This window comes from Pleurodeles waltl, chromosome 9 (genome assembly GCF_031143425.1).
Source record: "Pleurodeles waltl isolate 20211129_DDA chromosome 9, aPleWal1.hap1.20221129, whole genome shotgun sequence".
Taxonomy (NCBI): Eukaryota; Metazoa; Chordata; class Amphibia; order Caudata; family Salamandridae; genus Pleurodeles; species Pleurodeles waltl.
Window position 1 is genome coordinate 734,366,829 of NC_090448.1, and position 144,179 is coordinate 734,511,007.

The 144,179-nt window shown below is 46.6% G+C and overlaps 1 protein-coding gene across 1 annotated transcript; it reads left to right on the top strand.

Annotated features, from left to right (window-relative positions):
* Positions 1-21,961: 21,961 nt before the first annotated feature.
* Positions 21,962-71,265, top strand: LOC138259886 (cystatin-like). The gene is made up of 3 exons (XM_069207843.1): positions 21,962-22,322; positions 32,849-32,938; positions 71,084-71,265. The coding sequence occupies exons 1-3, from the start codon at positions 22,068-22,070 to the stop codon at positions 71,171-71,173; spliced, it is 435 nt and encodes a 144-aa protein (XP_069063944.1). The 5' UTR covers positions 21,962-22,067; the 3' UTR covers positions 71,174-71,265.
* Positions 71,266-144,179: the final 72,914 nt, after the last annotated feature.

A 144,179-nucleotide genomic window follows, 5' to 3' on the forward strand; every position in this document is an offset into this window, starting at 1 on the left:
TCTCAAATATTTTGAAGATTCTATTTGTACTTGACACTTAGGGATAACCCAGATCACTAGTTTTCTTTTGCTCAATTATAAAACCATTTTAAGACATGGACAAAGTGGGCAATTGCCTTGCACAACCTTGCAAGGGGTCTGGCCCCAGATCACCCTTCACAAGCACGAACAGCAGACCATTACACCAGAAGAGTTTGCCAAGGTGGGTGGGTGCTGCTTGTTCAACCACTTGACAGTGCCTCTTCTGTTTCTCTCCTGTCTGTACAGACAACTCCATGGGTACCCAATACCATCCAAGAGTCTTGGTGGACTCATCTTGTTTGATTTTAGGAATTGTCCCACCTTGTTCATCTCTTTCTTATTTATCTGGTTCTAAGCAACAACCTCCCATTTGATCTCGATTTCATCCTCCTCTTTTATTATTTTTGATTGGTAGTCCGTGCTCGCAGTTCTGAGATAAATGTAGAGTCCCAGACATACACTCTGGGACTACAGACAAGTTGTGGGTACCTCACATCCTGACATTAGGTGTGAGACGTCGCCCACACCATCTGCCCTGCCTCATTAATTCTTTTTAGGTTGAAAGTCCATGGGCAGTTGGGGTGAGCCAGATGTTTTTGTTCAATTTGTTTAAACTAGCATAACGTTAATTACCCTAATGTTTCCCAAACTGTTTGCCAGGGGTTTTAAAATGTTCAGAAACATAATCAAAATGTTGTTGTTACTTTCTCTTTAAGAAAGATTGGGTAGATTTGTGTAGGGGTGATGGCCTCGACACAGTGCTGAAGGGCATTGATTTACTACTGCAAAAGGATGTAATGTGACACCGGAATGTAGCATATCAGGAAGCAATCACAAAAAGTGAATGAATATTGCTATGGTGAAAAAGAGTAAATAAATGCACTGATAACATAGTGGGGCATGGCCTCTTCAGGGTAGGTTCGTAAAACTTACGTTTGTTCTTGAATTTTTGTCCTGAATTTTGACCCTTCGTCCTGACTTTTTGTCCTGAATTGTTTGCAGTCCTGTCCAGAATTTGCCTCAATGCCGGGTGGTCACCCTACTAGAGTCCCAACTTAACCCAACCACGTTAGTAAACTGGTGACTTGTACATCCAAGTCCACCCCCACACACTCAACACCCTGCAACGCAGCACCAAACCTAATTCAACATGGCCTGGTCATGCCTGTGATCATAACATCACATGTGCCCGCCCCTGAGGCACCATCACAGAGGTCTAGTTTCACCCATAACAACTTGTCACAGAGAGCACTGGCAAACAGTCCACCGATTTCAACCCCAACCGCAACCCTGATCGGTATTGTCCACACAAAAGGGTGTCGTTTCTTTCTTTCTGTCACACCCCTGTGCCTTTTTGTACATTACAGGTGGTAAAAAAAACCTGCCCCAGAGAATGTGCAGCAATTACTCTTGTTTTTTTCCTTATGACAGATGCTAAATTCTCCTTCCTATCGTTCATAGGCAGCAGATACCCCTTCCCCTGGCTCAGGGAGATGCCAAATACCACTTCTCATAGTTATTAGGCAAGGTGCCCTCCTGACGCATGGCAACTGGTACATGACCCTCTTTTAGATTCGTAGGAGGATGTGTGCCCTCACTCCATCACCCACCATGCAGCCCACCGCATAGCAATCAGTAATTTTATTGAAGCGTTGACCATCAAAGTTAGTGATGGCCCGTTTTAGGCATGTTACATTTCTACAAGGAAAACATATGATTCACAGGAAAAAGCCATGATATGCTTTAGGGTTGTGCAAACATGAAACACGTGCATGACCTAAGGGTGTGTACTTGACGGTGTAACATCAGAAAAACTGATTTTCAAATGCTTTACCCGAACTCTCACTTCAAAACTGAAAACAACAATTTATTGTGAAAGAGGAAGTGTTTTGGTTTGCTGAATGGTGCACAGTCCCTGCATGTGTTGCGTTGTGCCATAGGTTGTGGTTCGCTGTTTCATGGGCTGGGCCACTGGAATTATGAAACAGGGAAGAGCCAAATTATGTGGCTGGGTTGAATAAATTATGCGCCAAGAAAAGCCAAATTATGTGGAATAATGCAACACATTTTATGATAGTATTACTTCATTATTTTGTCATTTTTACATTTGTTAACACTGTCTGGGCATTGGTTGCACCTCATTAGTACCAGTTTAAGACCCAAATATAGAAATAGGCAACAGAAAAGTAACCAGCTAACCTTTGCAAAGGGCCTTCCACTGTGCAGCAACATGCGTTGGTGCTTTTTTACTAACATTTGATCCTTTTGAGCTAGAAACAACATTTTTTGTTAAAAGCTGCAGATTATGCGACAGATGATGGATTATGTGGCAAATGCGACAAATCTATAAATATGCGCAAAACGCCACAGCTGCACAATCACATAATTACAGTGGCCCTGTCTATGGGTGATGGAATGTGCCACAAGTTAGAGTTCACTGTAGTATTTTGACTTGCACTTGTGTCTGTCGAAAAAGTTACTTACCTTTTTAACAGTCTTAATAGTGGCTACTCTACCTAACCACAGATTACTCACCTTTTGAATAGCCCTGTTTACTAGACTAGATCCAGAAGATTTTTACAGCACAGCCCCTGTGTACTGATAAGTGACGTAGTGCATCTCCAAATCAGCATCTCTCTGGCCTATAAGTGAAAGTTGGAGCAGCAAATAAGCGCCACACCTGTGCTCTGACGTCGGTTTCTTTTTTCATACCTGTCTGCGTCCTCGGACGTGTAGCTAAACAATCACTCAGATGTGCCAGTATACTTTTTGGGACAGAGAAATAACATCTTGCCACAGAACGGGGAGGTGGGAGGGCTATTGAAGAATCTGCAGTTTGATTAAATATTTACCAGAGACAGTGTTACCGAAAGTAAGTAACTTGTGCTTCTAATGGATAATTCTAACCACAGATTCCTCAGCCTGTGGGGAAGTACCTCCTAAGGTGATGGGCTAGTGGAATGGTTCCAATCAAAAAAGACAGATTTAAAAAAACAGTACTGCTTCATGAACATGGGCACTGATGCCCAAATCGCAGTTCAATAGATATCCTAAATGGGCACTTTGTGTGCCAGTGCAGTGATTGCAGCCTTGGCTCTGATGGAATGAGCTCTGAACCCTTCTGGAGGCTACTTCTTAGCCAAAACATAGCAGATTTCAATACAAAGGACTATCCATTTTTATAAGGTTCTTTTCTGGAAAGACTTGCCTTTCTTTGTTCTAGAGAAACCCACAAGGAGCTGTTTGTCCACCTGATGCTCTTGGCTGAGAGCGATGTAATAACTCAATGCACTTTTAGGGTCCAAATGATAGAGTCTCTCGTACTCTTTTGATGGGTGAAGTGTGGCAAAGAGTGTTGAAAGTGTGATGGATTGTTTGGCATGAAATGTGTCACAAGCTTCATCAGAAAGTTAACTTTAGTCCTCAGCATCAGTTGCCTAGACAAAAAGGCGGTGTAGGGCAGCTGAACAAAAAGAGCCTGAAGTTCACACAAGTGGAAAGCTGAAACTTACACAATGAGAAAGACAATCTTCAGAGTCAGGAGACATGCTGGGCCTCTGTTCAACGGCACCGAGGTGATACATCTGAAAAAAGCGAGGACCAAATTAGGAGCCCGCTGTGGAATCACACAGGGCTTAAGGGGAAACATATGAGTTAAGCCTTTAATAAATCTCATCTTAAAAGGTGATTTAAATAAGGACATTTGGTCCAATACCAGCAAAAGGCCAAAAGGGCCTACAAATAACCATTAACAGTGCTTACTGCAAGACAAATAAAAATATATGTAACAGTTTAACCTGCAATGGGTACATATCACGATGCAACACCAGGCCACACACTTGTCCCAGCACCTGGTGTAAACAGACTTTGCAAAAAGACACTTGCAACAAGGTTGGCATGCACTACTTTGAGAGGAAGATCAAATGTAGTTAACTGCTGCTCCTCAATTTCCATGCATATTTTAAGCTGTCCCATGTGCAGGACCCTGCCCTGCTGCTGCTACAGAAGATCCTCCCAGCCGGACTGGAGTACGGATGCTCATGCCCAGAACATCCGGCTACCCCACTCTCCTGGCAAAAATTGGGGCCACTAAAATGACCTGTGCCTAGTTGTTCCTGCTCTTCTTCAGAGTGGAGATAACGTAGGAGGAGGAGACCGCTACTCCACTCTAGGCAGAATGCATCTCCAAGAGAGACCCTCCTTGGAAACCCTAGCGCACAAATGTGATTGCGTGTTCTCTGTGGTGACAAAAAGATCGAGCCAGGCTCCTCCCTTTTGCTGAATGACATTCAGCACCACTTCTGGGTTTATCTTACATTTGTGATCTGCTAGGTGTCACCGATTAAGTTGATCCCCTGTAGCTTTTAAAGATCGAGCGAGGTGGTGCATAACCAGGAAAATGCCCTGATGATTCATACAGTTCGGGCGGTGCAGAGCCTCCTACCACACGACCAAGGACCTCACCCCACTCAGCTTGTTTCAATACTACATGGCATTGGTGTTATCCATGAGAATCTTGTGAGAAAGTAGTCTCTTTCTAGCATGGTTACCCCCATTTTTGGCCTGTTTGTCAGTGTGTTTTTACTGTCTCACTAGGATCCTGCTAGCCAGGACCCCAGTGCTCATAGTTTGAAACCTGTTTGTCAGTGTGTTTTAACTGTCTCACTAGGATTTTACTGTCTCACTGGCATTTTACTGTCTCACTGGGATCCTGCTAGCCAGGACCCCAGTGCTCATAGTTTGAAACCTGTTTGTCAGTGTGTTTTAACTGTCTCACTGGGATTTTACTGTCTCACTGGGATCCTGCTAGCCAGGACCCCAGTGCTCATAGTTTGAAACCTGTTTGTCAGTGTGGTTTTACTGTCTCACTGGGATCTTGCTAGCCAGGACCCCAGTGCTCAAAGTTTATGGCCTATATATGTTGTCAGTATGCTTGACTGTGTCACTGGAGTTCTGCTAACCAGAACTCCAGTGCTTATACGCTCTCTGTTTACCAAATGTGTCACTATAGTTTAGTGACTCCATATTCCAATTCAGATTAGCACACTGGCCCCCTTATAAGTCCCTAGTATATGGTACCTAGGTACCCAGGGCATTGGGCTTCCAGGAGATCCTTATGGGCTGCAGCATTTCTTTTGCCACCCATAAGGAGCTCATACAACACAATATAGTGCACACAGTATTTCACAGCCATTTTCACTGCACCAGGTAACTTATAAGTCATCCATATGTCTAACCTTCAGTTACTGAAGGCTAGGTGCAAAGTTACTGTGTGTGAGGGCACCCTTGCACCAGCAAAGGTGCCCCCATATTGTCCAGGGCCAATTCCCCGGACTTCATGAGTGAGGGGACACCATTATAAGCGTCCACTACATACATGTCAATACATATATGTAACTTCACAATGGTAACTCCGAATAAGGCCATGTGAGGTGTCTAAGATTGTGAAATTGAACCCCCAATCCAAATCTGGTATTGGGGGGTCAATTCCATTCACCCTGTGGGCTCGACCATGGACCCCCAGTACTGCCAAACCAGCTCTCTGAGGTTTCCACTGCAGCACCAGCTGCTGCCACCTCACAGACAGATGTCTGCCCTCCTGGGGATTGAGCAGCTCAATCCCAGGAAGGCAGAACAATGCATTTCCTTTAGGAGAGGGGTGTTACATCTTCTCCCAATGGAAATAGGTGTTACAGGCATGTGAAGGGTATCCTCCCAGAGCCTCTGGAAATGCTTCGAAGGGCACAAACGGTGCCCTCCTTGCATAATCCAGTCTACACTGGTTCAGGGACCCCCAGTCCCTGCTCTGGCGTGAAACTGGACAAAGGAAAGGGGGTGTGGCCATTCCCCTGTCCATCACCACCCCCAGAGGTGGTTCCCAGAGCTCCTCCAGAGTGTCCCTGGTGTTAGCCATCTTGGATTCCAAGATGTGGGGACCCTCTGGGAGCATCTGAGGGCCAGTGCCAGCAGGTGACGTCAGAGACCCCTCCTGATAGGTGCATACCTGGGTAGGTAGCTAATCCCCCTCTCAGGGCTATTTAGGGTCTCTCCTCCTGGTGTTTCCTCAGATTCGGTTTGCAAGACTTCACCAGGACTCCTCTGCATCCTCTGCTTCACCTTCTGACCGTCGGATCAACCGCAGACTGCTCCAGGAACCGCTGTAACTGCAACAAAGTATCCAGGAAGGCTACTGTGACCTGCAACTGCAGCTCCAGCTAGCAACTGCAACAGTTTCCAAGGTGTGCACACTCTGAGGACTGCCTGTCTTCACCCTGTACCAGAAGAACCGAAGGAATCTCCTGTGGAGTGACTGAGTCACTTCCCTGCTTCAGCAGACACCTCTCTGCGACACCGAACGGTACTCTGGGACTCCTCTCCTGACGACGAGCATGATCCCTTGAACACAGGTGGTGGTCTGAAGTGATCCTGACTGTCTAAAGGTTCAGCTGTCCAAATTTAGTGGAGGTAAGAGCTTGCCTCCCTGTGCCAGACAGTACCCCTGTGCATCGCGTCCTCTGCAACTCCTTGGGCTTCTGTGCACTTTATTCAAAAGTGCTTCATGCACAGAGTAGCCCATGTCCCCAGCACTCTATCCTGCGACGATCAGCTCCCTGAGTTGTTCTCCGGAGGCATGGGATCCTTCTGTGTAGTGCTGCGACGAACACACTTTGCAACTCCTTTGTCCCCGTGTCCTGGGACTCTCGTGGCTGCTGGCTGGTTTTCTGATGGCCATCTGAAGTGCAGAGAGCCCCCTCTGTCTCCTCAGTCCAAGTTGAAACTCCCAGGTCCCTCCTGGGTCCGATCAGCTCCTCTTTGACGGAGAACGCGTTCTTGCGTGAACCAAGGCTTGTTGGTGGAATCCAGTGACACAAACAGACTACATTTAATGACTTGACATGGGACATCTCTTGCACCAAGCAGCTATCTTCTTACGACTCGACGTGGGACATCTCTTGCACCAAGCAGCTATCTTCTTTGGTGCATTTCTGTACTTTTCTTCCAACCGGAGAATCCACTTTTGCACCTTCTTCCAGGTTAGGAGGGGCTCCTGTTCTTCCTGGACTTGGTCTCCTCTCTCCACAGGACTTCAGGTCCAGCAATCCATTGTTGGTTGCTTGTAGCCTTGCTTGGTTCTTGCATAATTCTTTACCACGACTTGTAGTGTGTTCTGAGGAAACTTGCTGTACTTTACTCCTGTTTTCCTGGGCTCTGGGGTGAGACACTTTACTTATCTTTGGTGTATTCTTACACTCCCAGCGCCCCTCTACACACTACACTAGCCTAGGGGGGAATCCGACTTTCGCATTCCACTATTTTAGTATATGGTTTGTGTTGTCCCTAGGCCGACTGCAATCTATTGTTTTTTTTAACTGTTTGCACTATTCTATGACTGTTTACTTACCTGATTTTGGTTACCAGTGTATATATTGTGTATAATACTTACCTCCAGAAAGAGTATTGCCTCTAAGATATTTTTGGCCTTATGTCACTAAAATAAAATACCTTTATTTTTGGTAACACTGAGTATTGTCTTTTATTGTATATAAGTACTGTGACTGTAGTGGTATTGCAAGAGCTTTGCATGTCTCCTAGTTCAGCATTGGCTGCTCTGCTACAGCTACCTCTAGACAGCCTAAGCTCCTAGCCACTGCCTACATTTCATTAATAAGGGATTACTGGACCTGGTATAGGGTGTAAGTACCTTAGGTACCCACTACAAACCAGGCCAGCCTCCTACAACTCTGACCAGTCTCCATTGAGGGGAGCTAAGGATGGCTTTCAATGACAAACAAATAGTCTGCAACTCCAACAGGTTCATGTAGAGTTGGGTCTCTTCCAGAGAACAGAGTCCTCTGATCTCCACCTTTCACAGATGACCTCTCCTACCCCCACAGTGATAAATCTGTCACCACTGTCAGTTCTGGGTAAACTAGGGATAGGGTCCACCCCTCGTCCGATTACGGTTGTGCAGCTTCCACTGCAGATTTTTTGCAGTCTCCTCCATAACATAGATGGAATCTGACAAGTTCTCACTGGTAACTCTCCCATTGAGATGTCATATCCCACTGCAGAGCCAGCATATGCTACCTGGCATGGTCAACAAGGATGGTAGAGGAAGCTAATAGACCAAGAAGCTTTAGTTACTTTCACTGATACCCAGGACCGAGGCTGAAACACCAGAATCATAGCCTGGACTCATTGATTCGGGGGAAGGCATGGAAATGCATCATATACATAATGTCTCTGATAAATGGAGGGCTCTGTGAAGAAGCCAGGTGTGAATTTGCACATTTACATCCAGTTAGGTAGACTAGCATTCCCAAACTCTGAAGATATGCTGCAACCATGGCTATCACCTTCACAAACACCCCAGGGGTGCTGGTGTAGCGGAAGGGGAAAATGGCAAATTGAGGTTGCTCCTGACCCACCTTGAACTGCAAGTAGTGCCTGTGGGCCTGCGGGAAGAAACAATGAAGGAGGCATCCTGCAGGTCCAACTCTACCATCCAGTATACTGAATCCAAAGCACATAAATGTGGGCCAGAGTGAGCATCTTGATTTTGTCCTTCCACAGGAAGAGGTTAAGAGGTAGAGAAGATCTAAAGAGGATAAAGGCCTCTGTACTTTTTCGGCCTTAAGAAATAGCAAGAGTAGCATCCAGGCCCTATTTCCAAGGATGGTCCTCTCTCTAGGTCTTCTTTTGCTAAAAGAGCCTGAACTTCCTGCAGCAAAGTGGGCAGGTGCTCCCTCAAAAGTCACTCTGATATAGGCAGAAGAACTTGCGGGTTGGAAAGGAATGGCAAGGCGTAGCCTTGTTTTTTGATCTGGAGGACCCACCTGTCAGATATTATGTTCTGACAACCCTAGGGGAAATTATTACCCCTGCCTCCCACAATGCAGTTGTGTGCCGCTATGATCTGAAGCAGCTTGGAGGCTGATGCCCAATGGCAGGGGATTATGAGGTTTGCAGTTCCTGAAGCCCTGGACTTTGTCTACTGGATCCCTGACATCAACCCTGAAAGGTCTTGAGTGACTGTTGTTGGGATGGAAGGCCATGGCATTGCTTAGATTGCAAATCCCTGCAAATCCTCAAATAGGGTGAAACTGTCGGGAATACTGTCTTGCAGCCATAAAGAGGCACAGGAAGCATGTTGGAGCTCTGCTTTCTTTCAAGCACTTCAATGCAGAATCAGCCTTCTTGCCAGACAGATGAGACTCTTCAAATGGCATATCCATAAATGGCTCCAGAACATCACTGGATCAACCTATGGATTTCAGCTGTGTGGTGTCTAAGCAATCAGTAGTGTCCAGTCCTGAACTAATTACATTTTTGTTGCGTCCTAGCCATCCTGAAGAGTTTGCTTCAGGCTGCACAGACTTCCTCCAGGACAAGATCTCAGCGACCATAGCCCAAATGCATGGGCATACCTCAGCCAGCAAATAGCTGTTTTTGACTGACCGAGAGACCAGACTGGCCAAGGAGAGCATTCATTTCACAAATGCTTCAATTATTTTTAACTATCTGACTGAAGGAGGATGGGGTTGCAGGGGGAGTAAGTTGTTTGAAATGACTTGGGATTAACTCCCCTGGTAAATGCATGACCTACCATGCTCTCAGGTGCAGATTGCTGTGTCAGAAAAACAGGATGAACCAGAGCAGCCCTGTGGCTTTGGGCTTCCTGCCTATTCACAGGTTGAAAAGAGCAATGCTTAGCCTAGGTACTCACAAGTATGTAATTCAGGGCTTTGCTGAATGGCAAGGGCTAAGGACTAAGCCTGTCCCGGATGCAAAACTTCTGTTAGGACATTGGTTTTTACCTCAATAGTAGGTAACTGTAATTCTAGGACTTCAGCTGTGTGTCTGGTGACCACAGCAAATGAGGCTGTCTCATCCACTCAGGGGCTGGGGGAGAACCCATCCCAGTATTAGGTGGAGTGTCCAATCCACTGACCTCTTGTTGGTCTTAGCAGAAATTGCTGTCATCATATTGTGGGGGTAATTTCTCCCATCATCCCTATTGTCACAAAAAGCTGGCTGACTTTTGTTAGAGTCTGATTCAAAATGTTGTTAGACCACTTAAAGGAAGCTTCTATGGAAAGGTAATGTTTTGACAGAGTCAAAATTAATTGGGACCAGATGCATCAGAACTGTTCCAGAATGTGACCCTGATGGAGGTTGTGATGGTTTGTAGTCTGACATGATAATAGGGATGGCATCGTCCTCTGACGTCAGAGGTGCCAGCCAGGTGCTGACATGCGTGGAACCAGTGTAGGTCTTGGCATTGGATTTGAAATTGGATCCAGAGCTGGGGCTGAAGCTGAATCAGTTCAGGAAGCACAGACAGTGCCAAGGACAGATCTGCTGGTGATAACCCAATTGGAAGCTGCTGTGGAAAGGTGGGACACAGAGGCACACCAGAGGAAGCTGAAAGTGTGCCAAAGATTTGCCACTCGGCTTCTCTGAAAGCCTCAACCTGTTGCAACATTGCTGAAATCTGAAGTACATAAAGATCATCTGACTCCTCGACAGGAGACCTGGAGCAGCACCTTGACATCCTTGCAAATTCTCAGTAAGAGAGTGGCGAGACTGGGTCAAGTCCCACCTGGCCTTTTTATGCTTTCTTTACAAATTCATCTTACCTAAAGGCTTGGTGTGTGCCCTTGAAATCCAGTGGGAATAGAACTTTGGCAATGTACAGCTTGGTTTTCCATTCTTGGATCACCCTCAGATTCATAAATGCACACTCCTTGTCCAACTTGGAGTCATGACCCAAACCCCAGAGACACACCTCAAGGGGATCTGTCGCAGACATCTTTTTGCAACAGTTCATACAAGGATTAAACATTGCAGTTTTGGAGGACACATGGTCCTTGCACACTGGAAAATGATACTTTTGAGAAAAAACTAGTTAGCTGATGAGAAAAAAGTTTAGAGCTAGCTCCAGGTATGTGTATGACAGTGCATAAAGAAAGGAAATGATGTCAGCACCTGGGGATGTAGCTGATGGCTTTTACTGTTACTTTCAACATGGAGGGGCACGACACCACCAATGGATGCGTGGGAACTATGCTGTTAAAATCTTCCAGATCCAGTCTGGTGACCTGTGATATTTACAAAGTAAGGAATTTGCCGTTAAAAGTATTGACCTTTTTGTACTGATTTGCTGTCCATTATTTTGACCTTTTGTCCTGAATTTCTGAATTCACTGACTAGAATTTGCTGCCATGCCAGGTGGTTTCCCTTAAACAATGGGGATTTGAGGGGGTAGCTGGCCCCAGAGAGATCTCCCCTCCCCCCATCCTACTGGAATCTTTGGGAAAATGGAGCAGCTCAGAGGCTGCTCTGGCTACTTTGGGCTACCTGGGCTATGGTGGTAATGGGGATAAATATACCAACATTTTAAGTTTCCAGCCCCTATTTTAATGAGGAGACACAGTGACTGGTAGAGAAGCAGAACACCCTCTAAATTTTTCTCTGGAGGGTTTAGAATAGTTGGTTTTGACGCTTGTGATTTTAGTGCGTTTACAAGCATGCAGAGTACTGCAGCAGAGTGTGCGCACCTGATGTAATCTGACGACAAGGTTAAACAGGCTACGTGCCTGCTGGAGGAGGCAGACAAACTCGACCTGCTGGCTGAAGGGGCACATCCTCTGGTGCGTCCATCACGGCGTGCAGCAGCTGGGGTCACAGCAGCAGTGTATGCTTGTTCGCCTTCATGGCCTGGAGCTCTCCATTTTACAGTAAGCACCCGCGGCCACTCCTGCGTGAGGATAGAGGCCGCGGAGGGCGGGTTAGGCCTCAGGCCTCCCACGATACGTCACTGGGGTTGGGGGAGGCCTTGTATCCTGGAAAAAGGGTGAGGGTGGATGCAGGTAGCTACGGAGAGTGGCAGGATGAGCCGTAGAGTGAAGAAACCGGGTGGGGGAGGGCAGGGCGAGGTGTGGGGCCTCTCGGAATACAACGGCCTCTGCAGTAAAAGGCAGGGATTGGGGTGGTAGGAGGCGAGCGAGAGGGACTGAAGCATTGGTGCAGGCACGTGGCAGGGAGGGAGGGGACATGCAAATGTAGGTGGAAAGGAGAACACTGGTGCCAGGACAAGGAAGGCATGTAGGCCATGTGGAGACCAGGGACAGGGTGGGTTTCTGCCACTTAGGGTCAAAAGGGTATGAGGAGAGGGATATGCACAGTGAGGTATTGGATTTAAGGGTGGGGGGTCAGAAGGAGAATGTGCAGACACAAAATTGAGGACCAGCTTCTGCATTGGTGGCTGCTATGCTAGTGGAGTGATGAGGAAGGGCAGGGCGAGTCAGAAGGCAAAGTGGGTGGTTTATGGGAGAGTGAGTCAGGGGATGAAGCCCCGTTTCAGTGTAAGCCTCCGGGGAGAGTTTATGGTAAGTTGGGTAAGAGTCAGTGTCAGAAAGGGATGGGTCCTGGGCCACAGTTCCCGGCAGGGGATGCACAGGCAGTAGACATCATTACGGGGAGGGTGGGGTATGGCGGGGTGGGTCACGAGCACGGGGTCAAGAGGAGAGAGAGAGTAGGGGCGAGACCAGCACACCGGACCCATGGTCTATGTAGCAGGAGCCAGTGAGGAGTTGCAGTCGTGGCATAGGGGAGCCCAGAGCAGCTAGCAGTTCCTTATTTGAATAGAAGGCGGAGCCCTGGGTGGCCAGCTGGACCACTGGGGAGCAACCATATTCAGCTATTTCACAGTGTAGAGCCAGTGCGGATGCAACCTGGGAAGGCAGCAAAAAGGCAGCCTCCACCATCCCAGGTGAGGTTTATGCCTTACTTCCAACAGCAGGGTGGGAGAGCCTGCAGGTCACAGCCCCTCAGAGCCACCGACTGCTGCTGGACCACCACTGGAGAATGTGCAGTAACTAGATGACGAGCAGCCTGGCCCTTCATGGGCCATCACAGTGAATGGAGTCGTCAGATGTTGCTTGATTATGATGAGGTGGAGGAAGACAGTTTGGAAGAGGATGAGGTGCGTGAAGAGGAGGCACCACGCTTGACTGAGGAGGTGGAATGGTGGCTGTTAGACCTGACAACCACAGGGTGGGCATCCCACAACTTTTTGCTTTCCTCCCATCATTTTTCTGACCCTGTTTTTGCTGTTTTTAGGGCCTCTGCGCACTTTACCACAGCAGACCAGTGCTAAAGTGCATGTGCTCCCTCCCCTAAACATGGTAACATTGGTTCCTACCAAATTGGCATATTTAATTTAACTTTAATTCCCTAGTAAAGTGCACTACATTTGCCAGGGCCTGTAAATTAAATGCTACTAGTGGGCCTGCAGCGCTGATTGTGCCACCCACATAAGTAGCCCCTTAACCCTGTCTCAGGCCTGCCATTGGAAGGCCTGTGTGCGCAGTTTCACTGCCACTCCAACTTGGCATTTAAAACTACTTGCCAAGCTTTAAACTCTCCTTTTTCTACATATAAGTCACCTCTCAGGTAGGCCCTAGGTAACCCATAGGGCAGGATGCTATGTAAGTAAAAGCAGGGCATGTACTTATGTGTTTAACATGTCCTGGTAGTGGAAAAGTCACATATTCGTTTTCCGCTGCTGTGAGGCCTGCTCCTCTCATAGACCAGCATTAGATTTGCCCTCATATACTTTTAAGTGGTAGATTCTGATCTGAAAAGAGAGGCCATGTCATGTTTAGTATTGCCAGAATGGTAACAGAAAATCCTGCTTACTGGTGATGTTGGATTTAATATTACTTTTTTAGAAATGCAACTTTTAGAAAGTGGGCACTTCTCTGCACTTATTGCTATCTGTGCCTTACAACCTGTCTTGAATCCACATCTGGTCTATGCTGGTTGACAGCTCCCCTTGTACATACCATCCAGACAATGCACTTCAAAACCCCTCTTTGAAGTTTCCCTCACTTCAAAGGCATTTTTGGGTACATAAACTGGGTCTCTGATCCGACCAAGTCAGACACTTCTAGATCTACACCTGGACTCTGTCAGAGAGACTGCCTGGATGCCCAAAGGACTCCTCTGGACTGTTTTGCTGGCTGCCCTGCTGCCTGCTGACCTCTGCTGGAAGGACTCTGCCTTCCCCCAAGTGCTCTCCAAGGGTTTGGATTGAGCTTGCCTCCTGTTCTGAAGTCTCAGGGCCACAAATACTTCACCAAGAAGAAGAAAATCCCCATGTGTCAGAAAATCAACGCAATGCCTGCAGAATCGATGCAGAGCCTGCCTCACAGCTGAAATTTCACAACATCGCCTACCAGATCACTGTAGTGCCTGCTCCTTCTACCAGTGCGACAAGGATTTTCAACGCATCATCCCTGGGTGTCAAAATATCCCCACATGGGAGTGAGGAACGAAGGCTGCGCTCCTGAAAATCAACGCATCACCATGCAGCATGGAAAGTAGCGACACATTGTCTGTGCCGTGCCTTATCTTTCAACGCATCTCCTCCTCTGCGGCCCCACGTGTCGTTATTTTTTACACATCCCAGGTACTGCGTGTTACAAGGATACAACCCCTGAGTCTTAAGGATTGAGACTCATTTAAACCTTTAAAAAGTGATATCTAGACTTGTGTATATTGGATGTATGTTGTCTTGATCTTATTTTATTCAGATACTTATTATCTTTTTTTCTAAGTCTGTGTGGTGTATTTTTGTGGTGTTTCCACTGTGTTACTGTATGAGTTATTGCACAAATACATTGCCTTCTAAATTAAGCCTGCCTGCTCTGTGCCAAGCTACAAGAAGGGTGGCACAGGATATTTTGGGTTGTGTTGTGACGTACACTGACTAGGATTGTGGTCCCTACCTCTGCCAACTAAAGACCCAATTTCTAACAGTGGCGCAAGGAAGACTGAGCAGGGTGTGGAACAGGATACTGTTACTTGTTTCTTTCAGGAGCGAGGTGTTCCCAGGCAGGACGACAGTCGCTGGGGAGAGCACAGAGTTGGGTAACTGGCAGGGCGGCAGAATCACAAGTGGCCACCAACCTTGACGCCAGGTAAGACTGCACGGGGAAGCATAAAGTCGATGATTTCGGTGGCGGTGGAGGCCACGGAGCAAGGTAGTGAGGGTGTAGCTCATCTTTGGAAAGGCATTTACTTGGCAGACGTTGGTGTTGGAACGAAGGAGACGGGACAAAAACTAGTGGGCTTGGTGCAGGTAAAAAGTGACAGTGTCTTTAAGGTGGGGGACGCAGCGACAGCAGATGTGGGGTCTAGAGTGATGAAAGAAGGGGATGGCAAGGTGAACAGACAAGATGGTTTGGCAAGCACAGAGGTAACAATCAAGAAACTACCCTATATGGGGACATTGAAACCTTTAGGAGCTCACTTAATGTTATCCACCAAAAAATATAAATGGAAAGGGGAGTATGTGGAGATGTTGAAGCTACTCCACAGGGAACTGAAGTTGAAAGAGAGTTCAAAGGAAGAGGAGAAAGAGCTGTTGAAGCGGCCAAAAGTGCTGGTTTCGATAGAAAACTGGACTGCAGCATTTTTTATATTTGCCAGTGTCTACTGTGAAAAGTATCCACAGAGGTCAGTGGCATTGCTGAAGTATATGGCTATGATTAGAAAGGCCCAGCTAAACTACAGGGGATATGATTGGATCCAATACAACGAAGAATTTTGGGCCCATATGGCGGTGGATCCTGAGGTGCAGCAGGGAGAGATTCATATGGACCTCTGGCAGCATACCATGGGCCTTTCAAAATGTAGTAAGAGATTTTATCAGTCCAGCGGCTTACCCATAGTATATTACCCCTTTCAGGAGTGTCCCACCTGGGAGGGGTGGGTGCCGCAGTCAAAGGACAGGGTACAGGACAGGGAACTGGAGGTTCACAGCTGTCAACATGCTGGGACTTTAACCAAGGTCTCTGCACGAGAGAATACTGCTGTTTTAGGCACTAGTATTCTAGATGCTCGGGTCGGCATGTCCTTGTTAACTGCCATGGAGGGGCAAACAACACAGGGGATACATGGGGGCAAGGACAGTCACAAACAGGTAGCTTCGGTACACAGCAATTCAGTTCTCCCGCCTCCCAGAGTGGGGGTGGAGGGTCTCAAGGCACTGGGGGAAAGAGCTCCTATGCTTGTTATTCTGGAAAATCTCCTTTTCTGGCTGGGACGTTATGACAAGGTGGATGACGCAGTGCTCCTCTGGTGTACATGGGTCCGAGGGGGCGACGGTGGGTGGACAAGCTGAAATCTGCAGGAGCATACAGGCAGGTGGTATAGGTGCAAGTTGCTTATAGAAGTACGGGAAGGACACATGGCAGGCCCTTTCTCGGATTGGCCGATGCAGAATCTGATCATCTCCTCCATAGGGGTAGTACCTAAAAAAGAGCACGGACAGTTTTGCTTGATCCAGCACTTGTCCTGGCCGGAAGGGCATTCGAGCAATGATTTCATGATCAATGAAGTCTCAGTTACGTATGCATCAGTTGATGTGGCATTTCAATTGGTGGAGCAGGTCGAACAGGGGGCCCTGATGGTGAAGAGCGACATTAAGTCGGCTTTCCGTTTGTTACCAGTACACCCTGATGACGTTGAGCTATTAGGCAGTCAGTTTGAAGGTGCCTGGTATGTGGATAACGCACTACCAATGGGATGCTCCATATTGCGTGCACTGTTCGAATGCTTTAGTACATTCTTGCAGTGTGTCTTTACCACAAGGTCAGGGCGTAACTTACTCACTATTTGGATGACTTCTTCATGGTGGGTCAGCCAAACTCGTTGCATTGTCAGAGGGCCTGAGAGGAATTTCAGCTGATCATGAGGGACCTTGGGGTTTCTCTGTCCCCAGAAAAAAACAGTGGGTCCTAGTACGACTCTGTCATCCTTAGAGATTGAAATTGACTAAGTGAGGATGGAGGCCCGCATGCCGTGTGACAAGAGAGTGGCAATGTTGCCATTGTTGGACAACATGTTAGGAGACAGAAGGTGACAGTGCAGGATATTCAGGACCTGCTTGGTCACTTGAACTTCACCTGCAGGGTGGTGTGGGCGGGGTCGGACTTTCTGTGGACAACTGAGGTTGGCCTTGGCGGGGGACGTTTACTACACCATTGTGTGCATTTGACAGCAGGAGTGAAGGAGGACCTCAGGATGTGGAGATATTTCTTGCAGGCATTAAATGGAATTCCTTTGAAGTCTTGGGAGGAGACTCAGTGGGATGTGCAGATATTTTCCAATGCAGCAGGGGGGCGGGTTTGACTTGTACTGGCAGGGCAGGTGGTGCGCGAAGGTGTGGCCAAGGGAATGGAAACAGGGGGAGGATTATTGCGTTCCTCAAATTCTTCCCACTGGTGCTGTGGGGGCTGGAGTTGGCCCACAAAAAAGTGCTTTTCAAAACTGACAACACGACAGTTGTGCATGTGTTTAATCGACAAGGGATGTGCAGGTGCCAGGTTGCTCCGGGTGTTTGTCTGCTCTGTCTTCGGCATGATGTTGCATTCAGGGCGAGGCATGTTCCAGGAGTGGACAATGACATTGCATATGCTTTGTCTCATTCACAGTGGGAGGGTTTCCTTGGGCTGGCCACGGCTATCGAGCTCACGAAAGTGGCGTTGCCTCCAAACTCGTGGACCATAGGGGACAAAGGATGCTGCAGCTGGTGGTGAATTCATTGGTGGTCTCCATGCAGCGAGCTTATTCGCAAGCTTGGAGGGAATTTTTACAGTGGGGCATGTAGGCAAACAACACAGGGGATACATGGGGGCAAGGACAGTCACAAACAGGTAGCTTCGGTACACAGCAATTCAGTTCTCCCGCCTCCCAGAGTGGGGGTGGAGGGTCTCAGGGCACTGGGGGAAAGAGCTCCTACGCTTGTTATTCTGGAAAATCTCCTTTTCTGGCTGGGACGTTATGACAAGGTGGATGACGCAGTGCTCCTCTGGTGTACATGGGTCCGAGGGGGCGACGGTGGGTGGACAAGCTGAAATCTGCAGGAGCATACAGGCAGGTGGTATGGTGGTATAGGTGCAAGTTGCTTATAGAAGTACGGGAAGGACACATGGCAGGCCCTTTCTCGGATTGGCTGATGCAGAATCTGATTAATCTCCTCCATAGGGGCAGTACCTAAAAAAGAGCACGGACAGTTTTGCTTGATCCAGCACTTGTCCTGGCCGGTAGGGCATTCAAGCAATGATTTCATGATCAATGAAGTCTCAGTTACGTATGCATCAGTTGATGTGGCATTTCAATTGGTGGAGCAGGTCGAACAGGGGCCCTGATGGTGAAGAGCGACATTAAGTCAGCTTTCCGTTTGTTGCCAGTACACCCTGATAATGTTGAGCTATTAGGCAGTCAGTGTGAAGGTGCCTGGTATGTGGATAACGCACTACCAATGGGTTGCTCCATATCGCGTGCACTGTTCGAATGCTTTAGGACATTCTTGCAGTGTGTCTTTACCACACGGTCAGGGCGTAACTTACTCACTATTTGGATGACTTCTTCATGGTGGGTCAGCCAAACTTGTTGCATTGTCAGAGGGCCTTAGAGGAATTTCAGCTGATCAAGAGCGACCTTGGGGTTCCTCTGTCCCCAGAAAAAAACAGTGGGTCCTAGTACGACTCTGTCATCCCTAGAAATTGAAATTGACTCAGTGAGGATCAAGGCCCGCATGCCGTATGACAAGAGAGAGGCAATGTTGCCATTGTTGGACAATATGTTAAGGAGACAGGAGGTGACAGTGCAGGATATTCAGGTCCTGCTTGGACACTTGAACTTCACCTGCAGGGTGGTGTGGGCGGGGTCAGACTTTCTGTAGACAACTGAGGTTGGCCTTGGCGGGGGACGTTTACTGCACCATTGTGTGCGTTTGACAGCAGGAGTGAAGGAGGACCTCAGGATGTGGAGATATTTCTTGGAGGCATTAAATGGAATTCCTTCGAAGTCTTGGGAGGAGACTCAGTGGGGTGTGCAGATATTTTCCAATGCAGCAGGGGGGCGGGTTTGACTTGTACTGGCAGGGCAGGTGGTGTGCGAAGGAGTAACCAAGGGAATGGAAACAGGGGGAGGATTATTGCGTTCCTCAAATTCTTCCCACTGGTGCTTTGGGGGGAGGAGTTGGCCCACAAAAAAGTGCTTTTCAGAACTGACAACACGACAGTTGTGCATGTGTTTAATCGACAAGGGATGTGCAGGTGCCAGGTTGCTCAGGGTGTTTGTCTGCTGTGTCTTCGGCATGATGTTGCATTCAGGGTGAGGCATGTTCCTGGAGTGGACAATGACATTGCATATGCTTTGTCTCATTCCCAGTGGGAGGGTTTCCTTGGGCTGGCCACGGCTATCGAGCTCAAGGAAATGGCGATGCCTCCAAACTCGTGGACCATAGGCGACAAAGGATTCTGCAGCTGGTGGTGAATTCATTGGTGGTCTCCATGCAGCAAGCTTATTCGCAAGCTTGGAGGGAATTTTTACAGTGGGACGTGTAGGCAACAGCAGGACTGGGAGACAACAAAGGATGTAGTGCAATTTATTTTGACACTTATTAAGAAGGGCCAATCTAGGGTTACGATAGCAGGAAAGCTGATGGGCATCACCTTTATGGGGTAGCTCTTTTGGGGGTTCCCCCTTCTGTCGGAGAATTGGGGAACAGGATGCCTGAGGGGTGGGATAGGGAGGTGCACCACATGGGAAGGGTGAGAAAACCAGTGTTGTTAAAGATGCTGTTGGTGAAGGTGCTCGAATTGGAGGCCTTATTTTTGACGACACTGAGGTGATTCTGTTCAGCACATTGATGGTCTGGATGTTTTTAGTACATTTAGGGTCTCAGAACTCCCGGGAGGAAAGGTGGGGGGACGTCCCCTTTGGGGGAGGGCAGTATGGATCTGGCTTTCCAAGTCAAAAACAGGGGGTAACTGTTCAGCTCCAGTCATACCCAGTAAGGACTTTATGTCCTATAGAGTGGGCAAGGTGTTTATTCACTAGACAAGGTAACCCCTCTGATAAAGTCTTTATACATAAGGACCGAAAACCAGTGACTGCATATCAATTGCTCTTTGTACTTCGAAGGGCAGTAAAAGACCTGGGCCTTGACCCTGCAGACTTTGTCACCCATTCTTTTCGTATTGGCTTTGCCACACACACAGGTTGGAGGGGTTGGAGTAAGATGCGCATAATGAAGGCAGGGAGGTAGGTTTCTGACTATGTGCAATGCCATGTGCGCACGGAAAATGAGCATTTTTACTGATGGTATTTGGTGATTCTGTTGTTTGTGTCCTTTACAGGTTCGGTGGCTGGTCCAGAGAGCGCCTTTTTGTTGATTTGGTTGGTAGGGGACTCCTTCATCAAATGGGCAAGGAGACAAGCACAGCAGGGCAATCAAGGGGTTGGAGTAAACTGCGCATAATGAAGGCAGGGAGGTGGGTTTCTGACTGTGTGCAATGCCATGTGCACAGGTGAAATTAGCATTTTTACTGATGGTATTTGGTGATTTTATTGTTTGTGTCCTTTACAGGTTCGGTGGCTGGTCCAAAGAGCGCCTTGTTGTTGATTTGGTTGGTAGGGGACTCCTTCATCAAATGGGCACGGAGACAAGCACAGCAGGGCAATCAAGGGTGCAACCTGGATCTGCCTTTAGTTTGCAAAGGCATGGAAAAAGGGGTATGAAGTGGTGTGAATTAGTACCGGCATTGAATGGGTGGATGGTGAGGGAGCAGTGACCTGACCTTTTGGTGATACATTTAGGCGAAAACGATTTAGTATAAGGAAGGGACTTCAGCTGATGAAGGATATGAAGAAGGATTTTTGGGAAATCCTGTATTTTTGGTTGGGTTGCCATCTAGTATGCACAGCCATTGTGCCGCATAGGGAGTGGTGGGGGCGCGAAGGCCAAGGGGCATTGAAAGGGCGAGGAAGAAAATGAATAAAGAAACGAAAAGCTTTGCCAGGGACAAGGGGATCACAGTTTTAGAGCATACGGACCTCTATTTGGAGGATGATGTGTTTTTCAGGGGAGATGGCATCCATCTGTCCTTCATGAGCATGGAGTTGTATCTTTTACACATCAAGGTTCGCTTGAATAGTTTGTTTGGGGTTCGAAATTAGTGTCAGGTGGGGGGGGGCAGAAAAAGCCTTGCAGGTTTTTCTGGGTGGCTGGGACAGGGTTCAGTTGACTTTATTTGCAAAGTTTTAGGCCTTAAAGCAGCAGCCCATGTAAAAGAAGGGTGGACTGGCTAGCATCTGGATGAGTCAGGTTGTTCAATGTTGAGCTTGAAGTTATGCTAGTTACAGTTGCATAGTCATTAGCAGATAAAAGGAGTTTTAAGTCAACAACCATACAGTTATAATATGAAGTTCAGGAATGCTAGTAGGGAAGCGGGGAGGAGAGGATGGGGGTGGGCATTATAGGTATATTATTGCATAGTGAGAAGTTTTGTAAAGGCAAAGGCCTAGGTTATGTTATTGTTAGGTGCACCTGTCTTCAATAAAGCAGCTGTTTTCACACAGCACTGTGTCAGTCTTGTCTGCTCCCCTTTTTTCACAATGGGGCTTTGGGGGGTAGCTGACCCCAGGGAGGTCTGTCCCCTGGGATCTTTGGGGGAAATGGAGCAGCCCGAGGCTGCTTGGGCTATCTGGGATATGGTGGTAAGGGGGGGAGAGGGGATATATACCGACATTTTAAGTTTCCAGCCACAATTTTAGTAAGGTGACACGGTGGTTGTTAAAGGAGCAGGACATCCTCTATTTTTTGTATTGTATTCTCATTTGCTCCCCCTTTTCCCCAACATAACTAGCTTTGCACTTTATTTGTTAAGGTCTGTCATGTTGCGCCCATTCTGTTCTCTGTACAATGCAATAATCACACTTACATGCAACCGAACGTGCAAGAGTCTAGAAAGGGATTTCAGTCACAGCGAAACCACAACACCCGGCAGCTTAGTGAGTCAATAACCGGAGGGGGTAGTTCAAGCTCCTGCTTCCGTGACAGCCAATCCCTGTAAACTCAGCTCAGGTAAAGTAAGATAAGAATAGCTTACGCCTTTTGCGCCTTTAGTTGTTTTTCCAGCTGGCTGCCTAACTCAGCTCGAGAAGTGCCGTGCAGTGCTGCGAGTATGGCTGCCTCCTGGGCGTGTTTCACTGCTCTCGTGCTGCTCGGATTCCCGGGGCTGCTTCTAGCCCACCCAATGGACGACGATCCCGAGACGGTCCGCGCAGAGACAGTTCAACTTCTAGGAGGGTGGAATCCCCTCGACGTGACCAGCAAAAGAGCCATAGAGATGGCGGACTTCGCCGAAAGTGTGTACAATGCTCATGAAAATGACGAGTGCGAGTACCACACCGTGAAGATCCTTGACGCTAGCTATCAGGTAGGTAACAACAGGGCTTTAAGTGAGATCATAAAAGTGTGTGTGTGCGGGTCTCTATAAGGGGTGGGGCTTATATAGTAAAGAACGTGGTTTAAACATATACACTACAATTGCATAGAGTGCCATTCTACCCACACATTCCCATAGAATGACAACTGCATCTGGCATACGTGACTTTGCCCTGTGCGCTTTGCAGAGAGGCCAGGGATTGCATGGCCACATGTGCTAAACACCGTTTTAACCTACTGACTGACACTGAGAGAAACTTTCACTACCTTCAGCTACACCTTATTTGTGCCCCGTTTTAAACACCTGGGCGCGACTAAATTCAAATTATGCACTAGACAACTTTAATATGCTGCCTAAAAAACGTAGTGCAAGATTACGTAAAGTATGTGAAATATAAGAAGGAACGACATCGTTTACCCTAACATTTTTTACACTCCATATTCAGAAATCGATCACTGTTTTTTCATGAAAAGTCAAGGATATAAAGGGATCGAAAGGGACCCGTTTCGATGTCAGTTTTGAATTTCTACGGGCCACTAAAAGCCCTGGGTAACAAACATGAGGGGATTGGGGGAGACTGCAGAGATAACAACTGACCCTTCTCCCCAGGTGCTATTTCATTGAAAGTCTGTCTGATGCTGCATATTTTCTAAAATGCACCAGCAGAGTTTATGGCACTAGACTATCTTTTGTAACATATTCTATATTTGCTATGACATTTAAATACTAGAATGTCCGGTACCAGAGTTTTGAATTACCTAACTGGTTTTCTATACACTATTTCTGCTGTGTGGCAGTTGCACTCACTTAAAACAGTATCCTGCCAGACACTGCTACCGGCGGCCCTTAACATTCTGAACAAGAGCTGAGGCTGAGATTACTCAGAACCTGTGGAACACGCATCCAAAACCTTTTTGAAGAGGTTGGCCCCTGTGTGCCTGTCTAGAGCATAGTCAGGTAGGCTGTAGTGAGACTGCTCCAAATAACAATGACCTAATAAGTTTGTGAAATTTCTCAGTGCATGTGAAACTAAAGAATCAGCACAGGTGCTGGTGTGAAATATCACATAAGTTGAGAATGGTGTCAGAACTTGCATATTCACTCACTCATCTCCTCTTAGTGAAATGATCCCCCACTCAAAAGATGTGTCTTTAACCAACAGATCACTCACTTATTAAGCGTACACACTCTGTGAGGGATGAAATGTGGGCATTGTAAGAAGCAGATTCAAGGCAGTAGTATGAGAAGTTGGCACCTTTTGGCAGTCCTCTGGGTAGTGTGAATAGACTAGGGGAGGATCCTTAGTTATGGTGAAGGAGCATCGCCCCCCCTCCACCCGGCTGAGCCAGCAGCAGAAAAATAAAACCATAGTTGTTTTATTTGTCTGCTGCTGGCTCAGCCAGCAGTGCAGGGAGGGGCAGGGCTGGGCCACGGGAGGGGGATGAGGAGAGAGTGCACCTAAGTGCTCATGTGTGTTTGTTCAGCCGTCTCAGGCCAGCCAAATACACATGCCCACTTATGTTTCTCCAGGCTGGAGAAACTGCACAGACCCCAGGGTTCTATCTGAGCGGCAGTCGAGTCGCTGAGACAAATCCTGGCACTGCTTTCTTGCTAGGTTTAGTATGAAAACAGCACCAGGAGCCTGTGCTGGTGTCCCAGTGAATGCTGGGACACCACATCGTGGGAACAGGAGTGAGACGGCGGGAGACAGCTGTAAGGTATGTTTTTTTTATTTTTTTTATTTATTACTTTCCCCTCCGTCTCTTCACCCCTCCCCCTCACACACACACACACACACACACACACACACTTCCCCCATTCCCTTCAGATTTGCAGGGGCCGCCGCTGGAAGAGACAGCATTGATGAGTAGTATAAGAGCCTGGATCTCGTGACAGCAAAGAGTATCTGGTAGTAGTGGACAAGGTGAAAAGGTGAAAACCGCATTAACTGGTGGACAGTGTGGGGAGTTGACATTGATGGGTTGTGTGAAGAGCTGGCACTGATGGGTAATGCTGGTTTTGATCACCAGTGAGAAGTTGGACTGGTACAAAGAGTTGGTACAGGTGGACAGTGTGAGGAGCTGACGCTTATGACACATGTAAGGAACTGACACTGATGGGCAGTTTGCAGAACTGGCACTGGTGGACAGTGTGAGGAGCTCATATATTTTGGCAATGCAAGCAGATGGCACAGGGAGAAGTCAGCACTTCAGGTGACTGTGAGGAACTAGCACTAGTGGCTGGGCGATGAGCTGGCGGTCTAAGAATCACATTAGTGAGCAGCATGAGGGTTGGCAGTAGTCAGCAGAGCAAATAACAAGAATGGTTGGGTAGCATGAGCTGGGTATTGTGTTGTTCTAACCTTGATGTAAAAAGAACAGATGATGGACGGAATGCAGAGCAAATCAAACATTCACCCCCAGTCACAACGATCTGGGTTTAATCCATTGTTTTTTTGCTCACCACGCCACTCCAGTTTGGACCTGGCCATATGCAAATCAGTCAGTTCCTGGAACAGGGTCAAGACTGATTTGCATATGGCTGGGTCCAAACTGGAATGGCATGGGCAGCAAAAAACGATGGATTTAGGCCCATATATTTGTACTGGGGGTGAATGTTTGACATTGTTCAGCATTCCGTCCATCACTTGTTCTTTTTGCATTTGTCGCCCTAAGTGGGAAGGGTATGCCCAGACATGGGTCCCGTGCATCCCATGTCACTGGATTCAAGCTAGCCTGGCTGATGAGGGGTGAAACCCCGAAACCGGTCCCAGGATGATTTTTTTCCAGTCCAGGGAAGACCTGGCCTGGCAGTTCGGGCTGGACTGTTCCCATGGGGAACAGGGTCAAGACTGATTTGCATATGGCTGGGTCCAAACTTGAATGGCATGGGCAGCAAAAAACGATGGATTTAGGCCCATATCTCTGTACTGGGGGCGAATGTTTGACATTGTTCAGCATTCCGTCCATCACTTGTTCTTTTTGCATTTGTTCTAACCTTGATGGGCAGATTAGGAGCTAACACTATTGACGATTAAGATGCTTTCAATCCTGCAAGGAGTCTGGTTTCCTTTAACACAGCTTGAGGAGGTCATATTTGGTGAACTGGTTAAGGAACCAGCATTGAGAGCAGGTTGAAGAGAATGCATTAGCTGGCAGTGCGAGAATGTATTGGTTGACAATATGTGACATTGTCTTTAGTAGTCAGTAAGAGGAACAAACTCTGGAGAGCAGAAAAGAAGGATGGACTGGTGGGTGCGAATGGGTGGCACTGGCGGACACTACTAGGCAGTGAATAGAAAGGCACCAGTAGCAATGTTGCAGTGTGAAAAGCCACCACCTATGAGCAGTGTAAGTAGATGGCATGTGTGGCCTTTATATACCTGAAACCGGTGGACAGTGTGGGAAACTGGCACTCTGGAGGCGTCTAAAGATCTGGTAGCGGCTAGCTGTGTGAGAAAACTAGCAGCTTAGGCAGTCTAAGTGGCTATCATTGATGGTCTGTGTGAGGAGCTGTATTGATGGACAGGGAATCCTATCCCTAGTGAGCAGCGCGAGGAGTCCTCACCAGCGTGAAGGACTTAGTGCCATCACTAACTCTCAATTCTGCACCTCCTCAGAATACCAATTGACCTCTATTGTTTATGTAAGTCAAGCATTGTGCAAGAAAGGAAGACATGAAGGGATCAGAAGCTTGAATCGGATATCGTTAGAGCATTACATATTTCTCCCCTTAACAAAACTTTCATATTCTTTACAAGAAAATATTGAAAGCTCATCTAGTGTTTTGCATTATTTTAGGGACACTCTATGGTTAGTTTAGCGTTTTATTGTGTGTGACCTTCTAAAAATTGGCACCCGTTATTGCACTTTTCAACTTGCTTTCAGTTGCTTCTTTTGCTCCTATGGCTTATAAAATGATCCAGGTTCACTATCCTGCTGTGTGTGTGGTATACAATGTAGATTTTCCTAGTAAGTTATGAAGGAAAGTCTTAATTTTATTAAAGACACAGAGGCGAGTATTATGCTTTGTCTTTTCTTTATTTTTAAACAGCAGCTGCAGTCAAGAAAAACTACAAAACCCATAAGGCAAACTACAGTAGCCAATGGGAAACATAGAGTAGTTCACTAAAATGCACCAATAACCATCGAGCCGATCCAATAATACCTATCTTGACTGAGAACAGCCCTCTTTTCTTATGCAAGATTAATAAGTAACGAACAATGGTACAATGGTACAACAAAAACATATTGCCATTAGAACAGATAAAGTCTCTTGTAAAAGCAACAAAGGTCCAGAAATGAAGTCCGGAAGTGTCTGTGGCTGTGAAAGCTGAGTGCTCCAGAGAGAAGGAGAGGACGGAATTTTTGTAGGTGGAGGATCGGAGAAGCGATCACTAGACAGCAGTCTGTTGAGACGTTGAGGAAGTTGGAAAGGGAGGGAATAAAACAAAAGTGTGAAAATTTGTAGAGGAGGGATAATACTCGCCTCTGTGTCTTTAATAAAATTAAGACTTTCCTTCATAACTTACTAGGAAAATCTACATTTTATGGCAAGACCGGGGGCTCCTATTATGCTGTTTTAAAGCGAATCAACAACATTTAATGAAGCATGAGGAATTGGTTTACAATAAAATACTCTGAAAACATTATCGTTAGACCAGTCAGCCGGTCTGAGAATGTCCTCAAGGCGAGAACCGTCCCAAAAAGCTTTAGAAGCCATAGCTCCTCTAGCTGAATGAGCACCAAAAGAGGAGATATCAATACCAGCAAGGGACATAACCCAACGGACCCAGCAGGCCAAAGTGGGAGAGGAGACAGGATTGAATGGCTTTCTAAAGGATATGAGGAGTTGGGATGCAGGGGATTTCCTCAAATCGTCTGTCTGTTGTTCATAAACTTTCAAGCACTAGCCTATGCATAATTTAGGATGATTAGGGAAAAAGGGATAGAACACCGATGAAAGATTAATTTTCGTACATCAATAAACATTAAAAAGAACACCTGTTGGGGTAAAATTACGATCTGTAATAACTAACGCTCTAACGTCGGAAAACGTTTGAAAGAAACGAGACATATTAACATGGTAAGTTTGGCGGACAAGCATTGAATTATCTGGCCATGAAATAAAAAGGTTTAATACAGCATTTACATCCCACAAAGAACTGTATTTGGGTTTCGGAGGATTAGAAAATTTTACTCCCTTTAATAAACGGCAGACCAACAGATGCTCTCCAACTGGTTTTCCATTGATGAAAGTGTGAGAAGATGAAATCGCCGATCTTTACAAATTGATAGTACGAAAGGATTTACCTTTACTGGCTTCTGCCGCCAGGAAATTGAAAATCAAAACTATATCTGTTGTAAAGGGATCAACGTGTTTTCCCACATACCAGCTATGCCAGAGTGACCAAGCTGATCTATATGCCTTTTTTGTTCCTGGAGCCCGGGCCAGATCGAGGAAGTTTGAAGTTTCTGTCGAAATAGGTAAGATAGATTGGGATTCCCTGAGATTTTCCAGGCTGAAAGGGAGAGTAGCTTCTTTAGAATTACACTGTGGGGAAGGATGGGGGAGTTGGTCAAGAGATCTGGGAAGGAGGGAATTAGGAGAGGGGCATCTTTTGAAAGTGCCAGGAGGGTGGGGAACCATACCTGGGAATGCCAGAAAGGAGCTATGAGAACTAATGTCGCCTGTTGGCGTCTGACTTGAGCCAGCAATCTGGGGATCATAATGAACGGAGGGAAGGCATAATTGAGGGAAGATGACCAATCTTGAGAAAAAGCATCGAAGGCTAGTGCCAGTGGATCTGGGTGCCAGCTGAAGAATTGAGGGAGTTGTGCATTGAGACAAGATGCAAAAAGATCTATGTGAAATGGACCCCATTTGTGATGTAAAGTTTTGAACACCTCTGGATGGAGCTTCCAATCGCTGGAATCTCGAAAATGGTGAGAATGCCAATCTGCAACCGAATTGAGACTGCCTGGTAGGTATTCTGCTTGCACTGAAATTTTGTTTTGAAGACAAAATTCCCCAAACCCTTTTGCCAATTCCGCTAAAGGCTTGGACTTTGTGCCTCCCAGATGGTTGATGTAGCGAACTGCCAAAATGTTTCCCATTCCGAGAAGAACCGAACAACAAACTCTGTCTCTTGCTAGACTTTTGATTGCAAAGGAGCCGGCAAGCATCTCTAAACAGTTGATGTGCAACCTTGACTCCTCTAGAAACCATGTGCCTCCTGTCGAGATTGGACCACAACGGGCTCCCCAACCCAGCAGACTTGCATCTGAATCTAATACAAGATTCAGGGCTGATGCAAAGATAGTCCTGCCGTTCAAGGCATCTAAATGGTCTATCCACCACTGGAGTTCTGAACGAGAGTCCTGGTCTAAAACGATGGTATCTGAATAGGCTAGACCTTTTTGGAGCTGACAAATTTTTAATCTCTGAAGAGCCCGATAATGTAATGGACCCGGAAAGATGGCTTGAATTGATGATGAAAGGAGGCCTACAATCCTTGCCAGAGATCTGAGGGAGATCTGAGGGACAGAAGAGAACTGCGAAGGATCAGAAGGATTTCTGATTTGATGGATTTTATTTTCGCTGACGGGAGGAGAAGAGTGGCAGACACGGAATCTACTAGGAAACCTAGAAACTCGACTCTTTGAGCTGGACCTAGAGAAGACTTTTCATAATTGATAATGAAACTGAGATCTGAAAGAAGAGTGCAAGTGAGATGAACGTGAGATAGGAGAGACATGCAGTTCTGGTTCATGATGAGAATATCATCCAAGTAGATGATCAATCTAATTCCCCTGGCTCTAAGAAAGGCCACTACCATTTTCATTAGTTTTGTAAAGCACCAGGGGGCGGACGACAGGCTGAAGGGTAAGGAAGTGAAGTGAAAAGTTTGGTTGTGCCATTGAAATTGAAGAAATTTCAGAGAATCTGGGTGCATGGGAACTGTGAGGTATGCATCCTGAACATCGAGACTCACCATTCAATCGCCTTGGAGCAAGGAATCTCTGAGATGGAGAATAGTCTCCAGCTTGAAGTGGCGATATACGACGAATTGGTTGAACTGTTTTAGGTTGATAACAGGACTCATCTTTTTGTTCTACTTTTGGACTAGAAAAACTGAACTGACGAAACCCAAGGGATCTAGAGAACAAGGGGCAATTGCTTGTTTTTGTAAAAGAGATTGAATTTCCAAGGAGATCAAATCTGACATTTGAACGGAAAACTGATGCTGATGAGGGAACAATGATTGAAAAGGTTCTGAGTAGAGCTTGATAAGATAACCATGAACGGTGTTTAAAACCCAAGTATCTGCTGTGAGATCTCGCCATTTTGGAAGACATAGAGAAATACGGCCCACTACGACAGGAAGACAAGGGAATTGACTTACTGGGTTGTGAAGAGAATCTGGAACTGGGATTGCCTTTGTTCCTGAAACCTCTGTTTCTCTGGGGATAGAATTGTAGCCTGTACTCCTGGTAAGTGCTGTTGCTGTAGTAGCCACAGGAACCTTGGTTGGGGTAGGCACGGCCGGCAAAGCAGTTCCTGCCTCTGCCGGCCCTGGAGAAAACCCGAGCTGAAAACATCTTCTTCAAGGACTACTGAGCTTTATCCAGGAATGCGAAAGTTGCAACATATTTACTCAGTTTCTTTATGAAAGAGTCACCAAAAAGAATGCCCTGGGCTTTAATGCCTGGATCTGAACCTGCGAGATTTACTAATTTGGGTTCCAGTTTGAGCAGGAGACTCTCTCTGTGCTCATGAGTAATTGCCGAGTTGGCATTGCCAAGCAGACATAAGGCACTCTGAGCCCACAGCGATAATTCCATGAGATCAACTGCGGCGTGTTCCAAACAGGTTGATTCAGCCATGTCAAAAATACGGGTCAAGGGCCCTACGATGTCCAAGAGTTTATCTTGGCAGGTAGACCAAGCTTTATCCACTCCTTTACGAGGGTCCTTCCCAAATTTTGTAAAGAAAGTAATTAGGGATGAATCAATAGTAGGTGTAGAGGTAATCTTGGAGGGTAAAGCTGGACGGAGACATTCGGACTTCAGTTTTGCTTGTATTTGCTTGTCTAAAGGGGTATGCAACCTGGATGTTACGTATTCCGCCACATAATCAGCGGGTAACCACTCAGTAGAGTGGGGGTGTTGAATATCATTAGGGTCGAACATTGGAACCCCCTTCTGCATCCATTATTTTGCATGACCCGGACAGCTCATGGCTCTCATGTTTAGATTTTTTGTGAGGAGGAGGGGATAAAGCATCTCTATTGTCCTTGTTGGAATTGTCCAAATCCGAATGACGGTCATGCAACTCATCATCTGTGTAAAGAATTTTTGAAATTATAATTGGGGAAGAAACATGTTTAGATTTAGTTACGCACTTCTTAGAAGGTCTGGATAATGGTAACCCCTCCTTTAAAGGAGGCCTGTGAGGAGCCACGTCCTCTGTCCTGTGTGAGGAAACCTCACTTTCCAATAGCGTCATTTTTAAAAGTTTTTGAAGGGAAAGGACGCTTTCTGCTATCCCCGCAGATTGGGCCAGCATGGTTTTTTAAACCAACTTGACAACAGAATTCTCTAAGTTCTTGGATAATTTCTCCCAAGAAGCTGAAACAGCTTGTTCCACCGAAAAATGAATAACATCATTTAAATTATCCTTAAGGACTTCTTCCTCCTCCTCCTGTACAAGCTGGGAAACAGGGGAGCTGCCCGTGGTAGTAAAATTGCAATAATAGCCGGTTAACAGCAGAAAAACGGGATGGAAAGGGTGAAACTCCTCACCACAATGAAGGAGAGAGGCTAGGCCCCGCCCAGGGGCATGGAAAAGGATTAGAGAGGAAGACCGAGGAGTCCTTGACGAGAGAAGCACACTCGGCACTACAGGGGGCTAAACAAACACCGAAACGGTAAATACAGAATGAGGCGATAATGCGGTGACACGTTTCCCCTCAACTGCCAGTCAAAATGGCCACCGCACGTTGAGGGGAAAAAGAGTGCTGAAAATAAAGAGCGCGCAACGCGGGGGCATGAGAGGGGGGGGGTAAATGCGGCTACAAGCCGACTAAGGGAATACAGACGCGCGAAGAGTAAAGCGCGTGTAAGCAATAACAGTACGGAATGCAATACACATTGAAACTTGTATAAAATAAGGGAAATAAATCATACTTATCTTGACGCGAGCAGCAAGAAAAGAGGGCTGTTCTCAGTCAAGATAGGTATTATTGGGTCGGCTCGATGGTTATTGGTGCATTTTAGTGAACTAATCTATGTTTCCCATTGGCTACTGTCGTTTGCCTTATGGGTTTTGTAGTTTTTCTTGACTGCAGCTGCTGTGTAAAAATAAAGAAAAGACAAAGCATAATAGGAGCCTCCGGTTTTGCCACACAATTTAGATTTGTATGTATAGCTTTCGTTTACACTTTTGAATGTTTTGGCAGAATGATCGGCATATATATTTGCTTTCAGAAAGATTATCTATGCTGCAAAAGTGCCAGACCAAAGCTTCTTCTAAGTAAGCATTGCTTTGCACATAACAGGGTCAGTGCACAATGATTATACTGATGCATACCACAACATGATACACAACGTTTTGAAGTGGGCAGGAAATGTGAAAGTGTTTGTCACTCCCTGCCCTAAGCACCCCTTTTCTTTGACTACCAATGCAGCAGATTGACGTAGTGGTGTCAAGGTACTACACTTTCAAAACTAAAAGCAGCCTTGTTCATACTCCTTAGAACATATGTTGGATTTTGTTTTTCTCCCTTGCATTGCTTGGATGAGTCTAAAACTGTCTCTTGTTTTCAGTTGCAGCTTGTGCGCAGAAGGGGTGGGGGAGCAGGGGGTGAAAAAACATTAAATCAATAGTACTAAAAAAAAAACCACTTACCTTGATTGACAACAATGCCATACTGCTCCATCCGCTCATCTGCTGCAGGCACAGGCTCCCAGCCTTCCCTACGACCAATCCTGACGCTGCTCAGAGCAGCATTAGGATTGGCTGTGAGTACCCAGCCAAGGTGCTCTCAGCAGACTGGGTTCCTGTGCATGCTCTTTCCAGCCCGGCAACTGTGTTGCTGGGCTAGACAGAGATTCTAGTGCGCATGTGTGTTTGGCTGGCCCGAGACGTCCGGCCAAACATACATGCACACTGAGGGGGAGTGCTGTGCACTCCCCCTCAGTGCTCCTCACAGCCTGTGGCCCTGTCCCTTTTACCAAAAAACGATAATAAATACAGTTTATTATCATTTTTTGGTAAAAGGTTTGCCGCTGCTGGCGAGGGAGGCAACGAACGCTCCTTCACCCTAATGGAGGAGCCGCCCCTTCTTTTTTTGTTCCTGTACAGAAGGGGATCAAACGTATACAAATCTTTCTGTACCTGCGTCCCAAAGGGATCATTCTGTTTCAAACTTTGAAGTGCCTCCTACACACTAGATAGCAAGCAAAAGTTTTACATTTCTGGAAATTGCCATGACTACCATGTAATTCTGTTTTCAGGTTGTCAATGGATTCTACTTTCATTTGAAACTGGAGATGTTGAAAAAGGGATGCGGGCATGGCTACCCTGATGGACACATCTACAGTGAGGTAATGACGACTGTTTTTTTGTTTTGTCCACCAGACAAAAAAGTTTGCACCCCTTTTATTGCTGTATTCCTGACTGAAAGGGATATCACAGTGGATTGGAAAGGATACATTTGAGGGTAACATTAGTTATACAAGTGCACACATGCAATTGTTAATGGTTTTCATTGAGAAATAGTAAATCAGGTCTATAGTTGCTGTGTCGCTTTCAACTCCCCATCTCATGGTCAAAGATCTTTCATGGGAGACAGTGATTGTGTTTTATGAAACTGTGTGTAATAAAGTGTGCACTCTAATATTGTTGCTCTGCTAAGATAAGGGAATTTAATACGGTTAGAAATTGCCATTTTTGCAGGGCTAACGCGAAACATTTTGCCTCTGACCTCCTGTTTGTGGCTGTGTGCTGCATTTCATTTTTGCTGGTTTTAGGACTCTGGGCACTTTACCACTGCTGACCAGTGCTAAAGTGTGAGTGCTCCCTGTCTAAATTGTATTTGTGATTGGTTTATCCATGATTGGTGATTGTAATGCTTGGTTTACTAGTAAGACCCTAGTAAAGTACACTATGGCCCTCATTCTGACCCTGGCGGTTTGTAACCGCCAGGGCAGAGGGCAGAGGAAGCACCGCCAACAGGCTGGCGGTGCTTCCGGGGCAATTCTGACCGCGGCGGTAAAGCCGCGGTCAGAAAAGGGGAACCGGCGGTTTCCCGCCGGTTTTCCCCTGCCCCAGGGAATCCTCCATGGCGGCGCTGCATGCAGCGCCGCCATGGGGATTCCGACCCCCTTCCCGCCAGCCTGTTCCTGGCGGTTTACACCGTCAGGAAGAGGCTGGCGGGAACGGGTGTCGTGGGGCCCCCTAACAGGGCCCCATTAAGGTTTTCAGTGTCTGCTTGGCAGACACTGAAAATCGCGACGGGTGCAACTGCACCCGTCGCACCCCAGCAAATCTGCCGGCTCCATTCGGAGCCGGCTTCATCTTTGCTGGGGCTTTCCCGCTGGGCCGGCGGGCGATCTTTTGAAGATCGCCCACCGGCCCAGCGGGTAAGTTAGAATGCTCCCCGCGGTCATTTGACTGCGGGGCGGTGTTTGGGCGGTTTCCGCCCAGGCGCCCGCCGGGGTCGGAATGACCCCCTATGTGTGCCCAATGCCTGTAAACCAAATGCTACTATTAGGCTTGCAGCACTGATTGTGCCACCGACATGATTAGACCTGTAAACAAGTCTCAGAGCTGTCACTGCAGAGTCTGTATGTGCAGCTTTAAACTACCATTTCGACCTTGCAAGTGCAACCACTTGCCAGGCTCAAACCTTCCCTTTTACTACATGTAAGTCACCTCTAAAGTAGACCCAAGGCAACCCCACGTTCAGGGCGCAGTGTATTTTAAAGGCAGGGCATGTACTGGTGTGCTTTACATGTCCTGATAAGCTAAACTCGGTTTTCACTTTTGCAAGGCCTATCTCTCCCATACGGTAACATGGGGATTGCCTTGAAATATCTTTTAAGTGTAATTTCCCATTGGGAGCAGATAGAGATAGGAAGATTGGGGTTTCTGAACTCACAAATTAACAGTACATCTTTTGGTGAAGTTGGTTTTTGAACTGTGAGTTTGAAAATGGCACTTTTAGAAAGTGGGCATTTTCTTGCTTATCCATTTTGTGCCTCTCTCTGTCTGCTGAATACACATCTGTGTCAGGTTGACAGTTGGGCTGTTTGTGCATTCATTCTAGAAAGCCATACAGAGGGAGCTGAGGTGTGCCTTCCATATCCTGATGGGTCTTCCTGAGCTAGAGTGGTAGGAGTAACTGACACTTGCACCTGAGTAGGGCTGTATCTGTCCTCACACAAAGTGGTCACCAACCCTCTGCAGTGTGTCAGGGGCCAGGGAAAGGCAGGGTCTTGTGCACTACAAAGACTTCTCTTTGAAGTTTGCCTACTTCAAAGACCGAACTGGGTATAAGTACTGAACATCTGACACGTCATAGTTGAAATCTTTCTGGACTGAGGACATTCTGCCAGACAGAAGAGATGGATGCTGAAGGAGGGACTGCCACTCTGCCCGTTGCTTTGTTGTGCGGGAGTGCTGCCTGCTGCTCCTGTCCTGGGAGTGAAAAGTCTGGACTTTGCTTTCTGCACCCTGCTTTCCAAGGTTCTCCAAGGGCTTGAACTTAGCTTGCCTCCTGTTGAGAAGTCTCAGGGACATCAAAGACTTCCGCTGAGAGACTTGACTTGCCATGTGGTGCCAAGTCCAGTCACTGGGCCCTTGGAAGTGTGAGCTGTTGACCTGAAGGAGAAAATTCACATACCAATATGTCGCGGCTGAAAAATCGATGCAGCGGCTGTCCTGCAAATGGAGAATCGTTGCAGTGCCTATCTTGCAGCTGCAGAGTCGGCACAGCGCATGTTTCACGGCAGTTCCATCATCACAATGCATCTGGATTTTCCAAGCATCGTTCCTGGGCATCAATTTCTCATTGATCCCGCACCGCAGTAAGTATCCTAGTCTGCGTGTCTGGAAATCAACGCAGCTTCTTTCCTACGAGGAAAGGTTTGATGTATCACCTCCTCTGCCAGTAAGGAACCGATGCATCACCTCACCTGTGAGGAAAGAATGGGCACATCACCTCCCCTGCGCATTAAGGAACTGATGTATCACTTTGTCTTTTCTACCCCTCACCTCCCCTGCGGCCGCATCGTCTTTGTTACGTTGTGCTGAAAAGATACAACCACTGATTCCTACAAATTAAGACTCATTTAAACCTTTAAAAAGTGATATCTTTACTTGTGTATGTTGGATTTTTGTCATTTTGGTCTTGTTTTAGTCAGTTAAATATTGGCTATTTTTCTAAACTGGTGTATAGTACTTTTGTTGCGTTTTCACTGTCTCAGAGTGTGTGTGTCTGTGTGTGTGTGTGTGTACACAAATACTTTACACGTTGTGATAAGCCTGACTGCTTGTGGCAAGCTACTAAGGGGGTGAGCAGGGGTTTTCTTAGCTGTATGGTTCCCTTACCCAATTGCTGTACCTCTTACGCCCGGGCGGAGGTCATTTGAGCAATAGGAGCCAAGTTCCCCCACCATTATCAAACCCGACCTCCCCAACTAACCTGATAGACAAGAATTATTTGGACAACTTTGTGTGGCAGAGCAAAGCCTGAAGTAAGTGTCAACCGAACCAGACCTGTATAGGAAGGCTACAGGTAGTCTGCAGGGATGACAACCACCCTACTGCTACAAAATAATAACACATTGTGACAAGTCTCATTTCAACTGTGCACTACTGGCGTTTACACCAATCGGCAGGACCAAATTCCTTTAGTCCAGGTCTATGCTCATTAGTCTCAAGCTCCATCTCATTGACCTTTTTGTCACCCCCTTGTCCTTTTGCTGAACCACAGAATTCTTGAAATTGGCCTGCTCAATACATGATTCAAAGGTCTCTGTAGACCTTGTGACAACCTTAACTACTAATTATTAGTCAAAACGTGATTACTCAGAGAGTAAACACTCCTTCCCGATTAGCCCACCCTACCTGCCCTTAAATGGTAAATGGTCCTAGTTCCAAAAGAGGAGGTATCATCATTACAATTGGAGAATCAAGTATTGAAACATCCACTAATGTGCACCAGCCTTGTCTCAATGCAGAAACAACACTACAGTGACACATTTCAGTTCTCAAAGGTTGCTTTGAAATATGTGCCAAGCACCACATCTGTAGAGTAAGTTCCAGATTGGCCTATATTCAGTTAAATCAGCGGGTTTAGCTTGACGTTTTTCTAGCAACAGGAATACAATCCGTTGTCAGCACAGGCATCCCTTATCGATCTCATCGATCTCAAGCCATAAGTAATGCTATCCCATCCATCTCTGTTAGGGTATTTGTGCATACAGAAGTGAGTTCACTCACCTAAATCTTCACAAACGACCTGTGCACAGTGTCCAAATGTCATAATCTCTCGATTGTACTGCAAAATATCACCCCCCACCCAAGAGCATTGTGGCACAAGAATATCCAGGACAGAATATCGAGGGACAAAATATTGAAAGGTAAATGAAATACAGATTAACAATTCCCAACTCCTCAACTGTCATTTACTAATAGTATTTGGTTCAAGGCATCCCCATAAATTGAATTATTGAAATGGTTCCGGTTATCACCATGCTCATCCACAAATCCACATATATGAGTTCCACTGTACATACATTTTGTAATAATGTTCAAATCCCCAGCCCAATCAAGCCATACTTGGGATTTCTCAATATACATAAGTTTTGCTACAGTCTTCCCCAACTCCTTTCTAATACCCACTGGTTGTGCAGTGAAGAAATTATGATAAAAGTTAACTAAAACTAGATTAAATTACTTAGATTGATACAGTTTTAAAATCTGATAGCAAGGTTTACAGGGCAAAGCCTCCACCCGTAAAGTCCTAATAGCGATCGATAAAAAACAGCCACACCACCCTTCCCTCTGCCAGCAACTGAAGGGATAGCAGGGGAACAATATGATTCAAAACTTCCAATGTTGATTGAATTAATGGCCCAGGTTTTCTGATAACATATGATATCAAAGTCATAACTAAAGGATATCCAGTGCTCATTTTGCAATTTGTGACATATTCCAGCAATATTACATGACAGTAGACGAAAGTCCCTAAAACTTTCAAGACAACGGTCATCCATCAAAATTGTCTGTGGCTGGTTAGAAGGGTTAGGTTTGATGAAAAATGTTTTAAGTGTTCCAGCCATACAGGCCGGCATGGACCATCACTTGTTTTCAGATAACCTTGAAAGTATCTCAAAACGGTTGTGGATGGAGATTGGGGCAGATTCCATTAATGCCTGAGTACTTGGGCAACTGGGTCTATTCTGATTGACTGTAGAGGTGTTTGCAAGTAATGGGCGATTGAAAAAATCTCAATGGCAAGTTCTAATTTTAGTGTGCCGTGTTGATAAATGAACCAGGCATAACATCAAGGATTGGACCAGTTTAGGGTCTCTAAAACTGAGGACTCCCCTTGAAGTTTCTCGTGACCATCCTACCCAATTCACCCTGGGGGCCATCAAGATCTTGTCCACCAGGTCAAATTGACAACCTGCATTTTTCATGCACCAAATTGCGGCTTTGTTCAGAAGGCTGTGATAATCTTCTTGAGCGTTCCCCTCTAGCGAGGGGACTCCACCTAACAGTATTACATAAGGAGCTGATTCAGGGGTAAATGTAAATGATCCACCTTGCCATTAAATACAACAGATTTAGGCCCTAATCATGACATTGGTGGTAAATCTCGCTTACTGCCACGCTGACGGCCGCCAACATACCGCCATGGTGGCGGGTAACCGTTCGGCATATTATCACACACACACACACACCAAACCGACTGAATACAACCACATACACAAATCTGCCAGCCCAAAGGTCAGTGCTAAAGTGTCGGTCCCAACACCCATACCGTTAAGCCAACAGAAAAACGTTCACCACATCATGACCCACGAATCACCATGGTGGACATTCAACGGTCTTAACCATTGGCGGTACACACCGCTGCGCTCAGAATGAACACCCAAATACTAAACTACACAACATTGGCCAATTCAAACAACACACACCTGACACCAATACACACCACACCCACCCACACCACTATAAAACACACACCCACATTACACACAACCCTTTACGAATACAAATCATTGCCACCAGACAGACATCAAGACCACTGCGACAAATACACACACACGCATACATCCCTCACACACTTCACTACGCACACCCAGTCACACCATCCAACACCCACACACTCACACACATCAGACTACACCCATGGCCCTTCAAAGGCACCCCCGTTTCACAGATGAGGAGTTGCGGGTCAGGGTGGAGAAAATAGTTAGGTAGAGCCACAGTTGTTTGGCGCACAGGTACAGCAGATATCCATTACAAGGAAGATGGAGCTATGGCAGAGAATCGTGGACAGGGTGAACGCTGTGGGACAGCATCCAAGAACAAGGGACGGCATCAAGAAGAGGTGGAACGACCTACGGGGGAAGGTATGTCCTGTGGCAGCAAGGCACCAGCTCGCCATACACAGGACTGGCAGTGGACCGCCACCTTCTCCCCCACAGCTCACAGGATGGGAGGACCAAGTCTTGCCATTACTGCATCCTGAGGGACTCGCTGGAGTAGCCACAGGACTGGACACTGGTAAGTCAACATTTGACACTTATCACCCCCCATACCTGCATGCCATCTCACACCCTCACCCTCACTCCCATCACTCCACTCCATCCCACACACTGCACCAACGCAGATGACAAACCAATGCATGGATAGCCCTCCAGCCCTGCATGGACACCCGACACCCATCACCAAAGCATGCACTGCATAGTGTAACTAACAATCCCACAATACATCACCATACACAATAAAAGGTGGCAGGGCAAAAGCAACCATAGAGGGGAAGATATGGATTTACAACATGTCACAGGCATGAAGCATAATACATTACTTACATACCCACAGGTGCCCCAGCCCATGTCAGTGGAAAGGAGGTGCCACGACTATCCAGCCCCCCAACAGAAGATGGCCCAAGTGATGACAGTAACTCTGGACTCCAGGATCTGGATCAACAACCTGGCCCATCAGGGACCACTGGACAGTCGGTCACCCCAGCCCACTCACAGTTCACCACAGAGCCTCCCCCATCAGTTACCAACACCACAGCACCCACCCACTGTACCCACACCTCTGTCCCCAGGACCTGTACAGGGACCCCAGTCCACACCTCCTACCCAAGACAATCAGGGACCTGGGGTCAGTGGCAGTGGGCACACCGTTTAGGGGACAGGGGCACAGGGCAACAGGGACACTGGGAGGACCGCCGTGCGCCAGGGGGAGGACAGGCCCAGGGAACCCACTCTCCACGAGGCACTCACCAATGTCCTGGGTGCCTACCAACAATCCCAGGACACGATGGGCCAGATCCTGAACAACATGCAGAACAAGCGGCTGTAGGAAGAACACCATCAGGATATCAGGGAGGACTTGCAGGCCCTCAACACCACCATGCTCTCCATAGCAGGGGTGTTGGCAGACATGGCCAACATCATGAGGGAGCAGGCACCTAGCCAGGCTATTGACCAGCCCTCCACTTCTTCTGCAGTTAGTGGACAGGAGGCCCCGCCACAGGGCCCACAGGCCACCAGCACCCCTCCCCCTGCAGAAGGTGAACCACCCCGCAAACGTTCCCTGCGAAACAGACAGAAGCCAGAGACAGTTGCCAGGAAACGAGACTCTCCTTATTGTCCCCCCTGTGTCCCACCCTGCCACCTTGTCCACTTTGAACTGACATTGCTCGCCTTCCTATGGCGCCTTGGACACTGGGCCTGTGCTACAAACTGCCTGGAAAAATACCCTGGACTTTCCTCCATAACCCCATTCCATTGCACTTAACCCTCAATTATATAGCACTACAATAAACCCCCTTGAACAAAATTTGAGTAACACTGTTTTATGTGTCTTAAATGTGCATTTGTGGGAACAGACACATCGAGTGCAAATGATCTGAACACTGAGATAGCTAACAAATAATGACCTGGATCAGTCTGTAGTGATCATATCAGGACAATGTTGTCATATCACCAACATCTGGAAAATGAAAAGCCACAGGTGACAGTAAGTTGAAATGCAAAGGAAGTGAATGCCATCATGCCACAGGCACACACATAAATCAATAGTCAGAGTAATGCCAGTTCCACTGTCTCACTTGTTTGCCATTGGAAGTATTGTCGTATAACTGATGTTCTGTTGTCCTCATCCTCATCCTCTGCCTTCTCATCCTCACTGTCCTTAGGGCCCACTGCTGCCACAGGGTCATCTCCAGCCCCCTCCTCCTGCAGAAAAGGCATATGTCATTTGAGGGCCAGGTTGTGCAACATGCAGCATGCCACTACTGTCTGCCAGACCTTTCTGGGTGAGTAGCACAGGGATCTACCTGTCAGATGGAGGCACCTGAACCTGGCCTTCAGGAGGCCGAAGGTCCGCTCGATTATTCTTCTAGTTCGTCCATGTGCTTCATTATAACAGTCCTCAGCCCCTGTCCTGGCATTCCTCACAGGGGTCAGCAGCCACAATAGGTTTGGGTAGCCAGAGTCACCTGCAAGTATTGAGGGACAACATTTAGCCTTACACAATCCTATGGGGAGAACACCTGAAGGCATACACTGACATACAGTGGGTGGGGGATCTGACTCACCTATTAGCCACACCCTGTGCTTCTGTTGTTGGGCCATCACATTTCGAATGCTGCTATTCCTCCGGATGAAGGCATCATGCACCGACCAAGGATACTTGGCAGTGACGTGGGAGATGTACTGATCTACTAGGCAAACCATTTGCACATTCAGTGAGTGGAAACGCTTCAGATTCCTGAACACCTGTTCATTCTGGCGGGCGGGGGCTAATGCAATATGTGTACCATCAGTCACACCAATTATATTGGGGATATGTCCCATTGCATAGAATCCTGCCTTTACAGTGGCCAAGTCTTCCACCTGAGAGAAAGCAATGTAGCTGCACATGTGTTTCACCAGGGCAGACAAGACCCTTGCCAGCACAATAGAAAACACTGGCTGTGACATTCCAGCTGCCAAGCCCACTGTCACTTGAAAAGAACCAGTTGCCAGGAATTGGAGCACTGATAGCACTTGCACAAGAGGGGGGATCCCAGTGGGATGATGGATAGCTGATATCAGGTCAGGCTCCAAATGGGCACACAGCTCTGTGATTGTTGCCCTGGCCAGTCAATAGTTGAGTATAGTGTGCCTGTCCTCTAGTGTAGCCAAGTCCACAAGGGGTCTGTACACGGGGTTTGTCTTCTCCTCCCATTCATCCGCAGCGATAGGTATCTAAGGGTCACAAGAGTGAGTAGGCTGTCACAATTTGAACAATGGAACCACAACCTCCATGTTCATGTTGCGTTTATGTGATGGGACAGTGGTAATGACAGGTATGTGCAAGTCTAGGCAGAGATGCAGTAAAGGTTAATATGATGGTTGTCCATCTCCATGACATGGCGACCGTCTGTCCTGTATCTAGGGACAGGTGGAAGTGAGGTAACTCCGCCGATGTTGGGCGTCGTGGCAGAAGGCGGTCTTGCACAGCCGTGCAATTCCTCATTGGATAATATGGGGCTCTATGGAGTACAGTGGGCAATGGGGATCAGTGCCGGCGATGACGGTGTACACCGCCGTGGACATGACTGCCATTTTCTATCTCAGCCCTCACTTGTTTCCTGGCCTTCAACAGGAGAACACCTACACTACGTGTGCTGCTGTGACCTGTGTTTGGAACCTATCATGGCCCGTATGACTGGGGAAAGGGCCCCTGCCTTCACTGTGGAGGAGTTAGAGCGATTGGTGGATGGGGTCTTACCCCAGTACAGACTGCTGTATGGGCCTCCAGACCAACAGGTGTGTACACCTTGGGCACGATGTATGTGGGAAGGATGCATGGAGATGTATGTGCAAGCACCGTGTCATGGGGGTGTGATGTAATGTGGTGGTGTACATGGTGTGCGCTGGGTGATGTGTGTGCCAATGGTGACGGAAACGGGATTGGTGGGCCAAATGTGTGACAGGCTGGATTTTAAGTGTAATGGTGTCCTCCCGTTTGTATCTCCTCTGCAGGTCAGTGCCCATCAAAAGAAGGGATAATGGCGTGCAGTCGCCAAGGATGTGCGGACCCTGGGGGTCTATGGCAGGCGGAGCACCCTTTGTCGGAAACGGTGGGAGGACCTGAGACGCTGGGCATGGAAGACCGCAGAGGCCCAGCTGGGGATGGCCTCCCAACAAGGAAGGGGTGCCCGTCAGAACCCTGACCCCCCTGATGGCCCACATACTGGCAGTGGCCTACCCAGAGCTGGATGGGCGCTTGAAGGCATCACAGCAGCCACAAGGAGGTGAGTACAGTGGGCATTACTACAATAATTGGAAGGTGGCATGGGGTCCGGGTGGTGGGTGTCAGCTAGTGGGTGCCCCTTAATGCCAGGCCAGGCATTGCAGTGTGATCCAGCTCAAGGGTAACAGTTGAAAGGAAAAAGAAGGTAACTTAGCTAGGTTGCATTCCATGTCAGACAGGGCTTAGTGGGTCCCAGGAGGCGTGCAGTTGGCGGTGTTTGGCACTCATCTTGCTGTGGCATCTAACCAAATAAATGGCAGTGCAATGCATAATGCTCAATCCTGATCCCCGTGTGTGACAGTGCTGTGTATGCCAACAGTGTTGTTGGTGTAGAAATTGCAGAGGCTGGCAGGATGACACCACCACCAGTGGTCACGGAGCCCTCACCTCCAGATGAGACTGTGCTCTGTGGCTATGTGGACCCTTTGTACTTTGGACTGGGCATTGGCCCTTTGTGGACATTTGTACATATCATGTTCATGTGGTGGCTTTTCCCTTGCTAATACATTTTCAGTACTTCTGAAATCTGGTCCATGTTTTATTGTGCCGTGTGTCATGTGCGATTGGTTTACGTGTGCAGCTGGTCGTTTGTGTGTGTGTCTGGTGTGTGTTGTGCGTGTGTGTGTCACTTTAGTTTTCCTCCTTGCCTCCCTTGAGTGCTAGGCGGCTGTACTCACCGTCGTTGTCTTTGTCGGTGTTGGTGTTCCAGGTGGAGCATGGCGTAGAAGAGCACCGGGGAGACTTGCAGTTCTGGTTCCATGGCGGCGGCGGAGTGCTCTGTGTACATGTTGGTGAGTCTTTTGTTTTCTGTGTTCTGTTTCTGCCAGGCTTTTGATGGCGTTGGCACCGCCCCGGAAATCTTGGCAGTTTCCTGTGTCATAATATCGTGGGCGATACTTTGTTTTCCACCTGGCTGTTGATGGCTACTGCTGTGGTGCGTGGTGTTAACGCCCTGGCGGATGGTGTGGTACATTGGCTGTCTATGGGAGTTCTCATCGCCACTTTATCACTCACAGCCAATGTCATAATGAGGGCTTTAGTTTGTAAGGCACAGTTGCACCGCTGGATATAAAAGTTCCTAGTGGGTAAATGACCTCTACCTTACCACTCGTTTGTCAGTAAGGCACCCGGGCAGCTCGTTCATAGCAGGCGCTTGACCGAAGGCAGATGTGTCACTATTGCCACATGTCATTTGGGGTGCTTGTAATTGTGTGATGGTTTTATGAAGGTCCGTTGAGGCACACGAAAATGGCCTTTTAAAGGACTCCATAAAAGTTTGGACATTCCTAGCTAGCTGTGTGATCTGACCCATCATATCCAGCTGGAATACATTCATCATATCCTCTATAAATACAGCAAAATGTTGACAACGTTTTTAGAATTCTGAGCACATATTATCTGAAACAGAGGAGATATTCATAACTGTCTGCGTGGAGCCCATACAAAAAACATCCTTTTTTTTTATACATGCAAGGGGTGCTGAAAAAATAATGTTTAATCAGGAGGGTCTACTGACGTTCCCATCGTCCCTCTTTCTTTTAGAGGGTGGTGGCTTGTTAGTGTTTAAGGTGGCAGGCTGCACGGATCCGATGCAATGATATTAATATCATTTGGCTCATCATATGCCACACAAGGATTTTTAGTTTTCCCTCTAATGCGTTTAGGAGCTTTCGGGTGAGATTGGTGTGATTTCCTCTGATTGTCAGCAGAACGCAAAGTTGGCTCTGCATCCGCTTCTCTAGTTGGGGAGGCTACTGATGACAATGAACCTTAACCTTGTAGAGGATCGTATGGAGGCAGTGTAAAGTTCCGGGGAAATTACACTCCTCTCACTTGTGAGATAAGAAGTTATTGAAGGGATCAAGCATGGACCCTCGTCCTTACCCTTATGCACTACCTTTCTGCCGGTTAGGCTCTTCTTCCCCATTAAGCACACTAATCACGAGATGAAATTGAAACCAAAAAGCAAGCGGAGGGGCTAGATCCTTCCAACATGGAGGGATTATATGCACTAACCGTGCTTTTTGGATAGCCAGTCATGTAAAGATATAAAATCCTGTATATATATAGAGAAAAAGAAAAAACCAAGAGGAGTGGCCCTGCCTTGTTCCGGCGCAGACAGGCCCGGTCTTCGCCCAGGCACGTCCCGCACTGCAGGGAAGTGCTCGCGCCTTGGTAGCACATCAGGGGAAGTGTGTAGCTAGTCCCACCAGAGCACAATGATGACTGGGGGACGAAGTCCCATCCCAGCCCAAGACCTCTGGATCCTTGTGGCGTCCACTCTGTACTGGGGCACGTCCCACACTACAGGGAAGTGATTGCTCTTTGTAGCACGACAGGTGAAGTTTGCAGCTCGGCCCGCCCGCCTGCGCTCTCTGACTGGGGGACGAAGTCCCACCATAGCCTAAAGTCTCAGGAGAAGTGCAGCGTGCTGCTCATGTTACTTGAAACTGCAATCAACGCTTATTTTTGTAAACTTAGTCTCAGTTTTTAAAATGTCTTTCTGCTTTTAGCGGGCAAACCTTTGTAATTTTTATCAAATGTTTTAATTGTCTCGTAAAAATTTGATGGCTCAAATTGCCGAAATAAAGTTTGAAACTGTTAAACTGATTGACTGATTAATTAGACCCTTTATTTCGATTATAAAAAATAATCATAAAAGCACACAAAAATAACAAACTTCAGTAGTCATATAATAAATAACCACAAGCATTAAAAACCATTAAAAAGCCACAAATATTAAAAACGTTGTCATATCAGTGCCGTGCATTCTAAACAGATATACAATGTATTGTTTACAAGACCTCAAAGATTTAAGGCCCAAAATTCATGATTTTATTCCAGCGTAATGTATTCTTTAAGAAATTGGAGACTACCAATGCAACAATGGGTTCATTCACCATTTGTAAATAAATAAAAGCAGACCAATATTGATAAAATCCTTTGGCTTAAAAAACAGGCAGGAGAAATGTTCTTCTAATTGAGTCGTAATAACTACAGAACGACACCAAATGTTCTAAAGTCTGCGGCGAAACATTGTCACAGGGACTGGTCTTAATCTCAGAGGGCTCATATTGTCCAGGTGGGAAACATGAGTTACATCAGACAGAACCTGATCTGAACCTAGTAAGAAGAAGTCTCTCCCATGGGCTTCTGACAAAGGAAAGATAAGGTTACGGTCCAGGTGTGCTATTTAAAATCATCCAAGCCCTAGCTGAATGGCTACTCAGAGCCAAGTTTACTCTGTTCTCGCTAATTTGCTCAAGTAACATCTCCTTCACAAGCTTTCTATCTGCCCATTTTAGCGATTCTGGATTATAAAACAGTTGAGGGCGGACAGTGATAGGGTTATAGATCTAATATAATGAAGCCATGGGATTTTATAGCCTAATTCACAACCTAGGCACTTCTCAATGACTTCCCTGTTAAAAGCAGTTGACTTCCCACTCCAGACTGTTATCTACAGCATAAAGGGGGCATTTTTGCATGATCTTCTGCAAAATCCAAAGCCAGCTCCTCATGCATAACCAAACTTGGGCTGGCGGGCCCCACCCCTAATAACTTTCTGCAGAAGCAATTTATTTCACATTGAATAGACTTACAATTTGAATACCCCCAAAGTCCTGCTCCATATGATAGTACAGGTGAACACTTCATCTTATAAATCTGCAGCAGATGTAAGACAGGTTTACTCCCAGCCATCCAAGCAAATCTGAAAAGAGCCCCACAGGACTGGTCAAAACGCAGACATCGATTTGCGAGACATTGAGTCCAAGTACAGTGCTCATCAATTGTAACCCCCATATAGGAAAAGGAGGTCACCCTTGATATCATCTGACCCTTAATTGTAATCGGTCTTTTCGGATTCCGCTTCCCACATATCATAAAATGCGTTTTTGAGGTATTTACGTCCAGTTCCAGGTCCCCCATAAAATCAACAAACACATCCACCAGAGCTTTGAGGCCATTCAGCGTACAGGAGAGAATGACCACATCATCTGCATATAATAGTAAGGGGACCTGGTTGTTTTTGACTTTCAAGAAACCTTTGCAGTGAGAAACTAGGTGCAAGTACAAGCCATTAATATATAGTAAAAATAAAATTGGCACCCGGTCACACCCCTGCCTAAAATCCCTTGACAATTTGAAAACATCAGAACACTCCCCTGCCATCCCAAATCTTACTGATGCATTAACATCAAGTTGTAGGGCCCGTAGAAAGTTTACCAAGGGTTAGGGCACCCGAAGGCCCTCCAGAATTGACCACAGCTTTGATTGGTTAACTCTATAAATGCCAGATATACAGCTCCCCTCTTGGCCATCACATATTTGCCCACCAGTAGGTTGAGGTTAAGACACTGTTCCATTGTCCCTATTGCCTCTCTTAATCCGAACTGAGCCGGGCAAATGATACTATTTGCTGGAATCCAATCTTCAATGCAAAGAACAATACGCCCCACTAACTTGGCAGTGGAATCCAACAAAGAAATAGGGCGATAACAACTTGGGTCTTGCCTGCAACCTTTTTTTTAAACTGGCACTATTGCTGCCGACTTCCAAGAATTAGGGATGCCAGCTTGCATGGCAGCATTGAGTACATTAGTCAGCAACGGGGCCCACATGGTGACATTTTCTTTGTAAAGATCCATAAGAACACTGTCTGGGCCAGAGGCTTTGTTAGAGGGTCTACCCATAATGGCATGCTGAACCTCTTTCAAATTAAAGGTTACACCCAAAGGGAAGGAAACTGCTTCGCCCACCTTCACCAGTTGTTCTGCGCTGTCCGGAGAGCAAACCCTCTCAAAACGGGCAACCCATTTTTTGGGCGATATGTTAGTCCCTAAATTGTCAGGGGAAACTTGATGAGCAGGCTTGCCATTCACTATGTTCCAAAAGGTCCTTGCATTCCCCAAGCTTACATGCACCCATTAACTGCTCTCACCTCTCTTCTTTGAGGTATTGCTTTCTTTTTCTAATTGCCTATAAGCAGCCCCAGCTAAACTGAAAGATTGGGGGTACCTAGGCTTATCCTTATGGGCTTTATGTAAGCTATTACTAGCATTTCGTTTTTATCAAACCACCCCTCTTTTTGGTCCCCTACAGGTCCTTGCAGATCCAACATAATTGATCTAAGGGTACTATTTAAAAGCTGAAAGTCTGCCAGAATGGCAGGTGGTGGAGCCTCATACAATAGGAAGGAGCTAAAAAGCATGTTCCTGTATCTCTTAAAAACCTCTACCAGTAAAGTGGGAATGAGAATTTTCCACCAACTAAGCCTCCTACCCTGATCCTTTGGGGTCAGCCCAATCACACCTGGAGCCATATTTGTAATCCCTGGAGCGGAGATAACCATTCTAGCTTCAATGGTATTATGGTCACGTTGCAAGGGGCCATGAACTCCAGCAAAACTGCTGGAGGTAAAAATATAATAAATTATGGTCCCCTTTCCCCACCCTACAAATGTGGGTTTGTATAGGTCGCAGCTAGCTACTCTCTCCAACATATTGCAAAGGCCAGCCCGCCTCAGTTCTGTGATCAGCAGATTACCTCTAGGGTCAGGAGGCAACCCTATCGATACCCCTTCTTGCATAAGAAAGGGATCTACGTCAGTAGGAATCTACCTATCTTGGCGTTAAATTCCCCGCTAAAAAAAGCATTAAAGCAGCCAAGCCTATCGGCAGACCTTCCCTCCAGAATCAATAGTGCTTGGAATAAAATCCTAATCTGACATCCCATATGACATACTGAATTATAAAAATGTACAATAAAAAAATGAAAGTCTACAGAAACCACAACCCATAATATCTGTATTCCACTGTGCCCAAGAGGAATCGGTACAACTCGCAGCTGTGCGGACACTCGGAATAATATAGCCAAGTCTCCCCTAGCTCTTAAGCCTAGTGAGGAAGTTGCTGGAATAACACAGATCTCAAAAACCTCCATGGAGGACAGCTCCTGTACACACGTTTCTTGAAGTAATATAATATCATACTGGGAAATAAACATAACACTTTGGGGTCATAGAATTTATTCCCAGGACCTAAACAATTCCACAAGAGGAAGATAAATTACCTACCTGTACATGTAGAATTTTCCACCTGTGGGCAACCAGTATCATAATTAGCCCCAGCTGGAGCCCCCGTGGGCACAGCAATGATTTGTCAATAAATTTCACCCAGCTCGGACAGCGGAGAGAATCTATTTGTGATAGGGATGGTAGGGATGGGGCACGACCCCGGTCTCTGCCCCAGATGATTAAAGCCACTGGCAATTAACATGGTCACAGGCTTATAGAAAAAACATAATGGCAAAATCCTAGTACCCAATCCCATCTTAGGTGGTTGCCTTGTAGTAAAAATCAGCCTCCCTGCCATATCATGTGTTCTGCAATTAAGCACCACACAGTCTCCCTCCATAAAATTGTTCTTTGGACCAATTCAGTCAACTCTTCGCACAAATAAAATATTCCTTGATTCCATAGGGTGAAAGTTTGCATTTTGACTCAACCAATGACAGACTTTATTATGTAGGTTTTCAGTTGTCTCAAACTGAGATGACTTGAGAGGGGGAACTCCTGCGAATACTGCCACATATGGACAGCATTCAGGCGGCAGATTCAAACAGGACAATCTCTTAGCTGAAATATGACAAACATCCTCACCACCACTGTTTCTAGAGGCCCCCTCTATATATTGCGCCTGGCTTACTGTTTCTCCCCTAAAGTCCAGAGATAAAGAACACCTGACATTACCAATCAATGACCCAGAGGCATGAGGTTGGGGGAACTGGGTATTGGATAAAACATTAGACAAGACTCCAAGGGTAGAATGACCCCCCCCACTCTAAGCTCAGGCTGACATGGGGGCTCCCCCCGTGAGTGAGTTTCCTCACACTTTCTCCCCTCCAAAGCAGAAGTCCCATGAGTGGTCGCTACGGGTTCTGGTCTATTCAGGGTAAGAATCAACATCTCCAAGTTTGAGTAACCTTTCTAATATAAGGGCCAAACACTGATCAACAATGTGCTTAAATTATCCAGGATATGGTCCCAATCTTGAGGGGATGATATCTGTGTCCTGGTTGCCACCGAGAGCCCCCACCTTGCTACCCATGGAACCTATTGTCTATGATTGCTTGGTCTGATGCTTCCTTTTTGCTGCCAGCGTACTTGCTTTGGTTGTCTAGGGGACCTGCACTAGTGAATCATCCAGATGAACCTCCATGACTACTACCTCCCGTAGATGAGTATCATGGGGTCCCAGAATCAGATTATCAGGGGGCACTATAGGATGGAGAAGAGAATTCGATAATGGAGAAGGGCCCAAATGCGGACCACCACTTGGGCTCTCCCCCAGATCCATTGATAGCCTCCTCTCAGCCAAGTCAATTTCTTTTGCAAACACTCCCATCGCCCAAGGTAAAAAAAGAGTCCATTGTAGTTCCTTTATGGGGCTTTGGGGATATTCCCTCACTATCCTGCAGTTTGTGGTTTCTCAATATAATTACCCCAAGGCTCAGAGGGCCCCAATAAGACTAAACAAAATTTAGGGAGGGAAGATAAAGAGATGGGGCCCAGCACAGACTCTTCCGGTCGATGATCCCTGGGCGCGTCCCACGCAGTGGAAGTCAAACTTCCTTAAAGCACCTCTGGGCACGAGTGGCGTGATGCCGAGGGGCGGGCATCCTAGCGGCCGTGCTGCCCGGAGTGTGTAGGCGTACCCGGGAGTCAGGCTTCCTCGGTGAAAAAGTTCTCTGAGCATCCCACACAGCTGGAAGTCCCGCTTCCTTAAAGCGCCACCGGGCGCGAGTGGTGTAATGCCGAGGGGCGGACCTTCGGGCCGCGGTGCTGCCTGGGGTGTTTAGGCGTCCCCGGGAGTCAGGCTCCCTCCGTGGTAAAAAAGTTCTCTGAGCGTTAATTGTTAAATTAAATATTGGTGTCAAGTGGTGCAGAGCTGGCTAGAGGTCCCAGATGGTGCCAAGCTTAGGCCTTAAATGTTTTTGAAGCCTGCCTTCTGAATGAGTTAGCCATTTTCATCACAGCTTTGGTGCTTTCTATGAGGTAGAAGCTATATAACCGGCTCAGCCACAGAGTTCAAGTCACTGGCCCTGCTGCTGTCACATTTCTTTTTACCTACTGAAAGTTAAAGCCAAAGCTCTTCAGGGCTTTGATGCAGCCATATTTTGAAAGATATTTTACTGTTGCAGTTGTTTATGGCATGTCAACGACATTCTCCAGACAACATTATGAGAGGTTCTGGCCTCAAATCTCACCAGTGTTCTTTAGTGCATTTTTACTGAAGCAGGGACAATTTGTCAGGGATTTGTCACTGCAGAAGGAAAACTGCAAGGCATTTTCGTTACTGAAGCCACAGATCTTCTGGGCCGCTCCACATTGCTGTAAATGTATTGGCAGTACTGTAAAGTGATGTATAGGTATTTACTTTCGTGTCTTAGAATGGTGTTTTTTCGGATTACAAAAAACACTTTGTATCGTTTTGCTTCAAAGGGGCATTATTTAGGCGCCACTTTGGTGAAACAGCACAAACACTTACTTGTAGGTTCTTATATAACGCCTGATCTCTTAAAATACCCAGAACAGGCTTTGCTTGAAAACTGAACGCATCCTTGAAGCAGGCATTAACAAGTGGAAAAGTGTTCATTACAAAAAAGGAACACATTGCATGTATGCTGAAGGGCATAGCACACATCCAATCTATGGGAGCCTTCCGAGTTTGTCAAGGCATAAGCAGTTGTACTGGAAGAGTGTGCCTCCAGCGCAAAACTTATGTTAGACAGTGCACATTGCCCTTTACACCGTGGCGCAAGGCAATTGGTTCCACAAGGCAACCTTGTTTGAATGCCAGCACAGGGGATGACAGTTGAGGTAGGCCAGTCTTTAATAGATATGGCTCTGTGGTATTATTTTCCCACTTCTGCAATGCAGTGGAGCAAATTTGGCTACAACACTGTGTGGCATGAAAAGTTAGTAAAGTTTACCTTGTGTTCGCCAACTGTTCCCCCCTTGTCTTGTCCTTAGTATGCACCTTAGCTATTGTTATTCTGGGCATTAACTAAATCATCTACAGTTCTTAATCCATTGTGTGCATTTGCAAATGTAGGCAACGATGCAGAAAACTGGCACAGAAGTGAAAAATATTGTCGTCCGCAACAAGGAAGAGAGAACTCAGTAATATGATACAAGGTTACATGCATGAACATCTTGAGCAGGTGAACCCCCAGGCATATTGATGCGATTCCACACCTTCTAACCAATGTGGTAATGCTCAGAAACACAAGGGAGCAAAGGGTGCAACCTCACTGCATCAAATAATTTTGTATCATACAGTTGTGGTAGTGTATCTTTCAATAGTGTATCTTTCAATATCAGCCCATTTCGTGAAGATGTCTTTACCACGTAAGCCATTACCACACGTATACCTTTACTAACGTTCTAGTTATCTCAAGTAACTATAACTCGTGCCCTAAGGTAAGTCTAACTCGCGCCCCTGCCATGCAGTTTCCTCATCAATAATTTAATTGCAAATATTGTAGTGATATTTTCAATGACGTTGTGGGAGATGCCATAAGTGATGTAACATGTGGGGTAATTAGTGGTGCACGGCGAGGGTGCAAGTTATAGTTACCTTAAGGCATGACTTATAGTTACGTGAGATAACTATAACTATAACTGTTGAATTTGTATGGTTTTGTGTGTGTTAAATCTGAACCTAACTATAACTTTGGTTTCTATCAATGCATTTCTCAATTTTTTTAATGCTATTTCCTAACTCCCTGTAACCTGGGTGCGTGAGTGGGTGTCTGAGTGGGTGTGCAAGTATGTGAGTGGCAATGTGGTTGTCTGAGTTGTTTCTGGGTCTGTGTGTGGGTGTGTGAGTGGTTGTGGTGGTGTATAAGTTGGTGAGTGGCTGTGTGGGGTTATCTATGGGTGTGTGAGTGGGTCTGTGAGTAAGTGTGTTACTGGCTGTATGGGTGTGAGAGGCTTGTGTGGGTATGTAAGTGGTTGTGTGAATACTGGGTGGATCTGTGAGTGGGTGTGTGAGTTGCTATATGGGTGTGTGCGTGGGTGTGTGAGCTGTTTTGTGGGTGTATAAGTGGGTATGTGAGTGTGTGAGTGACGGTGTGAGCATGTGTGTAGTTTTGTTTGTAGGTGCATGTGTTTTTTATATTTGTGGTCTGTATCTGCGGATCCACCTCAATCTGTTTGTATCTTGGAGGATTCGAGTGGCTCTGCGGATCCTCAGGCACTCAAAATAAAAATGGTCTATGGACAATTTCTTGCCCATAAGAGGTCCCTCTCAGACTTCATCATCAGTTCCATGAGGTCAGATAACTCTAACCTGACCTCTCCTATCACTTTTACATTTTATTTTCCCAGATGGGAACCGAGTCCTGATGAACAAAATGACATCCACAACTTTCCTCTCAGGTTGCAGCCAACCAATCACAGCATTGCTGTTGGTGCGATGATCCACAAATCTGTCCTGATCCACAGAGAATCCATTGCGGATCTGCATCTCTAGCTATACATTCATAATTTTAGTTTCATACCTTCAAAACTACTGAACAGATTTACACCAAATTACAAAAGGCACTCTTTCTGGACCAAGATCTAGCTTTCTGCCAAATATGTTGGAATTCTGGTCAGCAGTGTGGGAAGTAGTCCTGTCTAAATTGCCTATGGAAATTGCATGCGGAAAATATGCTTTGGGTCCCCCTTTTTTTTTTTCGACCCCAGCTACACGGATCACCCCAAAACTTTATGGACAGCAGCTGAAGTGACTGACAAACTAGCTTTGAAAATTTTGTGAATTTCTGTGGTTTGTGTGTGTAAAATATGAACCTAACTATAAATTCTCTGTAACCTATGTTTTTCCAGTCAATGTCTATATTTTTTAAACATAAAGGAACATTTTATTACCATACCTTAATCCAACTGCCTGCGTGCATGGCCTGTGTGAGGGGAGAGGGTCGGCCGCAGGGCCTGGCGTATAGGCCAATCCGGAAGGGGGGCATGCAGCCCCGCCCTAAGGCCGATTTCGGCCCAGGGGGCCATATCCCCCAAGGCCTGCCACATTTGTTTCGGGAAGGGGTACGTAGCTCCCTACCTGAGTTGTATTGCTCTCTGACCACTCCATCTCCTGAGCCATATTGTAAATGGGTAGGGGGCACGCAGCCCCAATCTCAGGCTTAGTTCTGGCCCCAGGAACCCCATCTCCTGGGGCATGGCCATGTTAAGAATGGGGAGGGGAGTGCGCAGCCTTACTCCCCAGGCCAACATTGCCCGAGGACCCCATCCGCTGGGGCCTATTCAATTATTAATTAGGGAGGGGGCCTTGTGTCACCCTTCCCTGAGCTGATTTCTGGTCCCAGGGATCTCATCTCCCGAGGCCCTATTAAGAATGGGTATATATATATATATATATATATATATATATATATATATATATATATATATATATATATATATATATATATATATATATTATTATTCACTAAAGAACCAAAGGTTACAGGGACGTTACAGTTAGGCTCAGAGTTTACATGCCCAAAACCATAGAATTTCAGCTGGTATAGTTACAGTTATTTCAAGTAACTATAAATCGTGCCCTAAGGTAACTATATCTCCTGCCCTCGCCATGCACAGTTTTCTCATCAATAATTTTACTGAAAATGTTACAGTGATTTTATCAATGATGTCATAGAAGATGTCATGAGTGATGTAATATCTGAGGTAATTAGCAGTGCATGGCGAGGGCGCAAGTTATAGTTACCTTAGGGCATGAGTTATAGTTACTTGAAATACCTCTATAACAGCTGAATTTCTATGGTTTGTGCATGTAAACTCTGAACCAAACTATAACTTCCCTGTAGGTTTTTAAAAATTATATTTTTTAACTATAACGTCCCGGTAACCTTTTGTTTGTTCAGTGAATTGCCACGTTTTTTTAAAGTTAAGAAAAAGGCACATTGCAATGCACGATTGGAGAGGTTAGGTAGTTGGATGCAGTGCCTGGCCTGGCATTGTGCTGCCACACCCAAGCTTGCTGCTCCTGCCCCCCTCCTCTGTGCCATCCATTGTCCAAGTTCATGCCCCTGCTCCCTCATTACAGCCCTGTGTGGCTGTTGTTTTGCTACTCCCTTTCCAGACTGCCCTAAACAGTTAGCTTTCTGACCCATCCACCTCTCCCTACCGTCTGTTGTCTGACCCCATGCACCAGCCCCCTCCTTCTTGCTGCCACTGCCCTCCATTTAGCTTGATGAGCCTACTCACTCATCCTGCCCTTCATTGCCCAATTCTGTGCCCCCTCATTGCTCTCCTGATTAACCTCTGTGCTTAGCTTGCTGCCCTTCCCCTCCTTCCCCCTGCCCTCTGATGTCTGTGTGCATGCCCCTGCTTCCTCCTTTTTTCTCACCTTGTTCATGGACCTGCCACTGCCCCTCCTATCGACTCTCACTGTTCAGTTGAGCTGCCACAGCCCCTCCCACCTGCCTAGCATGATCAGATGAATGCCACATCCACCTTGCCACATCAACCTTGCCTGTCCGAGTTCCATGCCCTTATCACCTCCCTCCTACCTTCCATGGTCCATTTTGCTGCCACTCCATTCTGCCCTCCATGCTGTGTTGTGCTGCAACTGCTTCTCCTGCCTACCTGCGAAGTCTGTTGTGAAGTCCCTTCCCTTGCTCCTTTTTGCCTATGCCCAGCCCCTACCAAGACCTTTGGTCTTCCATGGTCCGTTGTGCATGTCCCTGCCCTCTCCCTCTTACCCATCATGGCTATTGTGCTGCCACTATCCTTCCTGCTTGCCATGCATGGCCTTCTTTGCTGCCACAACCCCTCCCACCTGCCCAGTGTGGCCAGCTTGCTTCCCCTGAACGCCTCCATCCTTCCCTCCGTTGTCTGTGTGTATGTCATTATAGTCTCACTGTTGCCCTCCATGGTGTGTTGTGCTTCCAGTGCCCATCTCATCTTCCCTCGATGGTCAGCCTGCTGCTCCAGCCCTGCCCCTTTACCCCCTACCCTCCTTTTTTCATGTGCAGGCCCCTATCTCCTCCCACCTGCCTTGTCCGGTCCTTTGTTGTGCCCCTGTCCTCTCCCTCCTCCCTTCATGGTCCGGTATGCTGTTACTCTTCTTACTGTATGTCCAGTATGGTTAGCTTGCTGCCCTTGCCTCTTGCCCCTCTGCTCTCTGCTATCCATGTGCATGGCCTTTTCCCCTGCCTATTGCTTTCCACAGTCCGGTGTGCTGCACTGCCATCCTGCTTACCCTGTGTGGTATATGGTGCTGCTGCAACCCCAACACCTACCCGGTAATGTCAGTTTGGTGCCTCTGCCCTTCTGCCCTCTGTTATCCGAGACCAGGCCCGTACACCATTCATCCTACCCTCAGTGATCAAATGTACTCTACTTGCCAACATTTTGAACTTGGTAAGATTTTTTTTTAAACTTGGGGAGTTAATTTTCCCCATTGACTTACATTGAAAAGTGGACATTTGGGGCAAAAAACAGATTAAAAAAAGCCTTTTAGGGCTTAAAAATATTGGGAGTCTCCAGCCCGAATAGGGTCTATTGGGCATGTATGTTTGTACTGCCACTGTCTCTTCTTCTGCCCTCAATGGTCTTATACACTGACACAGCCTCTCTTGCCTGTCTTCCATGGCCCATTGTGCTGCCACTGCCCCTACCACCTGGCCAGCATGGACACCTTGTTGCCTCTGCATCCTGCTCCCTGCCCTCAGTTATCCAAGTCAGTGTCCCTGAAATCTGCCTCCCACAGTATTCAAGTGAATAACTAGATTGCTAACATTCTACCTTTATTACAAAAGTGTGGCACGCCTGACATCATCTTGGTGTAATCAAACCTGTAATACCTAAAGCATTTCCTTTAGAAATTATAAAAACTATAGCGTCATATTCCCATCGAAATTACTCTTAGTGCTCTTCAAATCTCAAATAAGGACATATTTTCTGCGTTCTCAAATAGTGACAAAGCACTTTTAAATTATTTGCTATCTTGATTATTTTATTCAGTTGATCACTTCATTATATGTTGAATTTGGGAGAGAGAATGTGGGGTTACGACCAGAGCTGCAGACTTTGTAACTGGGGAACCAGGTTCGAGTTTCGGCTTCAGCTCGACATCCTGTGATTCAGGGCAAATCACTTAGGACCTAATTTAGATCTCGGCAGATTAATTACTTCCCCAAAATCTAAATGCCATAAAAAACAATGGTATTTAGATTTCAGCAGACGGGATATCCTTCACTGTTGCAACGGAGTAACCCCTCCGCCGAGATCTAAATCAGGCCCTTAATATCCCCATGCCTAAAGCCAAAAAAGAATGTATCCTTGTGTAATATAACTGATGCTCATGTAAAGCTCTCCAATACCTTTGGGTCAAGTCTGAGCTATATAAAACTGCAAAAAAACAAAGATATTAAGTGTTTTGCACACTTCTGTCATTCGGCTATATTTGGGCTACGTATGTATGGAATTTGTGCTTCATTTGGGCTCTTCCTTCTATGGTGGCCATCTTGGTAGACATATTTGTTATGAAGTTTCCTAATCTCTTTATTTAGGCCAATATCCTCAGTAGAAAATGTTTTCAGTTTTCCACTTTAATTCCACCAAGATGGCGGCCAGACGGCCCACACTTTTGGCATAAATTCAGAATGTTAGCACTCTAGTTGCTCATTAGAACACTTTAGCAAACTGCTGATCACCAGGGAGTTAACTGGGAGTCTGCTGCTGGTGTTGAAAGTGCATGTTTCAGTCTACAAGTCAGAGGTGGTCATTACGACCCTGGCGGTCGGAGACCGCCAGGGGTAATGTAGCGTCTGTACCGCCAACAGGCTGGCGGTACGGAGGCCCGTCGCACCGCCGGGGCCGGCAGTTTCCCGCCATTTTAGCCCCGGCGGTGATAATCCGCCAGGGCAGCGCTGCAAGCAGCGCTGCCCTGGGGATTATGACATCCCTACCGCCAGCCTGTTTCTGGCGGTTTGCACCGCCAGGAAGAGGCTGGTGGTAAGGGGTGTCCTGGGGCCCCTGGGGGCCCCTGCACTGCCCATGCCACTGGCATGGGCAGTGCAGGGGCCCCCTAACAGGGCCCCGGACAGCTTTTCACTGTCTGCATAGCAGACAGTGAAAAGCGCAACGGGTGCTCGCACGGCCGCAACACCGCCGGCTCCATTAGGAGCCGGCTCCTATGTTGCGGCCTCATCCCCGCTGGGCCGGCGGGCGCAACCTTGGTTTGCGCCCGCCGGCCCACCGGGGATGTTGTGATGGGGGCCGCTGGAGTGCAGCTGCATTGGCGGCCGCATGTCTGTTACCGCCGCCCGCCAATACTGTAATGACCCCCAGAATGTTTTAATGAAACAGAAGAGGAATTCATTTGAGAACTCAAAACATGTCCTAATTTTTCTTTGTACGGCACAAACCATTATTTCTATGACAAAATGAAAGCACTCATTTTGTTCCTTTCTAAATTAAATGTTTTAAGTTTCACTAGTTTGATTCAATCAGGATGGCTTCAGGTATACCACCCTTTTGTCCTAAGTAAGACTGTTGGGGCCGTAGTAGTTCTTTATACCACTCTGGGAGTCTTCAGTAGAACACAAGGGAATAAACTGACAGGTGGATCCTGATGGAGTACAACAGAAAGATATTTGAGAACTCACTTAAAACATGTCCTAATTTTTCTTTCTACAACACTAATAATATTTCTATGACAAATGAAAACCCTAATTTTGTTCATTTCTAAATTAAATGTTTTAGGTTTTGCTAGTTTGATTAAATCAAGATGGCTTCAGGTGTGCCACACGTCTGTCACAAGTAAGACTGTTGGGCTCTAGATGTTCTTTAAAACACTCTGGGAGCCTGCAGTAGAACACAAGGAAATTAACTGACAGGCTGCTTCTGTTTTAAGTATGTTTTGCTGAGAATGTCAGACTTCATTCTCATATGGCTGAGAAAGATAGTGTGGATTTACAGACAATGGGCCTGATTCTAACTTTGGAGGACGGTGTTAAACCGTCCCAAAAGTGGCGGATATACCACCTACCGTATTACGAGTTCCATAGGATATAATGGACTCGTAATACGGTAGGTGGTATATCCGCCACTTTTGGGACGGTTTAACACCGTCCTCCAAAGTTAGAATCAGGCCCAATATGTTCTTATTTTAGCTTCTGGAGCATCTACCATAACCTCTATGGGAGAATCATGAGAAAGCTGTTTTCTCTCAAACATGATTCACGAAACCCAGCCGAAGGCTTTTTCATACGGTAAAATCACCTTCGCAACAAATGATTTATTTTGTAACTAAAATCTGTTAACTCCCTTTATTCGTTCTCCTTTTGTGATCCTCAAAACCATCCATTCACTACAATGTATTTCAATGTGGTGCTACCGTATATTGGTCCCAAGATGACGGCCATCACTCTCTGGTTGATGTGCTAAGAGCAAATCAGATCTTACCATGAGATCTGTACTTAGGCTCCATCCAGATATACACATTTGGATTTCCTTTAATATCTAGAAAACTACTGAAAAGATTTACACCAAATAACAAAAAGCATGCTTTCTAGACTAGGATCCACCTTCCTGCCAAATTTGGTGTAATTCCGTTCAGCGGTTTGGGCTGCAGTTGTGTCAAAAATCTTGATGTGAATTATCACAGGAAGCACACTTTTCTTTTTTACTCCCCTCCCTTTTTCTCGGCCCCCACTTGATGGATCACCCTGAAACTTTCCAGGCACAATAAGACCAAACAAGACATTCTGCTCCTGATTTAGGTCTTGGGGAAGGGAATACTCTGTTATAAATGTGACTGATTTTCTGACCTCCCTATTACGATACTCATAGAAGATAATGGGATCATAATACGGCAGATGGGATATCTGTCACATTTGTGATGAAGTATTTCCCCCTGCCAAGACTTAAATCAGGCCTTTTTTTTTTTTTAAACTTCATGAAGATTCGACAAACAGTGCCAAAGATGTAGCCACGTCAAAAAAGCGCTTTTCCTGTGGAAACTAGGTCCTAACTATAACTACCTACTGGAAATCGCCAATAGGTGATATATATATATATATAGAGAGAGAGAGAGAGAGAGAGATAGATATAGATATAAAATGAAAGGTTACAGGGGTATTATAGTTAGGTAGATCTTTTACCCATACAAAACCATAGAAATTCAGCAGTTATAGTTATACCTGTGTTAAGAAACCATAACTTGTGGCCTAAAGTTACTTTATGGCATGACCTATAGTTTCTTCAGATAAGTATAACTTTAACTGCTGAATTTCTATGGCTTTGTATTGGTAAGACGCCAACCTCACTATAATGTCCCTGTAACCTTTGGTTTCCTCAGTGAATTTCTATGTTTTTTAATATAAAGTAAAATATAATTAGCGTATATTAATACAACCACGGCTGTGCATGGCCTGCCGCCAACCCCACCTCTTGCACCAAACCCCACGCTGTGCACAGCCTTTCATTTTTTTTTTGTCTGGTTTGGATCCACAGATCCTTCACAATTTTACACAGGGGATCTTGCTGGGCACTGGGGTGGATCCGTGGATCGGCCTAAAATAAATTGGTAGCTTGTTGCCCATTAGGGGTCCCCGAGGGACCCCTCCTTGTGTCCTATGGGGTCACAATACTTCTATCCTTACCCCTCATATGTTTTTTACTTTTTTTCTTCCCTCCTCCAGCCCAAGCGAGAAAGAAAAGGGCGGCAGCAACTTTTCTCTCAGGTTGCAGCCAGCCAATCAGGGCCTTGCTTTTGGTCCAGGATCTGGGGATCCCCTGCGAGAGGATGCACAAAGGATCCGGGTCCCTAAATATCTATATTTTATTTCCTCTTTACTCTGAAACCCCTTAACATATTTACAACAAATAACAAAAAGAGATCTTTTTGGACGAAGATCTATCTTTCTGCCAAATTTGGTGTAAATCGTTCAGTAGTCGTGTTCAAAATTTTGAAAATCCAAATAGACATAACATGGGGAAAAAGTGTTTTGGGGCCCTTCTTTTTTCTCAGCCCTTGGTTGACAAATCAGCCCAAATCTTTCCAGACAACAGCTAAAGGAATTAGCGTACGAGTTTTGAAAATTGTGTGAACGTTATTAGGAAAACATAAAATGCTTTGTCTATGGGAAAAGTTGGTACAAGCTATAACTACCTATTGGCTATCGCCATTAGGTATTAGAATACATATAGATAGATAGATAGCTAAATAGATAATTACCTGCTGGTGGTTGCTGGTGGATAGTAATAGTTAGGACCTAGTTTCCAAAGGGAAAGCATTTTTTGTTTTACCAATAACTTTGGCGCTGTTTGACAAACCTTCACAACATTTTCAAAACTAAAATGACAGTCGGTTCAGCTGTTGTCTTGAAAGTTTCAGGGTGATCCGTCAAGCAAGGCTGAGAAAAGGGAAGGGTCTCAAAATGTGTTTTCTCCGTTCATTTTCCCATAGGGTCTTGAGACATGCCTCCAGCCCAAACTGCTGAACCAAACTACACCAAAATTGACAGGAAGCTAAATCTTGGTGCGCAGATTGTGCTTGGTGTAAATCCGTTCAGTAGCTTTGGAGATATTAAAGGTTAAAAAATTCAGATATCTAGGGACCGGGAGGCTCTGTGGATCCTGGAGATCTCAAGCTGAGATCTTATTGGCTGCCAACACTTTAACCAGGAATTGTTGGCAGTCATTTTGGAGCTCGGCTTCAGCTGAGTCCCACAAAAAGCAGGGGAAAAAAGAAAAAGGGACAGGGTACGAATACCCCAACCCCCTAACCTTGGTCCTTGGTCCCCCTGGGACCCCAGCAGGGCAAAGAGGTATTTAATTTTTTTTTTCAGAAAAATCCATGAAGGATCCTCTGAAAGAAAAAGCGAGCCGTCTTCTGCACTTGCTTTTTTAATAGCCCCTGGGTGGGCCAGATTGTGGATCCATGGCGGTAATCAAAAAAATGGAGGGGGTGCTTGGGGCCCCCCCTCGAAGCCCTGGGGATGACCACTTCCCTGGGGCTGAACATAACATTAAGCAGGGGTGCAGTGCGGACCCCCTTCAGACCCCAGGAGCCACCACCTCCCGTGGCTATAGAAATGAAAAAATAATAGGTCACACGGACCACCTTGGGCCCCAGGGACCACCATCTCCTCAAGGAAAAAACAACAATTAATGTGGGGGGCTGCACGGAACCCCCACGCCCTGGGGACCACCACCTCCCTGGGCCCTTTCACATTTTATTAAGAAGGGTGGGGGGCCCCCCTTAATTGGCCATATGCAGGCCCAAGTACCACCACTTCCCCGGGGCTGGCTGGTAAATAACATGGGGGGGCAACATGCCCCCTTTCAGGAGCCATATATTGCCCTGGGGACCACCACCTGCGGGGCCAGCTCCTGCTACCTCTGAGGTGCCCACCCTCGGGAGGTAACTGTTTGCTTTTGCTTGGCGGGAGCTGTGACTGCTCCTGCCAAGCAAAAGTAAACACTCTGCTTCTAGCAAGCAGGAGATGGAAAAATAATTCTGCTTGCTGGAAGCAGGGATTTCATCTATTTTCCAGCCTGGAGGCATTCGGGTAGGGAAAGAGAAGACCGTATTGCTCCTGCATGCAGGGAGCTGCATTACCTGCAGCTCGCTGCATTTGGGAGCAGTGCTGGCTCCTGCAGGAGGCGGTGAGCCGTCTGGGTCCACTGGGGTCTTGAAACTCCCCCAGCGGTCCCTGAAACACAACAAAAATAATGAATCCTGCCCTGTGTAGGATTTATTCTGGCAAAAAGCTTATTTCACAGAATTTAAAGCTCATTGGGAAGGACTTTTAGATTAAAAAAAGAGCAGGTGCCCAAATTAAAGCTCCTCTTCTGTAAAGCACTAATCATCCTAACTCCGTGTGCATGGCAAGGGCATAGCATGAATGTTTTCTCTGCATTTCCACTCTGAAAAGTTATTTGTAAACCTAGAAGGAAGTGTTTGTATCCTTGTATGTTTTTCCTTCATTTCCACCTTGAAAAGGTATCTGTAAACCTTGAAGGAGGTATTTGTATTCTTGCTTTTTTGGAGAGCAGTAACTCATGTAGTGACTGTTACAAGTGGGTTCTTACTTGTCATCTGCTACTGAGACCAGATATTGTGTGATCTCTTTAAAAAAAGTATGTAAAATAGCCTCAAAGCCCCACCCTTTTGGGCCACACCATATACATTAGTGATATGCAACATCTTCCCCCCATTTTCCCTAGAAGATGGACAGCTTACTAAAAGAACCCCCAACCGCCTTTTCCACCGATTTTGGAGACACATTCTTGCTGCACAGGAATATGATCACATCTTCACCAAACAAAGAAACACTTCATCAATGCCGTAGGGTAGGCTACAGGGCCTAGGCACAGGCCCAGGCCTGTGGCCAACCCGGCTGTGGGTGTCTCCGAATTGGGTGGTTATAGAGGGTTGGCCACAGGGCCTGCAACATGCCAGGCCCTGCAGCTAATGCCCTGCTGCACTCAGCCAAAGGCTGTGCGTGATGTGGGTTGGATAGTTATAGGGGATTGGCCGCAGGGCCTGGCCACAGTTGGATTAATGTAAAGTAGTTAAAATGACTTTATGTTGAAAAAAACATAGCAATTCACTGAAAAAATCAAAGGTTAGAGGAACATTATAGTTAGGAAATAGACTTTTTTTTAAACAGAGAAATTTACTTTCAAAATCAAAGATTACAGGGACGTTATGGTTAGGTTTTGAATTTACTCACACAAAACCATTGAAATTCAGCAGTTATCATGGTTATCTCAAGTAACTATAACTCACGTCCTAAGGTAACTATAACTTGCTCCTCTGACATTCACTGCTAATTACCCCAGATATTACAGCACTCATGACATTCTTTATAAATTGATAATATATATCACTGTAACACACGCAGTAACATTATTGATGAGAAAACTGTACATGGCAAAGGTGCGAGTTTTAGTTAATTTAGGGCGCTAGTTATAGTTACTTGAGATAATTAGAACCACAACTGCTGAATGTCTACGGTTTTGTGCGAGTAAATTCAGAACCTAAGTATAACGTCCCTGTAACCTTTGTTTTTTTAAGTAAATATATATATAAACACACCCATATATATAAATATATATATAAAAAAATAACTATTTTACTTACCTGGCATATACTTACTACTTCATGGAAAAGGTAGGCGTGGTAAAGGCATATGCATGGTAATGACTTGCGTGTTAAAGGCAATAAGAGGTAAAGGCATTGCATGATCATGGACGAAGGATAAAGGCATGTGTGGTAATGGCATGTGTGGTTTCATCATACAACTGTTGAGGCGTGTCACATGCTCTAATCTCGTCCTCCAAGAATTGAGGACAAAGTGTCATCCTTTAATGTCAGAGATAATCCTTGGAGGGGCAGATTGGAACATGTGTGTCAGGTGTCAAAAAAAAAATTGTCAGTTTTACAGAACTCCGAATCTGGTTTCTGAATACAGGAATCGGGAGGCGGGAGACTAGCCTTCAAAACGGTCGTCTTTTTTCTGAATAAGGAGGGCTGGTATGCATGTGATAGCTTTGACACACCCAGTCGCCTCTTGCAAAACACGATTGCTGCTTGGTAGCTATCAGAAGATCCAGATGTGTTGCACCAGTGTACTCACATAATTTCAGGAATTTGATGTTATGGTACTTGTTTTTTGCACAATTTATTTTTGCACACAATGTGTTTGGAATGCTAGAATGCATTTTGCCCTAAATTATAGTGCTAAATGCCAGTTTTGCATTTCAAATAATTATCGCAGAAATTCACGTAATTCAGCAGTAGCAAATTTCGCACACCCCTAGATAGTACATCATTCTTATGAACCTGTAGGGTAAGGCCATGCAATGAATCCATACACAAACCAGAAATGATAAAGACACAGGATCTGTGCTATCTACCATACAAAGACCTGGCAGGCCAAGATGTCAGCCCTACGTGGAAAGCGGGAGATTTCATTGGAGGATGCCCAGTCTTGTACTTTCTTCACAGGGAACACATTTTCAGGCTTAGGGAAGAAATAAAAGCTCTTTTATTTTATCTTTTTTATTATGAAGGCTCATATCTCCAGTTATGACTTACCCTTTTCAATTCAGAACTTTAACGAAGAGAGGGGTGTGCAGCAGTAATGGTACTTGAGATCTGCTTACAACCAGTTTACATAAACCTGAATGTGATTGAGTGGGAAGGTTGGAACAAGTTCTCGGAACTGTACAGTAGACCTTTAGTTATTTACATTACATCTATTTACACTTTAGCGCATGGTGAAATGCAATTATTTGTCCACCTCACATTTATCAGCACAAAAGGTAAAATAAAGTAGCGAAGGGTGCCCTCTGAAGTGTGCATGAGCCTCCTCCAGAATGCACCCGCCACCTGGACAATCAGTAGCATTAATTCTGCAACAAATTCCTAGTTTCCCCCCTATACAGAGTGTTAACTCTTATAAGGTACCAGGTCTGGAATGTAAGCCAAAAAGCAGCTATGGAAAATCATTTGAGTCAAGTTTCACACTGGACAGAGCAAACTTTAGGGCCAAGCCTAATCATGTTCAGGTGGCTTTGGTGGGGTTCCCACTCTAAGAACTTTGTTTACAAATGTATTTTACACCACAGTTTTATTCATTATACTAGCATAATAGCTTCAGGCTTTTGGTGGCTATTCTAATGGGAAACTCATCAATTATTTCAATAAGCCATGGTCTGGCACAGAACCTAGGAGCATTATTGCTTAGCATGAGGAAATCATACGAGCGAAACACACTACAAAAACTGTAGAAATCAGTGGCCATACCTGCTAAAAGACAAATAAAATGACTTTTTGCCCCTGTGTGTTAAAAGTTACATTGGATTGCAGTCAGACAGAATGAAAGTTAAGATCATCCCAAGTCTACAAATACCTCACAGGCACAGCCTTTCCACCACCTGTGCAAAACGTCACCCAATTTACATTACTCCAAACGGTAATATCTACTTCTTCAATTATACTTAAAACACATCAGCAGGGGTGTTTTTTTCCATACCCCTAGTCCCTGTGATAACGCCCTGTACACCCTAGTAAGATCTGTCCCAACATAAACAAAGTTAAGATGGCAATTTTCCCTTTGCACCACCTCTGAAGATCCATAACCCCTCTTCCCCACCCTTCTAGCACAACGCAAGACTTATCCCCCTCACAATCTACAACCTCTTCCCAGATTGAGACTCTGCGTCTCTGATTTCAACCCTATAGACCACTCTGTCTGTAACACTTTGTGTTCTTACTGGGTGACCACAACAGGTGTGATTCACTTATGGATCATTCAATCAATCAATCAGTGTTTATAAAGTGCAGCTACTCACCTGTTAGGGTCTCAAAGCGCAGGGGGGAGAGTGTCGCGTGTCCCGGAATGTGGATTAAAAAAGCCATGTCTTCAGTTCCTTCGTGAAGCTGGTGAGGGAGGTGGTTTGTCTGATGTTGATGGGTAGTGAGTTCCAGGTGGTGGCTACGAGTTAGGAGAAGGAGCATCCTCCTGTTCTGGTTTTCCTGATGCGGGGTACTTCTGCGAGAAAGAGCTGGGCTGAGCATAGGGCCCTGTGGGGTACGTGGAAGTTGAGCCGCTGGTTAAGATAGGCTGGTCCGGTATTGTGGAGGGCTTTGTGTGCGTAGGTGAGGGTCTTGAAGGTGATTCTTTTCTCTATGGGGAGCCGGTGCAGTGTACGTAGGTGTTGCGAGATGTGGCAGTGTCAGGGTAGGTCGAGGATCAGTCTGGCGGCAGCGTTCTGGATGTTTTGCAGTTTGCAGGTCAGTTTTTTTTGTTGATTCCGGCATAGAGTGCGCTGCCATAGTCCAGTCTGCTGGTGATGAGGGCATGTGTCACTGTCTTTCTGTGTTCGAGGGGGATCCATTTGAAGGTCTTGCGTAGGAGGTGGCAGGTGCGGAAGCAGGTGGAGGTGACTGAGTTGTTCTGATGGTTCATGCTGAGGTCGGGGTCCAGGATGATTGTGAGGTTGCGGGCTTGGCTGGCGGGGGTGAGCAGGTTTCCGATGGTGGGTGGCCACCAGAAGTTGCTCCATGCGTTAGGTTGAGAGCCCAGGATAAATACTTCGGTCTTGTTTGTGTTGAGTTGAAGGCAGCTGTCTCTCATCCAGTTGGAGACTGCTTTCATGCCTTTGTGGAAGTTGTGTCTGGCCTTGTCTGGTTCGTTGAAGAGGGAGTTGATGAGTTGGGTGTCGTTGGCATAGGACATGATGTTTATTCTGTAGCTTCTGATGATGGTGGCTAGAGGGGCCATGTAGATGTTGAACAGCATGGGGCTGAGGGAGGATCCTTGGGGCACTCCGCAGGTGGTATAGGTGTGGGTTCTGCGAGGAAGGTGGTGAGTCTCACTCGTTGCGTTCTGCCAGAGAGGAAGGATTGGATCCAGTCGAGGGCCTTGTCTCTAGTGCTGGCTTTGTGGAGTCTTCTTATCAGGGCGTGATGGGAGACTGTGTTGAAAGCTGCCGAGAGGTCAAGTAGGATGAGTGCCGCCATCTCACCCTTGTCCACTAGGGAGCGGATGTCGGTGGGATCAGCCGAGGTTTTCTTGAGGAGGGGGTTGACCTCGGCATGTTTCCAGTCATCGTGGAAGGTGGCGGCAGCTAGTGAGCAGTTGATGGTGAGGCAGAGCTTGGGGGCGATGGTGTCTGCAGCTCTGTTGAAGACGTGATGGGAGCATGGGTCTGTGGGGACCCCAGAGTGTATGGACTTCATGGTTTTCAATGTATCTTCGGTGGAGAGGGGTGTCCAAGTGGAGATTGTAGGTTTGTTGGTGTCGGGGTTTTGAACGGGGGTGGGTGTTCTGCGTGTGGTTGTCCTTGTTGAAACTGTCGTAGATGGTCTTATTTTGTGGTGGAAGTATGTGTTTAGTCTGTCGCATAGGTCCTGTGAGGGTGGGATGTCCGTTGTTTCACTGATGGGTTGGGCGAACTCCTTGATGATGCTGAAGAGTTCCTTGCTGTTGTGTGCCTGTGAGGAGATCCTGTCTTGGATAGCCTTCTTTCTGGTGTTTCTGATGAGTTGGTGGTGTGCAGTTGTGGTGGCTCTGAAGTTTCTGTGGGCTTCTGGGAGTTTGGTGTTTCTCCAGATTTTCTGGAGGTGGCAACAGGTGTGTCTCGATTCCCAGAGTTCGGGGGTGAACTAGCTGGCACTCTGTGTGGGTGTTGTTCTTTTTGAGGGGGGCTATGGTGTTGGCGCAGTCCGTGATCCAGTTGTGGAAGGTGCATGCTGCAGTGTTTGGGTCATTGTTGCGTGTGATGGTGGGGGCGGTGATGGCAAGGGTGGCGGTGAGCTGATCGTTGGTTATTCTTGTCCAGGTTCTATGCGATGGCTGGAGTTGGGGTCTGGTGATGGTGGGTGTGTTGAAGGTGAAGTGGATGCATCGTGATCTGTCCATGGGAGTTCCGTGGTGTGGCTGAAGGTAGCGGAGTTTCCTGTAGTGAAGATGAGATCGAGGGTGTGTCCTGTAGAGTGTGTTAGCTCTGTCACGATCTGTTGGAGTCCTAGTTTGTGGAGGTTGTCTAGGAGGAATGCAGTGTTGTGGTCTTGTAGATTCTCAAGGTGGAAGTTGAGGTCTTCCAGCAGTGTGTAGTTGGTGGCTGCGATGGCTTGTGCGGAGATGAAGTCCGTGATGGAGTCGGCGATAGGTGTGTGAAGTCCGGAGGGCGGTAGATGATGGTTCCCCTGATGATGGATGTCGGGCTGGTGTGTAGCTTGAAGTGGAGGTGTTTCATCAGGTTTGTGGCTTCTTTAGAGTCTTCGGAGTGCATGTTCAGGTGGAGGTTGGACCTGTGGATGATAATGATTCCCCCCTCCAGGGCGGCTGGGGTGATCTTTCCGGGTGATCTTGTATCCCTGGGGGGATGGCGATGGTGATGTCTGGGCCTGAGGTGTTGTTGGTCCAGGTCAAGGTGAGGAATGTGACGTCCGGGGTGGTGCTGTCGAGGAGGTCCCAGATTTCAGTGGCATGTTTGTGGGGGGAGCGGACATTGAGGAGGATGCACTTCAGGGTTTTCTGGTTCAGAGAGTTGTTGCGGGTAGGTTGTGCTGGGTCCTGGGTCTTTGGGGTGGGTCAGGTTTGACGGCAGCGGAAGCAGCTGAAGGGACAGTGTGTGTTACCTGGAGCTGCTTGCTTGCAGTTGTTGTTGCGTCCTGGGTTGAGTGCGATGAGTTCAGCTGCTGTGTAGAGGCGGCGGGTGACAGGACCAGGGGTCCTGGCGCTGGTCGCGTTTGGGTCGAGGACGGGCGCAGATGGGCTTGCCTTAGGCATGCCTTTGGCGCGGCAGCGGCGCAGCCGCAGAGCAGCCCGCATTAAGTAGGGAGGGGGGGAGGAGAGGACAGCTGGGAGGCGGGAGCGGAAAACGGCGTGGAAAAAGGGGGTGTGCCGCGGGGGCAGCAACAGTGGGAATAGAGTGCGAGAGAGAGGAAGGGGCGGGGCAGCAGCGGCAGGGGAGTGAGGGGGGGAGAGCGAGAGTGAAGAAAGAGAGAGCGGAGTGAGGGGAGAAAAATGAGGAAGAGAGAGAAACACAGAAAGCACAAGACACAAAAGGAACAGACCACAAAAGGAACAGCACACAGAGTAAAAAGAGGCAAAAGAGGAAAAAAGAGAAAAAGAGGCAGAAGGCAGCCTAGCAGAAGAGCAGAACTCTCCCGCTAGACACCCTGGATGAGGCACAGGCAGAAGCCTGCGGGTGGAGGAGGGCCTCGAACTCCTGATAGAGGTCAGAGTTCAGAGGACAGAAGGGCTTCACTTACCGGTGGAGCTACGAGGTGGCAGAGCAGTTCACTGATTAGGTCAGTGAGGTTGCTCGTCCTACCGCGCAGTGGCTGCCATTAAGTGGGGGGGGGGGGACAGCTGGGAGGCAGGAGCGGAAACGGCGCGAAAAAGGGCGAGGCCACAGGGGCAGCAGCGGTGGAGATAGAGCGCAAGAGAGAGAAGGGGTCCGGGCCGCAGGGGCAGCAGTGGCAGGGGAGTGAGAGATGGGGGAGAGTGAGAGTGCAGAGAGAGAGAGAGAGTGAAGTGAGGGGAGAAAAACGAGGAAGGGAGAGTAAACGCAGAAAGTGAAAGACACAAAAGGAGCACAAAAGGAACAGAACACAGAAGGAACAGCACACAGAGTAAAAAGAGGAAAAAAGAGAGAAAGAGGCAGAGGGCAGCCCTGCAGCAGAGCTCTCCCACAAGACACCAGGGATGCACAGGCAGAAGCCTGCGTGTGGAGGAGGGCCTCACACTCCTGATAGAGGTCAGAGTTCAGAGGACAGAAGAGCTTCACTTGCCGGTGGAGCTACGAGGTGGCAGAACAGTTCACTGACTAGGTCAGTGAGGTTGCTCGTCCTACTGCACAGCGGCCGCCATTAAGTAGGGAGGATGGGAGGAGAGGATAGCTGGGAGGCGTGAGTGGAAAATGGCACAAAAAAAGGGGGCGAGCCACGAGGGCAGCAGCGGCACAGGTAGAGCACAAGAGAGAGGAAGGGGACTGGGCCGCAGGGGCAGCAGCGGCAGGGGAGGGGGAGAGCGAGAGTGAAGAGAGAGAGAGAGAGAGAGTAAACCCAGAAAGCGAAAGACCCAAAGGGACACAAAAGGAACAGAACACAAAAGGAACAGCACACAGAGTAAAAAGAGGCAAAAGAGGACAATAGAGAAAAAAAGGCAGAGGGCAGCATAGCAGAAGAGCAGAGCTCTCCCACTAGACACCAGGGGTGAGGCATAGGCAGAAGCCTGTGGGGAGGAGGGCCTGGAACTCCTGACAGAGGTCAGAGTTCGGAAGACAGAAGGGCTTCACTTTGAGGTGGAGCTACGAGGTGGCAGAGCAGTTCACTGACTAGGTCAGTGAGGTTGCTCTCTCTGTTTAAGCTGAGATGAATATGAGCTATGTTTAAATGAGAGTTAGAGTATTGTTTGTTGTTATTATTAGTACTTGCTCTTCACCTAGATCTGCTGCCTCGTGAGTGGGAGAGGAAATACATCACAGCACAATGAAGTTTGTAGAGAGCATACCTTATGCAAGACATTAGAAGCTGGCACTCGGATTGTGAGCACCCGTGCGGCCCCAGGGCCAATAGGGAAATGCGTAGGCAACTTGCATCAATGGAATGACATGAACTCTCCTTTTTCTACTACAGACCCTTCAGTGTGATGTCACCATTTCGCTGGACCATCGGATGGAGCAGAAAAAGCTACTGAATGAATCTTGCAGTCCCATAAGCACATGAGAACAATGACAACAGCGTTCACGCACAAGGCACGACGGAGTGGGCATTAAACTAATCCAAATAATTAAATTAAATAAAAAAACGGCAATGTATTTATTTCATTATGTAAGTATCCCTCAACAATGAGTTGGATCCGGATCATTAATACCCTTTTGGCACTTGGTGTGTCAAACCCACACCATTACCATAGGAACACTTGATCACCGATCCAGAAACTACTAGAGCACTGCACTTGTATAGCAAACCAAATATGGTGCCATTGGAACATAGCATCAGCATGAACTAAATCCAGAGCTCCTTTTCAAATGTTATTTATCTAACCAGTGAGTAGTTCAGTATAGACCAATGTGCGAGTTATCTATCTCAGTTTGCATTTATTGTAAGACAACACACGTTGGCTTGAGGTTTTTCGAATTGTACATCGAGTAAAAACTTTCCCCAAGCAAGCTATTTTCCCCATTGTATGCCATACACAAAATTCTACCATCATACAAAATTCAACATACACCCATCACAGCACAGATATGAGATACAGATCCTCTTTCCCGAGTTAATTGGCGCAGTATCGCCAATGTGGAAACTGTCCCACGGGACTCTGAGATTTAGGGAAAGACGTGGTAAAATCAAATGCGTTTCTGGAAACGTTTTCTTACAGAGCATGGAGAGATTCCTAAAATCAAGAAACGGAAGCATAATTGGACTCAGTAATGCTGTGTCCAAAATGTTATTCCCTGTTCCTGGCTCAGAAACTCAGAATGACTGCCATGTTTGGTAGAGCCAACAGCTGCAATTGGTAACTCGAGCACCAGTATCTCCACCTCCAGTTACCAGCAAACGATGAATGGCGCCCATAATTGGCTACTGACATGCCTACTCCAGCACATTTCAACGTAATACACGGCACATATATATGCAGCTACCACACACCCAAGTCAACTCGTATACAATAGTTTTCTACTACTGTGATTAGCTGCCCTCACACCAAGAAGCGCCTCAAACTTGCAAAATAATTAATTATACAGATTTTCTTCTCACAACTGTATCACACATACATTGATAAATATAGCAGCTATACATTCCACCCACAGCTAAGACATGCCATATCCTGAAACAGCATTCTCAGACTAATTTCGTCTGCAACTTAAAAGAGGCATAAGCAATTGGTGCATCCACCCAACCTCACCTCTTAGATACTAGCTAATACATCCATAGATCAACGAATAAGATATAGCAACACAACAAAACAGACAAATCCACCAAGACACATCATTATACTCTCACTATGACTCCCTTGTACATTGAACTCCACTGTATAAGCCCCTCTCACGTGATCTGACAATAATAAAGTCTATTACATAACCAAATAAGTGTAGGTAAGTATATAATAAAAGGAGCTAATATTAGAAATAGATAAATATTGAAAAGGGACTAAAATACACACACACACGAATGACATTTGGCTGTCTCTGCCCCCTCCATACCAGCCTATCAGAAGTGAAACTGCTACCTGAAGACGTCATGCCTCCACATCTACATCTGAAAGTGCAAGACTTAAAGGACTGCACAGCAGACTGCTCAAAACCTGCATTTTTAAAGTTTCAGGGTGCTATACATAAGGTTTCTGTGAATAAATGTTATTGTTAAGATAATTATATTTTGAACGAAAGAACTAAAACATTGCTACAGATATTGATGTTTTTTTAGGGTCAGCAATTTTGAAATGGACAATGAAATTCTCACTATATCTATATATATATATATATATATATATATATATATATATATTCCTGCGTGGGACTGTAAGGTTAATGGTTGAGGTTCTGGCTACCAGTGTAACAGTAGTGTAAGTTCATTTGATTATTACCTGAAGAAGTAAACTTATTTCATGAAAGTTAGCAAATAAATGAGTTAATTAGACAATTAAGTTATCAATTCTTTACATTCATCGAATAAATGCTAATTATCTTCTCCTTTGGTAATACGGTCAAGCCTAAAAAAATCATAAAAATGTTACTAGACCTTCAGGTCGAGTAACTTGAATAATCTACTCAATCAAAACTGTAATTTACTTGCCCCGTAAATGGGTCTCAAATTGTGTGATCCAAGACAAATATTTTAGTTTACAGAGTCGCTGTTTTCTTCACGGTCACAAGTGTACCTTAAAATAAGTGAGCTCAGCATTTCTGCTATACAAAAACACTTCTTTGTTTCATTAAATAGACTAAACATTTGCTCCATGTAAATAAATAATCTAGCCCACGCATATAGGGAATACATGATCCATTACTTGCCTCTTAGTTTACTAATAGCATTGCCATTGGGGCAGGAGTGTTTCTCAGTTTATGTTTAAACATTCACTTTCAATAAATATATTTCTGATGGATACAACTACCTATGGATTCCTCACCTTATGAATTCACCCTTGCACCAGCATCTGACGGAAAATCTTCTTCCCAGCTCTCCACTTCGACGAGGACGTCACAATTGCACGGCTCCACGCGACTCCATCTGACGTCACCGTGCAAATAAGAGGTCCTCGCCGGCGTGCTGACACCAGTTCCCTTTTTTCTGTGCCTTCGACGCTAACGGTTTTCTCCTAGCTCTCGCTTCTGTTGGAGGTTTCGTTTTGTTGCTAGCAGAATTGTTAGTTACAATGTCTCCCCCTAGGAAGTCTGGTTTCAAGCCATGCAGAGAGTGCGGCGTTGCATGTCGGTCACTGACCCTCATGAAGATTGTCTTTGATGCCTTAGCTCTGAGCATGATGTGGAGGAGTGTGTGTCTTGCCAGAGCATGAATCCAAAGGCGTTAAAGGAAAGGGAGGCCAAACTCTTTTTGGCTAAGGCAAAGAAGGGTCATAGAAGCCATCGTAGATCCTCTTCCCATGCTTCTTCGAAGAAGCATAGGAAACAGCGCCGTCATGACTCCCAGCGTCGTTCGGCTCAGAGCCGATTAAGATCGAGATCTCCATCTCGTTAGTACCGTGCGACGTGGGAGGTGAGTCTGACGGTGACTCCTCAACCCCAGAGCCCTGAGGCTTCTCTGGCGCCGTCTATCTTTGAGGTTGTGGCGCCTCTGGACAGTCCTTAATTTTCACCTGCTGCTCAGAAGTCTGAGGTTCAGCAAGCACAGGTGCATCAGGGAGACCAGCGGTATCCTGCCTTCCCAGCTCCGGGGGTGGATCCGGCAGCATTTTTTAATCCCATGTTCTTTATGTTCAATGCGATGGCTCCTGCTGGTGCACCCGCTGGTCCCACGGATCCATTGGCAATTTCGTTGGGCTCCCCTGCTCCGTACAAGGTGGTGCAGTTTATGCCATTCTATCCGGCTGAGAGTACCGGACTGGCGCTGATGACATTGCCTCGAGGCCCTGTGGATCCCATGACGTCGCCTTCTAGATCTATGGTGCCGATTTCATCACCCCGTCAGCCGGCGACATTGGTGGAGCCACGAACATCCTCGGCGCCAGTAGGATCCGTGCCGGTGCCGGGTCCGAGTGATGGATTCGAACAGAGTCAACCTTCCTCTCCTGTTCTACATCAGGTGTTGAAGCCGGTGTCTTCGACGTTGGCAAATTCCATGTCGACGCCAAGCTCGATTGAGGTCACGCAGGAAGGCTTTGCGGCTCTTAGAGGAGGAAGAGTATCAAAGGCAGTTGTTGGAGGAAGGAGAGATTATTGAGCCCTTGGGAGAGTATCAAGGCCTGGAGTCGGCCAGTGGACTGGATACTTCCCCGGAATGGAACTTGCCTTCACCGGGGGAATTTACTGAGAAGGCAGCTTCTTTTCACACAGTGATCAGGAAGGCAGCGGACTTTTTAGAACTTCCATTGCCTGCTGCGGAAGTTACGACAAATATTTTAACGGAGGTCCTGCATCCTTCTTCGGCTTCTGCAGACCCTTTGCTTCCATTCAACGAGGTTCCTATGGAGCCCATATTAGAACTTTGGAGGAAGCCTGTATCGTCGCCTGCTGTGAATAGAGCTGTGGCAAGGAGATACAGAGTAGCGCCTGGTGATCCAGGGTTTTTATCACGACATCCTACCCCCAGACAGTTTGGTGGTTCAGGCCTCTTGCTCTACGCGGTCTGCTCCAGGCTCTTTGCCTATGGTTCCATCAGACAGGGAATCCAAGCGGATGGAGCAATTCGCAAATAAGACTTTCTTGTCTTGCAGCATGGCACTAAAGGCTGCAAACGCTACCTGTTTGCTGGGTAGTTATGTCCAAGCCCTCATGCAGTCCGCGAAGGCCATGGTTCCTGACCTGCCGCAGGATGTACAGAAACCATTTGGAGAACTCCTGTCTGATGCGCAGGCTGCGGCGAAACAAATAATCCAGTCTGGCCTGGACTCTACGGACTCGGTGGCCAGGGCAATGGGTACATCTATTGCTACCAATAGGCACACTTGGTTGAGGTTCTCTGGGTTTTCTTCAGATGTACAGACCACTTGTGTAGGATTTTCCTTTTGACGGGTAAAAAACTGTTTAGAGATAAAGCAGACTCTGCCCTAGAGCACTTTAAAGATAGCCGGGCCACGGCAAAGTCTTTGGGATTGCAAGCCTCCTCTTCTACCCCTTTTAGGTCCTTTCGGAGGTTCATGGGGTTTAGACGTGGAGCAGCTTATCGAGGGAGACTCCAGTCCTCGGTCCAGCAGCCTACTAGCCTCCCATATCGGTCCTTTAGAGGGCGGGGGAGGGTTAGGACAAGAGGGGCCACCCAACAGCATCCTACGTCATCCTCTTCCTCAGGAAGACAACCGCAAGGGAAGCAGCCCTAGTTTTCTCCCCTTTATCGACCATACTTCTCCTGTAGGGGGAAGATGATGTCTTTTTCTCCACGAGTGGGAGTTAGTTACATCAGACTCATGAGTTCTAAATATTGTGAGAAAAGGATATGCTCTCCCTTTTCAGGAGTTTCCTCCTTCCATCCCTCCCCGTTCCTCGTTTTGTTCAGAAGATCATCTCCTGTTGTAACAGCAGGAGGTTCGGACCCTATTGTCAAAAGGTGCAGTGCAGTTGGTTACAGAGCAGGAAAAGGGTCAGGGTTGCTATTCAAGATACTTCCCCAACAAGGACGGTCATTTGAGACCAATCCTAGACCTGAGGATATTAAATTGGTTCCTCAAACAGGAGAAATTCAAGATGCTGACTCTAGCGCAGGTACTTCTGGCGTTGAACAAAGAGGATTGGATGGTGTCTGTCGACTTGCAGGATGCGTCATTTCATATCCCTATACTCAAGTCACACAGGAAGTATCTCCGGTTTGTGGTGGGGTCGCAACACTACCAGTTTGCGGTCCTTCCATTTGGTCTTACTTCAGCACCTCGAGTCTTCACAAAGGTGATGGTAGTGGTGCAGCGAGTCTCAGAAGGAAGGGGATTTTGGTATTCCCTTACCTGGACAATTGGTTGATCAAAGCCAAGTCTCCAGAGCTTGTGTTGCGTCACTTGCTGATGACAACTCAGATGTTGTTCAGGCTGGGTTTTTCGATAAATGTACCCAAATCTCACCTGGAGCCCTCTCAACGCCTCCTGTTCATAGGGGCAGTACTGGATACAACATTGAATCGGGCCTATCCTCTGCCTCAGCAGATCCAGGATATTCAGTCGTTGATTCCAATGTTTCAAAATGGAGCGGTTGTTCCAGTCCTCAAGGTCTTACGCCTGCTCGGTTTGTTTGCTTCTTGCATTCTGTTGGTCACTCATGCACGTTGGCACATGAGGGCTCTCCAGTGGTGCCTCCGCAGGCAGTGGTTTCAACACAAAGGGGATCTTGAGGAGTCGATAACGATCTCCAGAGACGCTGCAGCGGATTTATGATGGTGGGCTGTGGACGGCAACCTTTCTCAAGGAAGGCCGTTTTCACTGACCCCCTCCGGTGGCCACGGTCATGACGGATGCTTCCACTCTAGGGTGGGGAGCTCATCTGGGGGACCTGGAGATCAAGGGTCGTTGGTCTCCAGTGGAACAGACTTTTCATATCAATCTGTTGGAATTGCGGGTGATACGTCTGGCTCTCAAGGCCTTCCTCCCGTCCCTTCGCGGTCAGTCGGTTCAGGTCCTGACGGACAACACTACAGCAATGTGGTATATAAACAAGCAGGGAGGAGTAGGGATGTATCTTCTCTGCAGAGAAGCTCTGCGTCTCTGGTCCTGGCTTTAGGACCATCGGATTTGCTTGATAGCAAATCATCTGGCCGGGGTGCTCAACATGCGTGCAGATTCTCTCAGTCTGCATCTTTTGGCCGATCACAAGTGGCGTCTCCATCCGGATCTAGTCCTGCACATCTTTCAGATGTGGAGTTCTCCAGTGATAGATCTGTTTGCCACCCAGGAGAACGCGCACCGTCCGTCATTCTGCAGCCTCCAGTATCCGGTGCAAGGAGCGTTGGGGGATGCGTTTCAGATTTCTTGGTGCAATCAGTTGCTTTACGCGTTTCCCCCCCATACCCTTGATTCCTTGGGTTCTGAGGAAGATTCGCCAGGATCGGGCTCAGGTAATTTTGAAAGCCCCGGATTGGCCAAGAAGGGTCTGGTACATGGACCTTCTCCAACTCTCCCTGTGCCCTCCGCTCCGTCTCCCTCTCAGGGCAGACCTCCTATCGCAGTCGCAGGGGCAGGTTCAATACCCCCACCTCCAGAGCCTGCCCCTTCATGCCTGGAGATTGAACGAGGCAACCTGAGTTTCTTTTCTCTCCCACCAGATGTAGTGGATGTTATTTTATCGGACAGGCAACACTCCACTAAGTCAGTTTATGCCGGCAGGTGGGCAAAATTTGTGGCTTGGTGTGGAGAAAAGCAAATTGATCCTTTGAAGGCCCACCTTTCTGATATTTTATTATTTGCTTTGGACTTAGCAAAGAAGGGTTGTGTCCATGGCTACGGTTAAGGGTTATTTAGCTGCTCTGTCAGCCTTTCTTTGCCTCCCGGATCAGCCCTCATTGTTTAAATCACCTATTGTGGTTAGGTTTCTTAAGGGTTTACTTAATAAGTTTCCTCCCACTCCTTTTCATGTGCCTCAGTGGGACCTAAATCTTGTTTTAACCTTTTTAATGGGGTCACCTTTTGAGCCCATGCACTCTTGTCCGTTAAGGTTTTTAGTACTTAAAACAGTTTTTCTTGTTGCCATAACCTCCGCTAGACGGGTTAGTGAGCTACAGGCTCTATCTGTTAAACACCCTTTACCCTGTTTTTTCCAGATAAAGCGGTGTTGAAAACCAGGGCGGCTTTCCTGCCAAAAGTTGTCACTCCTTTTCATATAGGGCAGACTATTACCCTTCCATCTTTCTACCCTCCTCCTCACCCCTCGAAACAAGAAGAAAGGCTTCACCGATTGGACCCTAAAAGGGCGCTTAGTTTTTAAATTGAAAGGACAAAGGACTTTTGCCTGGAAGATCAGCTGTTCGTGTGGTATATTGAACAGAGGAAGGGCAGAGCAGTCCATAAAAGAACAAACTCCAGGTGGGTTATCCTTTGAATCAAGATCTGTTACTCGTTGGTGAAAAAGGTTCCCCCTCAGGGTATCAGAGCCCATTCCACCATGGCTAAGTCCGCTACTTTGGCCCTGGCAAGGGGGGTTCCGGTGGTGGATATTTGCAAGGCAGCAACTTGGGCATCCCTCCACACCTTTGCAAAGCATTATTGCTTGGACTCTGAGGTTCGGAGGGACGGCTATTTTGTACGATCTGTGTTGCAGGATTTCTTGGTGTAATCAGACAGGCACCCACCTCCTAGTGTGGTACTGCTTTGGGATTATATTCATAAGGTGAGGAATCCACAGGTCGTTGTATCCATCAGAAGAACAAGTTACTTACCTTCGGTAATGCTTTTTCTGGGGGATACAATAGCTACCTGTGGATTCTTCACAGTCCCACCCGCCTCCCTGTTGCCTGTCTGGTTTCACTAGGATATGTGGTTGTATAGATGTATGTATATATTGATATTTTTCCTGTATATGTATATATATATATATATATATAAAAATGATGGTTTTGATTTTGTTGTATCATGAAGATTTTGTGTATATATGTACTTATTGGAGTTATTTTGGAGTCGGTTTTCACCTGTTCGCCTCAAAGGCACGTAAAAAATGGGTGAAACTGACGTCAGCATGCCGGCGAGGACCTCTTATTGGCACGGTGAAGTCAGACGGAGTCGCATGGAGCCGTGCAATTGTGACGTCCTCGTCAGCATGGAGAGCTGGGAAGAAGATTTTCCGTCAAATGCTGGAGCAAGGGTGAATTCATAAGGTGAGGAATCCACAGGTAGCTATTGTATCCACCAGAAAAAGCGTTACCGAAGGTAAGTAACTTGTTCTACTAAACCATGATGTGGATGTACACTGTCATTTACAGACAGAACATTTCCAAGAAATGCCCAAAAACCTTCCCAGTAACTTGCAGCTTTACTGATAAAAACTATATAATGTATTAACAATCTGTAAAAATCGGATTTCAGAAAACATATAGTCATTATGACCCCAGCGGTGAGTGGTAAATCAGGTGATCAAGACCTTGTTGGTTGAAATGCGTTGGTGGTGGGTAAATTGATCAATGAATAAAGAAGAAACGTAAGGATTCCTGTGAGGTGCCGTGTTTCACTTTTGTCAATTTGCGGAGAGGATATATACATATATATATATATATCACAAGAATTCTCCATCGTCGGGGGCCCCCAACCATGCAGGGCGGCTTCAAAAAGACGGGGACGGAGCATCCCGCCAGAAACATCCACGAAAAGAAAATGCTGAAGCCCAGTTTCAGATAACAGCAAGGAATATATTCATATTTGAAGAGGCTGCACACATGAAATCCTTACGCGTTTCGACTGAAGTGCCTTGTTCAGAGGTACAAAGGATTAGAATACCCAGTTGTATGTGCTTATAAAGCGAATGTCACGTGACTGATAACAAAATCATACATGTCCCATAATGCACCAAAAGTATAATCACTGTATTGATTCTTAACTGCGTTGATATTCCAATAAAGCTTAAATAGAGTCAAGTCAACGCAGTATTCTTTCATTTCACCTTCATGGTGCAGAGCATTTCACTAATACAAAAGTCACGAGCATTACAGTATAATTCTTTCATAAGTAAAAATCCTTCTTTCATTGTGTTGCACCCGTTAGTTACATCACTTCACATACCAAGAAATCCGAATCTGCCGAGAGAGAGAACTTCTCCCTCTCTCATCCCTTTCTCGCCTCCAAATCCAAAATATCAGGTTAAATGCCTTCAATGGCGGCAAGCGGGTCATGCCCCCCATTGCAAATATCACAAGAATTCTCCATCGTCGGGAAAACATGTTTTGGGACCCCCCCTTCTTCTCAGCCCCCGCTTGATGAATCACCCCAACATAGCAGCTAAAGTGATTGGCGTACTAGTTTTAAAAACTCTGAAGATTCGTCAAGCGGCATCAACATTATACTATATATATATATATATATATATATATATATATATAAATCCACCAACATAATGCTGGTATGCACTAAGGCTGAAACACATAAGTTCAAGCAGGGCTTCGGCTGCCTCTTCAATAATGCACACAACTTTCCTCCCACTGAAAAGAAGCTTGAACACTTCTGAGCGTGCCAACACCAATTTATTTAGGCCTCTCCTGACACGTTTGGTCCCTCCGTACCTTTTTCACTGGTAACGAGAGTAAAATGACCAAATGATTATGTATACAAACAAAGAGACAACATTGTGAAATGACTAAGTCAATGCTGAAATTGTGGATGCCTTATTAGAACAGTGTTATCAGTATAGTTTGCTAAAGTAGCAGAATATCAACACCAAATGTTTCTGTTTGAAGTATGAATCTAGAGTGATGCAAAATTACAAAATTGATTATTACATAGCTATAGGTGCACCACCACCAACAGAAATTGAGATGCTCCAGCTGCCATTTTTTCACCAGTTTTTCATTGCCTTTGCTGTCAATACTACATAATGGTATCATGCAAAACTGCATCAGTAGTGAGGTTGTGGGTGCCATTTTGAAACAGTAGTCTAGATATAATTTGCCCTATTATAAAAGTACAATCACACAATATAACTGTCAATATCTGTTAAAGATATTCACCAATAGTGAAAATTGGGGTGCCCCATCAGTTACTTTTGTCATTGGTTCATTACCTTAAGCAACAATATTGCATATATAAATCATAAATTCAGCATAATTGCAGCCAGGCAAGCCATGAAAGCAGTTGGAAGAGTATGTCCATGCATGTCTAAATATAATGTATATTAAATCGAATTACACAACTAAATGGTATGGTCTGAGTGGCCAGAATACATCTGAATAACGCCCATGTGGTGTAAATTACATCAGAATAACGCCCAAGTGAGCTAATTAGCAAACCAAAATAACTATACAAACAGTCTCACTGACAGTAGTTGCGGCTCAATGCAGTGAAACTTCATCCCAAGTGGGCATACTGAAACAACATAAATCCTCACGAACAATTCGCCTGTCCACCCTATCACGCACTGACCTGAGTAAAAATGAAAATAAAATTGATTTAAAAAAACGTGGTTGCTGAACAACCTAAGAAACAAAGATTCCCTATCACCTCCCCTAATGTCCAATCCAATATTATCAATCATCATGTGATGTAAAGAAATTTAGGTTACTCAATACTAAAAAAGAATTTACCATCAGAAAACACACTCCTTTTAGCACCGAAGCCTTCATTACGACATTGACGGTCTTTTGGCAAGACCGCCATGCTAACGCCTGCCAAAATACCGCCAGTGATGGTGGTACAGTGACTGCCGTATTACGAGACACAAACTGAAGACCACCCAAATATAGCCACAAATCCTAAACCACCAAGTAGACTGAGTGCTGGAGAGAAATGGTCCCACTACCAGCACCCCACGCCAACAACACCCCGCCTTCCATATTACGATCCACAAATCAGCCCAGCGGTCATTGCACAGCAGTAAACCATTGGCAGTGCGAAGTCTCCGCAGTGAAAATATCACCTCCACTAGAATCTGACACCACATTGGATAGTCTGAATACCCCACACCTGACACACACCACACACATCTGCCAACTGCATATATGACACACCCTCACACACGCCCACAATCCTGTGCAACCACAACTACCAAAAGAGAGACCAAGGAGCACACCAACAGAGGACACAGCACGTCAAAACCATAGGCACCAACACACTTCCCAACCATCACACACCACGCAACTGTGCCACCAACACAATACACACATCCACTGCACACATAACCAGATACCACCGGCACACACAACCAAACACCCTCTCCCCACCAACCACCCTACACTGCACCCTACACACACAACACCCCCCCAACACAACCACCATGCCCTGTCAGAAGCACCCACGTTTCACTGATGATGAGTTGAGGGTCATGGTAGATCAAATCCTCAGGGTAGAGCCACAACTGTTCGGAGCCCAGGTCCAGCAAACCTCCATTTCCAGGAAAATTTAGTTATTGCGGAGGATTGTTGACAGGGTCAACTCAGTGGACACCCATCCATGCATACGGGAGGATATCAGGAAGAGGTGGATAGACCTGCAGGAGAAGGTGCTTTCCATGCCATCATATCACCAGATTGACATCCACAAGACTGGCAGTTGGCTCTCACCTCCTCCGCCTGAGTCGGTGGGCTCCTGAATGCCAGCAGTACTCTGTAGTACACTGGACCACCATCTCCTCCTTAACATTTTCCTCTTGCATCTCCAACAAGAAGAATGACACATGAGAAGCAGATTGAAATTACTTTAATCGCACTGTGAGGTGAAAACATCTATGTGTTTCGGCTTCTACAAGCCTTGGTCATGAAGCGTAATGCCATTTTGGAAATACTAAATGCACTCATTGTGAGGACGTGTACATAAAGATCGTCAACATACTTCCAAGGAGAAGCGAATTCATTTTACTTGTGATTTCCTTATTTGAACAAATCATAGCATAAGTACTAAGGGATGTATTTAAGAGCCCCCAGCGCCACTTTAGCACCGCAATAGGCCCATTTTTTTTTTACGCTAAAGTGTTTTTTTCCACACACCATATTTACAAAGTGGCGCAATGCATGCTTTGCACCACTTTTAAATCCTTGTGTCACATTATGCCTGCGCCAGGCATAATGTATGCAAGGGGGTGTTCCGGAGCTACGAGGACCACAAAAATGGTGCAGTGAAATTTAACAGATTTCACTGCATTTTTAAAGCCTGCTTAGAGCAGGCATTAAAATGACGCTCCCATAGAAACCGATGGGCCTCCTTGCACATTTTTGAAGCTAGTGTAGCAAAGTACCACAATAGCATCAAAACGCTTGACACTATTGTGCTAACGACCTCCATGGTGCACCGTATTATAAATATGGCGCAACCATGGTGTGGTTAGGTGACGGTAGGGGGGGTGCAGAAAAAGTGGTGCTTCAGCTCTCATGTGCCACTTTTTCTTAAATATGGGCCCAAGGGTGCTCTTGGTGACTACAGAATAAACAAATATTCAAAAAAAATATTAAAGAATGCAAGCTACATCTAATATGAACATGCATGCAATGAACTCTGCATTGATTTATAGTTCTATAGTTCCAACTATTTTTTAAGTGTCTAAATAAATCAATTCAGGAAACCTGGCTCAATTAAACCATCACAAATAAATGTGAAATAAAAAAGCTCCTTCTTTTTAAAGTATACTATCAAAATATATCCTTACAGCAGAGAGCCATGGGCACTGAACTGTAATGAGAAGATGCATGTACATCTATAGGAATGATGAATTGTGAATTGACATAAAGCTTTTCAGTCTTAGCTCTGTAGGTATTTTGCATTTTTGGGTAATCAGATGGAGTTTATACAGTTGTAACATCCAGGATTTGTGTTTTGTGCTTTTGGATGACTTCAAATAGACTGATGTCAAGTCTCTTTACCTTTGTCAGTAGCCCACTTGGGCATTATATGTATGGAAAATAATACACAGTACTGGCAAGGGTTTGTATTCAATAGCATGCCTTAAAAGGACAGGCGTTTTCTACATTGACTTGTATTTGTGATGGATTAATTAGAGTTCTGTGGATGGGAAAAATTAACAAGCATTTGCAATGCAATAGGGTCTCACATTTCTCCGAGTTACAGCTATCAGCAGTTGTAAACTCCCAACCGGACTTTTCTTGCAACATTAAATGGTAAAAAACAGCGCGATCGCGCTGCTACAGTTCACTCCTATGGACAGTTGAAGACGGCAAGCAGGTAGAAAGAAAAAAAACAGCGCGATCACGATGCTACAGTTCCCTCATAGTGAAACCTATTGGCAAAAGTGCAATTATGTACGTAACCGGCAAAAGTGCAATTAACTATGTAACAGGGTTGTTGTCATGCAAAGAGCTGGACTTCTGCCAAGCGAGATCGTGCTGCGAAAAAAAGATAAAAAGTAGTCCACAAACCTGACGGGAAACAGCGAGCCTCACATGTTTTCAGTACTTGGTTGCTGTGCTCGAGGAGGGCTAACCACCGGAAAAGGCATGACGTATGCCTGTCTTCTACTAATGAAAGCAAGCAGATTTTGACGTTGCATGGACAGGGCTCCGAGCCCTTTTGTATCTACTAAAGCGTCTCGCAAGCGAAACACATGCGCCAGCTCATGCGACGCAGGCTCGACCCTAAAAAGGGGTTAGGGTGGTGGAAATATATGTTTTCCCATTTTAGCTCCTCTAGAAAATCATGCTTGCACCTACATCTAAGACCGCTGAACAAATTTGATGCAAACCAGGCTTCAAAGTAGAATTCTACTGAGAAAGTATGCTTTTGTAAGTGTGCTGTATATCAGATTGGTAATTTTTGAGATATTAGTGTTTAGAATAAGTACCACTGGATTCTCACTTTTGTATCTTTTTGCCTTTTTAGCTTTCAGACTGTCAAATACATGAAGGTCTCCCATTTTCACAGACCTCACTCTGAATCACTGGCCCCAAGTTAAAAACCAAGCATGGGCAAAGCCAATAGGTTTCATCTCTGTGAAATCTGTTGGTTTGGCAGTGTATCTTTAGACATGTTACACAGCAGCACGAGCTGCTGTGCAGTTTGTCTTAAAGTATAAGAAAACGCTATGAAGCACCCAGCATTGATCGCATCATAGCACTTTGTTTTAACTATACGACATTCTGCACAACAGCTCGGGCTGGTAACAAACATAGACAAAACCAATAGATTTTGCAGAGGTGAAACCTATTGGCTTTGCCAGTGCTTGTTTGGTTATTGTGATCACTGCAGATGTCTGCAACCAAATTAGTTGAATCCTGGTTGGTGCAGGAGAGAATAGTGACTTGTATTTTTTGTGGTATGAGGTCCCAACTTATGACAGAAAGTACTGTGACTACATGTCATCATTTTAACCTTTGCATTACACACAGTATAAGATATGGTGCCCCACAACGTGCAAAAAGATTTAGATTTAAAATAAAAATAGTACTTCCAAAAATGGATTTTAGTAATAGGCAGACTGAACATAGTGCAAACATTTTTTATAAGTGTTCATTTAAGCACACACCCAACAGCTCAGCTTGCAAAACCCTTACAATACCTCTAAATAAGATTTAAATATTTGTCATCATGAAGCTTCAAGTGGCTCCATTAAATAAATCCCATACCGGCTTCCAAGCAGTCTTTATATTTGCATGTTGACCAGTTGCACACATTTGCGTTTCTTTTAGACAGCAGGCACCCTGGCAAGGATGCTTGTTTCTTGGTTAGCTGTCTGTCCCTGCCTTAGAGCATAATGGACTTCCTTCCTTTAACTAATGCTGGGGCACCTCGACTATCCACAATAACCCAGGAAGGTTGTCTTTGAACAAAAAGTAGGGAAACTGTGTTAAATTAAGAAATATGAGCACCACATGCCCCACAGTTACTGGCCACTTTGACCTCTGCCTCCTTGTGCTAAAAGGGGAATTTGTGCAAAGTTTGGTGAAATCTTGTTTAAGCAGGATTTCATCCAGATGATCTGATTGACAAAATAATGATTGCCTTTTGGAGCGAAAGAAAACCACTTTCAGGATTGGGGGTTATTTTCTTACAAAACCTAGGTGATTTTTAGAAGTGAAATTGTAGTTACAGAGCATTTTCTAGACTGCATGAGCTGATATTGGCTGACATAATATCAACAGTCTCTACTGCTCTCTTGTAAGGGAATCTGTTTGGCTGGTGAATCATAGCATATGCTATTAAAGTTCCTAAGTTTCTGCTGTTCACTATTAGCTAATTATTATCTAAATTGGGCCCTTTTAAAATAACTCATGTTCTCATAGACACAGAATGGCAAAAACTCTTTAATACACAATACTATGCGCAAAGCCCCTGGAATTATGTGGCAGAGGAGGATCAAAAAATGCATGCAACTACTTAGAATGCAAAATGACAGATCTCATAGAGAAACTTTGCTCTATGGAGGCCTCCTTGGAGTCACTTAGTAAGGAGGTAGATGTAAACCGCAAAGAGATCCTGTGTTTGAGATCAGGCAAGAAAGAACTAAGAGAGAGCTAGAGTCATTAGAAAATAACTCTAGAAGGAACAACCTAAGAGTACTAAATGTCCCAGAGGGGGTAGAGAGAAGGAATTTGAAACAGTTTATAATACCCTAATTAAGGAGTGTATTCCCTCGCTAGATCTAAGTGACCTTGAGCCATACATACAGAGAATACATCTGGACCCTTTCAAGAGAAACCCCAAGAGGGAGAAACCAAGGAAGGTATTCATTAATTTAAAAACTCATTCATTAAAAGAACAGATACTCTCAGAAGCTTTAAAAGACAACATGTTCACTAAAGATAATATTACCTTCCACATCAGATCTGACATCTCTAGGACAACTCAAGACAAGCAGTGAGAGCTATGGAAACATATACCGGAGCTTAGATCTTTAGGTGCTGCAGTTCAAATAACATTCCCAGCTCCCTGAAGATGATGGAGAACAATAGGATGCATAATATTAGAGACCCCGCGGAGGTTGAAAACTTAATACGCCAATTAAGGTCTAAATAAGAGTGGCACTGTAGAGCCAAGGCTCAAGGGTACAAAGAGTTACCCATAAGGAAATGTTAGGAGGGTTCCCCAAGGTGGGGAGGGCAATTTGTCACAGAATCAAAGGCTCTTTTTGAGGTTTGCATGATCTGTAAGCACAGGGTAGGAAGCATGTGGGGAAAAAGCAGAACAATAAGAAAAAAAGTCCTCATTTCTGACAATAGGAAGGTGAGTGCAAAGGAGGAATTTAATGACTGAACAAAGAAGTAAGGTAACTCTTAGGGTCCTTACATGGCATGTGAACAGGCCTAGAGTAGCGACCAGGAGGAAGATAATGAAGTTCTTAAAACAATCTGACAATGACATAATAATCCTTCAAAAAACACACTTGAGAGAATGGGATAAAATCTGCAAGGGCCAAAAATGGACTGCCCATCTAGCCTGCACAAACCAGAGTGAAGGAGGTAGCAATTCTATTGAAAAATTCGGCTAAGGGAGTATAACTGACTTTCATCCGGAAACAGGAGGTAGGTGGGTGATAGTAAATATTAAACTTCATGCAGTGACCGTATCTATAGTGGGGTATTACGGCCTAAATATTGATGAATCAAAATCCTTGCAGGAGCTTTATAGTAACCTGGTTGATAGATACCCTATTGTGATGAGGTGACTTTAACATATTACTAGAACCCAGCTTAGATAATTCTAGAAGCAGCCAGTAGTAAATTCTCCTAAAATAAGGACATGCGTTTACCGCATATTGAAGGATTTGGGTCTAGCAGATTTCTGGAGATAGTGGGCAGGCCAGCAGAAGGGTGTTACAATAAGAAATATGGTCATGCCTCCTGGATAGACTTTTTTCTATTAGATGTTAAGCTGATCTCAACCCTAAGCAGCTCTGGTCCTCAGCAACTACGAAACATGCGGGGTGGCAATACTGCTCTCGAGGTCATTTGCTGGGGAGATAGTGGGGAAGGTACATGAAGTCCCAGGTAGGTTCCTGGCTATTAGAATTAGGCTTAGGGCCTTTTCTTTTACTATTGCTTCCCTTAATGCTCCGAATGCCCAGCAGGAGAATTTCCTGAGTCAGTCAGTTTCCCCTATACTCAGCTTGCCGGATAGTGCCATTTTGGTAGGGGGAGATTTTAATCTGGTGATGGATAACGAGCTTGACCGCTCGGGTCAGCGCTTTGGGCAGACTGGAGCTTCGTCAGAGATGGGGCGTCAGTGGCTGGCGGAGTGTGGGTTGGAGGACGTATGGAGGAAATTGCATCCCACGCTCCGGGATTATTCCTTTTTCTCAGCTGCGACCAAGACATATGCACGGCTTGATCTTTTTTTGGCCTCGCGTGAGTTTATGTCCCGGGTTTGGGAGGCTATGATTGAGCCTAGGGCTCTGACAGATCATGCCCCTATCTTGGTTGAACTGGCCATGGAGATAGGTCGCGTTGGCACTCTGAGCTGGCGCTTTAGGGACTCCCTGCTTCAGAGCGAGATAGTGGTGGACCCGCTTCGTCGTGCGATTAGGGAGTATATCAGCTTTAACGATGAGAGCAGTACTTCTGTGGAGACTGTGTGGGAGGCGCTGAAAGCGGTAGTGCGGGGTGAGGTGATGGCTGTATCGGCAAGGGATAATAGAGCGAGGAGGGAGGTGAGGGAGAGGCTTGAGCACAGGGTAGCTGTCCTGGAGCGTTCCCATAAATCCACTGGGGCACCTAGGATTTGGTGCGAATTAGAGAAGGTACGGCAGCAGCTGAAGCGACTGGACTGGGATAGGGCGGAGTATGCGGTAGCACGACTCAAGCACAAATACTATATCGGGAGCAATAGATGTGGGAAGCTATTGGCGCATCGGCTACGAGCGTAGCGTGAGGCATCGGCGGTCAAGCTGATCCAGTCTTCTTCGGGCAAAGAGGTTTGCACGAGCGATCAGATCGCAGAGGCATTTGCGGGATTCTACCGGGGGTTGTATGCGGTGGAAGAGCGGGATGATGCGGCCCTGAATTCTTACTTAGAGGGCATAGCAATTACTCCTCTTGGGGAGCGGGAGGCGTCTCTGCTGGACCAACAGATAAGACCGGAGGAGGTTATATCGGCTTTTTCCCGCTTAAAGAGCGGGAAATCTCCTGGACCTGATGGGTTCACGGCACTGTTTTATAAAATCTTTTGTGCTGAGCTCACCCCGCTTTTGGTGAGGCTTTTTAACTCCTTTCAGAAGACGGGAATCCTGATGCCGAGTATGCTAGACGCTACCATTACTGTTATACATAAAGTATAACAGCAAAGACCCAGAGGAGTGCGCTTCATGTAGGCCGATTTCGCTTCTGAATATTGACGCTAAGTTATTTACTGGGATCCTTGCTTACCGCCTTAATCCTTATATGCCGGGTCTCATTGACCCGGATCAGTCTGGGTTTATTCCGAATCGACAGTGTGGTGACAATACGAAGCGCCTTCTGCATTTATTAGATAAAATTGAGAGATCCCGTAGAGAGGCGCTTTTTTTCTCTGTCGATGTCGAAAAGGCGTTCAATAGGGTTCATTGGCCATACTTATTCCGGGTCCTGAAGCGTTTCGGTCTGGGTCCGGGCTTTAGATCTTGGATCCAGTGTGCATATCGGTCCCCTAGAGCTGCGGTCAGAGTTTATGGCGTGCTTTCTAGGCCGTTCCTGGTGGAGCGCGGGACCAGGCAGGGGTGCCCGCTTTTCCACCTTTTGTTTGCACTATATATGGAGCCCCTGGCTCAGCGCTTGAGGGATAGTCCCTTGGTTTCTGGGGTGAAATTTGGCGGGGACCACCATTACTTTATATGCTGACGATGTTATTCTTACACTTGCGGAGCCGGCGACCTCTCTGCCTGCGCTTATGGGGATACTAGTTGAATTTAGCCAGGTATCGGGATTTAAAGTGAATATGCAGAAATCTCAGGTCCTTGGTTTGTCCCTGAGCGCTGATCATGAGAAGGATCTGAAGGCTCGGTATCCCTTTACTTGGTCACTCTCACGCCTTTCCTATCTCGGGATTGAGTTGGCGACATCTGCCGTTAAAACAGCAAGTGTGAACTACGCGAAGCTGGTTCGTGATGTGCGACGGGACCTGGAGGTGTGGGGGAGCCATAAATTGTCTTGGTTGGGCAGGGTGGCTGCGGTCAAGATGACAATCTTGCCGCCAATACTGTATATGTTTCAGGCTCTCCCGCTAGCCCCACCTCCTCGGACGATTGCCACCCTGCAGTCGGCGGTCTTGAGATTTATATGGGAGGGTCGCCCGGCGCGTTTTCCGCGGCAGGTTTTATATCGTCCCAAGGACAGCGGGGGTTTGGCGATCCCATGTCTTCTGAGATAATTTCAGGCTACACAGCTGCACTTTCTGGTGGAGTGGAGTCGCGCTCTCACGGAGAAACATTGGTGTTTTATGGACCAAGCGGTGGCGGGTACTCATCTATGGAAGAAGCCTTGGCTCCGGTGCCGGCACATGGCGGGAGGCCTTTACTCTTCCCCGATTACTGGAACAACGTTACGAGTATGGGATGCGGTTGCTAGCCGGTTAGGGCTGACTTCCTTTCCGTCCCCTATGACCCCCATAGGTGCAAACCCTGACTTTGAGCCTGGACTGCGTCTAGAGAGCCTGAGACGCTGGTATGAAGGGGGTTGCAGGAGAGTAGGGAATCTTTTTGACGAACAAGGGGTGTTGTTCTTCGACCAGATGCGAGAGGCATATGGCCTAATGGAGGCGGATAGATTGATGTATTATCAGGTTCGACACTGGGCTCTCTTGCCGGCGAATAGAGCTCCGGTAGACAGGCCTCTTACGCCATTTGAGAAATGGCTGCTCTTAAAGAAGGATGATAAGAGACTCATTTCGGAGCTTTATCGGCTCTTGCAAGGGGAGGGCCGCCCGCCCAAGTCAAAAGGGCAGTTGTGATGGGAGAAGGAGCTGGAGAGAGAACTCTCAGATGAAGAATGGGATAGTATATTCTATAGAACACACCATACAGCATATAATGCAGCTGGGACAGAGACATCATATAAAGTAGCTTCATACTGGTATTATACTCCAGCGCGGGTGCATGCATGGAATCGTGATAAGTCGGATCTTTGCTGGAGGGGGTGTGGAGCTACGGGTACGCTCACACATTTGCTTTGGCACTGCCGTAAGCTGCATCATTATTGGGAAAGCATAATCGATGATATTGATGCAGCGTTTCAAGTTAACATTCTGATATTCCCATTGTATATCTTATTGGGGTTGCCTAATCCCCTTACTTTCCCGTTACGGTCCTTAAAAGGGAGACAGATAGCCTTAGCACTTAACGCAGCGCTGCAACTGATTCTAGCTCTCTGGGGTACAGATAGAGTTCCGACGCGTATCTCATGGTTCCAGAAATTGTGGTTTATCTTGGCCATGGAGAAAATTACGCTAGCCTCCCAGCAGCGGGTTGGAGATTTGGGCGAGTTGTGGAGGCCGTTCCTTCGGATTCTCTCCGCAGAATTTACCGAGCTGACATGCCCGTTATACCTGAGAGTGTTGAGGCTGATTTGAATTTTGGTTGGAGTGCTGGGGGGGGGGAAGTTGGATGAGGGAGATGAGCTTGGATGATGCAAAGGGTCGAGGTGAGGAGAAATAGGAAGCTGACATGATTCCTTGGAGGGAGGCATTGTTGAAGTGTTCATGTTTGTAAGATTATGTGTTTTCATCTGTGGGGCTGGCACTTCGGAGGATATGGGGTATTACCGGTGGATACACAATTCTGCAAAGAGAAGACTGGCTGGGTGGTTCCACAGGGTGTGATCCTCTGATTACGATAGAGACTATTGCGGGAAGATCTGAGACTACTATTGTGCTGATATGTGCATTTATGTCCTACGATGAGCTATGTTTGTATGTTTTTTTTCCTTTCTTAAAATACAATAAACAGATTTGATCCTAAGCTGATCTCAAAAGTAAAATCAGTGGTCCACCAGCCAGAACGCTTATCTAATCACACTGAGGTGAAATTAGAACTGATTATAGATAAGCATGTAGAGGCATTTAGATGGGCGCTGGATAGAACTATACTATGGGACCCCCTTAGTCATTACTCAATTAAAAAGAGATACAATTGAGTTCTTTGAGGCAGATGATTCAGACTCTGCCTCCTTGCACTTCATTTGGGATTTGTTTAAGGCCTTTTTGCAAGGTAGGCTCTCTTATTATGCGAATTAGAAATGAAAATAGAAGGCCTCCAAGAAAATCAAGCCAGGTGTCCAGACGCACGGGCACAGGTAAATCTGGAGGTTAAAGTTAAGGCTGCAAGAAAGGAACTTTCTGATTACTTAGAAGCAAAAATACAAAGAAGGTGGGAGTCTAGTAAATTGGCACACCATGAATACGCTGAAGAAGGTGGAAAGCTCCTGGCAAGGAAGATGAGGTTGGATAGCTCAAACAGCATAGTTTAAGAAATAGTTGAAGATGGGTCCAACAATCGACGTCTTGCTGATACAGATATAGAACAGGCTTTTGTTAACTTTTTTCCAGGACTTGTACTCAAAGGATATGGCAGTTATAGAAGATCAGATAGTCGCCTGGCTTTCAGAAGACCTACGGATGGTATTGCAGGCAGATCTGAGAAGGAATTTAAATCAAGAACTAAGAGCAGACAAGGTTGAAGCTATACTTGGGGGTCTACAAATGGGGAAAGCACCAGGGCCTGATAGCCTACCCTTTGAGGGCTACAACACTTTGAGGGAGGAACACAATCCGTTCTTAACTAAACCGTTTAATGAAATACACAATGGAGTCCTTACTCAACCTAGATCATGGGCTGAGGGCAGAATCACAAGAATTTTAAAAACAAATAAAGACCCTAAAAAGTGTGAATTGCAGAGACCAATATCCCTGCTGATATGTGATTATAAGATCTTCACACAAATACTGACAAAATGATTGGAGGAAGTGGTCGGGGAACTTATACATGAGGACCAGAATGGCTTTATGAGGGGTAGGCAGCTTTATAAATTGACTCATGATTTAGTGAGTACAATTGATCTAGCATAATCATCAAACCTTCCTTTTACTATTACGACCTTTGTTGCAGCTAAGGCCTTTGATAGGGTGAGTTGGGCCTTTTTGTATGAAGTTATTAGGTTGAGTGACATTGGGGAAATTTTCTCAGAACAGTCAGATCCATTTATAAATCACCTGTGGCGAGAATTCTAGTCAACAAAAAATTAACAAGGCAGGTCCAGCAGAAAACAAGGTTAACATTTGTCCCCGTTACTTTTTAATCTCTGTATAGAGCCCCTAGCGAGTAGGATCAGAAGAAATCAGGTGATTATCCAATTTAAATACTGTGATTGGGAAAAGAAAGTTGCTTTGTAAACAGGTAATTTGCTGATTTATATGCAAGACTTTAAAAACTCCTTACCTGTCATTTTAGATATTCTTAAGGGGTTTTTAGGAGCATGCCTGGCTACTTAGTCAATCAAAAGAAAACAGAGCTAATGACATGGAATTACCCAATGCGCAAATATTGGGAAAAGGGACAAGTTTGGTACTTAGGGATTCAAGTGGTGAAGGATTTGGATAAAATGGTGCAAGTAAATTTTGACAAATTGTTCAGGGGGAGCAAGAATCTTTTGCATGTCTGAGCGCTCCTCCCTCTCTCTGGTAAAACCAATATAATATAAATGTTTATCCTCCCAAAGTTTATGTTTATTTTTAATACAATACTCCTAAACTGTAGAGCAGAGTGGTTCAAGGAACTACAAGGGGAATCGTCTAGCTTTATTTGGAACCACAAAGGAGTGAGAATAGCATGGAGAAAGCTATGCAAGAGCAAACTGGAAGGCGGGATTGCCCTTCCTGATTTTCAGTTGTATTATTGGGCGTTTCACCTCAAAAACATAAGAATCCTCCTTAAAGGTGACCCCCTTTTTTCTCACCTTCATTTCGAGCTTTGACAAAAGACCTAGAGGGGAAAGCTGAATCCTTTCTTTTCAAGTTTGGCCACCTTAAGGGGCATATTTAAGAGCCCTTAGCGCCACGGTAGCATCACTTTTTGCTACACCCCAGTGGCGCAATGCCCTATGCCATATTTACAAGGTGGCATTAAGCCACTTTTGTGGCTTAACACCACCTTGTAAATACGGCCCCTTCACACGCAGCATTTTATGTGGAAGGGGCGTGCAATGGGTGTTGCTGTGGGCATGCCACAGCAACACCCATTTCAAGTTGACACTGCCTCTGATTTACAAGCTTTCGTAAACCTGAGGCAGTGCCAAAATCTAACGCCACCCCAGGGGAGGCATTAGCAAGGTGCAACAAGGAGAAATGCTTTCATATCTCCTCATTTTTTGCTCTTTCTGTGTGTGCTGCAGAATGCAGCACACACAGAAAGAGCACATCGCCATTTAGGATTGCTTTTGAGAAGGAAGATGTTCCTTCCTGCACAAAAACAATCTCCCCCCGACGGGTGTTTGGAATCCCATACTACAGTAACTTAGCCCTCATATGGGACTCACCAGGAACACTGGTTTGTCTGCAGAATATTTTGGCTCTCCCTCTGAAGGGCGCTGAAATAGTTAAGTGAGGACAGTGGTTGGAGGGAGCTGGCCTAAGATCCTGGGACTCACTTCTCTGTTCATCAAACACAAAGCTTTCTAGATTTACATTTTATCAACTAAGGTCCTGGGCAAGAGAACCAGACTTTGTAGCAGAGGGGAGGATAGCATATTGAGCACCCCTACTCAGATAAAAGAAATATCCAAATAGTACTGGTTCTTGGTCCTGTCTCAAGAAGATCCGTTCACACTGCCAGAAGATGTTTGGGGATTTGACCTCCACTGGTCAAGCTCGCAGACATAGGGCAAGTATCAATGTCTGCACTTTGGGTCATGGTTAAGTCTGAACCTCTGAAGAGGAATCATCTGTTTACTTTGCACAGGGCCTACTGGTGATCGAGGAGGTTGTCAAAACTGGCTGATCAGAGGGTGAGGTGTTGCCCAAAGTGTGGAATGGAAAAGAGCGGATGATGTTCATTTCTTTTGGCAGTGTCTGAAAATTCAGCAATTCTGGCAGGAGGTTGGTAAGGTGATTGCGAAGTTGGTAAAACAAGATATTACTGTAAGTCTTGCTTTAATAATCTTTTGGGTATTGGCGGATGGAGGGCCCACAAGAGAACTTTGGAAGGCCCAGCAGCATCTTCTATTTATGCTGATCTTAATTGCATGAAGGTAAATCTTCATCAAATTGGTAGCCAATGATTCCTGATGCTTACCGACTGGATCAGATAGCACAATGTTTTCCTGGAATGAACAGTATGAATGGAGCAAACAAATGGCTTAAGATTTGGGAACCGTTTTGTGTAAAGTTTAAAGCCTAACCCGATTGTCCAAGGATTAAAGACAAAAAGTCAACAAGGGAAAAATCAAAAGTGGGCTCAGAATTCCCCTGCAATGTTGAGAGAGGCCCGTTGTGGAGAATGGTGACCTTTAAACTAAAAGGTTGGCGCCTTTCTGGTTATCCAAAACTTAGCACCTCTTGTCTGTTATGAGGACTAATAAATATATAAATAAATAAAATAAAAAATAAACAACAGAGAAATAACCAGTCAACCTTTTCAATGGGGCCTACCACTGTGCAGCAACGTTTGGACGCACAATTTTTACTGACTTTTTTTTTTTTAATCAGCAGATTATGAAGCAGCTCGTGGATTGTGTGGCAAATGTGGCAAATTCATGTTTATGCAGAAGATGGCCACAAAATTGCACAATTCCAGTGGCCCTGCCTACAAGTACACTTTTCTGTATGAAAGTCTCAACTGTTTAGCAGCTAAACAGTAATGCTGAAACTGTACTAATCAATTATATTACAGCTATTTTGGAGTACCTTCAGCTAGCCATTTTTAAATCCAGCAGAGAGCCATAATTATATGCCCTCTGGTTTGATGTACATCAATGTTTTAAGTAGAAGGGGCTTAGTTGTGGAGTCAGGATTCTAAATATCAAGCAGAATAAACAACACCTCCTTAACGTATGCCGCTTGGTGACCTTATGAAGTGGGTGGAGTCGAGCTCTTGCTCACAGAATTTTACCAGCCTGAATTGTACTGCAGCTGCAGTATTTATTGGGCATCCCTAGACCAGGAAATCAGATTTGACAGACAAAAAGAAGACCAGCGCCAACCAGAACCAAACCACAAGGACTGTGGACCTGCTGCACCAAAGAAAAGGTGCCAAACCCTGCCCGCTGTACCCACGCCCTGACAATCATGCTGAGGAGCTGCTGGACAACTCTACAAAACCCTAGAGGACCTCCAGACTTCACCGATTGCCAGAGAACTCTCTCCAGAGTGGAGGTATCAGCCCAAACCAAAGCAGAACCAGCAAGCCAGTGAGGGTCACTAACCCCCAGCCACTAACCCCCGAACCGGACGTCACAGCTGGGCCAAACGTAACCCTGATGACCATGAAGACAAACCCTGCCAGTGTGCCAAGTTTGGCAGCATTGTACCACCCAGTGCTCAAACAGTGCCAATACCCTGGGTATTGGTTGGCTAACATCAGACACTAAGGAAAACAGCCCGCCTGGGGCTGCAAAAAGGACCAGGAGGAAGCCCCAATCAAGGGACTTCAGGAACATTCTGGACCTCCCACCAGAGTGCCCTTGTTGTCCTGCAAACAACCCTTGAAATAACTTACTTCCTGCTCCTGAGGGCATCCTTGCGCACAGCTCCTGGCTCACTGATTCGCTCTACACCCGGCCGTTGTGTGCCATGCACCAAAGAACCTGCTGCGCCCTAAGGTTCCCCCTGCCCTAGTGACCTTGACACTCCAAGGATTCGTCTTTGAACTTGCCCTGCAGTGCTGTTTCCAAGTGGTCCCTCGCAGAGGCCTTGCATCAGCTCCAGAGACTTTCTAAAACATTAACTAGACAAGCTCTATTTTCAGAAAGCTAGCTTTGGTGACCCTCCTTGCCAGGGGACAAATGATGAAACACAGTCACTCTCGGCAAACCAGTGTATGAGGGTAAAGATTCAGCAGTTTCTGCATTTGCAGGCAAAGGGCTATAAATCCCAGCACACAACAGCAGAGACTCATTAGATGCACCACTTTCAGGTCTAGTCTTGCAACAGTTTGCAGCTGCGCGTAAAATATTAAAGGAAGCCTAAATCCAATCATTATATTGGATAGACACCTTAACTGTCCTGCAACTGATACCAGGCCATTTATACCACATCTACTTTGTTTCAAGCTTCTTGTACTCTTTATTGTTGTCATAACTACACTTTCACAATTGCTTTATTAACCTTGCTTTCTCAAATTTGCTTGAAAGTGTACCATTTGCCCACTCTTTTTTCCAAATTTTCTCAGGGAGAGGACCCCTGAACCTCCTTTTATAACGCTGGGGCTCACTCACGATAAACACTCTCCACCAGGTATTCATCCAGAACTTTTACGCCCCACCACTTTCAAATCTCACCTGCCGTCAATGTGTGTATATATAGTGAGTAATTGGGTTTGCTAGTTGTGGGGGGGATAAAACCCTACTCAAGCAGCAACCACACTCCTTGTCAGGGTGAGTCACAAGCAAACTCCAAATTAACATGTGCTCCACCCTCTGGTAGCTTGGTACAGACCAGTCAGGCTTAACTTACAGCCAATGTGTAAAGTATTTATGCAGCACTTCAAACAATCAATAAAGTGAAACCTCAGCACAAGAAAATCACATACCAATTTAGAAAAATAGAGCGAAATCTAATAAATAAATCAAGACAAAAACAACAGAAATACAATAAGTAGAAATGGAGATATGCAATTTTAAAGATTTAAGTGAAGATAGTGCAAAAGGTCAAAGGGCCACTCACGACTATCTGGTCATGCAAGACCGGGAGAAAGTCACAAGTTCAGGCCAACCGCCATGGAGCATGGGTCAGATACAGGGTCCATGTTAGTCCAGCTGAAAGTTACCTTCTCAGTCCAGCACAGAGTCCCATTTGCGGTGGCCCCCCACCCAAGGAGTAGGAAAGCGTCACAGGTGGTTTTCGATGTAGCACGAAGAGCAGGCATGGCGTCAAAGATGGTCATCGCTATAGCATGAAGATCCTGTTGTCATTGCAAATGGTCTTAGCTGAAGCGTTGTGATGGGGCATCAAAAGGCCCATTGGCAGTCATGAAGAGCCCAAAAACATTAATTCAGCTCCACTGAGGCCATTCCAAGCGTAAAAGACCTGAGGGGCACCATTTGCGGGTCAGGAACTTACTCCAGCTTGATCTGGGTGCTAGTTAAGGTAGTTGGGAGCCTGTTATGTCCCTGTGGCTCTGGCCAAAAGGCTGTAGACTAGTCTTTGAAGACACTCCGAGAATTCTGAATTAAGATGCAGGTCCAATCACTCTAAATCAGGTAGGAGGGCAGCAGATTAGCAATTCAACAAGGCAGCAGACCAGCATGGCAGTAGTCGAGGATGGCAGCAATCCACCAGAGTAACAGTCCTTTGAGCAGCATAGCAGTCCTTCTTCCTGGCAGAAAATCCATAGGTCCGGAAGTGTATTGAAGAGTTGGCGTCTGAGGTTCAATGCATAGCTGATGCACCCTTTGAAGTGCGAGAAGCTCTTAGAGGATCCCTTTGAAGTTAACTTCTTTCATGCCTCCCCCACACTGGCTCCAGACCAACTACATGGTGTATGTAGACCTTTGTGTGGAGGCATGACAAAGCCCATTCAAATTTAAGTAGGATTGTGCCCAGCTTCACCCTCCCATCTTGCCAGTGTTGGTCTATCTAGGCACACCTAAGCCAGCTACTGTGGGTAGATGTCTCGGAGGAATATATAAAGCCCAACTACCAACTACACCTAGTCATGTGACCCAATAAAAGACTGCAGGCACTAAATGGCTAAGGCAGGAAAATGCCAACTTTCTGAAAGTGGCATTTTCAAAATTGTAAATTAAAATCAGACTTTACCATAAGAGAGGCATTGTCATTACATTTCCAAAGATACCAAACATGAACTAGTCACCTATTCCCATTTGGAAGCTACAGCTCAATAAATGTAATAAGGTAACTCCAATGTTATCCAATGGGAAAGGTAGGCCTTGCAGTAGTGAAAAACAAATTTTATATGAATTAAAAAGGAAGGTCTGGCACTGGCAAAAGGCTTATTTTGGCAGGTCAAAATGGCAGTTTTAAAACTGCACACACAGGCTGCAGACCTGAGACATGTTTAAAAGGCTTCTTAAGTGGGTGGCGCAATCAGTGCTGCAGGCCCACCAGTAGCATTTAATTTACAGATTTGGACCAGGTATTACCACTTTACTAGGGACCTGCAAGTATTTAAATAGGTCAATTGGGTGTAAGTCACTCCTACCACATTTCAATGAGTGAACACAAGCACTTTAGTACTGGTTAGCAGTGGTAAAGGGCGCAGAGCCGTAAAAGCAAACTAAAACAGGAGAGCGAAGTAAAAAAAGTTTGGGGATGACTCGCAGAAAGGACAAAGTCCAAGATAGTTTCATTGATATTTTTAATGATGCTATAAAAGTTGTCATGAGTGATAAAATATCTATGGTAATTAGCAGTGCAGAGTCAGGGTGCGAGTTATAGTTACTCAGAACTATTTTTTTTAAATAAAGTCATTTTCATTACTACATGTTAATCCCACCACTACCACGCAAGGCCTTCGGCCATGCGCAGTGTCGGTTGGCCTCAGAGCCTGTCTTGAGGCCAGGCCTTGCGGGCAACCCCTATAACCACCCAACCCTGCGCATCACACAGCCTTTGGCCCTGCACAGCAGGTAATGGCCACAGGGCTTGGCCTGTGGCCAATCCCTGCGGGCAACCATTATACCAAACCAAACCCTCCAAGGTCATCTCTCCCCAGGCTGATCTCAGCTCCGGGACCCCATTCCCCAGGGCCTGACCCACATTTTAAATTTTTTGGGGTGTAGGGGGGTTGCCAGCCACCCTCCCCAGGCCAATCTCCTCCCGGGAACCCCATCCCCTGGCGCCAGGCCTAATTATTTGTATCTTGTCCATTGCCCGGGGCCTACCCAGATGACCTGTTGGTAACCGTGAGGCGAGACTGAAGGCCTCCACGGTCCCTGATGGCTCTCCACCTTCTGTGGGAGCCACCACTGCTGTCACAGAGAGGGAGCTGCTCTATGAGAGCAGTTTCCTCTGTGTGTCTGCCTTCCTCTCGACAGGCAGGCAGACAGAGGAAACCTTTGTTCCGATGAACTTTCAAACAGCTCTCCTTTCATCAGACCAGGGTGTTTGCTATGACATGGCGGCAGCTTCAAAGCTGCCGCAAAGCACAGCAAACAGCTATGTCCCAGGGTTGGGCACCCCGGGACATAACAGGGGGTGGCGGTCCCCATGGCCATCATTGTCTCCTTGAGGAGGCCACCCAGCAGCAGAATTGAATCTATATAAAAATCTGCAGGGTTAGAGTGAGATACATGCTAAGAAGCATCTGTAATGTAAAGTGGACAAATAAGAAAAAGATAAAACATCAACCTTAAAAATACATACCGATGTAAAATTAGGCACATAAAACATGGAGTGGCCGCCTTTAAAAGATATAGGCCCTCATTACAACCCTGGCGGTCGGTGATAAAGCGGCGGTAATACCGCCAACAGGCCGGCGGTAACAAAAATGCAATTATGACCACGGCAGAAACCGCTCAGACAGACAGCCACTTTAACACACTGACCGCCACGGCGGTAGCAACATGCTCCCTGGCGGTAACTACCGACAGCCAGGCGGAAAAATGTACCACCTACTGTATTAGGACAGGCCTATCCGCCACCTTATCCGGGGCGGTACCAACGAAATCAAAAGCACGGCGGAAACAGAACACAGAAGTCAAAGGACTCACCTATGGAGACTCAGGGAACAACCACAATGCCATGGAGCCAGAGTTGCACATCTTCCCCATGCTTGTCTACCTTTTCCTGCATTACAAACATCAACGCTGGCGAAGACGACCACGGTGAGTACTGCCGCCTAGCACACAAGGGAGGGGGGAAGGAAAAAGAGAGTGACACACACATGCAACACGCAACACCCCCAACACCATACACACAACCAGATGCACTAACATTACATATACACCCGTACCCCTCAGGAATAATGCAAGGACAAAATGTTTTGAAGAAAGTGAGTGTAATAAAATAAAATATTATAAATACGTGCTTCAAAGTCAAAATGTATATACATATTTACAAATCGAGGGACACTGCCCAGTCCTCAATGTCCATGGGCCACAGGGCCACAACATATAGGCCAAGGCCCCACCTCACTCCTGCAACAACACGGAGAGAACACTGCAGAGGCATCAGGTCGAAAATACACAGGCACCTCAGGGGGACGGGGAATGGAGGGGCACCTCAGCCGGACGATGGTACAACGCCACTGGTCCTGTAGGCGGCTACATGCCCTGTGCGATGTCCTGGGGAGTGCAAAGCCACAGTCTCTCCAGTGGGTGGTTTGCCCACTGCTTGGTCCTGGGGAGGGCAAGGCCACAGGCTCTCTAGTGGGTGGTTTGCCCACTGCTTGGTCCTGGGGAGTGCAAGGCCACAGTCTCCCTAGGGGATGGCTTCTCTCCTAGTCCTGGAGGGGGCATTGTGCCCAGTGTGCTTCATCCTGTGGAGGATGGGGTGAGTGGATGGCTTCTTTCACTGGTTCTGGAGGGGGCGTTAAGCCCAGTGTGCTTCATCCTGGAAAGGATGGGGTGAGTGGATGGCTTCTTCCACTGGTTCTGGAGGGGGCCTTGTGCGTAGTCTGCTTCATCCTGGGAAGGATGGGGTGAGTGGATGGCTTCTTCCACTGGTTCTAGAGGGGGCATTGTGCCCAGTGTGCTTCATCCTGTGGAGGATGGGGTGAGTGGATGGCTTCTTCCACTGGTTCTGGAGGGGGACTTGTGACCAGTGAGCTTCATCCATCCTGTGGAGGATGGGGTGAGTGGATGGTGTCTCTACTGGTTCTGCAGGGTCCAGGATGCAGGATCCAGGATGCACTACAGCCCATGGAGGCAGGATTACACACTGCCCGCCGGCGGTGACGGCTGCTCCGTCGTGGCAGTGGCGGGGCTGGTGTCGGGGTTGGCAGTGGTGGGGGGAGGCTCCAGCCCATCCTCTACAGCCTCGGACGGCTGCCCACTTGGGCTGCTAATGCTGGCAGTGGTGATGCTGGCGGTGCTCGTCTGGGTTCTGACACCCTGGCCCGACGTGAAGGACGGGGGAGGGGTAGGGAAGAGGTCAAGGGTGGAGAGGAAAAGGTTCTTAGGGACATTGGGGCGGTAAGAGGGTGAAGGTTTGGGAATGGAGGAAGAGGAAGTGGTTGTAGGAGGTGTCTGTCTGCTATGTTTGGGTGCAGGTGCATGGGCTGGATGCTGTTGTGAGGTGGATGGCTGTTGTGTGTCTGAGTGCTTGCGTTTGTGTACTTTGGGAGGAGGGGCACAGACACAGTGGGAGAGGACACAGGGGACATGTGCAGGGATGTGGGGGTGGTGACTGCCAGTGAGGGGTGTGTAGTGATAGGCGTGATAGTGATGGAGGTAGTGGGTGAGGATGTAGTGCATGCAGGTGTAAGTGGAAATGCTACTGAGAGGGAGGTGGACGAGGAGGAGCGGGACACAGTGGAGGCAGTGGATGTTGGTATGTCTGCATCTGGATGGTGTTTGTGTGAGTGCCTGTGGGATGATGTGTGGTGCTTGTGTTTGCCTGAGCCACTCCTGCGTGTTGTCTTGTGTGCATGCTGGTCTACCTGTGTGCTTGGGATAGGTTGGGGTTGAGGGGAATGGGACTGGGCAGAGGAAGTTGGAGGGGGGATGCTAGTAACAGGGATAATGGTTGCCATTAGAGAGAAGGCCAGAGCCTGGATTGATCTCTGTTGGGCTGCCATGCCAGAGTGAATGCCCTCCAGGAATGCAATTGTTTGTTGCAAATGGGCTGCCAGCCCCTGAATGGCATTCACAATGGTTGACTGCCCAACAGAGATGGGCCGCAGGAGGTCAATAACCTCCTCACTCAGGGCAGCAGGGCGAACTGGGACAGGGCCTGAGGTGCCTGTGGCAAAGGAGATGCTCACCCTCCTGGGTGAGCGGGCACGGGAAACACGCTGGGGGGCTGCTGGGAGGGCGGTGCTGGTACGGGGGTGGCGTCTGTACCTGTAGTTGGGGTGGCCACAGAGGTGTCCGCCACCACCAGGGTGCTTCCATCGGAGGAGGAATCCGTGTCTGAACAGTCCCCTCCTGTCTCCGCCGTGGTGCTCCCCTTGCCCTCCGTCCCACTGGTGCCCTCACCGTCAGTGGATTCGGCCTCCTGGGCCCTGTGGGATGCAGCTCCCTCTGTCTCCGGTGCCTCTGCTCCTCCACCGTATGATGCTAATGCACATAAGGACAGGGTGACAAAACAAAAAGTGGGAGGAAGAGACAAAGGATACACTTGATCAATGGCTGCTCCAACACCACCATTGACGTACACAACAAACACAGGGAACAGCCCTACACACTAGCAATGCACTACCAGTCACAATGCTAGTCACCAGGCCATGGGCAGGAATACCTAACGCCAATAGCAGCATACCTGAGACCCACAGACCCCTGCCCAGTAGTGGATGTCTATTAGCTTGGTGGGAGGTGCTGTACATCATACCCTGCCCAACATGGGACCTACCCTGTAATGTCCGGCCTGGCCTAGGGGCACCCACAGGCCAACATCCCCCACCCAGAGACCACCCCACCATGCGCAAGTAGCAAATTGGGAAACTGTACTCACCCCCTTGTGGCTGCTGTGATGCCCTCAAGCTCACATCCAGCTCTGGATAGGCCACCGCCAGTATGAGGGCCATTAGGAGGGTCAGGGTTCAACGGACACCACTTCCTTGTTGGGAGGCCAGCCCCATCTGGACCTCCGCCGTCTTCCTTGCCCAGCGTCTTAGGTCCTCCCACTGTTTGCGACAGTGGGTGCTCCACCTGCCGTAGACCCCCAGGGTCCGCACGTCATTGGCGATGGCACGCAATATGCCCTTTTTCTGATGGGCACTGACCTGCAGAAAAATACACATAGAAAAAGATATCAGTCAGACCGTCCGGCCTGTTACACTCATCGCCCAACATAGCCCTCACATCCCCATACGCACAGGCATTGCCCACCATATATGCAGTACGCTGCCCAGGACCCTTCCACCAACCCCCCCACACACGAGGCCCTTACACACAGCACTCGATGCAGTCATGCCCCAAGCATTGTGCTCACAGTGTACTCACCTGTTGGTCTGGAGGCCCATACAGCATTCGGTACTGGGGTAGGATCCCATCAACCAGTCTCTCCAACTCCACAGTGGTGAAGGCAGGGGGCCCTTTCCCCAGTGACACGAGCCATGATCGGTTCCAGACACAGGTCACAGCAGCACTTGCAGTGTAGGTCCTCTCCTGTTGAAGGTCAGGTAGCAAGTGAGTGAACAGATAGAAAATGGCGGTCACGTCCGCGGCAGTGCGTACTGTCACCACCGGCGTACATCACCATTGGCCACTGTAACCCATAAGGCCCAATGACAACCAATGAGGAGTTGCATGGCGGTACTTGACCTCCTCCCACAACGGCGCACGTCAGCGGAATTACCTCATTTCCACCTGTCCATCCACACAGGACAGGCGGATGCCATTTCAGGGGGGTGGGGCAGGCCATGGCACCTAACTGCGTCACAGTACACATATGCACCATTTGGGCCTATCCAACAAAATTGTGCTACAGTCACAACATGCAATGCAGTGTAGTGTTTGGAAATTTAGAATACTGACCAGTTGCTCCCCGTTTTGCCCCCTAGATTACAGCCGCTTTGGATGAAAAGGAGATGGAGACACCCCCGTGTACAGATCCCTGGTGGACTCGGTATCAATGGAGGACAGGCATAGTATCCTCACCTATAGACTGGACAGGGCCACAATCACAGAGGTGTGTGCCCAACTGGTGCCTGACCTGATAACTGCTATCCGTCACCCCACCGGGATCCCCCCTCTTGTGCAAGTCCTATCTGTGCTCCATTTCTTGGCAACTGGCTCCTTCCAAGTGACAGTGGGCTTGGCAGCAGGAATGTCACAGCCAATGTTCTCAATAGTGCTGACCAGAGTGTTGTCTGCACTGATTAAACACATGCGCAGCTACATAATTTTCCCCCAGGTGGAGGATTTGGCCACAGTGAAAGCTCCAGAGGCACCTAGTGTGGCTAATAGGTGAGCCCTGGTTCTCACCCAGTGGATGTTGGTGTATGGGTATGGTGTTGGTCATAAGGGTTAGTGTGCGTCTAACAGGTGTCTCTCGATATTTGCACGTGACTCTGGTTACCCCAACCTCTCATGGCTACTGACCCCAGTGAGGAATGCCAGGACAAGGGCAGAGGAACATTACAATGAGGCACATGGGCAGACAAGAAGGATTATCGAGAGTACCTTTGGCCTCCTGAAGGCCAGGTTTCGTTGCCTCCAGCTAACTGGTGGATCCCTGTACTACTCACCCAAGAAGGTCTCCCAGATAATCGTGGCATGCTGCATGTTGCATAACCTTGCCTTGAGACGGCAAGTGCCTTTTCTGCAGGAGGAGGAGGCTTGAGATTAGCATGTGGCAGCAGTGGACCCTGTGGACAGTGAAGATGAGGAGGCAGAGGATGAGGATGAGGACAACAGAATGGCAATAATACAGTGACACACAGGTAAGACACTGTAACTTCACTTTACATTGACAGTTTTGTGTTGGACATTGTACATGGCAGGCAGATTCTCCCAATTCTATGACCACTTACTGTACCCTTTGGCATCTCTATTTTCAGATATCTGTGCCCCACTCTGGCACCTGTTGTGTTGACTGCAGCCTACTACAGGTCATTCTTATGTATACATTCCTGTACAGTTGAATTGCAGTGCTTAAAGCTCATTAAACAAATACATAGTTCAATCATTTGCCAGGCTCCATACTTGTATTGTCTTAAATGGTGTTTATTTAAGTGCCAATAAGTAGAGGGGTATGTGCAATGGGCTGGGGTGATGGTGGAGGAAAGTCCAGGATAGAGTCCAGTCTATTTGTATCACAGGTACATTGTCCTCGGGGACATAGGAGGTGGAGCAATGGCAGTTCAAGGTGGACAGGGTGACAGAGTGGGACGCAAGGGTGACAATTAAGGGAGTCCTATTTCTGGCGGGGGTCTTGGCAATGTTCTCTAGCTTCTGCCTGGATCGCAGGGACTGTTTGTGGGGTGGTTTTCCTTCTGCAGGGGAGGGGTGCTGGTGACCTGTTGTTCCTGTGGCAGGTCCTCCTGTCCACTAGCGGCCGCGCAGGTGGAGGGCTGTTCATCGGTGTGGCTAGAGTCAGGGGCCCAGTGCTGTGCCTCATGGTGTTGGCCATGTCTGCCAGCACCCCTGCAATGGTGACTAGGGTGGTGTTGATGTCCTTCATGTCCTCCCTGATCCCCAGGTACTCTCCCTCCTGCAGCTGCTGGGTCTCTTGCAACTTGTCCAGTATCTGGCCCATCGTCTCCTGGGAATGGTGGTATGCTCCCAGCATGTTTGTGAGTGCCTCCTGGAGAGTAGGTTCCCTCGGCCTGTCCTCCCCCTGTTGCACAGCAGTCCTCCCAGCTTCCCTGTTGTCCTGTGCCTCTGTCCCCTGAACCGTGTGCCCACTGACCCTAGGTCCCTGATTGTCCTGTGTTTGTCAGGTGTTCTGGGGTCCCTGTAGTGGTGGACACACTGCTGATTGACGTGTCCCGGGGACAGAGGTATGGGCCCGCTGGGTGGGTGCTGTGCTGGTGTTTCCTGAGGGGGGAGGCTCTGTGGTGTTATGGGACTGTGCCTGGGTAACCGACTGTCCGGAGATCCCAGATGGGCCAGGTTGGTCATCCAGATCCAGGCGTCCAGAACTGCTGTAATCACTGTAGGCCTCTTTTGTGGGGGGACTGGATGTAACTGGCACCTCCTCTCTGGTGACGTTGGGTGGGAGATCTGTGGGGATATAAATGCAGTGTTATTGTTTCTACGTGTGACATCTTGTGCATGGGTGTGTTGCCCTCTATGGTTGTGATTGCCCTGTCAGCTTTGACTTGTGTGAGTAGTAATTTTGTGGGCTTGATGATTGTCTCTAGTGTGCATGCTTTAGTGATGTGTGTCAATGCAGGTCTGTGATGGGGGTCTGTGCATTGGTGTTATGTGCAGGGCTTGGTATTGGGATGGGTGGGTTGTGATGGTGGGGTGTATGTGAGGTGGTGGAGTGATGGGAGTGAGGGTAGGTGTGGGGGTATGTGATGGCATGCAGGTGGGTGGGGGTGGATAGTAGTAAAGAGTTGACTTACCAGAGTCCAGTCCTCCTGCTACCGCTGCCAGGATCTCAGGATGCATGATTGCCAAGACTTGCTCATCCCAAGTTGTTAGTTGCGGGGGAGGAGGTGGGGTTCCACCGCCAGTCCTCTGTACTGCTGTCTGGTGTCTTGCTGCTGTGGAACGCACCTTTCCCCGTAGGTCATTTCACCTCTTCCTGATGTCATCCCTTGTTCGTGGGTGCTGTCCCACGGCGTTGACCCTGTCCACGATTCTCCGCCATAGCTCCATATTCCTAGCAATGGATGTTTGCTGCACCTGTGATCCGAATAGCTGTGGCTCTACCCAGATGATTTCATCCACCATGACCCTTAGCTTCTCCTCTGAGAACCTGGGGTGTCTTTGTGGTGCCATGGGTGTAGTGTGAGTAGTGTGTGTGAGGGTGTGTGGGGTGATGTGTTGGGGTGTGAGCTGTAAGGTGCGTGGATGGTGTATGGGTGATGGTGTTATGTGGCTCTGGTTCTGTGGGTGCTCTTGGTGTCTCTCTCTCTCAGTTGGCAATTTTTTTTAGTCGTAAAGGGTTGTGGGTAGTGTGTGTGTTTATAGTGGTGTGGGTGTGGTGTGCATATGTGTGTCAGGTGTGTGTAGTTTGAACTGTCCAATGTAGTGTTGTTTTGTTTGAGTGTGTGTATTTTGAGCGCAGCGATATGTACCACTAATGGTTTACCGCGGTTGAGTGTCCGCTGTGGCGATTCGTGGATCATAATGCTGTGGGCGTAGTTCTGCTGGCGTAACAGTGTGGGTTTTGCTACCGCCAGTTTATCACTGACCTTTGGGCTGGCAGACTTCTGTGTGTGGCTGTATAGTGACGGACTGGTATGTGTGTGTCATAATATGGGTAGTGGTAATCCGCCGCGCCAGTGATAGGTTGGCAGCAGTCAGCATGGCGGTAAGTGGGATTTACCACCAATGTCATAACGATGGCCATAATGCTATATAGTAGGCACCAAGAGTCCAGGGTAAACAACTTTCAACAGTACACACTCCTAAGTTTTACCACTTGCCAAATAAAGTTTGCAACAGTGTAACACATCAGGGGAGACTAGCTGTTAGAGAAATTACAGTTCTTGTTTACATTGTCAAAATTTAAGGGTCTTGAGCAGTGGGCACAGCAGCTTTTTCCCTGGTGTGGCATAAAAGGGGTAGAAAAACATGATATGAATAGTTGACTGTACAGATTTACTATTGCATGGGCAAAGGGCTAGCTCTGCATGGGAATTGCACTCATCTGGATATCCCACCATTATAGGAATGTAATTAAATCGAAATCTGATGAGGATAAAGTAGTGCTGGTATGGTTGGACCCCACCCGGAGCTGGTAACTGCTTCTACATACAAATAGATGATTTGCGCCGATTGGCTATTTCTCTAGCGGTCCTCGATACCCCTAGGTATTTCTCTTTCAGCATATGTTTAGAGAAGTTGCTGCACATTCTAGAATAGGTGAAAAGCTCTGGCAACCCAATCTTACCAAGCGTCAGTTTAACGCAAGCGAGCCAGTGAACAGTTAAGGCCCCTGTCAGGCTTAAACAGTCATTGATGACCAAACGATACAGTGGGGAAGATTCCCTTGCCCAGATAGCAGCCTATAGCAAGAGCAGAGCTAGTTTTATTTTGTCCTCAATATATGGCATACCAAGATCCTCATGGCACAAAAGTGTAGACCACCCACGCTGAACTGCTAGCACACTCCTGCACTGCTAGCACACTCCGTTTCGCCAATCAAAACGCTAACACTGAATACATTAAATATTTTTAAAAAGACAGTTCTCCCAACAAAAGTTGGTAGTAGTGAATTTGTAGTTGTGGGTAGGTCAGAGTTTCCATTGGAAGGCATATTTAGTTTTCTTAATAACTTCGACACCGTTTGACAAAACATTTCAATTTTTTTTTTTTTCAGTAGGGCACCTTTCATGTAGACCATCAAGGAGGGTGGACAAAAGAAGGCGTGTTAATGAAATGCCTGATCCCATTTTAATACTCATAGGAATCCTTTGTGTTCCACTACAGAAAAATATTAAAAATAATAGCACCAAAAGTGGCATGAGAGTAGAACTTTACTTAAGGACGTGCTTTTTATAGATTTGCTGTAAATCCATTTAGTAGTTATTAAGAAAATGAAAAATTAGTATTTAAAAATATTTCAGGATGGACTTGAAGGCGTCAAAAAGCTATACATTGACCGTTAGTCCATCAAGAGCCCTGAACTCAGGTTCACGTACCTTCCACAGAAATGAGAAAAATACACACATCTGATTGCACAAGGGAGTTTTTTCTCCCATCTTCCATTTCAGTCCACTGACCCAAAATATGATCCATTGACCTAGACTCGCTCAGTGGCTTACTGCAATAGAGAAAAATCTGTTGTGGCTGCCATTAGAGAATATGGGGACTTAGTCCCACCTTCAGAAAAATAAAAATAAAGGAGCCATAATTAGTGTTCACTGCCTCTGTGCCCTATCTTTTCTCCCCTAAATGGGACTGGAACCAACTTAGTAGCACATTTCCTTATACGCCAGCTCTATTAGTCTTGACAGTGCTATTTTCTTTTCTTTTTGGTGATGTCAAATACCATCAGCAAAAAGCACTGACAAAGTCAAAATGTGAGACTTACTGGCTTTGCCAATATTTCTTTATAACTGCAGTGGCAACAGGCCTACATACAAACTTTATATTGAAATTCTTACTCATAGAATTATTTTTATGTTCTTCAAATTTTTATTACCAATTCTTGAGTTTTCTTCTCCAAACCATATTTTGGTCTTGCATTCAATGCAGTCCAAGGCAAAGATTTAAAAAGGCAGATCTATTTCCTGTTCAATTCTTCTATAGGAATGTTTTATAGTGCTTCTGTATCCGATGTTTTGTGAGTTGTGCTTTTCCATAGTGCTTCAAATACTCCTTCTCATGTTTCAATTTGAGGTGTCTTCTTATGGTCTGAGTGCTCCCTGTTTAGCTTTTGGTCATACAGACTATAGTTGATCCTCCTTGCATTCAGTTTCTTCTCATCTAGAAGAGATTCAAATTATGAATCCTTTGTGCTTGCATCTGTTTCTACCTTCTCCCCAGTGCAGATAGTTTCTTCCTTGCCAGATGCAAAAGATAGTCCTGGAATCTCTTGCTGAGGTTTCTCCACCACGGTTTATTTCATAAGAACAGCAGTCATTTCAAATACCAACTGCTGAAGTCTTTTACTCTAATGATTGTGATGCCTCCGGTTACTAAGGAAAAGGCGCAACTTTTGGTGTGGTGGGAAGCTGCTTAACTTGCAAATAGTTTGTAGATTCAACAAGAAGTTTGCATTCTAAAAGGCGATGAGTCGTTTTTCTCCCTTGCAAGAAAGCGATGTGTCGATTTCCAGATGGGGCACCTCGGATCTGCACCAATAGACGATGACTTTGACGCCCATGGACGATGCATGAGAAATCCGGTCGCACAGTGTTAGAAAACCACGCTGCGTGGGGTTTGTGTTGTTATCAGCAACTGCAAGCGGGTGTTGCGTCGTTTCTCCAGCCACGATGCGTCGATCTCCCAGGTGTGATGCAGGTGGAGCGTCAACGTTAGCCGCGAAGTGGTTGGAGCATCATTTATCAACCGCATTGCAGATGGTGCATCGAAAATTTCCCTGCACAATGTTCTGTGTGTGAATTTCAGCTCTTGTTCTGCCAACTTCACCTTTCAAGGGCCCAGGGACGGGATAGGGCACCACTTGGCAGGGCAGGAGTCTCAGCAGAGAGTACAGGTGCTGGCAGAGGAAGTCATTGATGGCCCCAATACTTCAAAACAGGAGGGAAGCTCAGTTCAAGCCCTTGGAGATTCTTCTTCAAGCAGGAATGCACAACAAAGTCCAGTCTTTGTCCCCTTTCACAGACAGAAACACCAACTGCAGGATAGCCCAACAAAGCACAGTCACAGGCAGGGACAGCACGTCTCCTCAACTCTTCAGCTCTTCTCCTTGGCAGAGGTTCCTCTTGGTTCTAGAAGTGATCTAAAGTCTGGGGTTTTGGGTCCAATAGGTATACCCCTTTCTGCCTTTGAAGTAGGCAAACTTCAAAGGAAACTCTGTGTCGTTCACAAGATCCTGCCTTGCCCAGGCCAGGACCCAGACACACCAGGGGGTTGGAGACTGCATTGTGTGAGGGCAGGCACAGCCCATTCAGGTGTAAGTGACCATCCCTCCTTCCACTCTAGCTCAGATGGCTCATCAGGATATACAGGCTACACCCCAGCTCCCTTTGAGCCCAACTGTCAGTCTCACCTAGACAGGGAATCCACAAACAGGCCGAATCACAGAATAGTTAAAGCAAGAAAATGCCTACTTTCTAAAAGTGGCATTTTCAAACTGACAATCTAAAAACCAACTTCACTAAAAGATATATTTTATATTGTGAGTTCAGAGACACTAAACTCCAAATTTCTATCTGCTCTCAAAGGGAATCTGCACTTTAAAAATATTTAAAGGCAGCATCCGTGTTAACCTATGAGAGAGATAGGCCTTGCAACAGTGAGAACCGAATGTGGCAGTATTTCACTGTTAAGACATGTAAAACCACACAAGTACGTGCCCCACCTTTAACATACACTGCACCCTGCTAATGGGGTTACCTAGGACCTACTTTAGGGGTGCATTACATGTATAAAATGGGAAGATTTAGGCCTGGCAAGTGGGTACACTTGCCAAGTCGAATTGGCAGTTTAAAACTGCACACACAAACACTGCATTGGCAGGTCTGAGCCATCGTTACAGGACTGCTCTTGTGGGTGGACAACCAGTGCTGCAGGCCCACTAGTAGCATTTGACTTACAGGCCCTGGGCACCTCTAGTGCACTTTACTAGGGACTTACTAGTAAATCAAATATGCCAATCATGGAAAAGCCAATTACACATATAATTTACACAGGAGCACTTGCACTTTAGCACTGGTCACCAGTGGTAAAGTGCCCAGAGTACCAAAAACAGCACATCAGAGTCAAGCTACAGACACAACATGAGAAGCAGAGGGAAAAAAGTCAGGGGAGACCACGCCAAGGATGCCAGGTCTAACAATATGTTTCACATGCGTAGTTCATTGATATATAGACAATTGTATTAGCAAACATACATTGTACTAGATCATAGTGATATAGTAAAATATTCTATCTGAAAAGTCATAAACTAGTGTATTTATAGTCATACATTATATTGGGTTACAGTTAAAAATTGAACAGCCGACACATGTTATGCAACGCTTTGGCACTTTTTCAAGGCTAAAAAACACACAATAAAAAGGAAAGTAAGAAAAAAATGTAACCAGACATACATGATGAATTAAGTTGTTGCAGTTTCATGTCTTATTGATGAGTCTTTCAACAATAAGTTTAAATTGTGTTCATGTAACAATAGTTATTTAAGGAATGCTAGACTAAAGGGAATGTCAGAATTGTTTTCCGCCCTAAACAGATTCCATATATTTATATATTTATATATTTATTGAGTGGATAGCTGGAATGAGTAGTATTAATGCATAACGGGAGAGCTAGGCGTCAAGATCAATATTATCAATTCAACTGTAATATGCCTCTTTAAGGTGATCAATGTCATTATCTCTTATTCAAAGACCTTCAGCATTTAACAGTACCTGTCACTGGTTGTGTGTATTTCTAGTGCTCTTTAAGGAACCATCATTCAGTAGGTTGGAAGTGATCACTGATTTGTGTCATGCTACCTCACTCGAATCAATGCTGGTGATGAGCAATATGTGTATTGTGTATGATGGTGGATGTGTATGACATATGTTGATGTGTATAAGTATGGTAATGGGTGAAATATTGTATAATGGGGATTTTGTGGACCTATGATGATGCTTCTGCTTGTGTATGTATATGATTGTAGATGCCTTAGTGTATGATGATTGTACTGGTATGTTTATTTATAAGATACTGTTTGTGTGACAATGATGTTGGGATTGTTAGCACAGGCTACTGTGTGGCTATATGATGATTGGTGATTTGCTGGATGATGTTGGCTGTGTGGCATTACAGTTGGTCTATATGACAGTGGCAGTGCCTCCTGCACCCCTGGAATGTCTCTGAAAGCCTACTCAACAAAGCCCCAGTGAGTTACCTTGTCATGCCCATGCAGCTCCTCTTCATGCTCCATCCCTCTGCAACCCTTCTGTGCTCTCTGCTTTGCCCCCACTGGCCTGCCCTTTCGGCCCCCAATGACCCAGCAGCTGCTATGCTACCCTGCCTTGACTCTATGTGATATTGACCACCTGCAGCCCCCCTGCGCTGCCCTGATGCCCCTATATGTGCCTCCATCTTTCCTTCAGCCACTCAGTGTGGTCCTTTCCCACCCCAGCTGGCCCTGTAAGTGAGCCTCTGACACCTATAGCCCTTTTGTATGCTCTTTGTATGCCCTGCAGCCTTCCATGCTCCCCAGTTCCCCGCTATGTGCACCGCCTTTACTTCGGCTCTGGTATGTGCTACCCTGCCATGGCCTTGCAGCCCTTTTGTCAGCTCCCTTCCCATGCAGCAACATTAGCTAAACCAATAGGTCTAGCCAATGGAGACTGTGGGTTTAACAACTTTTTAAATCTCTTTCAAATTTCCACAACATTGTGCCACAGGATCAGCATGGTGTTCCCTTATTATCCCCAATCCTTGGGCTCAATTCCTGAAACAAAAATCACTCCCAATGATAGTGAACATTTGAAAAATTGAAAAAACAATGCTGGGTGTAATAAAGGCATCTACAGCCTTTTGCCTTGTAGAATGGCGGAGGGCCATTTACTAATTCTTAGCCATACCTTGCCCAAGAGCAAGGGCAGTGTGACACCATGGACCCCCTCACCTTGGTCACAGGCGAGTGGGGTCTAAGACCAAACATGCACCTTGCCCAAAGGTAAGGGGGGAAATGACAAAGGGCAATGGACAGAAATAAGACCCTCAACCAGGGAATGGGCCCAGGTGGAGGCCTAAAATCATCTAAGAAAAGTAGGTTAGAAGGTGAGCTTCCATGTTTCTCCTCCCTGCTCCAAAGTAGGAAACAGGATGCACAAGAGGGTGCCAACTTCTCTGTGGCCTGCATAATGTTGCTTGCCATAAAGGACCAGGTCAGCTAGCATCCACACCTACCCCCTTATCTCCACTTTCTTTGTGGGCCTCACAATGCTGTCAGCCATGAAGGAATTGGTCAGCTGACATGTGCCCCTCTACTCTGTTACCTGATGCATAGGCAATTGTAAAATGTCCACTTCCTTCATGGTCTGCACAATGCTGCTAGACATGTTAGAGCCAGTCAGCTTTCATCTACACCTTGGTTTAATTTCAATTAAGCCGGAGTAATTTTGATAATTCTGCATTACTCTTTGACACAGAGTTAACAGGATTATGCCTGCTACTGTAATTGGGACTCATATGGGAAAAACATCTTCTGCAAGGGCACATTTAGCAAGTGCCAGCAGCTGCTCGACCTGCTGTTTATGTTATGTTGCATTTATTGCTATTTTCTTAGCGTAAATGCATCCTTCTGCCTCTTTTGGACACAATGGTGCATTTTGCACCAAGTAACTTGTGCTAAATACTGGTAAATTGGGGAAATATCCCACTCCTACTGTACATTTAGCAAATGCAATTGGCTGCTCAGGATTCATATTCTGTTGGATTTAGCACTATTTTGTAGCGCAACATGCATCAATTTTCCAATATGAAAATAGTGCTATATGCAGAATTACTCTTCTCAAGTAATCGTGCATAATTTCTAAGTAATTCTGCAGACTTGTGCATGTTACACCCCATCTACTAGCATCCATCCCTGTGCTGTGTTCCCATTTGGGGAAAAAGGGGCAGGGTTGCATGGCACATGATCTCTTGCTCAGTTGCCCTCACAATGCTGGAGGCCAGCAAGGAACAGGTCAACTGACACCCCATGCCCTGTTCCCAGAGGTTTGGACCTGTCGAAGTTGACAGGCCTAAAAGCAGGTTGGAGGGGGCATAGGTGTCGTTAATCCCTAGACCCCATCCCTTTTGAGGGTCCCATGCTTGTGCTGCCACATTTATGAATTTTAAAGCAAGCCTGCTCTATTTATTAATGACACATAACTTGACTTATACCAGTAGAGAGAGTCAGAAGCTAGTTCTGCCTTGTATTAACTGAAGAACACTTATTTAAACTTTGAATTGAAAAAGGTCTTCAGTCTATTGTGTCCTTGCTTCTGTTTCCTGCCTCTGGCCCCCCAATAGGTTGTGGCCTGCATGGCAAGTGATCAGGCTCCTCTGTGGCCTGTTCAATACTGCAGACCACTGCAGGGCTGGACTGGCCGTAGGGGGTATCGGGCATTTCCCCGGGAGACTGGAAGGGTGGAGGGGGTAGTTTTGTAGTGGTGGGGGCCGGTTTTGTTACTGGGGGCCAGTTTTGCAGCAGTACTGTAGTATCAGATCCCAGTAACAAGACCGAGGGGGTGTGGTACAACAAAATTGCCAGGGCTGCTTTGGGTTCCCAGTCTGCCACTGGGCCACGGAGAAGCATTTCAGCTAGATTCATTTCTACGCCCTATTCCCAAACAAAGAACAGAGAACAAGAGCAGATGGCAGGTGATGCATTCCTCCTTGGCCTACAATATAGTGAAGGCTAGCTACAGAGGAATAGGTCAGCTGGCACCCACTCATGCACCTTGTTCCATAATTTGGGAATAGTCAAGGGAGAGGGAGGTAGCCTTTTTTGTTTCTCAGTCTTCCACCATACTTGAGCAAGACGAGTGGCAGAGGGACTCATTTACTTACACTCCTTGATTGACAGCAGAAGCAGTCACAGAAATGTGCTCAAGGGGCGAGCGAACATATATTGCGGTGTGCAGTTTGCTGTAAGGCTAGGAGCCATATATTCTCTGTTACCCCTGCAGCCACTGCTCCTGTTGTGTGGTGTGTGTGTGGCTCACCCCTTGCAGTACACCATCTCCCTTGCCCAGAAGTAGGACTTAATGCTTGAAGAGGCATGGAGAAGAGTTGACACTGTAGGAAGGTAGCCTCTTTCTAGCCTTGTTACCCCCACTTTTGGCCTGTTTGTGAGTATATGTCAGGGTGGTTTTTACTGTCTCACTGGGATCCTGCTAGCCAGTTCCCAGTGCTCATAGTGAAAACCCTATGTTGTCAGTGTGTTTGATATGTGTCACTGAGATCCTGCTAGCCAGGACCCCAGTGCTCATAAGTTTGTGGCTTGTATGTGTTCCCTGTATGGTGCCTAACTGTATCACTGAGGCTCTGCTAACCAGAACCTCAGTGTTTATGCTCTCTCTGCTTTTCACAATTGTCACTGCAGGTTAGTGACTATCTTCACCAATTCTCATTGGCACACTGGAACACCCTTATAATTCACTTGTATATGGTACCTAGGTACCCAGGGTATTGGGTTCCAGGAGATCCCTATGGGCTGCAGCATTTCTTTTGCCACCCATAGGGAGCTCAGACAATTCTTACACAGGACTGCCACTGCAGCCTGGGTGCAATAACATCCACGTTATTTCACAGCCATTTTTCACTGCACATAAGTAACTTATAAGTCACCTATATGTCTAACCCTCACTTGGTGAAGGTTAGATGCCAAGTTACTAAGTGTGTGGGCTCCCTGGCACTAGCCAAGGTGCCCCCACATTGTTCAGGGCAAATTCCCCGAACTTTGTGAGTGCGGGGACACCATTACACGCGTGCACTACACATAGGTCACTACCTATGTGTAGCGCACAATGGTAACTCCGAACATGGCCATGTAACATGTCTAAGCTCATGGAATTGTCACCCCAATATCATTCTGGTATTGGGGGGACAATTCCATGATCCCCCGGGTCTCTAGCACAGAACCCGGGTACTGCCAAACTGCCTTTCCGGGGTTTCCACTGCAGCTGCTGCCAACCCCTCAGACAGGCTTCTGCCCCCCTGGGGTCTGGGCAGCCCAGGCCCAGGAAGCCAGAACAAAGGATTTCCTGAGAGAGGGTGTTACACCCTCTCCCTTTGGAAATAGGTTTGAAGGGCTGGGGAGGAGTAGCCTCCCCCAGCCTCTGGAAACGCTTTGATGGGCAAAGATGGTGCCTATCTCTGCATAAGCCAGTCTACACCGTTTCAGGGATCCCCCAGCCCTGCTCTGGGGCGAAACTGGACAAAGGGAAGGGGAGTGACCACTCCCCTGACCTGCACCTCACAGGAGAGGTGCCTAGAGCTCCTCCAGTGTGTCCCAGACCTCTGCCATCTTGGATTCAGAGGTGTTGGGGCACAATGGACTGTTCTGAGTGGCCAGTGCCAGCAGGTGATGTCAGAGACCCCTCCTGATAGGTGCTTACCTCTTTCAGTAGCCAAGCCTCCTTTCTTAGTAGCCAAACCTCCTTTTTCTGTCTATTTAGAGTCTCTCCTATGGGCTATTCCTCAGATAACAAATGCAAGAGCTCACCAGAGTTCCTCTGCACTACCCTCTTTGACTTCTGCCAAGGATCGACCGCTGACTGCTCCAGGACACCTGCAAAACCGCAACAAAGTAGCAAGACGACTACCAGCAACCTTGTAGCGCCTCATCCTGCCGGCTTTCTCGACTGTTTCCTGGTGGTGCATGTTCTGAGGGCTGTCTGCCTTCACCCTGCACTGGAAGCCAAGAAGAAATCTCCCGTGGGTTGACGGAATCTTCCCCCTGCTAACGCAGGCACCAAACTTCTGCATCACCAGTCCACTTGGTCCCCTCTCATCCTGACGAGCGTGGTCCCTGGAACACAGGAGCTGGGTCCAAGTGTCTCCCACAGTCCAGTGGCCCTTCTGTCCAAAGTTGGTGGAGGTAAGTCCTTGCCTCCCCACGCCAGACAGCAAACCTGTGTACTGCATGATTTGCAGCTGCTCCGGCTTCTGTGCACTTTTCCAAGGATTCCTTTGTGCACAGCCTAGCCTGGGCCCCCAGCACTCCGTCCTGCAGTGCTCAACCCGCTGAGTTGGACTCCGACATTGTGGGACCCTCCTTTGTGACTCGGACTTGACCGCTGTCCTCAGATCTTCCAAGTGCCTGCTCTGGTACTTCTGCGTGTGCTGCCTGCTTCTACGGGGGCTCTCTGAGTTGCTGAGCACCCCCTCTGTCTCCTCCTCCAATCGGTGGCATCCTGGTCCTTCCTGGTCCCTAGCAGCACCCAAAATACTCAACCGCGACTCTTGCAGCTATCAAGGCTTGTTTGCTGTATTTCTGCCTGTAAACACTTCTGCAACCTCCAGCATGCCGTGGGACATCTTCCATCCAAAGGAGAAGTTCCTAGCCCTTTACGTTGTTGCAGAATCTTCGGCTTCTTCCACACAGAGGCAGCCCTCTTGCACCTTCATCTGGGGTTTTCTGGGCTCCTGCCCCCCTGGACACTTTCGTGACTCTTGGACTTGGTCCCCTTCTTTTACAGGTCCTCAGTTCCAGGAATCTATCTTCAGTGTTTTGCTGGTGCTTGTGGTTCTTGCAGAATCCCCTATCACAACTATTCTGTCTTTCTGGGGTAGTAGGGTAACTTTACTCCTACTTTTCAGGGTCTTGGGGTGGGGTATCTTGGACACCCTTACTGATTTCTCACAGTCCCAGCGACCCTCTACAAGCTCCCATAGGTCTGGGGTCCAATCGTGATTCGCATTCCACTTTTGGAGTATATGGTTTGTGTTGCCCCTAGACCTATGTCTACCTATTGCATCCTATTGTGATTCTACATTGTTTGCACTACTTTTCTTACTGTTACTTACCTGTTTGGGTTTGTGTACATATAATTTGTGTATATTACTTACCTCCTAAGTGAGGGTATTCTCTGAGATACTTTTGGCATATTGTCACTAAAATAAAGTACCTTTATTTTTAGTAACTGAGTATTGTGTTTTCTTATGATATCGTGCTAGATGATATAAGTGGTATAGTAGGAGCTTTGCATGTCTCCTAGTTCAGCCTAAGCTGCTTTGCCATAGCTACCTCTATCAGCCTAAGCTGCTAGAAACACCTCTATTCTACTAATAAGGGATAACTGGACCTGGCACAAGGTGTAAGTACCACAAGGTACCCGCTATAAGCCAGGCCAGCCTCCTACAGAAACCATTTATTTTCAAGGTTAGTATTTATCTAAAGGGTGCTGCAACAAAAAAATGTGTAATGCACAACACAGCTTCAGAAAGAGGTTTACATTTATGGATACTAATAAGAAGGAAAGTAATGACCAGCAATGACGTTGCCCTAAAAAGGCACTCACACATGTGATGCAGTATGGAAAAGGTTAATTGCTGTTTGGAAGAAAGATTGTTCACCAAGGCAGGCTCTTCTCCTGACACTGCACTGTTTTTCATTCATTTTTACATGGAATGTTTTATGTATAGAGACTTTTTGCATCCATTTGTTCATTTGAAAACAGCTTACTGTTAAGTAGAATGCTCAACAAATTTTGGACATGGCATCCATCTAATACAGCTGATCTCAATGGGAGGGAACAAAACAACAAAAGGAGGAACAATTAACACCAACTGCCCACACAAAGGCAAGTACTTTCAAAAGGCACAGAAACAAACTAATAAAAGCCATGGACTCAACTCCACAAAGTAGAAAACAGCATGACTTGAAGAGACAGGGCAATCGCAGCCTAGGCGAGTCCTAAAAATAGATTGTATTTTTCTGTATTTTAGACACCACAATGGAAAAATCCATCTGAGGCTTCCAGAGATCTAGACTTTACAAGGTATAGTAAATCAAGGTATTTCACTGAACCACAAACAAGCATTGGCAAATTCAATGTTTCTGGCAAACATTTTCACAAAATCATTTGGGCTAGTTGGAATGTGGACACTTGGAGTCACTTTAGGTGACCACCTCCAGTTGTAAGCCAGTCAGTTGGAGCAGCAAGGTCCTCAGAAATAGTTACCTCAGTAGGGGAAGCAGTCTTAAGTCGGTTCCAGCCATTTTATCCTTTGCAGGTCTTTCCTATGACAGGGTCCTGATGCAAAGGATAAAGGATGCCTAAGATACACACGTATGCTGTGGATGTGATGTAATAGATGGGTGATGAAGGCGGAGACTTGCTACACTATCCTCGAGTCAGGAAGGGGGTGAGGCCGTCCTTGTCACAGGGTCGACATCCCCCAAAGCCCTCTCAGTGCTGGCAGAAGTTCAGTCATCACTGGACTAGTGGTCACCCAGTACTGTGGTCACAGGCCAATCTTTCTTGGGCTCATAACTTAGTCCTCTGATTGTCTCATTGAACTTAGGTGCAACTTTGTGCATCAGGTCCTGTCGATTGGTGGCGGGTTGAAGACTTTGGGCTACCAGCTTGCTCCAACAGACTTCTCAGCTGTTGTGTCCCTGTGCTGTGAACAGGAGTCCAGCTCACCGGTCCTCTGAGTCTCTTGGCGTTAGTTGGGCAGTGGAGACGACTTATGCTTGAGCCAGACACAGCAGGCATAGTGCCTCTCTTTTGATAACCACCAGCTTCAGCAGGTGCAGTCCATACCAGTCAGCCGCTCTTTGCGGATTCTACAGTGCAGCAAGGCAGTCCTTCTTTGGTCCTTCTCTCAGGTCAATCGAGATCTGAGTTCTGGGAGCCAAGGTGTAGGATAGTACCCTCTTTTTGGCATGTTACCCCCAATTTCTGCCCGATATCAGTGTGTTTTTGACTTTGGCACTGGGATCCTGCTAGTCAGGACCCCAGTGCTTATGGTTTATGGCCTGCTTGTCAGTGTGTTTCACTGTTTCCTAAATTGTCACTGGAGTCCTGCTAATCAGAACTCCAGTGATCATGTGTCACTACATTCTAGTGACTCAGTATTTCACTCCAAATTGGCATACTGGACCTCTCTTAGAAGTCCCTAGTATATGGTACATAGGTGCCCAGGTCATTGGGGTTCCAGGGAATCCTTATGGGCTGCAGTATTTCTTTTGCCACCCCTTAGGAGACCATACAAAGGCTTCTTCAGGACTGCCATTGCAGCCTGTGTGAAATAGTGCATGCACTCTTTCACAGCCATTTTCACTGCAACAGGTCACTTATAATTCACCTACATATCAGGTCTTCCAACCCTGAAGGCTAGGTGCAAAGCACCTGTGTGTGAGGGCACCCCTGCACAGCAGAGGCACCCCCATGTCATCCAGGCCAATATTCCCAGACCTCTTGAATGTGGGGACATTTTAAGTGTGCACAGTACATAGGTCAATACCTATGCACAGCTTCACAATGGTAACTCTGAATATGGCCAAGTAAGGCATCCAACAACTGTTTTGTCCCCCAATACTGATTCCAGTATTGGTTGCACAATCCCATGCACTCTGGGGGCTCCACAGTGGACCCCCAGTACTGCCATACCAGCCTTCTGAGGTTTCCACTGCAGCCCCAGCTGCTGCCACCTCACAGTCAGGCTTCTGCACTCCTGGGGCTTGAGCAGCTCAATCCCAGGAAGGCAGAACAATGCATTTCCTTTAGGAGAGGGGTGTTAGACCCTCTCCCTTTGGAAATAGGTGTTACAAGCATGGGAGGGGTATCGTCCAAGAGCCTCTGGTATTGCTTTGAAGGGCACAGATGGTGCCCTCCTTGCATAATCCAGTCTACACCAGTTCAGGGACCCCCCAGTCTCTGCTCTGGCGTGAAACTGGACAAACGAAAGGGGAGTGACCATTCCCCTGTCCATCACCACCCTAGAGGTGGTGCCAAGAGCTCCTCCAGAGTGTCCCTGTGTTTTGCCATCTTGGATTCCAAGTTGGTGGGGGACTCTGGGAGCATCTGAATGGCCAGTGCCAGCAGGTGACGTCAACAACCCCTCCTGATAGGTGCTTACCTGGTTAGGTGACCAATCCCCCTCTCAGGGCTATTTAGGGTCTCTCCTCTAGGTGTTTCTTCAGATTCGGATTGCAAGACCCCAGCAGTAATCCTCTGTATCCTTTACTTCATATTCTACCGACGGATCAACCGCTGACTGCTCCAGGAACTCTACAAAACTGCAACAAAAAAGCTAAGACAACTTCTGCAACATTGTATCTTCAGCTCCTGCCAGCAGTTGCAACAGTTTATAAAGTTGTGCATCCTCCGAGGACTGCCTGCCTTCAGTCTGCACCAGAAGAACCAAAGGAATCTCCTGTGGAGCGTTGGAGTCACTTCCCTGCTTCAGTAGGCACCTCTCTGCAGCGGTGACCAGTGGCTTGGGTCCCCTCTCCAGATGACAGGCGTGGATCCAGCAACACAGGTGGTGGACTAAAGTGACTCCGGCAGTCCCAGCGTCCAGCTGTCCAACTTTGGTGGAGGTAAGAGCTTGCCTCCCCACGCAAGACAGTACCCCCGTGCACTGCGTGACTTGCAGTTGCCAAGGCTTGTGTGCGACCTTCCAAGAAGTTCTTCATGCACAACACAGCTTACGCCCCCAGCACTCCATCCTGCGATGCACAGCTTCCTGAGTGGTTCTCCGACAGTGTGGGAATCCTTTGTGTCATGCTGTGTAGGCCTCCATTTACACCTCCTTTGTCCCCATGCTGTGGCACTCCTGTGCGTGCTGTCTGGTCTTCTGAGGGCTCTCGGAGTTGCTGAGAGCCCCTTCTGTCTCCCCCTTCTGGGTAGAGGCCTCAGGTCCCTCCTGGTCCTGGGCAGCGCCATTGTCCACTAACTGCGAGCTTTGTGTGTGCCAAGGCTTGTTGGAGGAATCCAGCGATGCAAACCAGACTGTATTCGTTCATCTGGCGTGGGACATCTGTACCAACCAGGAACCCACATCTGTCTTCTTTGGTGCAATACTGACTTTGTCTTGTCACCGGTGGTTCTTCTTTTGCACCTTCATCTGGGTTAGCAGGGGCTCCTGTTCTCCTGGACCCTTCAGTGCTTCTTGGACTTGGTCCCCTTTTCCCACAGGTCTTCAGGTCCAGGAATCCATTGTTGGTGTCTTGCAGTCTCTTCTGATTCTTGCATTATCTTCTATCACGACTGTTAGTGTGTTTTAGGAAACTTGCTGTGTTTTACTCCTGCTTTCTGGGCTCTGGGGTGGAGTACATTACTTATCTTTTGTGTTTTCTTATACTCCCAGCACCCCTCTACACACTACACTTGCCTAGGTGGTAAACCAACTTTCGCATTCCACTATTTTATTATATGGTTTGTGTTCTCCCTAGGCCCATTGCAACCTATTGTGATTTTCACTATTTGCACTGTTGTTCTACTGTGTACTTACCTGTTTTTGGTTACTACGGTATATATTGTGTAATTTACTTACCTCCTAAGGGAGTATAGTCTTCAAAGTATTTTTGGCATCGTGTGACTAAAATAAAGTACTTTTATTTTTGTAACACTGAGTATTGGCTTTCATGTATGTAGGTACTGTGGCCGTCATTCCGACCCTGGCGGTTTCAAACCGCCAGGGTGGAGGGCAGAGGAAGCACCGCCAACAGGCTGGCGGTGCTTCCCGGGCCATTCTGACCGCGGCGGTAAAGCCGCGGTCAGAAAAGGGGAACCGGCGGTTTCCCGCCGGTTTTCCCCTGGCCCAGGGAATCCTCCATGGCGGCGCTGCTTGCAGCGCCGCCATGGGGATTCCGACCCCCTTCCCGCCACCCTGTTCCTGGCGGGAACTGGCATGGGCAGTGCAGGGGCCCCCTAACAGGGCCCCACAAAGATTTTCAGTGTCTGCTTTGCAGACACTGAAAATTGCGACGGGTGCCACTGCACCCGTCGCACCCCTGCAAATCCGCCGGCTCCATTCGGAGCCGGCTTCCTCTTTGCAGGGGCTTTCCCGCTGGGCCGGCGGGTGGTCTTTTGGGGATCGCCCGCCTGCCCAGCGGGAAAGTTGTAATGACCCCCGCGGTCATTTGACCGCGGTGCGTTCTTTTGGAGGTTTCCGCCCGGCGGGCGGCGCCCGCCGCCCGCCGGGGTCGGAATTACCCCCTGTGTGACTACAGTGGTATTGCAAGAGCTTTGCATGTCTCCTAGTTCAGCCTTGGGTGCTCTGCCTACCGCTACCTCTAGACAGCCTGGCTTCTAGACACTGACTACATTTCACTAATAAGGGATAAATGGACCTGGTATAAGGTGTAAGTATCTTTGGTACCCACTACAAATCAGGCCAGCCTCCTACATTTGGTGGTGCAGCAGTGGGATAAGTAGTTGCAGATGCCTTATCACTCTGACACCGTTGCTTTTACACAGGAAAAGAGTACTCTATACGTGGGGCTATACAAAAGCATACCAAGTAGTTGCACTTGCATTCTAAAATTTTAAAAGTTAGATAAAGTAGGTATTTTCTTTCCTTTCACTTTACTCTAACTTTTCTATCACTATGTCTTCCTCTGAGGCCACCCCTAGGGGTGTCAAAACCACTTATGAGAACCTAAACTTAAAAAGTATGAGGAGGCTTTGCTTAGAGAGAAGCCTAGGGATTGGGAAGAACCCTAACAAAGATTTTCTTTTATACCTCCTTCAAGAACAATCTGGTCACAAGGTAGAGGAGGTAGAGGGCGATTCTAACCAGGTGGAATCAGGAGAAGGTCCTGAGGATGAAGGGAAGAGTCCTTCCCAAGATCTTCCCCCCGTAAACCATCTAGTGTAGCTGGCAGTGAGTCACAAACAAGTAGAGCTCCCTTCACACCTAGAGGCCAGGTTATTAGGGTTACACAAGCCAGGGAAAGATCTTATTATTATTATTTTTAAATAACTTTAGATTTTAGAGTTTTTAAGTTGGTTTTTGTAGTTAGGGGAGCAGCCGTTATTCCCACTCACGATTGTCCCATTGGGGTCCGCCATCTTGGGTTGGTTGACGGTCTAGTTGACCGCAACCCAGACGGGCTAAAACCGGACCCAGCATCCGCGCAGCGGATCGGACTGATAAAAAAAGCAAGTTAGGACGAATATTGTATTTTCTGTTTTTGTTTTGTTTTTTTGTTGAAAAATTGGGGAGATCACCTCGTCCTGCACCCGGGAACTGGGGGGAGCGCTAGCGCTCCCCCCATGTGCTCCCCACCCACCCCCCCAAGGCAGGGATGCAAGGGGAAGCCCTTCCCCTTCCACCCCGACCCCCCCACCCCCCTGTGACATCAATCACAGAGGGCCTCCTCCCATCGCGCTGGAAGAGAAAAAGAAATGCTAATTTATTTTAGGCCATTTCTGCCCCCCCTGGGGGCAGATCGGCCCCAGGGGGGGCAGAAACCTCTAGGCGCCAGGGAAAATTTTATTTTTGAGGTTTTTTTTTGTTTGTTTGTTTTTTTAGAGATGGGGAGCGGCCCATTAGGCAGGGGTTGCTCCCCTGGGGGGAAATTGTATTTAGACCATTTCTGCCCCCCTTGGGGGCAGATCGGCCGATTCGCAGATCGGCCGATTTTAGGTCAATCTGCCCCCAAGGGGGCAGAAACCACTAGGCACCGGGGATTTTTTTTTGGGCACCAATGTCACGCAGGTTGAGCGACCCCGTAGGCAAGGGTCGCTCCTGGGGTGGGGTTGGGGGGGCAAATTTATTTTAGGCCATTTCTACCCCCCCTGGGGGCAGAACAGCCTATTGTTATTAGGCCGATCTGCCCCCAGGGGGGGGGCAGAAACCTCTAGGCGCCAGGGCTAATTTTTTTGTGTGTTTTTTTTTGGTTTGTTTGTTTTTTTTAGAGATGGGGAGCGACCCATAAGGCAAGGGTCACTCCCCTTGGGGGAAATTGTATTTAGACCATTTCTGCCCCCCTTGGGGGCAGATCGGCCGATTTTAGGTCAATCTGCCCCCAAGGGGGCAGAAACCACTAGGCTCCGGGGATTTTTTTTTGGGCGCCAATATCACGCAGGGGGAGCAACCCCATAGGCAAGGGTCGCTTCCGGGGTGGGGTTGGGGGCATGGGGGGGCAAATTTATTTTAGGCCATTTCTGCCCCCTCCCCCTCCCCGGGCCGGCTGAGCTAGAGGCCAAAATCCACAGGTAGGCACTTTGCAAAAAACACCTCTGTTTTCTGTGAAAAAATGTGATGTGTCCATGTTGTGTTTTGGGCCATTTCCTTTCGTGGGCGCTAGGCCTACCCACACAAGTGAGGTACCATTTGTATCGGGAGACTTGGGGGAACACTGGGTGGAAGAAAATTTGTGGCTCCTCTCAGATTCCAGAACTTTCTGTCACCGAAATGAGAGGAAAAGGTGTTTTTTTGACCAAATTTTGATTTTTGCAAAGGATTCTGGGTAACAGAACCTGGTCAGAGCCTCACAAGTCACCCCATCCTGGATTCCCCTATGTCTCTAGTTTTCAAAAATGCTCTGGTTTGCTAGGTTTCCCCAGGTGCCGGCTGAGCTAGAGGCCAAAATCCACAGGTAGGCACTGTTTTCTATGAAAAAATGTGATGTGTCCACGTTGTGAGGTACCATTTGTATCGGGAGACTTGGGGGAACACTGGGTGGAAGGAAATTTGTGGCTCCTCTCAGATTCCAGAACTTTCTGTCACCGAAATGAGAGGAAAAGGTGTTTTTTTGACCACATTTTGATTTTTGCAAAGGATTCTGGGTAACAGAACCTGGTCAGAGCCCCATAAGTCACCCAATCTTGGATTCCCCTAGGTCTCTACTTTTCAAAAATGCACAGGTTTGGTAGGTTTCTCTAGGTGCCAACTGATCTAGAGGCCAAAATCTACAGGTAGGCACTTTGCAAAAAACACCTCTGTTTTCTGTCAAAAATAGTGATGTGTCCACGTTGTGTTTTGGGGCATTTCCTGTCGCGGACGCTACGCCTACCCACACAAGTGAGGTATTCATTTTTATCAGGAGACTTGGGGGAACGCTGGTTGGAAGGAAATTTGTGGCTCCTCTCAAATTGCAGAACTTTCTGTCACCGGAATATGAGGAACATGTGTTTTTTTAGCCACATTTTGAGGTTTGCAAAGGATTCTGGGTAACAGAACCTGGTCAGAGCCCCACAAGTCACCCCATCTTGGATTCCCCTAGGTCTCTAGTTTAAAAAAATGCACAGGTTTGGTAGGTTTCCCCAGGTGCCGGCTGAGCTAGAGGCCAAAATTTACGGGTAGGCACTTTGCAAAAAACACCTCTGTTTTCTGTAAAAAAATTGTGATGTCTCCACGTTGTTTTTTGGGGCATTTCCTGTCGCGGGTGCTAGGCCTACCCACACAAGTGAGGTATCATTTTTATCGGGAGACTTGGGGGAACATAGAATAGCAAAACAAGTGTTATTGCCCCTTGTCTTTCTCTACATTTGTTCCTTCCAAATATAAGAGAGAGTGTGTAAAAAAGACATCTATTTGAGAAATGCCCTGTAATTCACATGCTAGTATGATCACCCAGGAATTCATGTGCAAATAACCACTGCTCCTCAACACCTTATCTTGTGCCCATTTTGGAAATACAAAGGTTTTCTTGATAGCTATTTTTCATTCGTTATATTTCAGCAAATGAATTGCTGTATACCCGGTATAAAATGAAAACGCACTGCAGGGGGCAGCTCATTTATTGGTGCTGGGTACCTAGGGTTCTTGATCAACCTACAAGCCCTATATATCCCTGCAACCAGAAGAGTGGGTAACAGAACCTGGTTAGAGCCCCACAAGTCACCCCATCTTGGATTGCCCTATGTCTCTAGTTTTAAAAAATGCACAGGTTTGGTAGGTTTCCCTAGGTGCCGGCTGAGCTAGAGGCCAAAATCTACAGGTAGGCACTTTGCAAAAAACACCTCTGTTTTCTTTAAAAAAATGTGATGTGTCCAAGTTGTGTTTTGGGGCATTCCCTGTCGCGGGCGCTAGGCCTACCCACACAAGTGAGGTATCATTTTTATCGGGAGACTTGGGGGAACATAGAATAGCAAAACAAGTGTTATTGCCCCTTGTCTTTCTCTACATTTGTTCCTTCCAAATATAAGAGAGTGTGTAAAAAAGACGTCTATTTGAGAAATGCCCTGTAATTCACATGCTAGTATGGTCACCCAGGAATTCATGTGCAAATAACCACTGCTCCTCAACACCTTATCTTGTGCCCATTTTGGAAATACAAAGGTTTTCTTGATAGCTATTTTTCACTCTTTATATTTCAGCAAATGAATTGCTGTATACCCGGTATAGAATGAAAACGCACTGCAGGGGGCAGCTCATTTATTGGCGCTGGGTACCTAGGGTTCTTGATGAACCTACAAGCACTATATATCCCCGCACCACCAGAAGAGTCCAGCAGACGTAACGGTATATTGCTTTCAAAAATCTGACATTGCAGGAAAAAGTTATAGAGTGAAACGTAGAGACAAATTGCTGTTTGTTTCACCTCAATTTCAATATTTTTCTTTTTCAGTTGTTATTTTCTGTAGGAAACCCTTGTAGGATCTACACAAATGACCCCTTGCTAAATTCAGAATTTTGTCTACTTTTCAGAAATGTTTAGGTTAGCATTGGTTTCACGCCCATTTCTGTCACTGACTGGAAGGAGGCTGAAAGCACAAAAAATCATAAAATTTGGGTATGTCCCAGTAAAATGCGAAATTTGTGTTGAAAAATTGGGTTTTCTGACTCAAGTCTGCCTGTTCCTGAAAGCTGGTGATTTTAGCACCGCAAACCCTTTGTTGATGCCATTGTCAGGGAAAAAAACACAAGTCTTCTTCTGCAGCCACTTTTTCCCAATATTTTGAAAAAAACGAAATTTTCACTGTATTTTGGCTACTTTCTTGGCCTCCTTCAGGGGAACCCACAAAGTCTGGGTACCTCTAGAATCCCTAGGATGTTGGAAAAAAAGGATGCAAATTTGGCTTGGCTAGCTTATGTGGACAAAAAGTTATGAGGGCCTAAGTGCGAACTGCCCCCAATAGCCAAAAAAAGGCCTGGCACAGGAGGGGGAAAAGTCCTGGCAGCGAAGGGGTTAATGGTTTTTTGAAAACGTTCAAGGGCTTAAAGGTGGGGGAGGTCACAAATTGAAACAAGTATCGCTGTGAGGATTTTTTAGGAGGCGGGCCCGAGTTTACAGTTTGGGCTACAGGGTGGAGGGCAGTGTTCACTATTGGCTGGACCCGCTGTGTTTTTGGGTCAGCCTTTATTTTTAACTTTTTAAATAACTTTAGATTTTAGAGTTTTTAAGTTGTTTTTTGTAGTGAGGGGAGCAGCCATTTTTCCCACTCACGATTGTCCCATTGGTGTCCGCCATCTTGGGTTGGTTGATGGTCTAGTTGACTGCAACCCAGACGGGCTAAAACCAGACCCGGTGTCCGCGCATGCCGATGCGCGCCGTCGGCGCACCGAAGTCGCGCCAAAGGCAAGCCCGTCTGCGCCCGTCCGCGCCTGGACAGGGCTAGGGGCCACCCCCTTTACATCTCAAGAAGATGGTGAGTTCTTATATCTCATACACCTCAGTGGAACTTAGGGACTTTATGAACAGCCCGGGGGAGGGCTGCCGGCTCTGTCCCAATTTAGCAATGTGGGCTTGGGCCTGTCCCTCTTGCAAATGGACCCTGCAAGAACTAAGATGTTCTGATATATGGAAACCTAAACAAAGTTTAGTTCTTCATTTGATAAACTGCCGCTCCCTGCCTGCACATAAGATAGATATAAATCTTCTTTAGAGTGAGCGGTCACCGGCCGTCCTCTTTCTTATGGAGACTTGGCTCCATGAGGGCTCAGGTCCGAAGTTAGCCCTTGCTCTACCCAAAGGGTATGTTATTTCAAGACTAGATAGAGCAAAGGGGGTATAGCAGTCATTTTTAAACAGGGTTTTCTTTTTAGTTGCTCCCCTTTGGACCTATCAGGGTGTGAAGGTATGAGTTTTTCTTTAGCTTTCAACCCGACTTTCACATTCACAGGAGTTTTATTGTATCGGCCACCAGGGCCCTATGAAGAATTCCTTAACACTTTACCGGATCAGATAGTGGAATTAATTTGCATGAAACCTAATTTAACAGTGTTAGGAGATTTCAATATCCAAGTGGATAATTTAGAACAGACTGCATCTAAGCGTCTGCTGAATTATTTGGAACCGCTAGGACTACATCAATTAATTTGTGGTCCAACACAGGACAGAGGACATACGATAGATTTGGAATTTAGCAATCTTCCTTCATTGAGCGCTCTACCTCCCGCTCCTGTAGCATGGTCTGATCATTTTCTAATCACATTAAAAATCAAGCTGCCTAATGAACCAGGTTTTCATCAGCCTATAAGTAGGAAGGTAAGGAAATGGCATAGCCTCAACGTGGAAGAATGGGTTAAATTGTTAATTAGGAGTAAAAAAGATTTTGTGAGGGATAACCAGATGGACTCCACCCTCTTTAATGACTGGATTTCCAGTAGCCTTGATACGTTGCTTCCCTACAAGGATCTTTCTGGACAGAGGAGTGGGCATAAGTCCCCATGGTTCTCCCCCATTTGATAACTCTGAAGAGGAATTGTAGGCAGCTAGAAAGAAAATGGAGGAAATCATTAAATCAGGTAGACAGGGAAGAGTATATACATTCAATCAGGCTCTATCATAGTGAGATAAGGCTAGCTCAAGCAACCCATTATGGTGACAAGATTAAAAAGGCTTCGGGTTCCCCAAAATAAATCTTTTGTGTTTTGAAGGAGTTGCTTCATTCTCCTATCTGCCCTGAAGCAACGGTAGCATCAGTGGAACACAACAATAATTTTGCCGCATTCCTCTTACAGAAGATTGAGAAAATCTATAAGAATTTCCCGGGGGAAGAAGTGACAATGTTTGATCAGCCCAGTGAGAATAAGGAGTGTAACACAATTTTACAGTGTTTCTCCTTTATTTCTGAAGAAAGCACCTCCTTGCTTCTTAGTACATTGAAATCTGGTTCCCCATTAGATCCTGCACCTCCTCATATACTTATGCAGGGAGGATCTGCCACAATATCGGTGATAACGGAGCTGTTGAATAGCTCCTTACAAAGTGGCAGTGTACCTAAATCATGGAAGCACACAGTGGTAAAACCCCTGCTAAAGAAACCTAACCTAGATGGAGCCGAACTTAAGAACTATAGGCCTATTTCTCTTCTTCCAATTATGGCAAAATTAATTGACAAGCATGTCAACACACAAATATCCGGATTTCTGGAAGAATATAATATTTTGCATCCCACGCAAATGGGCTTCAGACCTGCCCACAGCACCGAATCAGCTATGATAGCTGTTACGGAAGAAGCCAGAAAACGGATGGATCTGGGACTGGTGACAACTGTCATAATGCTCGACTTAAGTGCCGCATTTGATACAGTTAATCATGGACTATTGATCAAAAGAATGGAAAAAAGTGGTATTAAAGGCCAGACTCTCAAATGGATGAGTTATTTTCTTCAAAACAGATCTTTTCAGGTTTTAGATCGTTCTTTTTTTCAGATCAGTTTAGATTCCAATGTGGAGTACCACAGGGCTCGTCTTTGAACCCGAATCTTTTTAATATTTATATGGCTCCCTTAGCAGATGTAGTGGAACGTTTTGGTTTGTCGCTGATATCTTATGCTGACGACACGCAGTTGGTCGTCTCTTTTTCTTCAGTCAAGGCTGTAGATAATTCAGTGTTACCAGCCTGCTTGCAAACTGTGTCGACTTGGATGACAGACAGTAGGCTCCAGCTCAACGAAGAAAAGACTGACATAATGTTCCTGGGAAAGCTTTCCAGTCCGGCGAAGAATATTCTGCCGGCAATACATCTGGAATACTTACCTCCACCGAAGGATCACATTAAAGCATTAGGAATCTGGTTAGATGCCAGACTAACTTTAGATTATCAGGCTAGGATGCTTTCCGCTACCTATTTTGGATTATTGAAGTTACTTCGTAAGGTTATCGGTTTGCTTCCCCCCCCAGCCAAAAGACTTACGGTACAGGCCCTCATTTTATCTAGGCTGGACTATGGTAACAGTCTTCTCCTGGGTTCCCCAGAGTATGTGATCAAGAAACTACAAACAGTCCAAAATGCGGCTGCTCGGTTACTGTATAATATGCCTAAGTTTACATCGGCTAAGAAAGCTTTGGCCGATTTGCCTTGGCTTCCAGTGGGGAAGAGAATTAAGTTTAAGGCTTTATGTATTTTTCATAGAAGAATGTATATAAAAGAGGTCCTCATCTACTAAAAACCTTAGCTTCATTCTATGCTCCTACGGGAGCTTTAAGATCCTCTTCTAAAGCCTTAGTTGTGCTCCCCAAAGTAAAAAGAGCAAGTTGGGGTGGTAGATCTTTGAAATATCAGGGAGCCAAACTGTGGAATTCACGGCCGCCCAATATCCTTGTGATAAGACAGGAGTTGGAATTTCGGAAGGCCATCAAAACATGGCTATTTTAATCCTAATTTAGCATTTAGCCTACTTTATTTGTTGATGTTGCATTATTTCTCCAGCTTTTTTTAATATTAGGTCTGCTTAACGCTACGAAGCCTCCGGGTAGTATGGCGCTATACAAAACATTTTAACATAACATAACATCTGCCTCTGCTTATTCCCATGTCACTTCAGTCTCAGAAGTGTCCCACACATCCAACCCTGAGGACAACTCCTTAGATAGGGAACTCCGAAAGCTGAGGTTGGAGGAGGCCAGACGGAGGCTGCAACAGTTGGCCTTAGATAGGGAAGCCATAGCTGTGGAAAGGGAAAGACAGGGGTTCGGGGTTAGTCCCCCATGGTGGCGCCAGCAATTGCACTTTCAGGAGCTATGGTGTTAGGGAGAGCACATTTGACTCTAGAAACTTGCACAAGAGTGTTCCCCCTTACAAGGAGGGGGGGTGACATCTACAAGTGGTTTGCTGCACTTGAGAGGGCCTGTAAAGTTCAGAGGGTCCCTCAGATGAAGTGGGCTGCTATTCTGTGGTTGTCCTTCTCTGGCAAGGGGAGAGATAGACTCCTTACTGTCAGAGAAGATGATTCAGATAATTACAATGTTTTGAAGACAGCACTCTTGGATGGATTTTGCTTAACCACTGAACAATATTGGATTAAGTTCAGAGAAATAAGAAAAGAGTCTTCACAGGATTGGGTAGACTTTGTGGCCTGTTCAGTGAAGGCTTTCGAAGATTGGTTACATGGCAGCAACGTGTCTGATTATGAGGGTATATATCTAATCCACAGAGAGCATATTCTTAACAATTTTGTGTCTGACTTGTTGCACCAGTACTTGGTAGACTCAGATCTGACCTCTCCCCAAGAATTGGAAAAGAAGGCAGACAAATGGGTCAGAACAAGGGTGAGCAGAAAAGCTCATACAGGGGTGACAAGGACAAGCAGAAGGATGGTAAGTCTCATGATAAGGGTGGGGACAAAGATAACAAGTCAGAATCTTCATCAGGTCCCCAAAAATCATCTAGGGGTGGGCCCAAATCCTCTTCAAACCGACAGAAAAAAAGCCATGGTGTTACCTATGTAAAATCAAAGGCCATTGGGCAACACCTATTTGGTCATCAGTACCAAGTGGCTGACGCCAATAACAACACTGTTAGCCACCCCATGGCTGTTGTGAATCTCAACTTGGGGGGGGGGATTACTGGTCCAAAGAAAGTTATGGTATCCACTGACCTATTTGTTGAATGTCTACTGGGCAATGATTTGGAGACTTCAACTTGGGCTGAAGGGGAATTGGAGGCTCATGCAGCAATGCTATGCATTCCTGAGCACATCTTTGCTCTCATCAGGGCTCAGGCCAAGAGACAAAGAGGACAGGGAAATGTGGATCCCGGGACTAAGTGCTCCCAAAAACTAGGGGTAGAAAGGGCAACCCCTTGTCCACTATCCCTCCCTCTACAGATGATTCCCCTTTTGATGAGGAGGAGTCAACTCCTTGTGAAAAGCCTACACCAGAGGAGCTTCAGGCTGAACTCTTGGATGCAGGGGGTGCTGCCAGGGAGGAACTGAGTGTGGCACAGCAGACCTGTCCCACACTGGAGGGTTTAAGGCAGCAAGCTGTCAAACAAGAAGCAGGGGATGTCAGTGACTCTCACAGAGTTTACTGGGAGAACAATCTCCTTTATACTGAGGCAAGGGACCCAAAACCTGGTACTACCAGGAGACTGGTCATTCCCTTGCAGTATAGGGAATTCCTCCTGACACTGGCATTTGACATTCCCCTTGCTGGACATCTGGGGCAAAGCAAGACTTGGGACAGACTGGTCCCTCACTTTCACTGGCATCACATGTCAGAAGACACAAAAGAGTTTTGTCATTCTTGTGACACTTCCCAAGCCAGTGGCAAGACTGGTGGCACTCCAAAGGCCCCCTTAATCCCACTGCCTGTGGTTGGGGTGCCCTTTGAAAGGGTAGGGGTTGACATTGTTGGCCCACTTGACCCTCTGACTGCTCCTGGAAACAGAGAAATCTTAGTGGTAGTTGACCATGCCACAAGATATCCAGAAGCCATCCCCTTAAGGACCACTACAGCTCCTGCAGTGGCAAAGGCCCTCCTGGGAATATTTTCCAGGGTGGGCTTTCCTAAATAGGTAGTATCAGTCAGGGGTAGCAACTTCATGTCTGCATAATTAAAGGCAATGTGGAAGGAATATGTTGTAACCTATAAATTCACCACACCCTATCATCCATAAACAAATGGACTGGTTAAGAGATTTAACAAAACTCTCAAAGGCATGATCATGGGACTCTCTGAAAAACTCAGGAGGAGATGGGATGTCCTACTGCCATGTCTCCTTTTTGCGTACAGGGAGGTACCCCAGAAGGGAGTTGCCTACAGCTCCTTTTAACTCCTTTTTGGTCACCCTGTTAGGGGTCCACTTGTCAAAGAGGGGTGGGAGCAACCCTTGAACCCCCCTAAACAAGACATTGTGGATTATGTGCTTGGCCTAAGATCAAGAATGGATGAGTACATGAAAAAGGCCACTAAAAACCTTCAGGCAAGCCAAGAGCTACAGAAGCAATGGCATGACCAGAAGGCTGTCCTGATTGAGTACTATCCAGGACAGAAGGTGTGGGTATTGGAGCCTGTGGCACCAAGAGCACTCCAGGACAAATTGAGTGGACCACATCTCATAGTGGAGAAGAAGGGTGAGGTCACCCACCTGGTGGACCTAGGCACTCTCAGAAGTCCTCTAAGAATACTTCATGTGAACCACCTGAAACCTTACTACGATAGGGCAGACTTGATCTTAATCATGGCCACTGACGAGGGGCAGGAGGAATAGAGTGACCCTCTCCCTGACCTCTTCTCCAACACTGCAGCTGATGGCTCAGTGGAGGGAGTTATTCTTACAGACTGCCTTACAGCAGAGCAAAGGGAGGACTGCAAGAATCTCCTAGGTCAATTCTTTGAACTCTTTTCACTTACACCTGGTCAGACCACTTGGTGTGAGCATACTATAGATACTGGAGACAGTTTATCTGTCAAAAGTAAGATTTATAGGCAGCCTGACGATGTCAGAGACTGTATTAAATCTGGGGTTGAGAAGATGTTGCACCTAGGAGTGGTTGAGCACTCAGAAAGCCCATGGGCCAGCCCAGTGGTGCTAGTGCCAAAGCCTCATTCTCAGAATTAGAAAAAGGAGATGAGGTTTTGTGTGGATTCTAGAGGGCTCAACACAGTCACCAAGACTGATGCTCACCCTATACCCAGGGCTGATGAGCTGATAGATACACTGGCATCTGCCAAGTATCTGAACACGTTTGACTTGACTGCACGGTACTGGCAGATCAAGCTATCAGAAGATGCTAAACCTAAAACTGCTTTCTCAACCATTGGAGGGCATTACCAATTTACAGTTATGCCCTTTGGCCTGAAGAATGCACCTGCCACTTTCCAAAGGCTGGTGAATACAGTCCCCAATGTCTGGAAGCTTTCAGTGCAGCATATCTGTTCATGGCAAGTGCGGGGCGCGCTGCTCGCCGCAGGCTTCTGCTGCAGGCTGCTGCTGCATCCACCGCTCCTCCGCCCCGCTCGCCGCCATTGTACGATGCCGCGCGCAGTCCTGCCCAAGGGCGCCGGGGAGGCTTGAGCGGCAGCCGGCGGGCAACGGCCCCCAAGTCCCATGGAGCTGCCGCCCGAGGCGTGAGGGGCCGCCCGTCCCCATGCTCTAGCGCTCAGGTGCGGGCTGCATGCGGTAAATTAGTTGCGCCGTCCCCGCGCTCCTGGTCTGTGACAGTAACTCACCTAGAGGGAGGGCTGGGGAGATGTCAGCATGTTTTACGCCTGTGCTCCCTGGTGCTGCTTGCGAGCGAGCTCTGTAGGCGGCAGGGATCGCGACACACCACGCTGCTGTCGCTGACCTGGGGAGGTAGCCCGGTTTATTGTGATAAGTCGATCCACTGGGGTTGGTGGGTGACTGTGTTGCAGGTTACAATGGGGACTTGGGCAGAATGGCCCTAACTTGGTCCCCTTTGTTTTCCATCGCCCCTTCTGCTGCAGGACCTATGAAAGGGGCCGAGTTTGTCCGCTTCTGGGAAACTTCCGTTTAAATGGAAATCCGCAGGCGCCAGCGCCTCGCTCTGTCACCGTGACTTTTTGCTTTTCCTCCTGTCGAATAGCGCGATACAGAAGGTACTGCGGTCTGCTCAGCCGCAATAAATCAAGCGAGTGGATGAGCCGTCACGAGTGTCCGAGGCGGATCGGCTGCCTGTGGTTTTTTCCCGTTTTTTTTCTAATTTCATGTAGCTGGTTGCGTGCGTGCATCCTCCGTGCCCCCTTGGCAGGTGTGTATTGTCAGTCAGGCCCATGGTGGTGCGGACAGTGGAAGACCCTCCCCCCTCCCTTCCCTCAGACGGCACAGTGAGAGCCCCCTGCTCTGGCCACGGTGGCACCCTGTCTGCTGCGAGGACATCCGAGGTAGCATCCCGCGCGTGTCCTCCTCCCCTTCCAGCACCTTCACAGTTCTCAGCGCAGTGTCTAGCCCACACTGCCGCTATCTGGAGAAAAGTGTACAAGGGGTTCTTAGTTGATTCCCCAGCGAATAAGGAGCCCGCTAGACACCGGCGCTAGTGGAGCCCGCTAGACACCGGCGCTAGTGGAGCCCGCTAGACACCGGCGCTAGTCGGTTAAGAAGTGGTAGTTGTTTCCTGGTAGGAATCCCAGTTGACCACTTACACGCCGTTTCTATTCTAACCAATTGAGGCTTTTTAAAATATATATATATATTTTTGTATACTGCTTGATACCACATTTCTGCCATTTCTAGTCATTGTTAATAAAAATGTTATTGTGTAATTTAAGGGTGCTATTGTATCCACCCCGGAAGAATGAACAACAGCGCGGGCTTTGCTGAAAGTAAACATCATGACTTGTTTGTGCATATTTTAGGGGTAATCGTGTAAATCACTGAACCTTCCTATTGTTCTGCCCCAGAAATAAGTAGCCCTTATCAAGTGTAACTATAAGACACAGTTAAACACTGTAAAACGTTAATAACGCCACTGGTGGACCCTAAGCTGCTGGTGGAACTTTTTCTGGTAGTGCTTGTGCCAGTGAAACTATACGTGGCTCAATAAATCATGTTATTTTATTAGTGTGCCAGTAAACTCTGAATCATACATTTATTTTTACAATGCAAATATTAAATATAATATTTGTACATCTGCATATATAGATACATATCTGCTTACATACACATCAATACACAAATACCCTCACACAACTATCTCTTAACAGTGAAATGGCCAATTGCAAACGTATCCCCTACACAGCAGGCCAGCAAAACCTTTCGGCTTTAACCCTTCCCATTTGGCTAACAGAGAACTTCAGTTTGAAGCCTCTCGTGTAGTTTTTCCAAACTATTATTATTCTTGTAGAGCATACATCCAGGACTTTCCTTTCATTTCAGTTATCATTTATGGGCTGTTACCATTGCCACATTTAGTAGTGGGTAAAACTTGGGTTATAAATAGAATGCAAAGGGCCATGATATACATCTATTTTCCAGATGGTTCATCAAGGTTATTAATCTTTCTGTTTTGTACTAATGTGAAGTTACAAGATGTGCAGAACATCACAGCAAGAGATCACACTGCCTGTGTTACAGCACCGCATTCACCCCCACAGCAGGGTCTTTTAGCACTGGTGAGGCCCAGATGAGGAAGGTTGGAGGAAAATACTCTCTGAAAAAGCGTGCCTCATTCCTGTGAGTCATCAAGGTGTATTGCATTTATTTCCCTAGTGCAGTGTGCAGTCATTTGTACCTGGACCTAAAATCTCTTGTGAATCTCCAATTCACGCCAGATCAGTTGCTTGTTCTATAGTGGAGTGGCCCAAAGCTGCCTTCAAATTTACATAAGTTGGGGCAGCACAAGAAATAACTCAACCCTCCATATTAGCGCCACCCGAGAGCCAGATTGATAGTTCTCAAATTTTTGAAGGTCAACATTTATTAACCAATGTTTATTGTTTACCCTTCACCAGGTATATATGTCCAAGCCACAGTGCATCTGAACAGAAGCGTAAGGGGTCTCCCGTAAGTGGTTTGGTGGCTTTCAGGGCTTAGGCAAGATATTGCCATATCAGGTCATATTGCATATTGATATGTCTAGAAAGGACGCCAAGTATCGGTATTGTGATAGGAGTGCCCTCACGTGTCAAAAAGAGGCTAAGCATCATCATTGGGCTAACTCCTCGTCAGACCGGCACTGCAATATCTGACGGGTCACCACTCATGTGGTGGTGACACTAAACTGAAGGTGATAACGCAGATCCAATGATATCTGCAGTACGTGCTGACGGTAGAGAAGAAGGAGAGTGAAAAAGTGAGTTAAAATTGGCTCTGCACACCCGGTATCTAAATTTAATTACTCAAAGTAGCAGTCAGGCCAAGATTAAAATTAATAGAGGAGTACTTGGAGGAAATAATGGCCACCGGTACTCCTACGTAAGGGGAAGGAAGAGATGTACTCTATCCTAACACTAAGGGTTCGACATGTTTCGCGCCCATTCGGTCAGTCAGTGATCCAGTGGCGCTTCATCAGGACCGTGATTCGTGACTTCTCCTAAAAAGGGGTATAGTGAGTGCAGTAAAGTCACTTACTATGCGTAGACTAATCGTCAAGGTCAGTCAAACAGTAGGTCGCCCTAAAAAAGACAGAAAACATAAAAGCATACATTGGTGTCTGAGCACAACTAAATTCACTGTGATCAAAAAGAGATAAACATCATACCTAAGTAGCATCGTCAGGCACAATAGACACAACATAGAAGGCTTACCATCCCATGTGGAAGTCAGGCATCTTAGGGACGCGTAACCCTCAGACCAAAGGAGAATGCACTATATAGAAGAATGGCAGTAAAGTGTATTGTCAAAACAATCATGTCACATATGGTGTCTGGAGACACATACTCATGTTCACTTCATAATGTACTTCCGCAACCTCTAATCGTGTAGAAGTAGCACAGATAATATTGTATACAGGGAGAGAAGAATGTGGTAAAGGTAGAGGTTAAATAACCCTACTGGTATCAGCCTTGAACAAAGAGTCTTCATTTAAAACAGAACAGGCAGAGTTCTCAATGTAAGGGTAACTCATTAGAGGTGCTTATGTACGGTGCTTATATTGGTAAAATGAACAATAACATGAGAAACCAACATGTGAGCTACGAAGGGGCCGCCACATGCTGTGTGTGTGTAAACACTCGAGCACAGAGATGCAGACAATACGGCTCGTGCTAAAACAATAACATGAAAAGACAACATGTGAACTACGAGGGGACCGCCAAACGCTGTGTATATGTCAACACTCGAGTACAGAAATGCCGACAATGCGGCTCGCACTAAATCGAGTGTGCCTGTGGCCACGGTGGCATCTAGGTAGGCAGGTAAAAAGCGGTCTACAGGTAGCGTAAGCCATGGGGTGAGGCCGGCACTAACACAATTGGAAAAAAGCCGGTAGCGAAAGGACATCGAAGAGGGCAACGGTCAGGCCCTAAAAATAGTAAATAAAATAAAGAGTTCGGAAACACAACTTACATGATGTCTTCCTTAAGTCCTGCCATCCAACCTACCCGGGGTCGCGTGCCTGGAAAGCAAGGCATAGAACACACGGGAGGTTATAAATAGATCAGGGCTGTTAACCGGAACGGCAAGCAGCCGTGTAAACACTAAAAAAAGACTATCAGGAACAGATGAACACCATAGAAAAACCGGCGGCCATCTTTGAATGATAAAGGGAGAACCGGATCCCTAATGTCCCAATGAGTCAGAGGGGCAGCCAGAGGTCAGATAAACTTACGGTGAGAAAAATTGTATAAAGGAAAACCAACAAAATATATTGGTCTATAATCTATACTATACAGATATTATCCAAAAAGAATGAACAAGGTCGCAAAAATTGGATAGATTGAATTAGCACAAGTCAGAAAACAAATGTTGTCAAAAGTAGGTTAAGGTGATAAGGTCCACCAAGGAATATCATCATTGAGGCCCTCGTTGGATGTTTTGAGTTTGTAAATCCAACGCTGTTCAATCCTGAACAGATATTTGGGGTCATTGTCATTGCGTTGGGGCACCTGTAGAACCGTCCACCACAGATCATCGGGGCCATGGTTCGCTTCCAGAAAATGCGAGCTTAATTTAGTCGTGATACGTGAACATCTGATATTACTGCGATGTTCGTTAATTCTTTGTTTAACTGGTATGGTCGTCATGTCCACATATTGTAAATCGCAAGGACGCAGTAATATGTGGGCATGACGACTAGACCAGTTAAACAAAGAATTAACGAACATCGCAGTAATATCAGATGTTCACGTATCACAACTAAATTAAGCTCGCATTTTCTGGAAGCGAACCATGGCCCGATGATCTGTGGTGGACGGTTCTACAGGTGCCCCAACGCAATGACAATGACCCCAAATATCTGTTCAGGATTGAACAGCGTTGGATTTACAAACGCAAAACATCCAACAAGGGCCTGAATGATGATATTCCTTGGTGGACCTTATCACCTTAACCTACTTTTGACAACATTTGTTTTCTGACTTGTGCTAATTCAATCTATCCAATTTTTGCGACCTTGTTCATTCTTTTTGGATACTTTCTGTATAGTCTAGATTATAGACCAATATATTTTGTTGGTTTTCCTTTATACAATTTTTCTCACCGTAAGTTTATCTGACCTCTGGCTGCCCCTCTGACTCATTGGGACATTAGGGATCCGGTTCTCCCTTTATCATTCAAAGATGGCCGCCGGTTTTTCTATGGTGTTCATCTGTTCCTGATAGTCTTTTTTTAGTGTTTACACGGCTGCTTGCCGTTCCGGTTAACAGCCCTGATCTATTTTTAACCTCCCATGTGTTCTATGCCTTGCTTTCCAGGCACGCGACCCCGGGTAGGTTGGATGGCAGGACTTAAGGAAGACATCATGTAAGTCGTGTTTCCGAACTCTTTATTTTATTTACTATTTTTAGGGCCTGACCGTTGCCCTCTTCGATGTCCTTTCGCTACCGGCTTTTTTCCAATTGTGTTAGTGCCGGCCTCACCCCATGGCTTACGCTACCTGTAGACCGCTTTTTACCTGCCTACCTAGATGCCACCGTGGCCACAGGCACACTCGTTTTAGTGCGAGACGCATTGTCTGCATTTCTGTACTCGAGTGTTGACATAAACACAGCGTTTGGCGGTCCCCTCGTAGTTCACATGTTGTCTTTTCATGTTATTGTTTTAGCGCGAGCCGTATTGTCGGCATCTCTGCGTTCGAGTGTTTACACACACAGCATGTGGCGGCCCCTTCGTAGCTCACATGTTGGTTTCTCATGTTATTGTTCATTTTACCAATATAAGCACCGTACATAAGCACCTCTAATGAGTTACCCTTACATTGAGAACTCTGCCTGTTCTGTTTTAAATGAAGACTCTTTGTTCATGGCTGATACCAGTAGGGTTATTTAACCTCTACCTTTACCCACATTCTTCTTTCCCTGTATACAATATTATCTGTGCTACTTCTACACGATTGGAGGTTGCGGAAGTACATTATGAAGTGAACATGAGTATGTGTCTCCAGACACCTTATGTGACATGATTGTTTTGACAATACACTTTACTGCCATTCTTCTATATAGTGCATTCTCCTTTGGTCTGAGGGTTACGCGTCCCTAAGATGCCTGACTTCCACATGGGATGGTAAGCCTTCTATGTTGTGTCTATTGTGCCTGACGATGCTATTTAGGTATGATGTTTATCTCTTTTTGATCACAGTGAATTTAGTTGTGCTCAGACACCAATGTATGCTTTTATGTTTTCTGTCTTTTTTAGGGCGACCTACTGTTTGACTGACCTTGACGATTAGTCTACGCATAGTAAGTGACTTTACAGCACTCACTATACCCCTTTTTAGGAGAAGTCACGAATCACGGTCCTGATGAAGCACCACTGGATCATTGACTGACCGCATGGGCGCGAAACATGTCGACCCCTTAGTGTTAGGATAGAGCACATCTCTTCCTTCCCCTTATGTAGGAGTACCGGTGGCCATTATTTCCTCCAAGTACTCCTCTATTAATTTTAATCTTGGCCTGACCGCTACTTTGAGTAATTAAATTTAGATACCGGGTGTGCAGAGCCAATTTTAACTCATTTTTTCACTCTCATTCTTCTCTACCATCAGCACGTACTGCAGATATCATTGGATCTGCGTTATCACCTTCGGTTTAGTGTCACCACCACATGAGTGGTGACCCGTCAGATATTGCAGTGCCGGTCTGACAAGGAGTTAGCCCAATGATGATGCTTAGCGTCTTTATTGACGCGTGAGGGCACTCCTATCACAATACCGATACTTGGCGTCCTTTCTAGACATATCTCCTTGGAACAGTGTACTCTTTTCATGTATTGGTTTATGCTTAGGGATAACGTACCCTGGACCATTATCCTCCCAGTCCCTCCTATTGTTTAATCATATTGCATATTGCCAAGGATATAAGTCCAAAGAGATGCTCTGGCCTTCCCCAAATGTTCAAACACACAAATGCTCTCTGGGATGATTGGTAACATGGTGGAGTCACTATACACAATATTTTTAATGTGAGTAGTTTTTGAGGGTGCGAGGCCGACCCTTTCTTTTACTGCAAGAAACCACAATGACTGGCTTTTGCTGGAATTTATAGTGCTTTGAAAAGCATTGAAGTATGTACAGTTTTACAAAGTTGTTTGATCAAGAAAGGGATGTGTCACAACACCAGATGAAAAAATGTAGGGTTAAGGGTACTGGTGGGTGCTGTTTGCATGGTGTGCATATATCATATATACTGTAAGGAGTCATCTGTTTTATGGTGCGCTTGGTATAGTGGCAATAGACTGATAAAAAAAATTGAAAACGGATTACAGGGCTAATTCACAAAGTAGTACCCTTAGGAACTGAAGTGTATGCTAAAAATGTTTTTAGAGTTACTACTTTTCAAAGACTTACAATAATCTATTGATCTGTAGAACCTAAATCTGTTAAAAAAACAGATGTGTGTGAGTTTGCCTAAGCTATCGAATTTTCCATCCATGGAAAATCTGTTATTTTACAATGCGGGTTAAGGTGCGCTTTATATATATTTTTCACTTGGAAAGCAATTTTACATATGAAGAAATCCCTTTTTCTCGGCCACATTATAGAATAAGTGTGTGTTTGGTTTTTTTCACACCTAATTTGCACACTCAACCTGCTTTATTTGCCATTTGTCACAGAGTATAGTAGAGAACATCGGATATGGTAAAAAAATGCTTTGGCGAGGTTTGTGAACAGCCACAAAGTTATGACTTTTTGAGAGTTTAATAGGTTCTCACAAGCACTTCCTAGCCCTCTGTGGAGCGGTCACGTTACCACACCTATATCTAAATTTA

Coding starts and splice junctions, on each gene's coding strand:
- LOC138259886 (XM_069207843.1), top strand. CDS start 22,068: ATGGCTGCCTCCTGGGCGTGTTTCACTGCTCTCGTGCTGCTCGGATTC. Junction 22,323..32,848: donor TCCTTGACGCTAGCTATCAG/GTAGGTAACAAC, acceptor TTCTGTTTTCAG/GTTGTCAATGGATTCTACTT. Junction 32,939..71,083: donor ATGGACACATCTACAGTGAG/GTAATGACGACT, acceptor TTTCTACTACAG/ACCCTTCAGTGTGATGTCAC.